We start from the raw sequence: 109,221 nt of genomic DNA on the forward strand, positions 1-109,221 counted from the left end.
TCTCCCTCCATCCCCTACCACTGCTGGCTCTCCAGTTCTTGTTTGCAGGTGTCTGTGTTCTAAGCATGTGTGGGTTATAGCCTGTCAGTATTCCCAGTCAGTTATACTAGGGACTCCTGTATTGCCTGGGGTCAAAAACTCACTAGAGAACATCCACAGATTAGATGGGTCTGGGAGTAGTTTAACTAACCCATCTCCAGGTCCCACCCCTCTCTCTTGCAGACTAGTAGCAGAAAATTTTGATGTTTCGGGTATATTATTATGCAGAGTTATTTTTCCCTCTCTGCTCACACCCCAGGATACAGATTAGCTCTCAATTCTATCTTTGCAAAATCAAGAGTGTTAAAAGAAGGAGCAGTTCTTTCTCTAAACGGAATGCTACTTCCTCTAAGGCTCACACTGTAGCCAGATTGGAAAGTGACACATCTTTCCCCTTCTACATTTGTCATCCAGTGAAGAAATAAAATCAATCAATCAGTGATGAGTACTGTTTCTAACAGATGCTCAACATTAACTGAAAGTGGAAAAAACAAGAAGAAAAACAATAAAATACCCACGTGTTCTCCAGGACTGCTTTGGAAGCTATTGGACAGCCTTGTGGCATTTGTTCAGGAAGCCGAGTGAAGATGTTTCTTATTGTTTCTTGTTCAATAGACCTCGGTAAAGCTAAAGGCTTATTTACCCCCAGGGGGATCCTAGGGTTGATCTGTTTGTCCTGGAAGATTATCTGTGACCTTTTCACTCCGGAAAAGGGAACCTTGCTTGTAACATAGTTGCTTTTTAGAAACCGTGTCCGGATAATGTCTTTTTATTTTGTGTAAGGCTCTGCTGATGATATCCACACTCTTTTAGCATAGCCAAACGCTTCTATATTCTTTGTAGGTGCTACTGTACATTAGTAATGTAATTAGCAAGTTGAAGAATGAGATTAAAGTACATCCTGTGTCACAGGTACTTAAAATATGACGCAGCGTGCTGTTTGCTGTCACTTCTATACAGGTTTCTAGATTTTTTATATTGTACCGTTTAAAGAGACATGGTGACCCCTCAAATAAAATAGCAAATAAAGTAACAAAGCTAATGAGCCGGTGAGCAAACCAACCGCTCCACTTCAGGAAAGCTGCCAGCAGAGGGCGCCTCTGTCAAGGCCATGCTTTGTAACAGGCTGATGGGCTGTTTTTCTCAAGCCTTGAATACCTGGTCCCTTCTTGTCAATGGTCAGAGATAAAATTCTCTACAGAAAGTGAAATTAAAACAATAGTGGTTAGCCTATTTGTAAATAAAAATGATGCTGAAGAGAACTAACTTTTAAGGAAAAAATTGGTCATCTTTTTACCAATATTCTGTAACGGTTTCTGACTCCAAATCAGATTTTCTGAAATTCCTTGATTGGAAACTTACTGTATCATTTTAAATCTATTTCTGTATTATTTTTAATCTTAGTAGTGAACAGACTTGACTCTAAAAGTCCAAAACCAGATAATTTACTAAAATAAATCAAGGCTAGGTTACTCAAGCGTATTTTAAGTTTATTCATTTGTTTAGAGACTTTTGACTTCAAATTACTCTCTGGTTTTAAAGCCAAAAGCCACCAGAGGAGCCTCTTTAATTTTGTTTTTCAGTGTCTCAAAAACAGTTTTTATATAGTTAGTATGGATAAATGTTGGAAACTGCCTTACCTGGCCCAAGTATAGCTCAGCATCGTCTAAATTAAACATTTCTCAGGATCACTGCTAAAACAGAACACAAAGACCCTCAGTAATAAATAACCTTTTCACTCACCCACCTCATCCTTCTCAGACTACCACGGCCTGGTTCAAGTACAACTTAAAAGTCACTTGCTATTGAACTAAACAAGGGTTAATTTTCCAGACTTATCCAGAAGTCGTGGATAACAAACTCACTGAGCATCTGAGGAACCTATCCAACAAAAGGTGAAATAGTAAAGATAATAGTATTTACAGGTTTTCTGATATTTTAAATGTTATCATCATATTATTTTCCTAATCACCATCAAAAATATTTGTTGATTTATAGTACATAGAACTTCATGTCATGCACAGGATAAACAAAAAACTGTGAGAGAATCTAGAGCCTCTAAGGGTGTAGTTTGAGGATAGACGTATTTATTTTTCCTTTTCTCTGAAGATGGCTTAGCTAGTTGATTTCTTAATTTCTTCTAAAGAAGTAACCTTTGCCAAAGATAGGATAAATGCAGTTTGTTCAACTTCAACTGTGAACTCATTATAACTTAGAAAATTTCTTGGGAGGGATAAAATTGAAAGTAGAAGGTTGAATAGATTTTCTGGAAAAAGTGAACCTTAACTTGAGACTTGGCTTTTGTGAATCTACATGTGGTTTCTTTTGATCATATATGGATGAGCAAAAAAAAAGAATCTCCTTAGAATGCCTTTATTTTAAAATCTATTTTTATTAATAATTTCTCTAATAACGGAAATAATGCATGCTCATAGTAAGCATTTTTTAAATAATCTGGATATTAGAGAAGTATATAATGTTGTAGAAAGTTGAGATTCTCCATAAACACCTCCACTTCTCAGGATAATTTTTTTTTTTTAAGTAAGCTTCACGCCCAGCATGGGTCCCAACGTGGGGCTTGAATTCACAACCCTGAGATCAAAACCTGAGCTGAGATCGAGAGTCAGTCACTTAACTGACTGAGCCACCCGGCTGCCCCAGGATAATTTTTTAAAATTTGATATATATTCGTACATATTTTTAAATTCTTTGACAACAGTATTAACATCAATATTTTAGGAAAATATAAGATTAGAGTACACATATTATTTTTAAACTTACTTTTTTTCATTTCACGATGTCTTGGATGACTTACTTGAGTATATAGCTAAAGCCCGACTCTTTCTGAGTTATTTAAAGATTATTTTAAGTGTATGGCTTTGCCTTGATTTCATATTAAAGTCTATTGATAACAGCATTATCACTTTCCTTTTATACAGCTGAAAGGAGCTAAAATTAAGTGAACATCTACTGTGTACCAGTATTGTTCTAGGCTATTTAGGTACTATTATCTCTTTTTTCTGCTAGAATATTTCTGATTCAGAGGAATCAAGTAATTTGCCCAAAATAATTAAATAACTAGTAGGTAATTCCAACCTATATGACCAGAAAGACCTTAATCTTTCTGTTACATATTTCAAAGTGGGTTGAATGGGTTGGCCAAATGTAAATGTAAGTATTAGAAAAAAGTAACCATAAAAAAGTACAACTATTTTAAGTACAATTTGCTGAAATAGGTAATTCAAATGGTAGGTCATGATCTACTCAAAGCTTTTAAAGTTCTATCTGCTAGAGACTCTATCATTTTGCAAAATCCCGTTGTGTTTCTCCCCGTGATTGGCCTGGACTCTCAGTGGGGAAACAGTTGATGATAGGGTCTGCCATACACATAGCTAATGGCTTTTATTACTAACACTTCTTTCACCCAGTTAGAACATCGGGGATTGAAAGAAAACTTTCCTTGCTAAAAATAAGAAATTCTCAGCTTAATGACTCCTTTAAAAATTTTAGGCCTTTCCTACTTAAATACATATTCTGAATAGCTTACTTAAGAAGTTCAAGATGATGTGTTGATAATCCCTATGCAGGTAAGATTTGTGGTTACTGATTTGGTATGATAACATAGTAATCTGATGTCTCCTTAGAGCATCTTTTTTTTTTTTTTTAAAGATTCTATTCTTTTATTTAACAGAGACAGAGACAGCCAGCGAGAGAGGGAACACAAACAGGGGGAGTGGGAGAGGAAGAAGCAGACTCCCAACAGAGCATGGAGCCGGATGTGGGGCTCGATCCCAGGACCCTGGGATCATGCCCTGAGTCGAAGGCAGATGCTTAGTGACTGATCCACCCAGGCGCCCCAGCCCTTAGAGTATCTTAACTATGGGATAGAGAAGGTTTCTCGAGTTATAATGGAAACTGAAAACTAAGAAGATATATACAAATACCGATTTTCCTTAACATGCAAAGGAAGAACAACCCTTATTTTCAACAAAGCAGGGCTAATGGACTGACAATAAGCAATGTTGGCATTTCAATCATCTTTGATGAGTATGTTAATAAGAAGGTTAGATAAACACCCATGCTTTATAGTAAATGGCTCATTTATGATTTTCAGTCTTTTCAGTCTGTTAACCTTTCAACTGACATTAGTCTGCTTTTGTATCAGGAAGGAGATCTGAGTTTTATTTGCCCATGTAGATTCTTTGGGACAAGGTAGTGAAGGTAAGGACAAAGTGTTCTTGATTTAAACCTTTAAATGTGTCATTTCCTTCTTGCTTTTACAACAGTGACTTAATTTTAAACTGGACTCAAATATCACATGTGCTCTTGAACTAGTATTGGTTCTCATCCTTGGGAGCTTCCTGGGTGAAATCTGAATCTGGCCTTGACCCATGAAGGGCAAGGAGAGACCAAAGAAAGAGGCAGGTCACTCCAGACGGGTAATGGCAGGTTTAATACGGGAACTTAGATATGGGGCTTATCTTGGGTGGTTGCAAGACAAGGAGACCACCACGCCAGCCTACCTGAATCTTACAAACTTCTACAGAGGCCTTAACTGGGTTTAGTCACGTATACCATCAAGGTGATTGCAAGAACACATTGGCTTCCAGTGTGGAAAAGGCAAGCAGAAAGCACATTTCAAGGGCAGGGGAGAGGGTGAGGAGTCTCTAATTGGCCCAGGTCCATCTTGCGGGTCAACGAGTTATCACATCCCCTTGGTAACCTCTTTCAACCACTAAATTCAACAATAAATTTGAATAATCTTAAATATGTATTTTAATGTTCTTTCATCATGGAATTCTATGATTCTGTGAAGTGTATGGGTCACATAAAGAGTTCAACATTAACATGAGGCTTTGGCCTTTTGCCTTGCTTATTTGAGGTAGACCTGTTACTTTGGCAGTAGGTCCAAACCACAGAAGGTACCAGGTATCTTGGTTGAGAACAGAGATGGAGACAATGGAACAGCTGCAGAAGGAGACAACCTTGGCTTCTGGCAGGAAAAAGTAATATTTGTGAGACTAACCAAAGAAGATGGTGATTCAGAGGGTAGGGGAATAGAAGGAGTAACTGTGCACATCTTCTTTTCCTAATTTCCTAATTGTTTCAATGTTTTCTCATGGAGAGTTTATGCACCATTCTTTCCTGGGAAGACTGAGAAGGAGGGATGGTCAGCTTAGGTATGTATTCATTTGAAAGCTGATTTTTCATTGCCTTAAGTAATTTTTGGAGGAGTTGTCCACAAAGCTCATTTTGTTCCTTCATCGGTCTCGATCCATCTATCCACCCATTCTATCTAGCCACAAAAATTTGTTGAGATTCTGCTCTACTCCACTGGGGATGTAGTAGACAGCAAAACAACATGTTCCTTGTCCTTGTGGAGGTTACAGACAGGTGAAGAAGAAAGACAAAGCAAGTAAACATACAAAAAAAATCTATAATTACATTTTTATTATATTAAGAAAACATAATTGTGATAAATGCTGGTGAGAAAATAACAGGTACTATGAAAGTAACAATCCCTGTTTTGTTCTGTAAATAATGCTAAAGTTACTAATCTGTCCTCATGGTTTTATATACTTTACACAGATTGAATCTCCATTTTCTTTCTTAAAATCTTAACTCTCCAGTTTCAGCTCTTCGACTTCCTTGAACATCTCCGTTTGGCTATACCATCAATACTAAAAATATTTTTGTAAACTCTCCCACAAGCAAGCTCTATTTTTTCCACATTAGTTTCCTGTTTGAAAATATACTTGTTTTTTGACTGATATCCATGGGTCAGCAACATTTGTGGACATGTTGCCTTCAGTGAAATTAAGCAATAACCCAGGTACAACCACCAGGTTCAAGTTATACACACAGGAGAATATCTTGATAGGTTTTATTTTTTAGATCCTTGATGCCTAATATTTCATCACACTCTGGTTATGATGTATATGTGCCTGGAAGATTCTGAATTAGAAAAGAAGAGCATATGCAGTGATGTTGAAGTTCACCTTATGTTTGTGCAAAGTGGGAGTTTTGTGTAAAAATATGTATACATAAAAGAAGGAGTTCAGTGTATAGAAATAAAAATGTTATATTAATGGGCTGTAAGTTGGGTAAGAAGAGAAAGAAGAGAAAAAGGGACAGGAAGGAGGTGATGGACCTTGACCCAGCTGGGGAGGTGAATTGATTAAAGACCAGATATACCAAAGAGTTATTGAGATTGGTAATACTGGAGCTGGAAAGATAGAAGATGGTGATTACAGAATAGAAAGCTTGAAATTGGGATTTTGGCAGGGGTCCAGTAATTGACTGCCGGGTTTGACCATGAGAAAGGGTGAAGAAGTGTGGTGGAGGAAAGGATCATTAGATGTGAGGTGAAAGAAGTGAGGCCAGGTTTTAAGCAAATATCCTACGTGATCGTTAGAGTCACCAACCATGATAAAGCAAGAAATGGTGGGGAAAAAGCCAGTAAGCTGGGAAATAAAATATTCAGTGACTGGAAGAGTGACGGGAGAAGAACAGGTAAGCAAAAGGGGACAGTAGTGTTTGTAAACTCTGATGATACACACTTTAAAGGCGTTATGGGTTTTGAGGGAAAAGGAATGGAAATAATCTAGTTGAGGCTATGAAGTGCCCATATATCCTATCTCCAGGTCCTGTGCTTCACGAGGGTGTGAGAAAAAAGCATTCAATACTGGAAAGTCTACTTTGAGAAACTCAGTCCCAGCTAGGGAAATAGGATGACAGGAACTTTCCGAATAAAGATTGAAGACCATGGTATAATGCTCACAAATGACCTGCTCTTGTGTCTGGACGGCACAATGGAAAGACAGGGATTGAGGGGAGGGTGGGAGATCGGGTTCTAATAGGGCATATATAGATCTATAGGGGAATGAAAATCCAGATGGTGGTCAATAATTTGGGAGTCCTAACCATCTTTCATTGATTGACATGAAAAAGAGAAATACTTTAATCTCTAGAGGGGAAGAAAATAATTTGCCACTTTAAATGAGCCCTATCCAAGTAGAGAACATTTTAAATACAGATAACCCAGAGGAGAGAGAAATGTCTTCAGAAATAAAAATAATTTTATGCCTCTCTAATTTAGGAGAATTTACATGTATTTTTTCTAAGAAATTAGGTTAATATGTCAAAAATGAATTTTTCAGTGCCTTGGGGTGCCTTGGATGCATGTACTGACATTTTAGCCACCTATTTTCAGAAATAAATTCAGTAAAAATTCAGAAAAATTTCTTTTTCAGTACTGTATTTCATCCAGTTTACATAACATGTGACATAACAACATGACACAAATCTTTTCCAAAATATTTCACTTTATTGTCCTTCCTCAAAAGCAGAATCAATAACAGAGGGTAAATTTGATATAGTATACGTCTCAGGAGTGAAGCTTAAATTCCTATGATTTGAACTCTCTAAGTGATATTTTGCTTTAATATCCAATTTTGCACTGAATCTCTGAAAGACACACTGAAGAAACTGATAAAAATCAAGAGCTAATAAAGACTGAAGAGTCTCTCTACCTAATGGAACTCCCTGGCTTTTAATATGGAGCAAGGCGGCCTGGTTTCCCAGATTTAACAGACGCAAATATGGGTTCTAAGGAAGCCAAGGTCAATAACAACCTGTTCCACTGCAGGGATACTGTCTGCCAAGGGCTAAGCTAATGTGGAATGAAAAAAGCAGAGAGAGTTCTAAGTCATGTATAGGAAGGCAGTAAGGAATAACTCTACATAATTTTCTGACAACCACAACTATTTAGTGGTTATTCTGTGTCAGGTACCATGTCAGGTACATCATTGAATTTAAATTTCTCAGCTATTTTATAAAACGAGGCATTACTATCATTTTCATACATGAGGAATTTGAAGACTGGAAAGGTTGCTCAAGATTATTCCACCAATAAATGGCAGGAATAAGACTCAACACTAATCTGACTCCCACACCTATACTTTTAAGCAATTCACAATATTTCCTTTATCCTTTTCTATCAGAACAAATTAAATTAGAATTTTTCAAAGAAATCCCTGAAACTCCACTAGTTTCTTCCCCCTCTCCAACCCCAATACTAAGCTTTTAGCCTCAATGACTCTAGAAGTGTTTGTAGTTGTACTTTAAATTATCTGATTCTCTCACTGAGCACTTAGCGGAGTCAGGCAGTGGCGGAAAAGGAGGGTAGTACTTTAAAATGACTAGAGAGTTCTTTTCTAATGAAATCATAAAATACTTCATAATTTCACTTGCTTAATCTTTACTGTCTTTCTAAATACTCTGGAAAATTATTTTAGAGAAAAAAGGCATAATCATGGAGTTAAAGAACAATACAGTTTAGAAAATTGTATTTAGTTGGTGGTAGAGGCAGGTTTTGGAGTGGGGTAGGTAGGTGCTGTAATTTTAGAATTAGAGGCATCAAATTATTCATAATAGTAATAAGATTCTGTAGTTTCAAATGTGTAGTTATTATCAGGGTTGGTGCTGTTGTAGGGAAGTTCTGTTGTTTCATATCCTGACTCAGTGGTCGTCCTGAGGGCCGTGATCCCTTCTGTATCAGCTGCGGATGAGGCGTTGGTGGGAGCAGTGGCATTTTGCACCGTAGAGGCAGACGATGTGGTGGTAAAGAGAGTTGCAGCTGTGAACGTGATGGTTGTGTTGGAAATTATAGTTGGAACTCCAGCGGTTGCGTGTACAGTGGTAATCTCTTGTGTGGTAAAAGGAGTTGTTCGCATGGTGGCTGTGAGAGGAGTGGTAGTAACAAGGGGAGTTGAAATCTCGGTAGTTGGGGCATTAGATGTGGTTGCAGCAGTGGGTGGAATGGTGGCTGGAACTTGGATTTTAGGACTGGAAACTGTGATATCAGAAGGAGTTGTACTTTCAGAGACGAGAGCAGATGATATTTTGTTTGTGGTTGTAGTGGAGGTTGTGTGGGAGCTGATAGTGTGGGGAGTCGTGGTGGCAATGGCAGCAAATGGTGTCGTGTTTAAGACTTGGGTTCTGGTACTTATCACCTTGCTGGTTGGTTGCACCTGTGGTTGCGGGGTGGGGATGTAGGGAGGTGGATATAGCTTGCCTGGGGAAAGAGGTATATGTGGATGATGGTGGTGTGATCCAGGTTTATTTTGAATGTGTGGCCTAATACAAGGCTTAATTTGTCCAGGTACTTTAATTGGTGGATTTGGTATCTTTTGACTAAGTGGATGTGGGTGTTGTCTTCGACTAGATGACTGTGGACGTCTTCCTTGACTTGATGGTTGTAGACATTTTCTTGGATCTAGTGCCTGTATATATTTTCTTCCACCAGGTGGTTGTAGATGAGTTTTGGTGTGGCGTCGTGTATTTTGGACAAGTGCTTTTGGATTAGGCTTTCTTTGTCTAGTTCTTCCTCTAGCGAATTCATTTAGACGTGGCTTGTTTAGGCCAGCTTTTTGTAGAGCGTGTGGATTAGGATTACGCTTGGTTGGTTGAGGTTTTTGCTGAAAAACTGTATTTGAAGGAGATTTGAATGGTTTGATCACTCTTTTAACAGAAGAATTTGGAGGAGATTGGGATTTTTGAGGCTGTCTTTTAGAGTGTGATAATGGACCAGGATGTAATGAATTGGGTCTATTGTGAATAGTTGACTTGAAATGGGGCCTTTTTTGAATAGGGTTATTTTGATAAACTTGTGGCTGTCTAGACCTACTTTGAGTTTTTGAACTGTGCTCAGTTGGACCTAGTTTTGGTTGGCTAGCTTTATTTGAATGAGTTTGTAGTTTTGCTAGGTTTTTTGGGATAGATGACTTTGAAAGAAGTTGCTTTTTAGGAGGACGTAACTTTGAATTGGTTGATCTACTTAGTGACTGGCCAGCTAAGTTTTGGTGATACTGAGGCAAGTTGGATCTTGGTGGATTTGGATTTGGAAAACGCTTGACTTGAGCGGATTGTGATCGAGCTGGCACTTGACCAGGTGAATGCAACTGTCGTCTTTGATTGAACCCATTATTCCTTTCTTGACTCTGACTGGCCTGAAGATAGACATAGGCAAAATCAGTCATACTTAATATCTCTATTGCAAAATATTAAATTACAAAGAATTAAGAACATTTGCTCCTAATAGTTATGGTTCTGGCTCATAAAAAAAAAAAAACCACTGTATTTAAACAAGTGAGTCTGTCTTTCTTTCTTTCCTTCTGTTCAATATCTCCTAGTGAGATATATAAGATCTTGTCACTGGCACATATGAAGATGAAGCCTTTGGCCATTTGTGCATATTATGTGTATGCGTGTACTCAATGTTGTTTTTCTAGACGATCTTAAAAAAGTCCCTCAATTTGAATTAATTTCTCCTTCTTCTGTAATTTTGTTTTTATTTCTATAATAGTAATCAGGACCTCATGTTACAAAATTAAGTATTTATCTAAATTATAAAGTTCTAAAGATTCTACAATAAATTTAAACTCCCTGGAAGAAATAATTGTCTTTTTTGCCTATCCTCATATCATCTTAGTATAATTTTGGTACTTATCAGACCCTGAATAACTTAGTCTTGAATAAGCTATTCTTTCTTTACTGAAAAAGAAGTTTAATTTAGGATAAATTATTCATATTATTTAACAGTACAATATTCAAGAAACTCTTACTTACATGTCTCAAAAAAAATTGCTGCTGATATATTTGGACCTTGACAGAGGAACTCATATATGTTACTATAATCATCCACAGTTCTCCAGTCAAAGCTTTTAAAAATTTTCATATGATCTCAGTCTAACTCATTTGTTACATAAAATTAAGCGTAGACAATTTTTCACAAGTGGAGCAGTAGCTGGTAGAGATGTGAGGGGAGTTGATAGAGGTTTTCTTTGTTAAAATAGAAGAACAAACTTTCATGTTGTTGCGAATAATCTAGTTGAGAGTGAGAAAAGTGATGAGAGTGGAAAGAAAGGGAGTTTTAGGGGTGATGCCCTTGAATAGGCAAGAAGGCATGAGATCTAGTGCATGAGTGGAAAGGTTGGTCTTAGCAAGGAATTTGGACTGCTCAGAATATATAGGTATGGCTAAGAGTAGGTGTATAGATAATGGTGATAGGAACTTGTGAAGGTTCATTTTTAGGTGTTTTTATTTTCTTGGTGAAATGGGAAGTAAGTCACCAGCTGAGAAAGAGGATGGAGGAAGAGGTTTTGGATGTGTGAGAGGAGAGGGAAAGGGGCTAGTTATCTAGAAGAGTTAAAAAGTGTATGGATGGGAGGAAAAGCAAGGAGGGCTAATACTGGTAGACCATGAACTCTAATTTGGCTAAGGAGAAAAGTGAGGACACAATGGAAGTTAGGACACCGATATAGGCTTAGAGGATTTAGAGCACAAGAGGGAGGAGCCTGGAAAGACTGAAGTGTTTGTTGGGTGGATAAGATCTTTTGAGATGGCAGGATCAGCAACTGAGAGGATAGAGTTTGAAAGGATTTTCAATTGAAATCACCAAGAATTAAGATAGTAATAACATCAGAGAGTGATAATGAGCCAGGTGCTAAAACCCTGGAGGAATGAGGACCAGCAACCTGGGTCAGTTGATGACTGAAGCTGGATAGGCTGGTGGGTCGTATAATAGATGATGGGAAATTCAAAGCTAGTGGTTTTCAAGAATGTGGGAAGGAAGAACAGGCTGGAAGCAGTGATCAAAAGCAAGGAGTTCAGTCATCACAGCTACAGGTCTCGTGGAGTGAAGGAAGAGGGAAAACACCAGCCCCCACTTGAGAGAGGTACAGGGGAAGTCAGTCTCTAAGGGAAGAGCCTGATTTCAGTTAGCATGAGATAGGACTGGGAACATTTAGAGAAGATGTTTGGGATGTAGGGTCTATCAAATTCATAGCTTCTACTATGATTTCTAGCCCATGTGCTACGTACAGGCTTTTAAACCTGAACGCCCTCACCAGCTTTCTCGTGGAGTTCTGAACTACTGCCAGTGTGATGAAATGAGGACAGGTGGGGGAAAAAAAGGAAGAAAAGAGAAACACTTAGAGGGGTGGCTCAGTTGGTTAAGCGACTGCCTTCAGCTTGGATCATGATCCCAGGGTCCTGGGATGGAAACCAGCATCATGCTCCCTGCTGCCCACTTCTCCCTCTCCCTCTGCTGCTCCCCCTGCTCGTGCTCTTTCACTGTCTGTCAAATAAATAAATAAAATCTTAAAAAAAAAACAAAAAACCAACACTTAGTTGCTTTTCCCTTAAATAATTATCCCAGAGCATATATATCTAAATGAAATTCTTCTTTAGTCACTTGATACTTTACATTCCTGTTTCAGCAGTGCTATTGTTCCAAAGTAATTTTTGGAACCTTTTTTCTCTTTTTCTTTTTTTTGAGTACTTGCTCCATGGCTGATTTATTAAGTTCATGCAAAAATTTGAATCTTTTTTTAAAATCATCATATTGATTATGCATGATTTTACTACAGTGTTTAGAATCAAAAATAAACTACAGTGAAAATTTTAAAAAGATGATTGCAAGTCATTGTCCACTACTAGAGTTAGATAAGGTTGAGGAATCATTGTGATTAACGGGACTTACCGAAAAGCAGAGGCTCAGTACCCAAAGAATTTGGAATATGATTTTCATGTTTAATTGTTATACTCTGCAAAAAGCCAAAATGATTATTCTGTTAGTCACACTGAAGCAAGATTGGAGCAAAATTTTTATTTACTCAAGAGGCATAGCTTGGAAAAGTTTTAATATTTATGATAGGAATGAATCTTTTGATGATGAAGATGAACAATATTTATAAATAAATGCAAAGACCAGCCCTTTATTTTCTTTTTTAGGGCTCATGAAATAAGAGCTCAAATAATTCAAATACTGATATTTTTGTAAAGAGCATTTTTTTCCCCCTGCAACTAAAACCTGTGTGTAAACTAAACTCCTTTTATCTTATGAGGACTCCCGTATGTTTGCAAAGAAGAATCCTCCAGACAAAGTTAGAGGATATTTGTGCAATACATCCTACCCATCTCTAAACAACCAAAAAAAAAAAAAATCTATACAAAAAGTATTTAAAATCCTGGAAGACTATTAGTAAAGTATTGATTTTACTGTGTGGTATAATTTTAAATTATGCATAACATTTCTGCTATCCACCAGTCATTTCTAGACAGATATGGCTATCTACTACATAAACAATGAAATGCATCATCATTTTCTTATTTGGGTTGAAGATGCAAATTTACCTTCCTATGTTCTCCCAAATTAGTTTAGATTTTTACCCATATAAAAGACAATTCAGTTTAGCTAATTTTGGACAGAAAAAAGTAGAAATTGAAATGCTCACTCACTTTGTAAAAAAAATTTTATTTATTTAAGTAATCTCTACAACCCAGTGTAGGTCTTGAACTCACAACCCAGAGATCAAGAGTTGCAGGCTTTTCTGACTGAGACAGCCAGGTGCCTCTGCTCACTCCCTTTTAAAAGTTAAACACAATGAGGGCAGCTGGGTGGCTCAGTTAAGTGTTTGACTCTTGATCTCAGCTCAGGTTTGGATCTCACAGTCATGAGTTCAAGCTACACACAACGTGGAGTCCACTTTAAGGTATATAATGTATATACAATGTGCATAAAATTCTAATATAGTTAAGAAATCATTAAAACAAAACTTATATAATGGGATATTATTTAAGAAGTACAGAGAGATAGAAGCTGTGATGGGGCGCCTGGGTGGCTCAGTCGTTAAGCATCTGCCTACGGCTCAGAGCGTGATCCCAGAGTCCTGGGATCGAGCCCCACATCAGGCTCCTCCACTGAGAGCCTGCTTCTTCCTCTCCCACTCCCCCTGCTTGTATTCCCTCTCTCGCTGGCTGTCTCTCACTCTGTTAAATAAATAAATAAAAATCTTAAAAAAAAAAAAGAAGTTGTGAGAAGAGGATAGAGGAAGTGTAGGGGAAAGCAGAGCAGGAAAAAAAGGGGAAAAGACTAGAAAGAGAAAACAGTGCCTTCAGGAGGGTCCTGTCTTCCCATTGTATGTGTCCTCCTTGAGCAATCTCATCCAAGTGGGGGCTTCAGCTGCCAGCTGTATGCTCTTGCCTCCCAAATCTCTACCTATGCAACAGAGCTCTCTCTGAGCTCCAAAACTGTATATCCTGCAACCACAGGATTTTCCCTTCGCATTTCGAACAGGAACTCCAAACTGATATCTGCAAAATTAAACTAGTAACATGTCCATCTCACCCCACCTCTTGTCCTTCTATAGCCCCTTCTGAAGGAGTGACACTACCATTCACACACTTGCTTAAAGAAGAAATTTGAAAGTCATTTTTGACTCCTCACTTGTCAAAACTCCTCTTCATTCCATACTTCCGCCTCACATTTCAACAGGATTCATCAATCCTTCTCTGTTCAGTTCATTAGGTTTCCTGATCCTTTCTGCCATATTCCATGTTCCCATCTGTAGTTCAGTTTTTCACAATTTCTTAATGTACTGTATAATAGCTTCCAAACTGAAGCCCTCCTACTCTACCTTCACCCTTCCTGCAACTCCTTTCCCTTTGTAGCCAGAACGTGCTTCCAAAAATGTGAATGCCTTCACGGTGCTCCTCTGCTTAAAATCCTTTGTTTACTTTCCACAGCTGCGGGATGAAATCCAAACTCTCTGGGTGTACAGGGTCCTCCGCATTCTGTCTAATATTTTTTAAAACCAGCTATGCCAGCATAAAGGACTGGCAGTTTTCTAAATACGCTATGTTCTCACTGCCCTTGGTGCCCTTACCTGGAATCTGCATTGGCTTCTCTGTCTCCCATTGCTCCCGTGAGTAGATAACTTCTACTCAACTTTTAAAATTTTGTTTGGCTATGGCCCCTAAGCCTTCCTGTGTCCTCACATTACGCCCAATACTGTGCCCTGAGCTATACTGTATTATCTACTCTTGTCCCCAGACTACCCCTATGGATGTCCAGACTGAGAGTTTCTTCTTCTTCTTTTTTTTTTTTTTTAAAGATTTATTTATTTATTTGACAGAGAGAGACAGCCAGTGAGAGAGGGAACACAAGCAGGGGAAGTGGGAGAGGAAGAAGCAGGCTCCCAGCAGAGGAGCCTGTTGTGGGGCTCGATCCCATAATGCCGGGATCACGCCCTGAGCCGAAAGCAGACGCCTAATGACTGCGCTACCCAGGCGCCCCTGAGAGTTTCTTCTTAAGATTGGAACTTAAAAACCCCAAATCTCCGTATTCTTAGCGTCTGGCAAAGTACCTCACGCATAGCTAGCACTACAAAATGTTTCCTCACAGAGTGCAGGTTGAGAGGGAGAAGAAGGATTGGTAGGTTAGGGAGAAAATATTTTAAATGCTCTTCTACTTTTTATTTGAATAATGTACCCTACTCTTTGAGGTAAGTTTCAACTGTAGACTAAACCTTAGTGTTTTTTTTTTTGTTGTTTTTATTTTTACATTGTAAGATGTTCATTATTTCATTTTAAAGTTGAGTTTTTTAAAATGAAATTTTTTTTTAATTGAATTCTGAAGATTTTGCACACACGAAGAAATGACTGGGGTCCTATACATGACTTTCTAACTTCAAATATTTCAGCTAGTTCAGTTACTATGAAATCACATTTATTTTTTGAGAGATAACAGCTTCCTGAAGATTATATTTACATAGGTGTTTAATTATTGCAAGTGTTTGGTTAACTAAATTCATTTTCGATCTTGTAGACATAATAAATGATGGGAATAAAAAGTCACAGTGAAAAAAGACAGTAAAAAAGAAAATATTTTGTTCCTGTTCACTTCACGTTTGGCTCAGATAAAAGAAGCCACAGAACATTTTGGAGGTTTTTCACTATGACATTTATCTGACAAGTGCTAACTTAGTTTGCTTTCTATTACCTGTCCTTTCTGGTGAACATCACAGAAAATTAAGCTATCCTGGGAAGAACATTTTATTTAAAGGAAAATTGGATGAAACTTATTGCAAGTCTATTACATGGCAGGAGTATGTGATGCACTAAGAATCCATGAGTGAGCAAAGCAGATTTCTTCCATCTCAGAGAACAAGTTAGGGAGCCAAGCAATAATTAAATAAAGACACAGATACCCAATTAGAAATGGTGATAAGTGCAATGAAGAATAAGTACAGGTGCTATAAGAAGGTATGTAATGGGACAATTCTGATTGAGATGGGTGAGGAATGCAAAGGGGAGACCACTTTGGTGAAGTGACATTCATGCTGACATCTGTAGAGTGAATAAAGTTAGCTAGATAATGAGTATAGGAAGAGGGTTAGAGGCAGACAGACAGCTAAATTTCAAGAAGTCCAGTGTGGCAGGAGGATAGTGGTCAACAGGAGGAGTGGTTGAGATAAAGCTGGAGAAATGCCAATGGTAAAACTTATTACTTATTACACAGGGCTTATTAAACCACGGTGAGGCCTCGGATTTTGCATTTCATTTTAGTTGCAAGAGTTGTTCCAATAGAACTGTTTCAAAATACAACAAAAGCTCTTTTCTTAGCCACATTCAGTTGAAAACTTTAAATCTTCTAAAAAAATATTCGTTTATATAAGTAATCTCTATATCCAATGTGCAGCTTGACCTCACAACCCCGAGATCAAGAGTCACATACTCTTCTGACTGAGCCAGCCAGGTGCCCTGAAAACTTTAAATCTTAAAAAATATCATGTCCCACCTCTTTCTCTTAGGGCACATTTGAGTTTTTGGATTGGCTGCAATTAATATCTTCTGGCATTTCTTATAGGTACCCTTTATTAAGGACTCTATTGTAAACTGAGGAATTTTAGGTAAATTCCAAAATGGACTGGATATTTCCAAATAGACACATACTTACCCTGTTAGGAGCTCCTTCTTGTCAGGTTGATTCTTATCAGCTACTGTATTTAAGCATCCTCTTGATGGTAACTAGAAATAAAAAATGAGATTAAGAAGGAGAATTTATAGGAAAATACTGGTGATTATGCACAGTCCTTTCACTGGATTTCTCTTGATGACAAAAAAAGTTTGATGAACTTATTTCTGGTCTGATGATCTTTTCTTAAACAATGGGTAGTTGTGAGTAGATATTGGCAGGCATTCTTTTGCATAATTTTTTTTCTTAGGCAAATAGACACTCATATTCTTCTGATGAACAGATTGTACATTCAAGTCCCTTTTGAAAAGTCTCTCAACTTTTTTGAATACCTGGGCTGTGTCTATGGGAGGACCTTTAGTTGACGGAAACTTATTGTCCTTGGTGTCTTTTAATATTATTTTATATAGTATCTAACACGCTTTCAGGAGGAACTAAAATATCAGGAGAATTTAAGATTGTCCATTCTCTGGAAATTATGTCAAGGGGTTAAGTTCATTGATATATATATTTTTTATTATTAACATATAATGTATTATTTGTTTCAGGGGTACAGGTCTGTGATTCATCAGCCTTACACAGTACACAGTGTTCATTGATATTTAATATTAGTAAGGTAAGCATGCTTAAAAGGGATAGTAAATATAGATAGGAGCTACTTACCTGTGTCATATCTTCAGCCATTACTTCAGAGACAGTAAATAAATTCCAGAGACAGTATAACGTCTTATGCAATGACGCAGGGTCTTGACTCTCTAGTCAAATGTTTGAACATCGGTACTTGTGAAAAATTAAAGTGAAACGAACTGAATGAAATAGGTGGGTTGTTTATAATATTATATTTATAACATTAAATGCCTAAATTTGTTGAGGCAGTTGTGTGGGAGAGTTAAATTCAGATAGATTTTACATTAACACAAGTTATTTCTTCCCGTTTAAAAAAGTGTGATTCTTAACTATAACTTTTAGTATATTTTTAAGTTCTTATTCTGTGTTATATGCATATCTCTAGCACTGTAAGGAAACTTAAAGGGAACAAATTCGACCAGTTATCCATGTTTTTATCTAGGATGGATTATTTTGAGAAAAGAGTAAAATCATTAAAATAAGCCAGACTATTTCCTATCCTGTGACCTTTGTTCATGGAGACATTGAGAACTAAGGATAAATTATAAGGAACATCGCAATAGTTTCTATTCCACTTTCCTTGGTAGGGTGGATTGTAGAAAGGTTAGACAAACAATTTGTACTTTAGAGTAGGTTCATTTGGGACGAGCATCTTAGTTATTGATTGATGCTAATATGCTTTTGTGTCAAATGACTATTGAACTTGGAGAGGCTGTTAACAAAACTTTATAGGTTTTGCATTAAATCTAACCGTCACATTGGCATTTCCTTTTTCTTTTTTGTACAACTCCAAAGGAATTCTATACAACTGTAGGAATTCTAAACAACTCAAGGAATTCTAAAGTTCAGACAGGCCATTCTTCATGTTGGAAGTTGTTTTAACAATTGTGGGCAATGTTTCATTATTTGTTCAATTCATCTGTGCTCAGGTGAGAGAGAAGTTTCTTAAATTAAGCAGAGGGACCTCAGAGAAGTCATGACACTAACTGCACCTCCTTAAAATCTCCAGGGTAGAGTGCACCCACCTGGAGATATGTGTAAGATGATCAATTAAATGTGGAAAGAAAATTCTAGAACTTAGCCTTTAATTAAAAATAAAAAATGAAATAAGCATTACTGGTATCTAATGTAGGTACTGATAGGTCCAAATGTCAAAGATTCATATGTCATGTTTCTATCGAGGAGCCTTGCTTTTTGTTGGTTGACTATTGAGTTAGTATACTAGGGGGCATGTCACAGTATTTTGTTTTATTTGGTAATATGTGTAGTGAAGATATATGTTGAGAAAAACAAGAGAGTTTTGTAGCACGGAGTGACTAATTCACTTTCAGTGTATTGTAATGTAATATGGTTTAGGTGTGTTAGATGAAGAAATTTATCAATTATATTGTTTTAATTAGTAAAATCTTTAGAATGCCTTTTTTTTTTAATGAAATATAGTGACAATGAAAATCTTTCGGACTGGGTGACTCCGTTGCTTAAGTGTCTGTCTTTGGCTCAGGTCATTATCTCAGGGTCCTGGGATCTAGTCCAGCATTGAACTCTCTGCTTAGCAGGGCACCTGCTTCTCCCTCTCCCTCTGTCCCTCTCCCCACTGGTGCTCACTATCTCTCTCTGTCAAGTAAATAAATAAAACCTTAAAAAAAAAAAGAATCTTTGTTATGGCACGGAGGTTTGATAGTAAAGTTTTAGCTAAGTGTTTAAAAAGGCTGTCAAACTTAAAGTTGAGATGCATTTTCTTTTACAAAAGGCTTTAGATTTTCTAAACTTTTTCTGGGTTGCTGTTGGCAGTAAGCAATGTTTTGATTCTTTGAAAAATTAGAAGCATTATTAATATGTCTCTACAAAGTAATTCTTAAAATGAACATAAGACGATGAACGAAAAAGTAACTGTTTCTTGAGTACAACTTGTTTTATGAAAAATACTATTTGTAAAATATGTTTGAGAAATATTTCTATAAGTTTTGTTGTCAAAAATTATTTGTGTCTCCTACATAACCTCTCATATATATATATATATGCTTAAAAAACTAGGAAAATAATACCCTAAGCTATCTGAAAACCTTCCAAAGGAAGAGTTTCAGTGGGTTTTAAAACAATTTGTTAAAAAATGCAAGACCATCTCACTGGTTTATGAGTAAAACTGATTGATATTAGGAAAAGGGATATAATTAAAAACTTACAGACTTGGCGTATAGGATGGAAAACAGCTGTCATGAGTCAGCAGTCACAGCCAATCAAAGCTGGGTATGAGAATTTGGTAAGAACAGCCCAAATATTCTGTTTGGATCTATACTTACTTGTGAGGTCATATGTGCAGCTGTGACTGCCTATAAAGCCTATTATTAAAATAAGATAAACATAAAAGCAAACTTGAATTTCTGTATTGTATAGTATTAAATAAATATTTAAAAAAAGTAATAGAGTTAATTTCATTGCTCCCAGTAAGGTAAACTTCTTAAAATTATGAATGTATTTATGAAAAGTATTTGTTATAACTAACAAAATAAAAATGTAAACTTTGGGTTTTCTTCCCCATCTTTATCTCATTTGTCTTTAATTTCTTCTTCCCTCATTCTCAGAGGAGACTATTACCTTTATTTGCCTGGTTCCTCGCCTTTTATAATTCAGAATCAGGAGGCCTATTAGAGAGAAACAGGACCAGTAGATCAGAAAAAGGGGTAAGGGAAACTCAAAATGAAAGGACGCTTGGGCTAATATATTGGGGAAAGATTTTTGGGGCTGGTAGAGAGTACAAGAGAAGCCTGGAGTAGGGATGATATCTTCCTCAAGGTTCTTCTCAGAGCCAACCCCGTGCCTGGCACATAATGGGTGCTCAGTAAATATTAGGATAAATGATGCACAATTAACTTGCAGATTAAAAACAAAACAAAATGAACACTTCAACATTCTCGTTAGCCTAATTGAATTCAAAGAAATTTTTTAAAAAGAAAGTCTAGAATTCGATGTTTTGAAAAGTGGGGTGCAAAGAACCTAAATAAAAATCTGTTTCTGAGTTGATGTGTGTGAGAATTATCTTTAAAAATTCATGACAGCACTCTCTTCTGTTCAACAGAAATTCTACTATGCGTTATTTTTGATGCTCTTTTTAAATAATATTCTACTTTTCTAATGAGAAAATCAGAAGGATTACAACAAGGGAAGTGTTTCCCCTTGCATAACCTAGTTATAGCTACAGTGCATTACTTTGGTGTAATGGTGGCCTCTTAGCACACAACCAGAGGTCACAGAATCAAAAGACTCACAGACCAAATTGGAAAGTTCGAATCCCATGGTTTATTAAATCAATTTAAAACACTTGTTGAGGGGCACCTGGCTGGTTCAGTTGTAGAGCATGCGACTCTTGATCTCAGGGTCGTGAGTTCAAGCCTCACATTGGACGTGAAGCTTACTTAAAAATAAATGAGAAAAAAAAATAAAACACTCGAGAAGAAGAAAGAGATGGGGCAGGTACAGCACTTCAGATAGGGTTCAGGTAGGTGGATTCCTGTGTCACACAACACTCATCTATCCTCTCTTTGACACACCCCTTTCCAACTGATGGCATTGTCACAAAACCAGAGTTGTGGTTTGGGCCAGGAAGATCAACAGGAGAGTGACCTGGGCTGGTTGTGCTCCTTTCCTTCTCAAAGAGAGGCAGGGAAAGTATGCCTGGCTATTGTGCAGCTCACCAATTAGCCTGCTGAAAAACTATGGAGTTTAGCACATATGGGGCCCAAATGGGATCATATAGTGTCACCAGGGGGTGGCTGAAGAAGAGATGACAGCTGTCAGCCTAGAAGTACCATTGTCATGACTTGGTCTGTACATCTTTTTCTATCTCTAAATAACATTTTTGTTTGTTCCTCATTATTTCATTTATTCTACCTTTTAGCATGTCTCACAGGTTACTAAGCTGTTTGCTATCTATATTTAACACATTTTATGAATTCTGCCCCTATATCACAAGCCATTTACTTTTATCTATATTTAATGTAGGCAACAGACCTCAGAGATATTGTAAATTTGATTCCAGACCACCGCAATGACGTGAATATTGCAATAAAGTGCATCAAACGAACTTTTTGGCTTCCCAGTGCATATAAAAGTTATGTTTACACTCTACTGTAGTCTATTAAGTGTGTAATAGCATTATGTGCAAAAAAATTGTACATACCTTAAAGAAAATACCTCATTGCTAAAAAATGCCAGCCATCATCTGAACTTTCAGTGAGTTGTAATCATGAATCACAGATCACCAGCAGCAAACACAATAGTAATGAAAAAGTTTGAAATATTGCAAAAATTACCAAAATGTGTCACAGAGACACGAAGTGAGCAAATACTGTTGGAAAAACTGCACTGATAGACTTTCTCCATGCAGGGTTGCCACAAACCTTCAGTTTGTAAAAAACAGAATATCTGAAGGGCGATAAAGTGAAGTCCAATAAAAGGAGGCATTCCTGTACTTTGTTTTGCCTAAAAGCGATTATGCTAAATACTGCTTATGGATTTCATCCACTTGGTTTGTTTTTCTTATCTTCTATGGCAGTATTGAATATTCTCAAATAATGCAGAAAACACAAATTACACAATCCCTTTTTTATGAGTCCCAAATATCTATGCAGTTGACCTTGAACAACATGAGTTTAAACTGTGTGGATCCACTTATAAGTGGATTTTTCCTTTTATAAATACACTACAGTATTGTACATGCATTTTCCTTTTTATGATTTTCTTAATAACATTTTCTTTCTTCTAGCTTACTTTATTGTAGGAATACCATATCTAATACATATAACTTACAAAAATATGTTAATTGACAGCTTATGGTATTGTTCAAGGGTTAGCTGTACCTTCCTTTATGATTGTGTAATAACTAATGTCTGAGAAGGTGCAATTAGATGATTTTAAGACTGTACCTTTGATTATTACCTTATTGTCAAGAAAAACTGTTGGAATTTGATCATCCTGTGACTTTTATGGGTGAGTTGCTTTCTTGGGCAATACACAGATATGGATGGAGCAGGTGCTGGTTCTCTACTGCTTGGGAGTCAGTTTTCTTTTTCTTTCTGGCTCGAGGGAATGTCTTCTGGTGTGGGGCAAGCTTTTCTCTTTCAAACTCCATTCGCAGTGACTTAGGCTTTTGGAAGTAAAAGCCAGTAAGACTTATGGACTGTTTCTGCTGTGATAAAGCTTACAGCCTGCTACCTGACTGAATATGCATGCAGCAAGGGAAAAGAGAAAAGAAATATAAATTGATAATCTGAAATAATGTCCAGTTGGTGTCCACTGAGGTGAAGTTGTAATCATCTGGTCTGAAGGGTCTGAGGAGGCTTCTCTCATGTGTCTGATGTCTGATGCCTTGTCAGAGAGGGCCGTAAGGGGCCGTCTACCACAGCGTCTACGTAAGACCTCTCCGGAGCATGGTGGTCTCAGGGAACTCAGACTTCTTTATTTCTAGATACATATTTTTCTGATATTCCTGTAAACTGCCTTTTCTTTTTTAACTGTGATTTCTTCTCGATAGCTGCTGCCTCTTTTGGTCTCTGGCGCCTCAGTGACAGAAGCTGCCGCCACGGCTGCCTATTTGCAATGGGTGGGCGTGCACAACTAACACATTTTCCTGATCAAGAGGAATAACCCGACCTCCGCACAGCACCCAGCCCAGTAATCTGCAGACCTGGACCTCCTTCCGCTACATTGGGCTATTTCACCGCAAGACTGTGGGCTCAGAGCTGGCAGCCGAAGGCAAAGGCGTCCGAGGGCAAAGGTGTCCTGGTGGTCACGAACTGAAGATGGGCCAGGAGAGTCTCCCACCTCCTACCTTCCACCACCATCAACAAGAAGGCATGCGCAATGCTAGCACCGTCTGTCACGTGATCTGCAAGATCAGGAGGACAGGTACCGCCCCTGCGCATGCCTGCTATCCCTCCTGCGCAGCTGCAGTGACGTCCTGCGTAGCCCGAAGCGGCGGGTTTCGTGAAGGGATCGGCCGCTTTTGGAGAGGCAGCTAATACCCTTGCTCCCCCAGAGCAATAAAGATGTCAGTTTTTCTCGACAACAAAAACAAAATATTTGGAAATGCAGGTAAGTCTTACTCTAGGCACCTTGGTAAGTTTTCCCATTGTTTTAAATAATTCGCCCATAGTTTAGTTTTTCTATAAATATGACTATGCCGTGTGTAAACAATAATTTTATTTCTTCCTTTCAGACTTAGGTCTAATTTCCTTTTCTGTCTTATAGCACGGGCCAGACCTTCAGTGCAGTAGCACACTTGTATAATACTGAAATATAAAGCAGGTGTATCTAGGGGTGCCTGGGTGGCTCGTGGGTTAAGTGTCTGACTTTTGATCTCAGCTCAGGTCTTGATCTTGGGGTGGTGAGTTCAGGCGCCTCTTTGGGCTCCATGCTGGTGGGAGCCTACTTAAAAAAAAAATAAGTAATGTTTTCCACTTACAATGATTTTTTTTTCTAGATTAAAAAAACAGATATTCTCCAGCTTAAGGGAGTTCCTTTATATTTCTACTTTAATATAAATTAAAAAAATAAGCCGTGTTGAACTTATTAAATGCTTTTCTCCCCTCATCTATTGAAATGATCATTTGGTCTTTATTTTAACATCTCTGTTGCATTGAATTACATTTATGAATTTTGTTTCACATTTAACCGTGCTCTTTTTGGAAAGAAACTCAATTTGGTTGTTTCTTTAATAATTCTTTAATGGGATTTTGGTTCCTAATGGGATTTGGTTCCTACTGCTTCCTCCCTCCCCCCACCCCCATCTCTTTATGAGTGAAATAAGCCTATAATTTTCCTTTCTCTGTTTGGTTGAATCATGGTCGAGTTGGGGAGATTTCCCTCTTTTTATCTTAATGTCTGGAAGAGTTTGTATAAAATTGGACTAATCTGTATAACTGACAATTTTGCAGACCTATTTTCTTCCCTGTAAAACCTCTGGGCTATTTTTTTCTCTTCAATTTATATAATAGTTATAGGGCTATTTGAGTTTTTTCTTTTTGAACAAATCTGCAAGATATATTTTTTAGGAATATCTCCATTCAGTAAGTTTGAAAAATTGTTGGTATATATTTGTTCATGGCATTTTCTTACCTTACTTTAATGTTCACTTTATGTGTAGTTACTATGCTTTAACTTACAATATTGTTAACTTGTTCCTTTTCTCATCTACTCTTGGTCTGTCTTACTAAAGATTATTTTTTTAGTTTTTGCTAAGAACTAACCTTTGGCTTTTAAATCTTCTCTGTTTTATCCTTACATTCTATTTAATTAATTTTGACTCCTATTTATTGTCTTTTTTCTATGTTATTTGAGATTATGCTGTTGTTCATTTTATAATTTCTTAGGAAGGATGTTTAATTCATTTTAAAAGAGAGTATGAACTTTACTACAGTATTTGACCTGAATATATATATTTCAGATATATATTTCATATATCTTATAATATCTCTTGGGTTTTTCTCTATTCTTATTTATTTTTTTAATTAAAAACTCTTTTTTTGAACAACGTTTTGCATAGTAGAACTCTGTGTAACAAAGCCTTTGAGTCTTTGAATACCTGAGATTATTGGCCTCATATGCTGATGGCAGTTCGGTTAAATATAAAATTCTGGGTTCTCTTCCATCAGTACTTTGGAAACACCACTCCATTGTCATCTTACATCCAGTGTTGGTAATGAATTATGTGAATATGATTTTTTTCTTTCTTTTGAAAGCTTTTATAGTTTTCTCTTGGTTTTAATATTAGGTCTTTTAATGTATCATTTCCCTTTTACTCTGAGGTCTCTCGTCTTTTTAAAGATTTTTTTAAAAGATTTTATTTATTCATTTGAGAGAGAGAGCACACACAGGAGGGGGCAGGGGAGGGGAAGAGGGAGAGGGAGAAGCAGGCTCCCCACTGAGCAGAGAGCCCAACGCTGAGCTCTATTCCAGGACCCTGGGATCATGACCTTAGCTGAAGGCAGATGCTTAACTGACTGAGCCACCCAGGCGCCCCTCTTTCCTCTTTTAAATCTGAGAAATACATCTGTATTTTCTCTTCAAATATTGTTTTTTTTTACCCATTTTTATTTTTCTTTTTTTCAGGGAATTCCGTTAGCTGGATATTAGCATACTACTTCTAGCCTCCGTATCTCATACTTTTTTTTTGTTAATACTTTCTATTTACGTGTTCTTGTTTTTTCCTTCTGGGAGATTTCCTCAATTTGTTCTTCCACTTTGCTAATCCATTCCTCTACTATATCCATTCTCTGTATCCCAGTGTTTGGGCTCTTTATTTCAATTATCATATTTTCATACATAATATTTCTGCTTGCTTTTCTGTTTTTTAAATTTTTTCATATTGCTAACATCTTTCCTTATTTCTTTTAGTAATTTTTTCAAGATAATTATTTGTCCATTGTTCTAATAGTTCTGCTTCTGATAGATGAAATATTACAACATGTATTTTTTTTTGAAGTAGTTGTGGTCCTCAAATATTTGGTGATTTTTCTTATGAGCTCAGTTTTCCCTGGTAGTATGAGCTGCTTTGCCAGTCAGTGCTCCGTCCCTGACAGCCCGAAATTGCTCAGTGTGTTGGGGGTGGGGTGGGGTCACTGGCCTTTGAATCTGTCACTCATAAAGCAGGTCTCAGGCTAGAGAGCCACTCTGCATCACACAGAGGAGCAACATTAGGAGGAAATGCATCTCAAGTTGTAATTCACAGCCCTGGGCCTTGGAGGGGAAAGGTGCAACTCCCCAAAGTTACTTAGTTCCTATTGTTTTCTTCTAACTTTTCATAAGCTGCTTTAGATTGGGTTCCCCAGGTAACAGGCTGAGATGAGGATTTGTTTGCAGGAATTTATTGGAGTGTGGTCTCAGGAACAATATCTGCAAGGAAGTAGGGGAAGCGGGATTGGGCAGGGGGAGGAGTGAACTGTGATGCTATTGCAGCAGGGGCTTTAGCTTATCCCACAGTGAGGAGAGACCTTCAGAGTGTTTAACATTGAGGCAAGGGGGCTGGAATTTGGTACCATCCTCTTATCCCCATTGACCAGTAATTGAATGCAGGCTATGACTGTGTTTTTTGGTATGTTTTCATGTTCAGCACTGTTTTCTGGGGGTGGTTTCAAGTTTGGTTGTGGTCATTGAGATGGCTTTAGGTTGAGTGGTGATCTCAGGGTGGTTTGGGTTCAGTGATGGTCTCTCTCTGTCTCTCTTTTTTTTTTAATTTTTAGAGAGAGAGACTAGGAGCACAAGTGGGGAGGGGCAGAAGAAGGAGAGAAAGAGAATCTTAAGCAGACTTCTTGCTCAGTGCGTAGCCTGATGCGGGGCTCGATCTCATGACCCTGAGACCATGACCTGAGCGCAAGTCAAGAGTGAGATGCCTAACCCACTGAGCCACCAAGGCATCCCCAGTAATGGTCTCCTGAGTGGTGTCATGTTGGTTAATGATTTCTGGAGTGGTTTTGGGTTTTGCAGTGGTTTCTGGGATTGGTGTGTTTTCAGGTTTAGCAATGTTTCCTAAGGAGGTTCAGATTTAGCACCGGTTATTGGGTAGTTTCAGGGTCAGTGGTTGTCTCAGTTTTTTTTTTTTTTTTTTTTTTGATGGTAAGGTTTACTGGTGATTTCAGCTTCAGCAGTAATCTCTGGGGTAGTTTTAGTTTCAGGGTGGTCTCTGGTGATTTTAGGATCAGCAGTGTTTTTTGGGTAGTTTATTTCAAGCCTTGGTCTCAGGGGTGATTTTATTTTCAGCAGTGATTTTTGGTGGGGTTTCAAGTTTAGTGCTGGTTGATCGGGTGGTTTCGGGTTCAGGGGTGTTATGTGTGGTAGTTCTGGGTTCAGTGGTGATCCCTTGGCTGTTTTCAGGTATAGGAGTATTTTCTGGAGGTGGTTTTAGGTTTGGTGATGGTCACTGAGGTTGTTTTGGTGTTTTGAGTTCATTAGTGGTCTTTGGGTTTGTTTTTGGTTTGGTGGCAGTCTCTTGTGTGATTTTGTGTTTAGTAGTGGCCTCCGGGTTGGTTTTGGGCTCAGCAGTGATTTCCAGTATGGTTTCAGAGTTAATAGTGGTGCCTGGCATGGTTTCATTTTCAGCCACAGTTTATGGAGTGGATTTGGGTTCAAAGGTGGTTTGTGTGGTGTTTGTGAATTCAGCAATGGTCATTGAGGTTGTTTGGAGTTCAAAAGCCATCTTTGGGGTGATTTTGCATTCATCTTTAGTCTCTTGTGTGATTTTATTTTTCAGCAGCAGTATTTTCTGTGGTAGATTCATTTTCAGAGGTGATTGAAGAAACTTGTAGAGTAGGTTCAGTAATAATTGGAGTGCTGGTAGATTTATGTAGAATGCTAATAACATCTTGGCCGCACAGAAAGGAGGTGGTAGGTGCTTTTGAAGGGATTTTTGAAGCAGTTATTTTATTTTGATTATGAAAGACAGAGTTATCAAGATAAATTATACGACCTGAAAATGGCATTCGATATGGCTTCTTACGAATTTTTTTTAGGTAGATGGTTCTTTTCTGGTTTAATTTTTTTTGTAAAGGTAGCAGTCATTTTCCAATGATGTTTGTGTGATATGTGTGTGAGTCAGTGAAACTGAATAATTCCATTTTTATGCATAAGACCATATTTTGAGAAGAATAAAGTGTTTGGTTTTGTTTTTCACTGAAGACATCCTGTGTTTTCTTTCTTACTCTCACTAGGCTGTGAGAAGAGAAAGGAGACTATTATTCACGAATAAAATAATTATTGAAATTTAGATGACTCAAACACCATTTAAATTTGAATTATATTTTTATTATTTTAGTTATTGGTGAAGTACATCACACATACATAAAACATAATGTATGTATATTTCAATGAATTAAGAAGGCAAATACCTGTGTAACTATAGCACAGATAAAGAAATAGAACATTGCTATCATTCCAAAAGACTCCTTTGGCCCTTTCCAATTTTTATTTTTCCTTTCTCCTCAAAGTTAATCATCATCCTTACTTCTAACACTTATGTAGACCTGTTTTTGAATTTTGTGTGAATGTAATATACAATATATAGTGATTCGTGTATGGCTTCACAAAATTTATTTGTGTAGATTTGTATTAATTAATTAATGTCTTAATTAAAAGAAAATATTTCTTTATCCTTGTTTTTCCTAGATTTGTGTAATTGTGTTTTTTGCCTTTATCATAAGTAAGATTAAAAGACTTACCTTTTTAAATAATTTTTTTCAAAGAATCCATTTTGGACTTATTATATTAGTTTTTATTTTGTTGTATCATATACTAACTTTCTTTTCTTAAAATTAATTAATTAATTAATTAATTTTTTGATGTTTTTTTATTACATTATGTTAGTCACTATACAGTACATCCCTGGTTTCTGATGCAAGGTTCGATGATTCATTAGTTGCGTATAACACCCAGTGCACCATGCAATATGTGCCCTCCTTACTACCCATCACCAGTCTATCCCATTCCCCCACCCCCTTCCCCTCTGAAGCCCTCAGTTTGTTTCTCAGAGTCCATAGTCTCCCATGCTTCACTCCCCCTTCTGATTACCCCTCTTTCTTTATCCCTTTCTTCCCCTACCGATCTTCCTAGTTCTTATGTTCCATAGATGAGAAAAATCATAAGATAATTGTCTTTCTCTGCTTGACTTATTTCACTTAGCATTATCTCCTCCAGTGCCGTCCATGTTGCAGCAAATGTTGAGAACTCGTTCTTTCTGATAGCTGAGTAATATTCCATTGTATATATGGACCACAGCTTCCTAATCCAGTCATCTGTTGAAGGGCATCTCGGTTCCTTCCACAATTTAGCTATTGTGGATAATGCTGCTATGAACATTGGGATGCATATGGCCCTTCTCTTCACTACGTCTGTATCTTTGGGGTAAATACCCACATATACTAACTTTCTAATTGCCAATTTTATGTTTTACAATTATTTCCTTATGCTTTCTTTTGATTTTTGTGCTTTTCGAGTTTGATGTTTAGTTTATTGTTTTTTTCAGTTTAATTGATGTTTAGGGCTATAAATTTTCCTATAAGCATTATGTATGCTTTATTCCACTGATTTTAATATATTAACTATTTTATTTATAAGAAATCTGTACTTTAAGCTTGTATTTCCTGTTTTGATTCCATAGATATTTAATAAAGTACTTTTCTTTTTTTCTTTCCAGGTGGAAGGTTTTTTGTTTTTGTTATTTATTTTTAGGTTTATTGTGTTGTGTTTAGGTTAGTCGAGTTTGTTATCTATATTCTTTGGTATTTTTTATTTTTTGAAATTTTTTTGTAAATTATGGTCAATTTTGGTAAATATTTTTTGTGCATTGGAAGTGAAGTTATATTTCCTTATTATCAAGACTTAGAACTTAATATTCACCTAAAAAATCTACTTTAGTGATTAAGTTACTTATTTGGTGATAAAGTTATGTCCATCTCTTTTTGTCTACTTGATGTATCTTAAGAGAGATTTCTTTGCTTTTCCTATTATTGATGTGTTTCTATTTCATCATTGAATCTTCTTTAGTTTCTTATTTTAAAAGTTCTGACCAAAATATTAATAACTGCTATATTTTCTGGTAATTATAGGCTTTAGCATTATTAAGTATCTTCTTTTGTCCCTCAGACTGCTTTTTGGTTATATTCTACATCATTAAGTAGTGATATTGTGATCCTTTTTTTTCTTTTATTTGAATTATATGCTATAGCTTTTCCTATCCTTTTATTTTTTAATCTTTCTGAATATCTTTGTTTTAGTTATTCTTTGTTTATAGTTCTCTGTTGGATTTTGCTTTGTTAGCCAATCTGAAAATCTTTTTCTTTTTATAGGTAAATTAAATGCATTTATATTTATTGATATTATTGACATGTTTGGAGTTAGTTATGTCAAAAATATTATGTATATGTGTATACACATCATTCTGTGTTTCTCTGTTCTCTTTTTTGGGGGTGTCTCTTTGCTATATCTTTCCATATTTAGGAAGATTTTAATTTTTTCTTTATACTGATACCTTGTATAACACCCTTAGTCTCCTCATTTTTTGAATACTGTCTATTATTTCACTACTAGGAGCAATATTGAAATCAGTTACTAGTTTTTTTCCCAACCCTTTTTCTCCTAGAATTTAATTTGAATTATCTATTTACTCTCTGATAATGTCTATAAAGTGATCAATGAGTTTCTTATACTTTCTATATATTCTCCTACTAGCGACTAGTACAATTTCTGAAAGTTGTACTGAATGTACATTATGAGAGCATATAACCATTACATACTACATCTTCTCCCTTATGTACATAATTAAATCTTAGTTATACAAGAAAATACATATTCAGTACTCACTATGAACCCATTTTTGATACCTTTTGTAGCATTTGTTTTTTTTTCTTTTTTAGAAAAATTAGGATATAGTTGACATATAACATTGTCTTAGTTTTAGGTGTACAACAATGATTTCATTTTGTATATAATGCAAAATGCTTACTACAATAGGGTAACTTAACATTCATCACCATACATAGTGACAGTTCTTTTTTCCTTATGATGAAAACTTTTTTTTTTTGAGATTTTATTTATTTATTTGTCAGAGAGAGAGAGAGACAGAGAGATATAGGGCACAAGCAGGGGTAGAGGCAGGCAAAGGGAAGGGACAAGGAGGGCTTAGCGGGGAGCCCAATGTGGGACTTGATCCCAGCACCCTGAGATCATGACCTAAGCTGAAGGCAGATGCTTAACAGACCCACCTAGGCGTTCCCAGAACTTTTTTTCTTTATGATGAGAACTTCCAAAGATCTATTCTCTTAATAACTTTAAAATACATAATACAGTATTATGAACTGTAGTCACCAGGCTGTATAGTAAATCTGTAGGACTTACTTATTTTATAACTGGAAGTTTGTACCTTTTGACCATTTTACATATTTTGCCACCCCACAACCCTGCCCTAACTCTGTTCTCTGTTCCAACTGCCGATCTGATGTGTTCCCTGTATCTATGAGTTGTTTTTTTGTTTTTTTAGATTCCACATATAAGTGAGATCATATGGTATTTGTTTTTGTCTGACTTATTTCACTTAGCATAATGCCCTCAACGTATATCCATGTTGTCCGGAGTGGCAAGATTTCCTTCTTTTTTTACAACTGAATAATGTTCCATTTTATACACACACACACACACACACACACACACACATATACCACATTTTCTTAATCTGTTCATCCATTGATGGACACTTAGGTTGTTTCATTGTCTTGGCTATTGTAAATAATGCTGCAGTGAACATGGGGGTGCAGGTTTCTTTTCTATTCTTTTCTCTCCTTTTTTATTGTACAGATCCTAGTACCTGAGCCAGAGACCTCAACTTAAAATAGTTACAGAGGTGAGACAGAAGAGACAAACTAAACTAGTCATTAGACTTTCCCCAACAGCCATGGATAATGTGAGTTTGAGAGAAGATGTATAGATGCAGATATGTAAAGGAAAAAGAAAAGAAGAGGAAAGAAAGAGGAAGTTTCCGTCCTAACTTTTTCTGATTGCTTGTGTTTCCATGTTTCTGAAATGAGCCAAGAAAAGCTGCTGACCAAGAAGGTACAGGATAAGGAAATGGATGTAATATATAGATTCTTAGTGTGTAGTGAAACAAGGAAAGGGACTCTGACACTCCCATTTCCAAATTACAGAACAGGTGTTATTCTTATTTAATTATGTAATCCTTTATATTCTATCAGATGTTCACAAAATTTTCTGTGCGCCATTTTCATGTTTTGTGATATAATTCTTTTATTAGTTAACATGTCACTTAAGTTTATATTTCTATACAAAAAAACCATATACAAAAGAGGAGAAAATTCATGCAGGACAAATAAGAATACTGTATTGGGGCATTTCTTGATGAAAGTTAGCATTTTACATAACAATACAGGATATGGCAGAAGTCAACTTAAAATGTGGTATGTTGCAACTGCATTATAATTAACCAAGTCCATACTGAAATTTTACACCCGCTGGAAGTCATGAACTAAGATAAAAGTCAGTAAAGCTCATGCCTGAGCCAGAGTTTGCTTTCCTTGGCTTAAAAAAAAAAATTATGTAAATTCAATTTAGTTAACATATAGTCTTTTATTAGTTTTAGGGGCAGACTTCAGTGATTCATCAGTTGCATATAACACCCAATGCTAATTACATCAAGTGCCCTCCTTAATCCCATCACCCAGTTACCCCATCTCCCCACCCTCCTCCCCTCCAGCAGCCCTCAGTTTGTTCCCTACAATTAAGAGTCTCTTACAGTTTGCCTCCCTCTCTGTTTTTATCTTACTTTATTTTTCCTTCCCTTCCCCCATGTTTATCTGTTTTGTACCTTAAATTCCACATGTGACTGAAATCATAATGAGTGAAATCATATGGTATTTGTCTTTCTCTCACTGACTTATTTTGCTTAGCTAATACCCTCAAGTTCCATCCATATCATTGCAAATGGTAAGATTTCATTCTTTTGGATGGCCAAGTAATAATCCATTTTATGTGTGTGTATATATACAAACACACACACACACACACACTGTATCTTCTCTATTCATTCATCTGTTGTTGGACATCTGGGCTCTTTCCATATTTTGGCTACTGTGGACATTGCTGCTATAAACATTGGAGTGCATGTGCCCCTTCGAATCACTATTTTTGTATCTTTTGGATGAATATCTAGTAGTGCAATTGCCGGGTCATAGGGTAGTTCTATTTTTAACTTTTTTAAAAAAAGATTTTATTTATTTATTTGTCAGAGAGAGAGAGAGAGCACAAGCAGGGAGAGTGGCAGGCAGAGAGAGAATCAGGCTCCCCATTGGGCAGGGAGCCCAGTGCAGGACTCCATCCTAGGACCCGGGGATCGCGACCTGAGCTGAAGGCAGATGCTTAACTGACTGAGCCAGTGTCCCTATTTTTAACTTTCTGAGGAACCTCCGTACTGTTTTTCAGAGTGGCTGCACGAGTTTGTGTTCCCACCAACAGTGTGAGAGGGTTCCCCTTTCTCCACATCCTTACCCTTGCTTCGACAACAAACTACTGACTTTGTATAGGATAAGCAGCAGAGGAGAAAATGCTACATTTCTTTGAACTGATCCATGGTAATAAAGGATAACTAATTCTCTTTTGGTAACCAATTAGATTTTTAAAAAGATTTATTTATTTATTTGAGAGAGAGAGAGAGAGCCCGCATGCATACATGAGCGGGAGGGGCAGAGGGAGGAGAGAGAATCTCAAGCGGACTCTCAGGCTGAACACAGAGGCTACTGCTGAGCTGGATTTCGCCACCCTGAGATCATGACCTGTGCCAAAATCAAGAGTCAGACGCTTAACAGACTGCACCACCCAGGTGCCCCACCAATTAAATTTTTAAATAACAAATCCAACAGAAACAGAACTGCATCCAAACAAACTATATTTAAGATCACTATGTAAACAGAAACTATGTCTAAATGACATAATATTAAACTTAGAAAAAGAATAAAACCAATAGAACCTCTCATGTATTAGCCTAGCATGTGCTAGTTAGTAGGCTAGGTAGTTATGTACATCATCTTGTTTAATTTTTTAAGAAAATTTTATGTATTTGTTTATTAAAGTCCATAGTTTACATTAGGGTTCACTCTTTGTACTGTACAGTCTATGGATTTTGGCAAATGAAAAATGCCATGTGTCCACCATTATGATATCATACAGAGTAGTTTCACTGCCTTAAAAATCCCCTGTCCTTCATCTGTTCATCCACAGCCTCCCATTCCCCACCCCTGGCAACTATTGATCTTTTCTACTGTCTTCAGAGTTTTGTATTTTTCAGTGTGCCACATAATCTGAATCATATAGTATGTAGCCTTTGCAGACTGGTTTCCTTTACTTAGCAATATGCACTTAAGGTTATCTCCGTGTCTTTTCATGACTAGTAGCTCATTTCTTTTTATTATTGAGTTAGTATCTATCATATGGATGTACCACAATTTGTTTATCCATTCAATTAATGAAGTGTATTTTGATTGCTTCCAAATTTTGGCAATTTTCAATAAAGCTTCTATAAACATTCATATGCAGGTTTTTATATAGACATAAGTTGTCAACTCCTTTGGGTAAATACTTAGGAACAGGACTTCTGGATCATGTGGTAATACTTTTTAAGAAACTGCCAAACTGTCTCCCAAAGTGTATTGTTTTGCCTTCTTGTTGCTTCAGCTTTTAGTAGCTCTTTGGTGTATATATTTTGCACCTGGTACTTAGATGGGAAAACTGAGATTCCAGGAGGTTGTATAATTTGCCCAAAGTCACACAGCAGAGGAACGGCTAGTGCTGGGATTCAAATTTGAGTTGGTCTGGTTTTAAAGCTGGTGATCTTTCTGTTACACTATGCTGTGTCTTTGAGCAAATCAAGCACTAAGCTGGGTAGGGTCCTTTAATGGTGTATGTGTATATAGCCAGTTTCTACTATGTATGTATGTACGTATGTATTAGTGCCTCTGAGTTTAAAGCTAGACATAAGGAAAATATTCTATTGCATAAGCCTAAAAAGTTTCCTTATTTCCCTGGGCCAGGGAGTCACTCTTTCCTGCCTCCTGTGCCATAGCTCCAGAGAGGAGCTACAAGGCCCTATGAATATGGTAGAGGGCCGCTGCTAGAGGTAGCCATTCCTCAGTACAACTTTAGCTGTAGGTGAGAAGACAGTTTGCTATCATTAAACTTTGCATTCACTCCATAAGAGCATTTTAAGTAATGCAAGTACTAATCAAAAGATTTCTGAATTCAAGGCTTTGTTTTTAAAGAACTGGAATACTAGTAGCTATCTCTCTTAGGATGGAAGGCTGGGGGAAAATGTCATTGGCTGTCACTTGTAAGTTGTTTTGCCGGAAGCAACTTAAGATGGCTGTTATAGACTCACCTGTAAGCTAACTAAGCTATATAGTCACTTAAAATTTTCAGCTCAAGACAGGGGAGTTTTGCATTGTACTTTTAAGATGTGATTTGAAATTCCTCATTCTTGATCAACAGGGGCACAAATCCAGATGGACTTGTACCTCAGTTAACTGATCATGACGACATAAAGCATAGGTGTTGGGGAGGAGTGATAGGGGGTGATGGCTGGGGGGAACAGGAGGCATGGCCAGACTACATTGACTGTTAGTTAGTACAGGGTTTGAGGCCCAACCCTGTCTCTTAGTTAGTATGATATGGAGCCCATCCCACCATTGGGAATAATATTTGCTACAAGGTAATACACATATCAGCCATATTGTATTCTGCAAAGTGTCCAGTAAAATTCCCTGTTCTTGAAGCGTAATTCTTTCTTTTTCTCTCTTCTGCCAGCAGTTTCAGCAACATTAGTCACATCAGCTTTCAAACAGGGTGCAGAATGTCCTACTTCAAGGGGTGCCTGGGTGGCTTTGTCAATTAAGCATCTGCCTTTGGCTCAGGTCCTGGGATTGAGCTCCCGCGTCGGGCTCACTGTTCAGTGGGAGTCTGCTTCTCTCTCTCCCTCTGCCCCTCCCCCTGCTCGTGCTATCTCTTGCTCTCTTGTGCTCTTTCTCAAATAAATGATTAAAAAAAAAAGAATCTCCAGCTTCAAGAGGAAGTACAATTTGGTACAGCCTGGAGAAATAGCTTAAGAAGTTTAAGAAGAAGGGTGATACTAGTTCTCATCGATAATATGATCTGGTTAAATTTAGAAAATGTGCTTTATACTACAAGTTGGATGAGTGTAGAAGCACTGTCCTTTGCTGATGGTCATTTCTTTAAGAAGTTCATATAATTTTTCACCTGTTGGTTGAAGTTATAGGAGAATATTTCTTTGGCTGCCACTTGTAGAATTGGCTGGAATTCTCTCAGGGAGGACACAGGTTGAGGGGAAGGAATGAAATTGTTGAATATGAAAACAGGCTAAGTTCATGGAAATTTTATGAAAATTTGGGAGCTCTAGCCTGTTTAGAACCTGAGATGATATGGTCAGCGCTAAAGACTGCACACTGTACTGTCTCAAACTCATAAAACATTTTTAGATAGTATATATGTACTTCCTTATTTCATCTTCATTTTCTTGAAAGACAACAACAGACTGGAAGAGTTTCTAGGATCTATTTTATTAGTAAAACTGAAACCATCTGGGGAGAGTGTTCTATTTGTATAGAATAGGAATAAATAGGTCATGTGTATATGTCTTAATTCTTCATTTTTTGGTTTCCCCATCTTCATCCCACTGTCTTCCTATATAAGACTGTGGCTTATGTTCAGTCCTGTAGCTTTTTGGGCTCTGGGCTGCTTTGGATGGGATATATCACCCTGACACCTAAGACACAACCAACTCTACTTGTACTCTAGCTTCTCCGCAGAAAGAGTGCAGACCTTGGAAATTTTATTTCTTCCATACTGACACAAATCAAAAGGATTAAGTAATTTTTTGTTTTTCTAATCAATGGCCATTAACTATATTTTTTAAGATGATGAGAAGCATCAAATTTATGTTGAAACGTTTTGTAGTAAAAATTGAAGTTGTAAAATTCAACTCTAATGACTCCAACACAGATACTTCAGAGAAACATCAAAGTTTTAAAAAATTCTAAACATTAGAGTTACTAAAATCAGTGGGGAAAACAATACTACTATACGATTTAACCAGATATGTTCCAAGATAGTGATTTTGTTTTCCTTGGAGAAGTATCTACCAGTGGAATTACTGGATCATATGGTATTTCTAATTTTAATTTTTTTTTTAAAGTAGGCTCTGTGCTCAGCATGGAACCCAGTGTGAGGCTTGAACTCAGGATCCCAAGATGAAGACCTGAGCTGAGATCAAGAATCGGACACTTAACCAACTGAGCCACCCAGGTGCCACTCTATTTTAAATTTTTTGAGGAACCTCCATACTGTTTCCCTAGTGGCTGCCCCAACTTACATTCCTATCAACAGTGCACAAAGGTTCCCTTTTCTATATACCCCCGCCAACACTTGTTATTTTTTGTCTTTTTGATAGCCATTCAAACAGATGTGAGAGATACCTCATTGTGGTTTTGATTTGTATTTTCTCATGATCAGTTGTGGTGAGCAACTTTTATGTACCTGTTGGCCATTTGTATGTCTCTTTCAGAAAAATGTCTTTTCGGTTCCTCTGCCCATTTTTAAATCAGATTGTTTTTTTTCTCTGTTAAGTTGTACAAGTTCTTTATATATTTTGGATAGTAACCCCTTGTTAGATATATGATTTGTAAATATTTTCTGTCAGCCATAGGTTGCCTTTTTACTTTGTTGATGGTTTCATTTCCTGCGTAGCCTTTTAATTTGATGTAGTATCACTTGTTTATTTTTGCTTTTGATATCAAATCCAAAAAAATTATTCCCAAGATCAATGTCAAAGAGCTTACCCCCTGTGTTTTCTTTTAGGAGCTTTATGGTGTCAGGTCTTAATGTTCAAGTCTTTAATCCATTTTGAGTTTGTGTGTGTGTGTGTGTGTGTGTGTGTGTGTGTGTGGTGTAAGATAGTGCTCCAGTTTCATTCTTTTGCATATGGATGTCCAGTTCTTCCAGCACCATTTACTGAAAAGACAATCCTTTCCCCATTGTATGTTCTTGGCTCCTTTGTCCTAAGTTAATTGACTATATATGTGTGTGTTTATTTCTGGGTTCTCTGTTTTGTTTCATTGATCTGTGTGTCTGTTTTTGTGCCACTATTGTTCTGCGTTGATTAGTATAACTTTGTAATATAGTTTGAATTCAGAAAGTGTGATGCCTCTAGCTTTATTTTTCTTTCTCAAGGTTGCTTGGCTATTCAGGGTCTTTTTCGGTTCCACACAAATTTTAGGATTGTTTTTTCTATTTCTGTGAAAAATGCTGCTGGAATGTTGACAAAGATTGCGAGTCTGCAGATTACTTTGGGTAGGATAGACATCTTAACAATACTTATTTTCCCAATCCATGAGCAGGGCATATCTTTTCATTTATTTGTGTCTCTTTCAGTTTCTTTCGTCAGTGACTTACAGTTTTCAGTGTCCTATTCTTTTACCTCCTTTTAAATTTATTCCTAGGAACTTTGTTATTTCTGGTGCAACTATAAATGGAATTGTTTTCTTAATTTCTCTTTCTGGTAGTTCTTTTTGAGCTAGTCTGAAATGAGACTGAAGGAACAGAATTAAGTGAGAGGACTGGGGGTCTTTTATTGTCAGTCTGGGAAGCATAGGGCAAACACAGCATTTGGAGTTGAAACGTATTTGTAAGTTAAGACTAAGTAAAGATTAAGTTAATCTAAGTAAATTAACCACTTTGCTTAAAGTATTAAAAAACCCTAGTGTTCAGAGATATTGAGTGTCCTACCCAGGTCATTGGCTGATTAGTGGCAGAGTTGACAAGAATACAGATGTTCATTTTTACCCTTCTCAGAATCTTAGTGATAAGGGGCTTCCACATACACACAATGAAAACAGAGTGCTATGTGAAGTCTTTATTAGTTGACAAAAAATCTAAATAAAATCATCAGAGTAACACAAAGTAAAAATACCTCCACATCCCAAATTAACATTATCTCTCTATACCAAGTAGGTAGCTTTTATTCTTCTCTTGACTAGATTCAGGGTTTATTTTCAAGACAGTTTTGCAAACGTGACATCAGGACAGTAGTTTGGTATGGTTTGCTTTAAAACACATTTAAATAGATGGTTAAAAGTTTTAAAAAAATATTCTGCTGCTGAATATATTTCATATTGAATTAATGTGAATTAATTGAATTAGTAAGATGAAATCAATTGAATTCATAGTAAAATATTATGACCACCATGTGAACATACACAAAAAGTCTTGTGATTCACAGAGGCTAGAATAAGTACATTGGATCCAAATTAACTTAGATACAATACAATAAATATCAACCATAAAGCCTAAACAATTATGTGCTCTCAAATACATAGTGCCAGAGACCTGGTTTGTGCTTGACTGCCAGATTCTGTTTTCACTCACTTCAGATCTTCACTTCAAATCAACTTTCCTCTTCCTTGGTTCACACTTTGTGGAATGCAATTGGATTTGAAGATTTAAGATGATTGTTTAAAGAATTTTTTGTCTCTTATCAGTAATATAATGATAGGTCTATCTAGATTTACATGTTTTTGTTTGTTTGAGAGACCTAATTTTAACTCTTTATATTTGTGGGATTAGACAATTCAGGTGGATTCTTGGTTGGGGGTACAGAGTAGTGACCTTACTGTTTCCAACATTTAGGGAAAAGTAAATGGTTCCTGATCCATGTAATTTTCTCTGTTTAGCTAATGTCTTTTCCCCCCTCAGTGGGCTATCTCTATAGGTTCCACAAAGTGATCTTCAATTATGTTATGCACCTGTTTTGTGGGATAGAGGTGGTTTTTCATGTTAATAAGTCATGTGAGGTAAATAGATTCAAAGATTAGTGATAGTGCTTTTAATTTGAGGAATATTGTAATTTCACTTTGAGATTGGTGGTAAAAGTAAAGGTGGTAGTTCTGCACTCATAAATCATATCTGACAACAGATATAATATATGATGTACTATTTGTTTGGTATAATACCAGAAAGGTACTTTATTATATCATAAATATATTGCCAGAATCGAGAATTCTCATTTTGGCTGGAAGGTGAGGTTGGTTGTTCAACAGTAGTATTTTGAATAGTGGCTGGAGTGGTAGTTTGGGTTGTGGGTGCAATTGTAGTTTCGGAAGTGTCAGGTGCAGGAGTGGTTGGGGAAGGATTGGGTGTGGTATTTGGGGCAGCTGTGCTGCCCAGTGGAACTGGGGAAGGTTGTGCTGGTGTAGTTAGGGAAGATGTAGGTGGGGCAGCTGTAGTCTCTGGCAGAGTTGGGGAAGATGTCAGTGGGGCAGCTGTGGTGTCTGGCAAAGCTGGGGAAGGTTGTGGCGATGGGGTAGCTGCAGAAGAGCCCGCACTGGTATTGTCTCTTACAGGTAAGGGGGTAGTATTCTGAATAGGAGAAGTCACACCTGGAGATTCAGTAATTTTGTTGGAAGTAGATGTGGGACTCAAAGATGGGATTTGAGTGGTAGCTCCTGAGGTGTTATTATTGACCGCGGTGTTATTTTTAGCTGGACACTTAGATGGCCGGGGAGGTTTTGGCTTTGGCTTTCTCCTGATTGGATGTGAAGGCTTTGGGTATTTGTGTGGACCAAAAATTAAGTGCTTTTGAGTTAATAGATTCCAGTTAGGTTGAAATTTTGGATACAGTTGTAATCGGCGGTCTAATGTATGTTGTTGAACATTATTCTTTTTGTGCTGTATTTTCCATGGCTTTTTTCGACCTTCACTGAGCTGTGGAAAGAAAGAAAGTGCAAGAACTGAAAACATCCATTGATTTATCAAGTAGGGGATTATTGCTGAATGTTGGATGGGCAGTATTTACGGAGTTTTGGGAATGAAAACCAGATTGCAGTGGGTTGAGTGATTATTCTTCTAATTTCACCAAATCTCCATAACAACTTGCTATTAGAGAATTTCATTTCCTCAAGCATTTATTCTGAGCTAGCTACAATGGATATATTCCTGTGGGTTCAAGCTTGGAGGATTAGCTAGATCTGCCCTTTGTGCTTATAGTTTCTCTCTTCTTCCTCTGGTAGAAGAAAAGGATCAAGTTACTGCCTGAGGACTGAGTAAAAGGACACCCTGTTTGCTGCACTCTGTTCATGAAACTTCAGTCCAAGACATTCAGCTGAGATCAAGGAGTCTTTCTTTCTTTTTTTTTTTTTTTTAAAGATTTTATTTATTTATTTGACAGAGATAGAGACAGCCAGTGAGAGAGGGAACACAAGCAGGGGGAGTGGGAGAGGAAGAAGCAGGCTCATAGCTGAGGAGCCTGATGTGGGGCTCGATCCCAGAACGCTGGGATCACGCCCTGAGCCGAAGGCAGACGCTTAACCGCTGTGCCACCCAGGCGCCCCTCAAGGAGTCTTTCTTGAATCACACCTTTCACATCTGCCATCATCAAAAAATAACAACATTCCAAACAACCAACTTAACAAATACCCCACTTCACCTTTATATCCTCCACAAAGAAGAAAACTTAGTTTTTAGCTTTTTGAATTGGAAAAAGAATTTGGCCATTAATATTTAAAATTAAATATTCCTTTAAAGTAGGCTCTATACCCAAAGTGGGGCTCGAACTCAAGTCCCCAAGTTCAAGAGTCGCAAGCTCTACTAACTGAGCCAGCCAGGCACCCTGGCCACTACCTTTTTATTGTATCATTATAAAAATTATAATTACAGAAACTCAATGGTCATTGAATCCTATGATATTGTAGGAAAATTTTGCATGTTTATGTATTTTGTCTGCAGAGAACCTGTAGCTTTCATGATTTCTCAAAGACGTTCATGTCTGAAAAGAACACTGATTTAGTCCAATTCCACAATCAGTACTTGATCTTTTTCCCCAGTATACCTGAATGGCTTTCCAGCCTATGCTTGACAAATATTTCTATTTGGGAATTCTCTACCGTGTCTCACCAGGTTGCCTGTTAGAGAGTTCTTTTTGATACTAAATAGATTTTTTTTTTTGGGGGGGAGATTTCCATTCTTAACAGAACAGAGATTTGTTTTTTTTCAGGTATTCATTCCTGGTCCTAATTTTGCACTTTGGCAGCACGTAGAAGATCCTGGAGACCTTCAAAATTTGAAAATATTTACCATGTCATCTGGGTCTTGTATTCTGCAAGATTAACATTCGTAGTTCCTGACATTATTTGAGTTATAGAACCATCACTGTTTCAGTATCTTATATCTAAACATACTGCAATTTGTCTATATTCTTTTTTCCTGCATTCCATCTCATACTTAAATTTTAAATTATCAGTTATATTAATTTAAATTAGAGAAAAGAAATATTAACATAAGGATAAGGGGGCACACCTCAGAGTTCCAAGCAAGGATAGGTAACTTTTTACCTCCTGATAATTTCCACATAAACCCTTTTGAGACCACCTAACAGATAAATCATTCCAGTCCCACACTATAAATCTTGGCATAGGAAAGGTGACAACTTTTGAGAGACTAGCGGAGCTGTTCAGCTAAGATACTCCTTCAGAGACTAATTTACACAGCCTTAAAAATAACTTTGGAAAGCATTAATTGTTTAAAAAAATTAAATTATCCAGGATATTTTAGTTCATAACTTAGAATGTTCATAAATTAAAATATTGGCTTGTGATCCACATCACTGGTATTTTTCCATAGCTCTCTTATAAACGGGCATAGAATTCCAGAGGCTGCAACTCTGAACCCAGGATGCTCCTCTGATCGTGGAACGTCTCAGGAGATGTTCTATTACAGGGTGGTATTTTTCTACTATAAAATAAGCAGGTCATATTATTCAAGCAGATTTTTCCTCAAGATTCAATATGTGGTCCAGATAATCAGAAAATTGATTTGATTGAAGCAGGATGGGGGCCTTGAATTCCACCAGCTCAGTCTCTACTTTTTTTGTGTGGTGTTTGAGGATGGTGTGAAGAACTCCCAGATGTTAGAGGAGGGTGTTTGAAGCACTCTGCAGGAGACCATCAGAGGAGGTTTGGGTCTGTTCCGCATCTGCCATTAATACTGAGTGACTTTGGGCAAATCACTTAATTTCACTGGATCTCAGTGTACTCATTTATGAAGTGATTCAAATTAAATTAAATTGCAGATCTGAAGTCTAATTCTATGACTTCCATGCTTTGAAATAGTTAATGCTGTTCATTCCCTTAATCGATGATTAACTTCATGAGGGCGGGGATTTTGTTTTGTTAATCTCTGCTTGCCCAATACCTAGAACTATGACTGGCTCATAATAGGCACCCACTAGATATTTACTGAATGAACAAATGCATAGAATTGAAAATAAAAAGCCAAATTTCTCATCAAATAAAATCATAACATTTTTAAGTGTTTATTATGTGAACAAGTTTCAGCTATTTTAATTTAGATGACCTAAATAATACCTGTGATGTTTTGATGAAGACAAATTAATTAAAATCCTATTACCTTTAATGTTAGCTTAGCATAGAACATGTATCAAATGACCAGTTTGACTAGTTTACTCAAAATATATTGACTAATTATCATTATGATTGGCAGTTATGGATGGCTTTGACAGAACTTTTTGATTAGAATCGGGATTAGGGAAGCTTGAGAGGGGGAGGGGTTGAAAATGCCTCTAAAGGTTTGAGCTTAGATTGAAGGATGCAAGTGCTTATAATAAATATAGATAAGCCAGGAAGAACATATTTAATATATCCTCATTTGTTTGTTTACATCTGTCATTTATCTTTGTAAAAAAGTCCTTTTACTTTTTTGTGTACTTACTTTGTGTCAGACCCTATTTTAAGTGGTTTACAAATATAAATTTTCTTAATTCCTTAGCAACACTAGAAGGTGATTACTATTATTATTTTCATTATACAGATGAAGAAACTGAATCCCAAAGAGATTAAGTAAATTTTAGGAGAATATGTGTACGTTTGTAAATAGAGATTATAACAATTTTGCAGTCATAATTTTTACATCTGTACTCAGCTTTACAGTTTACAAATACATGTGGTTCTTATTTATTCTTCAGCAGCTTTGTTAGGCATATACTGTTGTTACTGTTTCCACATAGGGAAATTGGGGCCCTATAGATAGGTTATAGCTCAAGATTCATCTGAATGTTCAGATGATGAACATAAACCCACGTTTTCTGAGCCCCATTTGAGTGCACTTTGTGCTGTAATCATGGAAATCAGCACTAGGGTCCAGGGCAAAGCCCAAGATGTTTTTTTGGTGGGGGGATGGGTATTATGTGGTAAGTGGGGCATAGGAGAATACCCAAGAGTAATTCCACCTACCTTAGCAGTTCTCCTGCTCTATTTTTTATAGTCATAGTATTCTGAGGCTATTCAGCCACGTTTAGTAAATCTACATTACACTTCTTGACCCTTTCTTCAAATTGTCAAAATAAAAGTGAACAAATACATACAGATATATAGCCTAAATATTGGTCTTTATTACATCATGTATTCCCTTTAATCACTACTTATTTCAATTTTCCTTTCCCAGTAGACCCTAAATATATATATTTTTAAACCTTATTTATTTATTTGAGACAGAGAGAGTGCACGAGTGGGAGAGGGGCAGGGGGCAGAGGGAGAGGGGTAGAAGGAGAGGAAGAAGCAAACTCCCCTGCTGAGCCGGGAGCCCAGTGCAGGGCTCGATCACAGAACCCTGGGATCATGACCTGAGCTGAAGGCAGATGCTTAACCAGCTGAGCCACCCAGGTGTCCCAGACCCTAAATATCATAAAGGTAGGGTCCATCTTGTAATCTTCTCTTGGTTTTGGAAACTGTGCTTTCCTGTCCCCTTTTGTGCTTCTTTCATTTTCCCTATACATATCCAAACTACCTATATGTTTTCTCTAGGTAATGTTATAAGGTCCCATGGCTTCAAATACCTTTAAAACATAAACTGCATTTTTTTAAAAGATTTTTATTTATTTATTTGACAGAGAGAGAGACAGCCAGCGAGAGAGGGAACACAAGCAGGGGGAGTGGGAGAGGAAGAAGCAGGCTCCTAGCGGAGGAGCCTGATGTGGGGCTCGATCCCACAACGCCGGGATCACGCCCTGAGCCGCAGGCAGACGCTTAACTGCTGTGCCACCCAGGTGCCCCATAAACTGCATTCTTAAACTTCTTTTTGAACTCCAGACAGTGTATATCCAGTTGCCTCTTTGACATCTCCTTGTAGAAGTCTAATAGCCATTTCAAATTTAACATGTCTAAAACAGAACTCTTATGTTCATTTCTTTCTTTCACTACACACCTAAGCAGCATAAATTATGGCAGACTTAATCACCAAACTATATCTTAAATCCACCTACATATTTTGTTTTAATTGCTGACATTTAGTGCAGGATACTGTCATCTTTTATCTGGACCACTGCCTTAGCTTCTTGCCTGGTTTCTCTACCTTAGCTTTTGTCCCCTGAAATCTGTTTTCTGCCTAGGACCTAGAGTCACGTCCTTCCCCTGTGGACACTCTAGTCATCTTGAGACTTCCCGATACACTGAAAATGGAATCCATGTTCTACACCAGTGAGGCCCTATAGGATCCATTTTTCTGCATCTCCATCTTATTTCAACACACCTGTGATAAAGTTAGTGCAGTGGAAATATTGATTAAAATGAGTGAAATGAATCATTTCCTTGTGCTTCAATAAGCTGTTCTCTATTATGTTTCAGAGAAAACAAAAGATGTTAAGCTTCTTGGAAATTGGAATTGCACGTACTTTTCAAGTCTCAATTAGTTACATACACTAAATGTTATTGATATATAAGAATTACAGTTACTTGGGTGGATACTTACTGAGAAGCAAGCACTCAGTACACAGATGCACGCCAGCAGCGTCAGAGTCTTCATCTTTTTCTGTTGATTCTTGGGAAAAGCAGAAAAGTTGCTCACTATTAGTTATGATATTGTGAGAGATGGGAGGTGTTTTGATAAATGACTTAGTTTTGTTAGAAAGTACAGTTTAAAAGACAGCAGTGGTTTCTGACAATTGTGTATATATTTTCACTCCGTAATGATGAGGCAAAATGACTTCAGGCTAAAACACATTCTTTAAGAGAGAAAGCAATGGAGGAGAGTCAAGAATATTGTTGTTATAACTAGTTTGTAGTATAGGTGTTTTCCGCTGATACTAAAGATTGCCAGGAAGGGCAGATCTTAGGAACTTTAACAATAAGAGAATGAAATAGTTTCCTTCTTATTTCTATTCTAATTCCAGAAACTTCTCTGTTTGAAGAATCATTACACAAATTATCTGATATTTATCGAGCAGTAAATGTTCATGATTTTGTAAATGTTCAATGACAAGGAAAGTGTTCTTTGTCCCTGTGTTGTAAGGCTTGTACTTAGGACCAAGAACCATGTCAAATGGACTCTTTCCCAAACTTCTTTTGACTGAAGATTTTGCTATTTGCTGCCCTTTTTTCTAAATTAGTCAGTACAGAGTGCAGATTTAATCAATTAAAAAAATACTTCCAAAAATAATTATACTTTTGGCTTTAGGTTGTAGGAGGGGAGAGTAAGGGAAAGACATGGCTTTTTATTTTTCTTATTTTGATCATGTATACAATATGTACATATGAGTTTGATTTCAGAAAACAAAGGTAGAATCATGATGTAGAACAAGTACTGTTAGGGAAGTAAATTTGTGTGCACACATCAATGTGGTGTGCTGTCAAATCAGAACATCTCACAATGGAGCCCTGCCGTTTATCACACTGGTGTAGAGTCAGTCGTACTTGGCTTGAATCACAGCTCTGCCACTTACAGTGTGACTTTGAGTGAATTGCAAACTTGCATTTTAAGGTTGTACTGAAGAGTGACTGGAATGATATATATTACAGATTGTACTAGGCACAATGTCTGGTCCATGAAAAAGGCTTAGTAATGGTAATTGTTATAGTATGAGTATACCAAGAAGAAAACCATCTGGCCCAATTGGAGAAAGGAATTATTATTATTATATTATCAGATTCCTAATATCCTGTCAGAGTTTCTTTTCAAGATTAAAAAATATTCTCCACTGATTATATTTTCTTCTAATAACATATGAATTGAGTCTGTTATCACATAGTTTTTTCACAAGAAGAGAGGAGAGTAACTATTATAACAACTACTGCTATTACTCAGTATATTTATATAACTGGAAAGCTGCTTGATATATTAGTCCCCAATATATCTAAAATATTCATATACCTGGCCTGGTATGATTCTTTCTTCTTAGGATGGTTGATCCAATGGATGGCCTTCAGCTGATCCTTTTAGGATGGTAACTGGAAGCAAAGGAGGAGAAAGCACAAGAGAATTTTCAGGTTTTATAGCTCTTCAGTTGAGTTTTTTGGAAATTGGAAATTTATTGGATTCAGGATAAGGTCACTTCTGTCAAGGAATTTGATTTCAAAGACAAAGAGAGGATAGTTGTAATTTGCCGAGGTTGACAGCAGTCCTTTGTCCATCAGTTTCTTCCTGATCAATGTGGTAACAATAAGAGCTTCTCAGTGAATAATTTACTCGATTGATGAGAAGTATGCTAGTGAATGATGACACTTAAGAAGACTTGGACAGCCATGGCCCAGGTCTTCCAAGCAGGAAGAGATCTTCCACACTTTCCTGTTGGCTTCTCAAAGTGAGCAGAGTGATTGCCCTTTGACAGTTTCATGTGATGGAGCACCATTTTTCCTCTGTCAAGAAGTATGATTTAGATAAGGTCAAAGGATTAAAAAAAATAACATGATGCTAAATACTGGTAAAGAACAATTGTTTCAGAGCTGAAAGATAAACATTGACTTCTTTAATGTGAGCAGTTTTTGAAATTTTGACTTTTTATTTTGAGAAAACTTGAAGTATACAGGAAAGTGAGGATAGTAGCAAAATGCACAACCATACATTTATTCCTAGATTTCTCAGTTTTTATCCTTTTGCTATGGATGCTTAATTGATTGTTTTGCTGTAATATTTTCAGGTAAATTACAGAAATCATGAGAGGTAATCTCTAAATATTTCACAGTAATATTTCTTTAAATAGTTAACTCCAAAAAAACCTTTCTCTTATAATACGACAGCAGTAACATCTCACAACGTTGGTAATTCACACATTTAACCTAAAACTCAGTCCATATGCGAATTTCCTGAATTTTGCCAAAAGTATTTGTAGTTGTTTTCTTCTATCCAGGACTCAGATAAAGACCATGCATTACATTTACTTGCTTTATCTCTAGTTTCATTTTTTCTTAAACATTCTCCTCTCTTTTCTCCCATGATATGATCTCTTGAATGATTAGACCAGTTGTCTTATAAGTACTTTTATTTAGAAAGAAGTTTAGAAACCATTTTATAGAGATTTCAGAATTAGATGCATCTATATAAAATCAAACTGGAATACAATTTTGAAGCTGTGATTGCACTTCCAGCCTGTCAGTTTGTTCTTTTTCACATCTGATCCCAGGGTAAGGACAGGTTCAGAAGTAAATTGTTTGGGTTTGATTCCTTGGTTCTCCACTTAATAAAAATATAGTATTTGGCAAGTTATATATATTCTCTAAACCTCATTTTCCTGTCTACAAGATAGGAGTGGCATCTACCTACAAAATTGCTATGAGAATAATATTAGATAATTTAAAGGGTCTCACATGGTGCTTTAAAAATTGTAAGCCTTCAGCTGTTGAATTGCCATCAGTGGAAAGTAGTAGTTTTTGAGATGGCATTGAGTTAGTGGATATAGATTATAATATCAATTTCTTTCCCTCCTTTTTGTTAGTAACCAGTGATATATATTTACATTATGCTTGTTGCGGTCAGAATTGACTGTGGAATAGAATTTTTATTGATATGAAACAGTTTTTTTCTGAGTCCATGGCTTCATTAGAACAATTCTCAAACTACCATAAGTTCTTACTACTTAATTGATGATTTGTAATGACCTGAAAAATTGGCAGGATTTCCATAAATGTTTATTTCCAGTCTTGATCCATACCTGAAGATTTAGTTTTCTTTAAATATTGGAAAAGCATAAGAATCCAGTGCTGTTTAACTTTTATTTTTTTAATAAATAATGAATATCATTTGTTATTTGAATGTTCTTGCAGTCTGGGAGCCGCTTGGCATCTTAGGAACTCATAATCATACCATAGCAATTATACATGTCAATGATAGAATTTTTGGAAATAATGTATGGAAATTACCAACATCTAGACTATAAATCAGCATTATACCATATTTTAATTAGCACTGGGTGTTGTGACATGGGGCACAACTGATAACCTCACAGCATACTGCCCATTGAGGTCTGCTCTTCTGGAGTACAAAACTATAGCTGATTTTCTGCTCCTCACTCACTCTCACCTCTACACTAAAATGTTTCATAGTCGGAAAAAAAAAGATTCTCGCCTGATTCAATCAGGATCAGATGTTGGTTAATGGAAAAGTCCATTAAAGTAGAATTCATTGTTGGAAGCTTTTACCAACCCTCTTTCTACCCTGACGCCAGCCCCATGGATTTTTCAGATTATTTTATGCTTTCTAATACTTTGTAGACATAATTAGAATATGGAGAACATCAATTATTTCAATCAGTGGATTAAGACAGCTTTTACTGTATCAGTGTTATATTGGGATTTGTTTTTGTAGTTTGAAATGTATCTTCTGTTTTTACTAAAGTTGAGTGTTGCCTTCCTTTTAGAGTTTTGAGGAAGTCTTTGCAGGATGGAAGAGACTATAGAATCTACTTCCAGGTTTACAGAAATAATCTGAAATAAAAAGCAAGTGAATTTGTTAATGACATCATGGAAGATTGGCCTGGAAAAGTGGTAGGGAGCAGTGTCTCAGCTTGGTCTAGTCTTGGCAGGGACTCTGTAATCTATGTATATATATACAAGAAAAAAAGAAAGCATTATTTGCATCTTCTTTAATTTTTGATTTATTATTATGATCTCTTCTACCTATATTATCAATCCTAATATCTTAAATATATCTTTTCTTTTTGTTTTCAAAGTAATTCCATATACTTCATAACTATCAATGTTCTAGAAGAATTATTAGAATTATTAGAAGCAAGTATTAGTATTCTGGAAATTTGTGGGGCACTCGTTTTACTTAAGGTAACAAAGCCAGTGGACCCACAGTGGATAATGGTGACATTGATATCTTATTAATACTGCTTTCTCTTTGTCTGTTATAGGAAGGTTAGATAGTTTGTACTTTCCAGTTAATACCTCATTTGGTATTTTCCATTTCTCCCGTGCAAGTTAGCTTGTCAGTCTTTGTCATGGCTGTACCTTTTGTATCAGCTATGTACTTTTGGATTCAATTTTCTAAAACTAACCCTGGAGATATATTTTTTTAATACTTTATTGATTTCAAGATTTCATTTTGGTTATTTCTTTCTTGTTTGGATTTAGCAAAACCTAAGCTAAATCGTTCCACTAAGACTTTTCTCGTTGAGAGAAATTACAATTATTTTTGTAATTGCCGTGCCTGCTTGTGAAGTTTTAAGTCTACTTTAAAGATGGTGTTTTGTATTGGGATAGGAGACAGAGACACAGGATAAGAAGGTCTTGGACTTAAAAGTCAGGAAAGGAAACATGTCATTCTGTTGTGGAGAGCAGATCAGTGGACATTTTACACCAAGAATGGAGAAGGTGATTCTTGGCATCTGCCCATGATTAGGCCTCCCCATAAAATAATTTCTCAGATTGAGTTGTGAAGTGGATTAACGGCATTTGTATTCATTACCATATCATTTTAATGCAGATATGTAATAAATAGAAGAGTAGTTGAGGAGGAAATGACTTTTCTGATATATTCTTGAATCATCCTTTGTTTAAGCAATTGCTGAGAAAAAGATTGTGTTTAAATTCTACCTGATCTAAAAGACAGATTAGGTAAACATTACGAAGGAGAGACTCTCCAAACTGCTTTCCAATGAAAACACAGCAAAATGGAGACATCTAATTAAAGTGACAGTCACTAGACAAGTTGCACGGAAATACTGGAAATCCATAATTTTTCTTTTATCTTTTGCTGACAATAGGAAAGGAAGCAAAAGAAGAGCTTTGAATGTACAGAAATCTTTTTTTTCTGATTAGCTGAGCACAATGAAAAAGGAAAAGGAAAGATAATGGAAAGGCAAATTTGTAGAGATTTTGAAGGTTTTTCTGTAGTCATAATAAGATGGATCATCAGATGTCCCAGGCAGGAATTGTGCTCTAAGTAAATAGAATGAATAATAAGCAAAGGTCTAAATGAGTCTATGAAAAAATTATAGAATGAAATGTGTATTATAGTTTAGGTTTAGTGAAAATGGTTACCAATTTACCATAGCATTCAAGCCTTATTTGGCCTGTGGCTTGGTTTTGTACCAGCAAATGAAGACAGGTTTTTGCATTTTTAAAGGATTGTAAAAACAAACAGCGGGATAGACCTACAAAACCTGAAACATTTACTATGCGGCTCTTTACAAGAAAAAGTTTGCTTATCTCTGCTTTAACTAGAGGAACTTTAAAAAGAAAATTTATTTCACCATGTAATGTTTGGGTTTGCCTAGTTTTAAAAGTCCTTTGAAGAAAAAAAAACAGGAATATTTTCTGGAACAGTTGGTGTATTTCTACAGAGAGCGGTGTACGATTGGGTTATATATTCAGTTGGGCTCTGCCCTCTGAGTTACTAGCTGTGTAACTTTATGTAAGTTATTCAACTCTTCTAAGATTTAGTTTCTTCATTAGTAATGTATGTATGTGATTATGGAATTTACCTCTGGGGTTTTTGTGAATATTAAATGGGATAATGCATATTATATGCTTAGCAGTCCTTGACTCAAAAGAAATGCCCAATAAATGCTAGCTGTTATTTACTGTGAAACTGTTAGATGCAAGCATTCCAGAATTATTATTATTTTTTAAAATTAATTCATTTATTTATTTGGCAGAAAGAGAGAGTGAGAGAGCACAAGCAGGGAGAGAGGCAGAAGGAGAGGGAGAAGCAGGCTCCCCGCTGAGCAGGGAACCTGATGTGGGACTCGATTCCAGGACCCTGAGATCATGACCTGAGTCCAAGGCAGTCACTTAGCCAACTGAGCCACCCAGGCACCCAGATTCCAGAATTCCTGCAACAAGGAAGCAGACTTACAATGTTATACAGGTAGAGTTTTCATGACATCCTTGTTTCTACCCAATGAGGAAATTTATATTCAGTTTGGAACCTATTCAAGAATTTCTCTTCCCACTTAAACTTGTGAAATTAACTCAGAACATTGTCACTGATATGAAGAAAATACTTGCAGCTGGCTAGAGACCTGGGCACAAAGCTCAAAGTAGAGATACATATACAGAACCACAGTACCAAAAAGCCCTACAAAACAAACAAAAGCTGTTTTCAGGTTGAATAAAACAAAATTACAGATATTTTACAGAGCTTGCCAAGGAAACTAACCTGTTTCACTTATACCTGATAAAGTGAACTTTGAACCACTGTACAAATAGAAACTGAAGAAAAGTCACATCTCACCCTGGATTGCCTTGAGACAAGGATAATGAGGTTATGAAGAGAAACTCCTTTTTGTGCTTGTTAGATGCAAAACATGACAGGCTAAATAATATCAGGAGTGTTAGGATAAGAGAATTATGTATAACGGCTTGTGTCATTGGAGAATATAACTAGCCCAGTGTTTTAAAGGCAAACTTTCTAAACGATAGCAACTTAAATGTCTTTCATGGACTTTACCAGTATAGTGAACCCAATTTCAGAGAACATGATTGGGATTACCTATGTCCCAAGGTATCTTTGGGCAAGTCTAGGCGTGGTTCACTTAGATAGCTTGATGGGGTGGTGGTCATGAGGAGCAGGAATTTGGATCTGATACATTCACTGAGATGGGCTTTTTGGGGATGGAGCCAGCTGCAGTTTCTTGGAAGTAGCTCACTGTAGCAGGTAGAAAATGGCATTGAAAGTCAACAGACAATAAATGTAAAATAGGTAAGCAGTTGCCACCAAAGGTTACAGTCCGGGGAGAGTCTCCTGACAGGCAGTTGAGGGACAGCAGTACAAAATCTAGAAGGGAATAAGTAACATTTGGAAATGGAGGCCAACAGGAAGGCAGCAGCAGAGCACTAGATCTTAACTGGTATCCAGCCTAAAGGGCTACATTTAAGAGTCAGGAGTTTCAAGGGCAAGTACCTTTACAAAAGATGAGTTGACTGTGTATGTGTGGATTCTTGCTGGATTGCCTCTTCTCTTCCATTGAACTTTGTGTCTATCTTTACAGCAATACCACATCATGTTGGTTACTTTAGGTTTATATTGTCTTACAGTAGGAAGTATAAGAACTCCTTTACAAATTTGTCTTGACTATTCTAATTCCTTGACTTTCCCATATATATTTTAGAATAAGCTTGTCAATTTCTATAAAAAAATATATTGAGATTTTGATTGGGATTGCATTTGGTCTTTAGACCAATTTGGAGAGAACTGAATCTTAACTACATTAAGTCTTACAGTTCCTAAGCATAGTATCTGTGTCCACTTGGATATTATTTATTTATATTGATTGATTGATTAAGTTTTTATTTAAATTTCAGCTAGTGAACATACAGTATTGGTTTTAGGTATACAATATAGTGATCCAACACTTCCACTGACACCCAGTGCTCATCATAACAAGTGTACGCGTTAATTTCCATCACCTATTTCACCCATCCCCCCACTCACTTTCATTCTGGTTACCATCAGTTTGTTCTCTATAGTTAAGAGTCTGTTTCTTGGTGTGCTTCTCTTTTTTCCCTTTGCTCATTTGTTTTCTTAAATTCCACATGTGAGTGAAATCATATGGTATTTGTCTTTCTCTTATTTCACTTAGCATAATACTCTCTAGTTCCATTCACATTGTTGCAAATGGCAAGATTTCATTCTTTTTTTATGGCTGACTAATATTCCAGTGTGTGTGTGTGTGTGTGTGTGTGTGTGTGCATACCACTTCTTTATCCATTCATCAGTTGATGGACACTTGAGCTATTTCCATAATTGGGTATTGTGAATAATGCTTCTGTAAACATCAGGGTACACGTATCTTTTGAATTAGTAGTTTTGTATTCTATGGGTAAATACCTAGTAGTGGGATTGCTGGATCATAGTGTAGTTCTATTTTTAACTTTCTGAGGAAGCTCCATACTGTTTTCCACGGCGGCTGCACCAGTTTGTGTTCCCACCAAGAGTGCAAGAGGGTTCCCCTTTCTCCCCATCCTCACCAACACCTGTTTCATGTATTGTTGATTTTAGCCATTCTGACAGGTGTGAGGTGATATTTCACTGTAGTTTTGATGCACATTTGCCTGATGATGAGTGATGTTGAGCATCTTTTTATGTGTCTGTTGACCGTCTGTATGTCTTCTTTGGAAAAATGTCTATTCATATCTTCTGCCCATTTTTTAACTGGGTTATTTGTTTTTTGGGTATTCAGTTGTATAAGTTCTTTATATTTTTTGGATCCTAACCCTTTATCAAATATGTCATTTGCAAATATCTTGTTCCTTTCTGAAGTTTGCCTTTTAGTGTTGTTGATTGTTTCCTTTGCTGTGTAGAAGCATGCTATTTTGATTAAGTCCCCGTAGTTTATTTTTGCTTTTGTTTCCGTTGCCTCAGGAGACATATCTAGGAAGAAGTTGCTGCAGTCTGTGTCAGAGAAATTACTGCCTGTGTTCTAGGATTTTTGTGTTTTCAGGTCTCACATTTAGGTCTTTCATCTATTTTGAATTTATTTTTGTGTATGGTGTAAGAAAGTGGTCCAGTTTCATTCTTTTGCATATTCCTGTCCAGTTCTTCCCAACACCATGTGTTGAAGAGAATGTCTTTTATCCCATTGAATATTCTTTCCTGCTTTGTTGAAGATTAGTTGACCATATAGTTGTGAGTTCATTTCTGGGTTTTCTATTCTATTCCCTTGTTCTATATGTCTGTTTTTATGCTAGTACTATACTGTCTTGATGACTACAGCTTTGTAATATAACCTGAAGTCCAGAATTGTGATATCTCCAGCTTTGCTTTTATTTTTCAAGATAGCTTTGGCTATTTGGGGTCTTTTGTATTTCTATACAATTTTTAGGATTATTTGTTTTAACTCTGTGAAAAATGCAGGTGGTATTTTGATAGGGATTGCATTAAATATGTAGATTGTTCTGGGTAGTATAGACATTTTAACAATATTTGTTCTTCTAATCCATCAGCATGGAATGTCTTTCCATTTATTTGTGTCCCCTTGAATTTCTTTCATAAGTGTTCTATAGTTTTCAGAGTTTCTTTTACCTCCTTGTTTAGGTTTATTTCTAGGTATCCTATGGTTTTTGGTGCAGTTGTAAAAGGGATCAATATCTTGATTTCTCTTTCTGCTGCTTCGTTATTGGTGTGTAGAAATGCATCAGATTTCTTTTTTTTCCCAAGTGAAACCAAACGATTTATTCGTGCTAAATGAATGGAAATAATGTATTCAGAGTTAGATTTCTCTACGTTATATCCTGAGACTTTACTGACTTTGTGTATCAGGTCTAGCAATTTTTTGGTGGAGTCTTTCGGGTGTTCTATATAGAATATCACGTCATCTGCAAATAGTGAAAGTTTTACTTCTTCCTCGCTGATTTAGATGCCTTTATTTCTTTTTGTTGTCCGATTGCCATGGCTAGGACTTCCAGTACTGTGTTAAATAAACAGTGGTGAGAGTAGACATCCCTGTTTTGTTTTGACTTAGAGGAAAAGCTCTCAGTTTTTCCCATTGAGGATGATACTAGCTGTGGGTTTTTCATATATGACTTTATTTATTTTGAGGTATCTCTCTATCCCTACTTTGTTGAGGGTTTTTATCAAGAATGGATGTTGTACTTTATCAGATGCTTTTTCTGCATCTATTGAGAGGATCATATGGTTCTTACCCTTTCCTTTACTAATGTGGTGTATTGTGTTCATTGATTTGAGAATATTGAACCACGCTTACAACCCAGGAATAAATCCCACTTGATCATGGTGATCGTACTAGTATTTTTTTTTTTTTTTTGAGAATTTTTGCATCCATGTTCATCAGAGATATTGGCCTGTAGTTCTCTTTTTTTTAATGGAGGCTTTGGTTTTGGTTTTGGAATCAGTGTAATGCTTGGTTCATAGAATGAGTTTGGAAGTTTTTCTTCCATTTCTATTTTTTGTAATAGTTTGAGAAAAATAGGCATTAACTGGCATTAAATTCACAAGAATTCCCTTGTGAAGCCATCTGGGCCTGGACTTCTGTTTGTTGGGAGATTTTTGATTACTGATTCAATTTCTTTGCTGGTTGTGGGTCTTTTCAAGTTTTCTATTTCTTCCTATTTTAGTTTTGGTAGTTTATATGTTTCTAGGAATTTATCCATTTATTCTAGATTACCCAATTTGTTGGCATATGTAACTTTTTCATAATATTCCTTATAATGTTTGTATTTCTGTGGTGGTGTTTGTTGTTTCTCCTCTCTCATTTGTGGTTTTATTTATTTGGGTCCTTTCTCTTTTTGATAAGTCTCACTAGTGTTTTTTTATTTTATTAATTTTTTCAAAGAACCAGCTTCTGGTTTCATTGATCTGTTCTACTGTTTTTTTTAATATCATTTATTTCTGCTCTAATCTTTATTATTTTCCTTCTGCTTGCTTTAGGCTTCATTTGTTGTTCTTTTTCTAGCTCCTTTCGGTGTAAGATTAGATTGCTTATTTGAGATTTTCTTGCTTCTTGAGGTAGACCTGTATTGCTATATACTTCCCTTCTATGATCCCTTTTGTTGCATCTGTAATGTTTTGCACTGTTGTGTTTTCATTTTCATTTATTTCCATGTATTTTTTTAGTTTCTTCTTTAATTTTCTGGTTCACCCAGTCATTCTTTTTGTAGGATGTTCTTTAACCTCCATGAATTTATGGTCCTTACAATTTTTTTTTTTTAATGGTGGACTTCAAGTTTCATAGTGTTGTGGTCAGAAAATATGCATGATATGATCTCAGTCTTTTGGTACTGGTTGAGATCTGATTCGTGACCCAGTATGTGATCTATTCTGGAGAATGTCCCATGTGCACTTGAAAAGAATGTGTATTCCGCTGCTTTAGGATGAAATGTTCTGAATATATTTGTCAAGTCTATCTGGCCCAGTGTGTCATTCAAAGCCATTGTTTCCTTACTGATTTTCTGCTTAGATGATTTGTTCATTGATGTAAGTGGGGTGTTAAAGTCCCCTATTATTTTATTATTATCAATGAGTTCCTTTATGTTTGTTATTGATTGTTTTTTTTATTATAATTTTTTATTATGTTATGTTAGTCACCATACAGTATTTCCTTAGTTTTTGATGTAATGTTCCATGATTCATTATTTGTGTATAACACCCAGTGCACCATGCAATACGTGCCCTCCTTAATACCCATCACTGGCCTATCCCAATCCCCCATGCCCCTCCCCTCTGAAGCCCTCAGTTTGTTTCCCAGAGTCCACAGTCTCTGTTATTGATTGTTTTATAAATTTGGGTGTTCCCAAGTTGCAGGGAAAAACATTTGCAATTGTTTGATCTTCTTGTTGGGTAGACCCCTTTATTATGATATAGTACTTTCATCTCTTATTATAGTCCTTGGTTTAAAAATCTAGTTTGGCTGGGGGCATCTGGGTGGCTCAGTCGGTTAAGCATCTGCCTTCAGCTCAGGTCATGATCCCAGGGGCCTGGGATTGAGTCCTGTGTCGGGCTTCCTGCTCGGTGTGGAGCATGCTTCTCCCTCTACCCCTCCCCCCTACTTGTGCTCTCCCTTTCCCTTATGCTTCTCTCTCTCAAATAAATAAATAAAATCTAAAAAATAAAATATAGTTTGATATAATATTGCTATTCCAACTTTCTTTTGACATCCATTTGCATGGTGTTTCTCCATTTCCTCACTTTCAATCTACAGATGTCTTTAGGTCTAAAATGAATCTCTTGCAGGCAGCATGTAGATAAGTCTTATTTTGTTTCCCATTCTGACGCCGTATGTCTTTTGATTGGAGCATTTAGTCCATTTATATTTAGAGTGATTACTGATAGGCATGAATTTATTGTCATTTTATAACTTGTTTTGTCGTTGTTTCTGTAGATTTTCTCTGTTCCTTTCTAGTCTTTGTCACTTTTGGTCTTTTTTTCCCCACTCAAAAGAGTCCCCTTTATATTTCTTGCATGGCTGGTTTAGTGATTGTTAACTCTTTTAGTTTTTGTTTGTCTGGTAGACTCTTTATCTCTCTATCCTAAATGATAACCTTACTGGATAGAATATTCTTGGCTTCAGATTTTTCTCATTCAGCACCTTGAATATATCATGCCACTTTCTGCTGGCTAGTCAAGTTTCTGTGGATAGAACTACTGCTAACCTTATTGGTCTTCCCTGTGCAAGTTAAGGACTTATTTTGTCTTGCTGCTTTTAGGATTTTTTTTCTTCATCTCTGTATTTTGCAAATTTAATATAATATGTCTTGGCGTTGGCCTGCTTTTGGTGATTTTGATGGTAGTTCTTGTGCTTCCAGATTTGGTTGTCTGTTTCTTTCACCAAATTAGGTAAGTTTTCAGCTGTAATTTCCTCAAATAAACCTTTGACCCCATTTCTCTCTCTTCTTCTGAGCCTCCTATGTACAATATTATTATTTGATGGGAGTCACTCAGTTCCCTAACTCTCCTTTCATGATCCAAGATTTTTCTTCCCTTCTTTTGTTTAGCTTTATTATTTTCCATAATTCTATCTTTGTGTCACTTATTCATTCCCATGTTTCTTCCATCCATTATATTCATTTGGCTTCCAATCTTGGTTATTGCATTTTTCATTTTGGTTTGATTGGTTTCAAGTTCTTGTATCTTTGCAGTAAGGGTATCACTGATGTCTTCTATGCTTTTCTCAAGCCCAGCTAGTATCCTTTTGATTGTTACTTTAAATTCTGGATCAGGTGTATTACTCATATCTGTTTCAATTAGACACTCGCTGTGACGTTGTTTTGTTCTTTCCTTTGGGATGAGTTCCTCTGAGTTGTCATTTTGTCTAGGTCTCTGTCTTCTTCTGTGTGTTAGGAAATCCTGTTACGTTTCCTGCTCCTGAAAGTAATGGCTTAATGAAGAAGAGACTATATAATGCCCAGGGCCTGGTACGTCAGGAAGTGTCTCTGGTGTGTGCTGTATGCACTCTGCTGCTATGTTATGGCTGCTCTGTTCCTCTGGTCAGTCCTCTGCAAAGTTTCTTCTTGCCTGCAATGGGGAGTGTTTGGATCTTGGCCAGAGTGTGGCAAATTTTAACTAAGTATGCTCTAGTCTGCTTGTTAAAAGAGAACCGATGCTATTTCTATTAGAATGGAAGCTTTGGAGACCTCTGTGGTCAGTAGACATGGTGTGTGTGGGGGACTGTGTTGGTCTTCTGGAGGAAGGCCCACTGCGCTAACTCTTAGGCACATTTGCCTGAGAAAAGCAATACCAGCAGAGTGCAGGGGGGCAGGACTTGGTGTAAGCAGGTTATGCAGCCGGTGTCGGCACTGTGCTATTTACTGCAGTTGGTTTATGCTGAGGGGTGGGGAAGGGAAATGGTACCAGCCAGCTCCTTTGTCTCTGGAAAGGGGGGGTTTGTGTTTACTGCTGTCAGGGAAGCCCTCCCAGAAGAGTGAATAATTTCCCCTCATGTGTCCTAAGCATTTTTCAGATGGCTCTTTTCATACTGTCTGTGTCCAGGTTGCTTGCCTGCCTTCCACGTTTGGCCTCTTCTCTCCCTCTAGTTGTGCGGTTTGTTCTGTCAGTCCTTAGATTGATTTCCTGGATATTCACAATGATTTGATATTTATCTAGTTGTGTTTGAGGAAGTAGACAAGCCTAGAGTCCTCCTACTACTCCATCATCTTAGCTCCTCCCCGTATCTCTTATTAATTCTTTTTTTTTTTAAATATATTTGGGTGCTTCGATGTTGGTGCATAATTTACAACTGTTATATCTTTTTGTTGGATTGTCCTCTTTATGATTATATAGTGCCCTTCTTTGTCTCTAGTTAACAGTTTTTGTTTTAATGTCTAGTTTTTCTGATACAAGTATTTCTATTCTGGCTTTCTTTTTACAACCATTTGTATGATAAATGTTTCTCCATCCCCTCACTTTCAATCTGCAGGTGTCTTAGGTCTAAAATGAGTCTCTTGTATGCAGCATGTAGATGGGTCTTATTTTGTTTTACCCATTCTGGCTCCCTATGGCTTTTGATTGGAGCACTTAGTCCATTTACATTCAAAGTAATTATTGAAAGATATGTATTTATTGCCATTTTATTACTTGTTTTGTCATTGTTTCTAGAGATTTCCTCTGATCTTTCTTGTCTTTGTCACTTTTGTTCTCTCCCTTCCACTCGAAGAGTCCCTTTAATATTTCTTGTAGGGCTAGTTTAGTGGTCACAAACTCCTTTAATTTTTGTTTGTCTGGGAAACTTTTTATCTCTCCTTCTATTCTGAATGATAACCTTGCTGGATAGAATATTCTTGGCTTCGGACTTTTCCTATACAGAACTTTGAATATATCATGCCACTTCCGTATGTTGAAAAACCTCCTGCTAGCTTTGTGGGTTTTCCCTTGTAAGTTAAGGAATTCTTTGGTCTTGCTGCTTTTTTTCCTTCTTTTTTTGGCTTATTGCTTTTAAGATATTTTATTTATATTTTGCAAATTTTATTATAATATGTCTTGGTGTTGGCCTGCTTTTGTTAATATTGATGGGAGTTCTCCTGTGCTTTCTGGATCTGAATGTCTATTTCCTTTCCCAGTTTAGGGAAGTTTTCAGCTATTAATTCTTCAAATACATTATCTGCCCCCTTTTCTCTCTCTTCTTCTTTTGGGACTCCTGTGATATGAATGTTACTATGTTTGATGGTGTCACTGAGTTTCCTAAGTCCATTCTCAATGTTGCATAATTCTTTCTTTTTCTCAACCTCATTACTTTCCATTACTTTGTCTTGTAGGTCATTAATTCATGCCTCTCCTTCTTCCAGCCTCCTGTTCATTGCATCTAGTCTGCTTCTAATCTCATTTATTGCACTCTTCATCCCTGGTTGCTTCTTTTTTTAGCTCTTTTTTCTCTATGATAAAGTTCTTATGACGTCTTCTGTTCTTTTCTCAAGCGCAGTGAGTATTGTATGATCATTGCTTTAAATTCTCCAACAGGCATGTTACTTATATCTATTTCACTTAGATCTCTATTTGTGGCATTATCTTGTTTTTTCATTTGGGATAAATTTCTCTGTCTTAGCATTTTTGTCTAAGTCTCTGCCTTCTTCTATGTGTTAGAAAAGTCAGTTGTGTCTCCTGCTCCTGAAAGTAGTGACCTCATGAAGAAGTGGTCATGTAGTACCAAGGGCCGGGCACTTAAGGGAATGTTTCTGGTTTGTGCTGTGTGTACTCTGCTGTTGTGTTTTGGCTGCTCTGTCCTTCAGGCCATTTGTCTGCAGAGGCTCTTCTGCCTGCTGTGGGCATTGTTTGGTCCCTGGTCTGAATGTGGCAAGTTTTAACTAGGTGTGCTCTAGTTTTCTTGTGAAGTGAGTCCTGACATCACCACCACCATAACTGAGACCTTCAGAGCTCTCTGGTTGGGAGATGTGGTGTGGTCAGGGGTTTGTGCTGGTCTTCTGGAGGAGGGGCCTGCTTTATTTGGATTGAGGCAAGTCAGATTGTAAAGGGCAGTTTCACTAGAGTGCGTGGGTGGGGGGTGGGGCTTAGTGTAAGCAAGTTAGGCAGTCAGTGTTCATGCTGCACTGCTTCCTGCAGGTGGCTCTATGCTTATGCTGAGGGGTGGGGTAGGGAAGTGGTGCCAGCCAGCTCCTTTGTTTCTGGAGGGACATCTTCATGAATGCTGCCTCTTAGGGACATGCTCCAAGAAGAAGGAATAATCTCCCCACTCTCTGCCCCAGGCACTCTTTAGATCACTGTTTCCACACTGTCTGCCCCTGGGTTGTTTGCCTGCTTTCTTTCTAGGAGCAGTGCAGGTCACTCTGGGCTTTGTCTCAGTTACACCTGCTGACTTTTAAAACCCCAGGCTTTTAGACCTGCTCTTTGCAAGAACTCATGAAATTCAGTCTCTCCTGTTTTCTAAGCCAATGGCTTTGGGGAAATGTTCTCCTTGTACATTTACCTGTGTGCTCCTGTCTCTCTTGCCCTCCTCCATGATCACGGCTCCCTCTCCTCCACAGCACCCTCGATTGTTTCTCCCATAAGCTATGTCTCTGCACTTCCTGCCTTCTTCGACGTGGCCTCTTCCTTTCATTGTGGACTTTATTCTGTCAGCGTTCAGGTTTATTTCTGGGGTATTTAGGATGATTTGATAGTTATCTAGTAGTGTTCCTGGGAACAGGCGACCCTAAGGTCCTCCTACTCTATCACCATTTTCCTTTCTACTCTATCAGTTTTTTTAATTTTTAGATTTTAGTTGTTTATTTGTAGTATATAGGAATACAGTGGGTCCAGGATATCATGTATCCTGCAGGATACCAGGGTATCATGTATCCTGTAACCTTGCTAATCTCACTTACTAATTCTAATTTTTTGCAGATTTTTTTTGCAGATTCCTTGGGATTTCTATGTAGAGAATTTTTTTCCCTTTCCAATTGTATTTTGTTTCTTGTCTTATTACATTAGCTAGAATCTCAGCACAATCTATATAAAAATGGTGAGAACAGCACTCCATGCTTTTTTCCTGATTTTTGGGGTAAGCATCCAGGCTTTCATCATTAAGTATTTGTTGGAGGAGATATGAGTATATATTCTAAATGTGCCTTGATTTGTACAAATCAAGTGTCTGCCCTAACCCAAGCTTTCCTCTGTTACTGTGCATTATCAAGCTGCCATGATTAGGGGATTAGAGAAGCTGAATACCATTTTTGGATACCCTTGTCGAATAGACAGTGATTGGGGGTCACATTTCAAAGTTCATGATGTATAAGACTGGGCAAAAGAATATGACATTGAATGGAAGTCCCATCTCCCCTATAACTCACAAATAGCATGATTGGTAGAAAGGAAAAGTGGAATATTAGAGAAGCAAACTAAATTATTAGGTAAACCCACCTTGGTTAGGTGGACTAAAGTACTATCCTGGGCTTCAATACATTTGAATAATAAGCCAGTAGGCCTTTTGCTTCATATGTAAAACTGGGGACCCTCACCAAGACACCCAACATCACAAAGGTTTGGAAGGTGCTAGAGAAAGTGATTGGTCCGACTCTCACTGTGGATCAGTGAGCTATGTTGCTGAGAATGCCAGACTCCATCATGGCTGGGAAAGGTGATACTTATTGGAATTTGGAATGGGCTGTCCCCCTGGAATGGGTGAGTTACTTTGTACGTCTGGGTGAGGGGGAATTACTTAATCTTCACGGGGATCCCACTGTCCTACTGCAAACTGTACTTGTTGAAATATACTATACCTGGAATGGAGCATGTATCATTGAGAAAGGGAAGAAGATGGCATATCCTAATGTGGCATATCCTGTCCCCAGTTCATCTCCTCATGCTTGATAGTGCTGCCTCCCTTGGCCAACATGTATGATATTTAGAAATTTCTAAAGCTGCCAACTGCCCTCTTCTCGAGGCTAGGTGGGTACATTTTATTTTCCAGTGGTATGATAATTTGGCTGCTTTCTTCCCTCCTGTGGCCTAGAGGATGTTGTAAGACACATAGAACCCCTTGCTAAATTCATCCAGCAAGCCTTAAATGATAGCTGACAAAGCCTATCCTTACTGAACACTGAGATGTCTCTAAGGAGAAAAGCTGTCTTCCAAAACCGAGTGGACTTAGACATTATTATTACCTCATAAGAAGGCACCTGTCACCTTATTCAAACAGAACATTTTGTGTTCATACCGGATGAATGAGTCTGCTAATGTATCATCTTCATTAAATCACATGACACCAGTGAATGCTCTGAGTGATCAGACACCCACACCAAGAGACTTATTAAGTCAGTGGTTTGGATCATAGGGATCTTGGTAGAAAAAAATTTACTTATTATTGGGAATCATTATCTTAATCTGTGTTTTCTTTTGCATGTGTCTGTATTGTTGCTGTGGTGTCTGCCTTCAGTGTAGTGAAGGAACCACCATACTACCTCCATGCTAATAAAATCCCTTGCTGACTGCTTTGGGTGCAGTGTGGAAGAAGGGGCTATGGAAGATCGTAATAGCAGATCAGGAGGGCTGGAGTGTTGGAGGAAGTCATGAAGAGGTTGTGATCTCTTGTTGTCCTGTGAGTGGACCTGGGACATCAGAGGCTCCTCAACTCCTCTCCTGTCCTTGGAATATACATTCTTCCCCACCCCCATTGTTTGAACAACAGGAGCCATTTTCAAGGATGCAACCTTGAGAGAACAATATATTGTTGAGACCTTCTGGACTGAATATAAGACAAACCTCTTATGTGAGTTTTCTTGCTTCTTAAAACTGCCACCTACCAGTCTGGAGTGGTCTGCCTCTTTCTTCCATCTCTCCTTGCCCTGTGTTAACCAGAGGCCAGTTTGTGAACCAACAGTGTTAGTTAGATATGGCTGTTATGTTCTGTTTTGTTTGCCGGTACTCATCATTAGTTTGAGACCATTACCTTCTATTCTTTACTGACTTTGTTATGAATGAATGTTGAATTATTTCGAATTACACTTTTTCTGTATTCATTGACATGACCATACGGTTTCATTTTAATCTTTCCATATGGTGAGTTACTTTGGTTGATTTTGAATGTTACATTGACATTGCATTTCTGGGATGAACTGCACTAGGTCATGATATATCATCTTCTTAGTATTTTGTTTGATTTGACCTATGTTCACAAAGGATAATAGCCTGTAGTTTTATTATAATGTCTTGGTCTGGTTTTGGTTTCAGGGCGATGTTGGCATTCTAAAATGAGTTGGGGAGTATTGCCTTTTCTTCTGTTTTGTGGATGGCTTTGTATAGAATTGGTATTATTTCTGGGATGCTTGGGTGTCTCAGTTGGTTAAGTGTCTGATTCTTGATTTCAGCTCAGGTTATAATCTCCGGGTTGTGAAATCAAGCCCTGCATCAGGCTCCACATTTGGTATGGTACCTGCCTAAGATTCTCTCTCTCCCTTTCTCTCTGCCCCTCTTCCCTGCTCTCACTCTTTCTCTCTCTCTCAAAAAAAAAAAAAAAAAAAAAGAATTGGTATTATTTCTTACTTGAATATTTTGTAGAACTTCTCTGTGAAGCCATCAGTGCTTGTAGTTTGTCCATGGGAAGATACTTAAATAAATTCAATTTCTTTAATACATATAGCGCTATTCAGTTTATCTGTTTCTTCCTGCATGAGCTTTGTTAGTTTCTCTCTTTTGAGGAAATTGTTGTATTCCATCCAAGTTGTCAAAGCTGTTGACATAAAGTCGATCATAATATTCCTTATTAATCATTTAATGTTTGACAAGTTTGTAGTGTTTTTCTCCTCTCATCCCTGATTTTGGTAATTTGTGTCTTCTCTTTTTTCTCTGATCAGATTGGCTAATGGTTCAATAATTTTATTCAGCTTCTCAAAGAAGCAGCTTTTGGTTTAATTGATTTTCTTTATTTTTTGCCTGTTTTTTGCACCCATTTGTATTATTTTCTTTCTTCAGACTATTTTAGGTTTAATATGTCCATCTTCTGGTTTCCTAAAATGAAGCTGATATCTTTGATTTGAGACCTTTTTTCTTTTCTGATATAAGCATTTAATAATATAAAATTTCCCTAAGTACTGCTTTTGCTACATCCCAGAAATTTGACATGTGTTGTGTTTTTATGTTCATTTAGTTCAAGATAGTTTTAAATTTGTCTTTGGATTTATTCTTCAATTGGTGGGTAATTTAAAAAATGTCATTTAATTTCTAATTTTTAGGAGATTTTTCATCTAGCTTGCTGTTATTTAATTTTAGCTTAATTTTGTTGTGGTTGTGATATCAAATCTCAGAAGTTTAGTTATTGAGACTTTAAAAATGTTTTCATGGTCAGGGCACCTAGGTGGCTCAGTTGGTTGAGTGTCTCTGACTCTTGATTTTAGCTCAGATTGTGACTTTGGGGTTGTGAGATTGAGCCCTTTATCAGGCTCACACACTGGGCATAGAGCCTGCTTGGGATACTCTCTCTCCCTGACTCTGCCCATCTCTGTCTCTGTCTCTCTCTCTCAAAAAAAAAAAAAAAAATTCATGATCTATTTTGGTGACTGCTCCACAGTCCTTTGAAAAGAACATGTATTCTGTTGTTTGATAGAGTGTTCTATAAAGGTCCGTTAGGTCAAGTTGATTTATAGTGTAGTCCAGGATGCATTTTTTTGATTGCATAAACTGCACAAATTTGGGCTGCTAATCCGGGCAAGGATGGCTTGTAGTTACATCTTCTCTGGGGTCGTGTTTCCTTCCCTCTGCTTTCTTCAGCATCAAAGTCTATTTTCTTGTAGTCCACTGGTAGTGATGGTGGATGAAATAGGATATTACTGGTTTATCTTATTTTGAGTTTGTAGTATAATGGTAGTACAGACTGCTAGAGTGTGTTGTCTTCTACAGTCTTACTCCCCCAAACCTAGAAGACTTTGAAAATTGACATTCAGGTTTTCTAGGTTTGCAAAATTCCCTTTGGGCCAAATCATCTTTACTGTTCTGCACATACCTCTCTGAGTTCCTGTTAGAAAAGCCACCTCTGTTCGACTATCTTGTCAGCTATATTTTTGGGAATAGCAATCCTACTTAAGCTAATTAATGATTAGAAATGATGTGAAGAGGAAGTGAATTTCTGTTTGATTAGCTTAGAACCTTTGAACAGCAGAAAAACTTAGAAATTACCTAGTCAACTAATTGTTTTACTTACGAAGGAATTAAATATTTAGGATTCAAAATCACAGAATAAAATTAATTAGTGGCCAGAACTGGATTAGAGCCCTGATACACTGATTCTCATTTTACTGTTATTTACTCTGTCATGCTGTCACCTTTTAAATTGCTCTGATCAAAAAATAGGAAAATAACAAAGTAAGCGAATTAAAAAGATTTCATCAGAGAATGAAATTTAAGGATTCTCTGAAAATTTTACTTTATTCTTTTGTTTCTCTCATTACTTCAAATTTAAACATTATGATAAAAATAAAACCCACAACAAGTATTGCCTGATAATTGCTATTTAATACTTACAATACTATTCAAGTTTAATGCTTTAAGTAGCTATGAGCAAGGCTTAATATGTTTTCTTAAGAACAATGGCCAGTTTTATTTATTTATTTTGAGCTAATGATTTATCTTTCCTTCAGGGAGGATGACTTCTAGCCAGGAGACCAGCCAATGTTCAAAACCACAGCCACTAGTAGAAAATAGTGTTGAAAACCACAGTTGTTGAAATAATTCTGTCAATTAGAGCAATCTCCCAAAGCCGATGTTTAATTTCCTCTGTGTCCAGCGTTCCTTCCTTGTTTGAATGCCACTGTTTAATTTAGCTTTTGGTCATAGAGTTTGGCACCGTGGCACTGTATTTATACTGCTGCCTGTGCGTAAGTTTGCAATGGAAAAAAAAGCTGATTAAGCTCTCTGTCCTGTACAGCAGACTTTGGAAAGAGTGAGTGTTTCTAGGATTCTTCATTGTCTCGTAGTTCTGTGACCCCAGAGGGAAGAAGAGGCTCCTCTGTACTTTTTTGATTCACGTTGGTGTGACACAGGGAGATTTCCCAGGTGGCTCTGGGAGCTTCATTCTACTTGGTATTTTAATTTGTGTAGAAAAGCCTTCAAATTGGTGGACAGGTGGACATATACGTGTAAGGCTGTTTCCCCCTCAGTTTTATCTAGCTCCTCCTATCCAGTTCAAGTTTCAGCCTAAATATCACTTCTTGAGTGAAGCCTTCTCTGAAAGGTCCAGCTAGGTTAAATCCGCTGTGCCATGCTTTCATAGACTATGACAATGTAATTAAAGCTTTGTATAATTCTTTGATTCCTGGATGACTTCCTGACTAGATCACAAACTCCAAAGGGGCAGGGCCATATCTTTCTGATTAACCTCTGTGTCTTTAGCACCTAGCAAATTTCCTGGCAGGCAGTAGGTGAGCAGCCATTATCTCGTGAGTAAACTGTGTAAGCTCTAGCCTTGCTCACTCTAGGCTGAATCTTGGGAACCTATACTTAGAAAAGAGCTAGAGTTTTTGTTTCTGTTTTTTAATTTTAGCTCTATTGAGGTAAAATTGACATATATAATTGTAAGAAATTTAAAGTCTACATCGTGGTGACTTATATACCTATACATTTTGAAAGGATTTCCCTCATGAAGTTAATTAATACATGTATCACCTCATATATTTATCTTTTTTTTCTTTTTGGTGCAGTCATTTAAGATCTCTCTTAGCAAATTTTAATTATACAATATAGTGTATCAACTAAATCACCGTATTATACATTAGATCCTTAGACCTTAGACCTTATTGTTCTTGTAACTGAAAGTTTGTATTCTTTTACTAACAGCGGCCCCTGGCAGCCACTTTTCTACCCTCTGTTTCTGAGCTTGACTATTTTTTTTTTTTAGATTCCACATGTAAATGCTATTATGTAGTATTTGTCTTTTTCTGGTTTATTTCACTTAACATAATGTTCTCCAAATTCATCTATGTTGTTACAAATAAAAGGATTTACTTTTTTTATTGGCTAATATTCTGTTGTGTATGTGTGTATACACACACACACACCCCCCCTACATTTCTTGATTCATTCATACATTGAGAGGCACTTAGGCTGTTTCTATACCTTAGCTATTGTGAATAATGCTGCAATGAACATGGGACTGCAGATATCTCTTCACAAGAATGGTTTTGATTCCTTTGGATGTGTACCCAGAAGTGTGATTGCTAGATCGTATGGTAGTTGTATTTTTAATATTTTGAGTAATCTCCACACTGTTGTCCATAGTGGCTGCACCAATTTACATTCCCACCAACGGTGCACTAGGGTTTCCTTTTCTCCATATCCTTGCCAACACTTGTTATCTCTTGTCTTTTTGATGATAAACTAATTGGGATAAGGTGGTATCTCATTTTGGTTTTGATTTGCATTTCCCTGATGATTGGTGATCTCAAGTATCTTTTCATGTATCTGTTGGCCATTTGTATATCTTCTTTGGAAAAATTTTCAGTTCCTCTGCCTACTTTTTAATTGGATTTTTTTTTTCTGTTGAGTTGTATGAATTCCTTGTATATTTGGGTATTAATCTCTTATCAAATATATGATTTTCAAATATTTTCTCCCATCTGTAGGTTGCCTTTTTATTTTGTGATTGTTTCTTTTGCTGTGTAGAAGGTTTTTAGTTTGACCTACTCTTATTTAGTTTTGCTAATAACATAACATTTAAGACTAGATTTTTCTTTGATAAACAGCTTTGATTTTGGAACAAAGTGTTCAACTCTTCCAAACTTTCTAGATAATTTATAATTAATTTTGTTTTGATTTTTCCCCCCCAGTGGTTATTTAAAAGAGTATTTCTTAATTTCTAGTAGATTATTTTCTTTTCCCCTGAGCTCTCTTTCTCTTTTGGTTTACTTGCCCTGACTTGACATGGGAAGAGGCTCTTGGCTTCTGCGGGATTAATTGGAGTCCAGGTACCATTTACAGCCAAAGACAGCTAATTGCGAGACAAAGAAGCTGTTAGGCTCAGAAGAGTAGTTGAAAATTCTTCACTGAAAATGTTGAAATCAGAATCTGGGTCAAAAGAAGTTTGGTAGTTATAGTGCTACGTCTGTTCCAGAGAAAAATGGAGTCAGGTTTGCTTAGCCAAGAATTGGAGACCAGATAGCAAGGAAAGGAGGACAACCCTGCCACAGACTCAAAGACTAGAAACTAGAATGGAAAGGAGAGGTGATTAAAAGGGGAAAGCTCATTTTCAGAAAACTAAATTCCCAACACCTTGGTAATGGCTCTTGTAGCTTGTGACCCATGCTCATTGGACAATTCATTGTAGCTCAAATGTAACTCTTAAGGCAGTGTTTTTCAAACTGTGTGTTGTGGCACATCAGTGGTGAGTAACTAGCATTAAAATATTAAAAATAGTGTGCGTATGATATAAGATGTATTTCGTGGTTCATGAAAGATGAAACTGAAGAGTTCGAAGAAAAATTATTATATGAAATGTGAGAACAGAAAAGAGTGTTATTTAAAAATTAATATCTTTTTCCATATAACATATAGGTAAACATATGTAACTGTACACACATATTACGTTAAACACATATGTACCTGTAACTAAGTAAATATTATAAGTAGGATGTGATAATTTCATTTACATCTTTAGAGTTTATTTATTTTAGTTTATACATTCAGAAGCTTTTTGGCTGTCCTCTCACCTGAAAATGTGGGAAATGTCTTATATTCAGATTACTGTATGCATGCATATATTCTAGTCAAATATCTGTCCAGATTGAGGAGTTGTAAGCATGTAAAGAACATATTGGAGGTGCATCTGAGTTCTTTCTTTCATGTGTAGCTAGATCTAATCACTGCATTTAATTTGTCATACATACCCTTTTAATTGAAATGGAGGGGCTCTTAGATTCTTTTATGTACAACAAACAAAGAAATGGTTGTTTCAAACTTATTAGTTAGAGAAAATAAAAAAGAGTTTTTTTTTATTATAGCTTTCCTGTCAGTGGCAGGCATTTACTTCTGCTTGGTAATGCTAATATACATTGTTTATTAAAGAAGACCTTTATTGTACTTAATGCTTAAATAAAGGGTTTTGAAGTAAATTTTTTAGTGCTTGCTGCTATTATGTATGCTCTGTGAAAGATACACAATCATAATCTTTGGGAGTGAATTTATGATTATTTTTTTGATACTCTCCTTGATAACTCTTTAAGCAAATGCCATGAATAAAAATTCACGGCTGCCCGGAAGATAAAAGAAAAGGTGATCTGTCTTATTATAAGTATTTATTATAATTTAAAAGATACTATATACTAGGTATTTTTAGTGCCTTTAATATGATTTAACTAAAAATAATCAGCTTTCATAAGACTTCTTAGAAACACATTTGAGGGGTAAAGAATAATATACTCTATATCAAATTTTCTCATGTGTAAATCATTTAATTCCTTTTAGCATTATATCATCACCTTGTGAAAGGTTACGTCTATCCATTTCATAATTTTGATTAATGAATGACTAATCTCTGCCTGGTATTCCTCAGAATTACAAGTTATCTTTTAAAAATTATCTTTTCAGAGTCCAAATATTGTTGGGAATAAAATTAAAATGTCACTTATAACGTATTTTCAGTTTTCTCACATTATTTTTAATCTTCATTAAATTTTTATTGCTTCTAGCTTATTCTTTCTGGACAACATTTTAATCTCATCACTCAAATTAACACAGGGTAAACAGCAGCCATGTGCATGTTTATGCCCACTTTCATGTGAATAGGAGCTCATATTGCTTGCATTCTGCATTTCCTGTGATCAGTATTGATTTTCAAACAATGATGCTGGATCCTTTTGATTCATTTACACATTGTTATTACACCTTTGATGGGTAAAGACTCTTAATTTAGCATCTCTTTGTGGTACTAATAACAATTACTAACATTTCTTCATAAATTGTCTTGCTTGCAGTTTGATTACTTTAGGGTTGTTTATATTTCTTAAAGATTTACATGTGTGTATGTGTGGGTATTTATCAAGTCCAGAGCACATTTGTAGAATTCACTTGGGTATTATGGAGAATTGGGTAAGTTTAGGGAGAGGTGTTGGATCGGATGTTTGTCTAAAGGGATTTCTTTGATCAAATATGATTCCATTCTCTCTCAGTCCTGAAGCATCTATAATTCATCCACCAAAACAAGCACCATTCATGTTTAGGTGTAATTTCTTTAAATCTTTCTTTTGGGTATAGATTTTAGGAAAAAATCATCATAATTTGTACTATTTAAAGATAAGTTTTAATTTCATAGGCAATAGAAATGATTGTGTACTGAAATGAACACTGATGCTATTTAAGTTTCCTTTAAATATTAAGAATAGAAATGAAAATATTTTTAATTAGAAGAAAATTTAATATGTTTGAATAGTAGGTCTAAGATTTTGGTCTCAGGTTAAATTTGGTTCAGAAATTCAACCTGTGTAAATCATGGTGTCGATTCATCTGTGTTATTCTCAGTGGTGCCATCATTACCATCAAATGTAGTTTCATAAAACATGCTAGGGGTAAGTGTTGAAGTGTCATCAGCTGTGATGACAGTATTGGTTGTCCTAATAGTTGGAGTTGTGGTGTCAGGAGGGGCAGTGTCATCAAGTGTGAAGAAAGCAGATGTAGTGGGGAAAGAAGTCTGGGGGGTGTCAGAGATGATCTCTTCGGTGGAAACAGGTGTGTTGGATGCATCAGTTGAAGTGATGTAGGGTGCTGCTGTGATTGCAGCTGTAGTGGCAGCAGGCGTGGTGGGGGCTGGTGAGATACTAAAGGAAGGAGTGGTTGAGGCGCCAGAGGTGGTGGTCAGGAGAACTGAAATCATTGTGGCTGTAGGTGTGGTGCTCATAACAGCAGAACTGGTGGTGAGACCAGGTGTGGCAGTGGCATCCTGTGTACCTATAGAAGTGGCAGGAGTGGTTGCAGAGGCTGGTGTGGTAGAATTAGCTGCAGTAACCATGGTGCTGTGAGTGGCAGTGTGTATAGTGCTTGTAGATGCTAGGGGAGATTCCCCAGTGGTAGGGGAAGAGGTCTCAGAAAATGTAGTGGCAGCTGATGTAGAAAAGAGATTGGCTGTGGTGCTTGTGTCTCTGGTGACAGTGGTGGTTGTGGGAGCAGGCATGGTAGGGACAGATGTGGCAGCAGGAGTAGTAGAGACAGTCTGTGTGGTTGAGGAAGGAGATATGGTCAGAGTGCTCAGGGTTGTGCTGGTGGCTGCAGCAGGTAAGCTGGCAGAAGGAGCTGTGCTAGTGGGACTTTGTGAGGTGCTGGGAAGGGCAGGAGTACTTGTGATGGTAGCAGGTGATGGGGAGGAGACTGCTGTGGAGGTGATAGGCTCAGTAGTAGTCGACCTGGAGGTGGCAGTGGGGAGGATGGTAGAGGCAGGTGTGGTGGTGGCAGAAGTGGTTATGTCAACCTGACTGGTAGAAGAAGGAGCAGAAGTTGTCATGGTCGTAAATGATGTGCTGGTGGCAACAGAGGATAATATCCTGGCTGTGGTAGATGAGACAGAAGAGGCTGTGTTAGGAGGGGTGGTGTTGGAGGTGGCAGGGGAAATAGAGGTGGAAGCTGTTGGGGTGAAGGGAGCAGATGTGGTTGTGGTAGAAATCAAAGTGGAAGCAGCTGTGGCGGCACCCTTTGTGGTCATGGAAGGAATGTTGGTGGCCACAGATGTGGTACTTGTAAATGTTGCTGCAGGTGCTCCAAGTGTGGTGGAAGGAACCAGAATATTAGTGGCCTCAGCTACTGTTGTGGTCAGAGATGCAGTGGTTGTTGCAGGAGCAAACATGGCTGTGGCAGCTGTGGCGATGGCAGAGCTAGTAGTAACAGGCTGTGCAGTGGAAGAGGGAAAAGAAATGGTTGTGGCAGCAGGTGAGCTGGAGTGATCATCAGTGGTGGTGCTGGGCTCTGAGGTGGTAGAAGGAGCTGAAGAGGTTGTGGCAGGAAGAGTGGTGACAGAGGCAGCAGTGGTAGTGTCAAGATCATAGTCAGTAGTAGTGTCATCAAATATGCCAGAGCTCAGTGTTGCCATATCATCTGTGGTGAGCAGGGTACTTGGTACGGTGTTAGTATAAGAAGTTGTGGTATCTTCTAAGGGAGTAGATTGAAGAGCAGAGGAGTCAGATGAAGTAGTGGAAATAGGATTCATAGTGATTTCAACTGTGGTCGCAGTGGATATTGACGAACTGAAGGTAGGAGATGTGATGGAAGCTGGCCAAGAAGACATGGAGGAAGCTGATAAAGTGCTGGTGGCAGCAGGAGTGGAGACAGCTGGAGTGGAAGGAGCAGGAGTGGCGGTTGGAGAAGTGATAGCAGCAGCCTGAGGGGAAGTGTCAAGAACAGCAGTGGTTGTGTTGGCAAGGGAGGTGCTGATGGCTTTAGTGGATGAGATGGGGAGGAGGGTTGTAGCTGTGGCCAGCTGTGTGGTGCTAAGAGGAGCAGACACGTTTGCGGCAGCTTTTTTGGTGACAGAAGCAGCAGAGGAGGGAGTGACTGTGGAAGAAGCTGTGGTAGGAGCCTCTGTAGTCATGGCAAGCATATTAGTGGTAGCAGAGGTGATACTTGTGGACGCTACTGCTCTAAGTGAGTCAGATGCAGCTGACTGACTAGTGACACCAGAGATAGTGGTAGGAGTGGCTGTGGTTGGAAACACAGCTGTGGAGGTGGCAGCTTGAATGGTGCCAGAAGGAGTGGAAGTATCTGAGGCATCAGGCAGGGTGGTGACAAGAGCTGTGATAGTAGTAGAGGTGGTTGTAGGAAGAGCAGTAGCAACAGCTGTAGTAGCAGTGGGTATGGCCAAGGGAACATCCTGGGAGGTGGAGGGCTGTGTGGTGGCAGATGATGTATAGGAAGTAGCAGAGGTGAAGTCAGTAGGGTCAGGTTGATAATCAAATGTAGTGTCATCAGATGTGCTAGAGTCAGACGTTGATGTATCATCTGCAGTGACCAGGGTTGTGTCAGGGAATGAAGCTGTGGCATCTGTTCTGGTAGTCAGATGCAATATATCAGGGGTAGTGGTAGTGGTGGAAGTAAGATCTGTGGTTGTTTCAGGGGTGATCACTGTGGACATTGTTGTACCCAGGGCAGCAGGTATGGTGGACTGAGCATCTGTGATTGTAGAAAGAGAAGCAGTAGTTTTCATGGTAGCTGTGGCTGTGGTGTTAGAGGTGGTGTTATCAATCTCTAAACCCATAGGCGTAGAGGCAGTTGTCCATAAAAATGTAGAAATAGATGTAATAGCAGTAGGGGTGCTGTTGAAAACCTGTGCTGTGGTCATAGGAGTTGTAGTGTCCTCAGCAGTAGATGTGGGATTGGTGGCAGGAGACGTGGGGGAGAGATTAGATTTGGTGATGGAGGTAGAAGCAGCTGAAGAGGAAGGGGTAGAGGGAGCAAGAGTGGTTGAAGCAACAGATGTGGCAGAGAGACCTGCTTTGCTGGGAGCTCCTTTTGTGGGAAGAGGGAGTGAAGTAACTTTGGGAGCAGATGTGGTAGGGGCAGCTGCGGTGGCAGCAGATGTGTGTCTCTGTGATGCTGTAGAGAGAGACGCTGTGGTTTTGACTGGTATCTTTGTAGTATCCGTAGCTCTTAAGGTGCTTCTGGTCAGAGTGGTAACAGTGCCTGAAGACAGTTTGGTTGTACTGGCGGTTGAAACCGTGGTAGTAGCAGGTATAGTGGTGGTTAGTGTAGACTGGGAAACTGATTTTGTGAGAGGAGATGTAGTTTTTGTCACAATTGTTGAGAAATTAGAAGCAGGAGTTGTTCTTGTGGTGATGGATATTGAGCTGGTGGGTTTGATGACTTTGGTGGTAGTAGGAAGGGATTTAGTGGTTTTCACCATGGATTTGGTCATGTGGGCAGATTTTATAGTAGTAGGGCTGGTGGAAGAGAAACTCGGAATTTCAGCTGCAGTATTAATAGTGGTGGTAAGTTTGGTGGTGGGTGCTTCAGGCTTGGTAGAGGTGGTCAGTTTTGTAGTAAAAATCACAGGCTTTAAAGTTGTGGTGGATTTGGTTGTGAAGGCAGGAGGCTTAGAGTTGGTGATGGATTTGGTGGAGGAGATAACTTTGGTTGTGGTAGTAGGTGTAGTGATAGTTGTAGAAGGTTTACTAGTGCTAGAAGATTTGATGGTAGGCGCTGTTGACTTGGCAGTTGTGGAGGATTTGGGAGTATCAATCAGAGGTTTGGTGGAAACAGTGGATTTTGGGGCTGTAGCTGTTTGATTAGAAGTTGGGGAAGATTTGGTGATAGAGACCCGTGAGTTTGTGGTGGGCTTTTTGCTAGTTGGTACAGATGGAATGGCTGCAGAAGCTTTGGTGGTCACTAAAAATGGTCTTGAGGATACAGCTTTAGAGGTTGTTGGATTAAGATTTGTTGGCAACTTTCCAGGTTGTGTGGTAGGAAGTGCCCCTGGATGATGCTGCTGAAATCCAGGTTTAGGTTTCAATGCTGGCTTTTGACCAGGTCTGCATGGTCGAAGTTGGGGCTTTTTACCTGGTTGCTTTCCACAATGTTTGTGTGAGCCAGGGTGTTGGATGGGTTTATATAGATGAAGATAAAGTGGCTTAGGGTATTTGTTTTGTATAGCAGGATGCTGGAGTGAAGGTACCTTTGGTCTAGGTATTCGTTGACCAGGGAGATGAAACTGAGGGCGTGGTTGGGGAGGTCTTGAATAACAGGGTGGATTCTTTGCCTTGCTGCTTTTCTTTTGCTTGGTTGCTTTTGCCTTAGGTTTTCTTTGGCCAGATTGTTTTCTTACTGGTTTATTGAAATGCCCTGAGGACCCAGTCTGATGATGTTTGGGAATATTTGGACCAGTTTTTACTTGACTTGTTTGTTGCTTTATGGTTGGATTTTTATGAAGTTTTCCTTGGCTGGGTGTTTTCTTGGGACTTAATGGTTTGGTTTTACTATGACCTTTTCTTGGACCATTTGGAATTGAAGGTAGTTTGGGTACTTTTGGCTTTTGTTGAAATTTGGTCCCACAGGAAGGTTTAGGTTTCTGTGATAACTTTTTAGTAGTTTTGCCTGGCTGATACTGGATAATTGTAGGTTTTTTAAGAGCTGATGAATTCCTATGATTTGAGATTTGGTAGCTATTTTGTTGCATGGGAGACTTTTGAAGAGGTCTTGACTGGCCAGATGGACAGTGTTTACCCACAGGTCTCTGTTGGCCAGATTGTTTTTTTACCTTTTTGGTTCTTTTTGGTCTGTTTGCAACAGGTTTCGACTTTCCAGATTGTTTAGCAGTGCTTTGATTGTATTTCCTTTGGTTAATTTTCTTTTGTGTAGGAGTCTTTGTTGGACTAATTTGTTGTTTCTTGGTTGCATTATTATGAGGCTTTGATAGAGTATATATTTTATGTGAAGCTTGTGGTTTAGTTTGGTGCTGGCCATCTCCTTTACCACCTAAAACTGCAGGTGAATTAGATCTTTTTGGATTTTGCTGAACTTTGGTTATAAAGTGATGTTTTCTTGGAAATTTTTTAACTGTTTTTCCTTGCCAGGATTTGGCCTTGTTAATTTTTTGGGGAGCTATTGAATTCATGTGATTTGGGAGATGGTTGGCATTTTGTATGTAATTTTTTTGACCAGGCTTGGGTTGACCAGGTTGGTGATGTCTGGGTCGAGTTGGGTCAGGTTTATGTTGACCAGTTTTCTGCTTTACCTTCTTACTTCTGTTGTTTCTAATTGTTCTAGCCTTAGGTTTTGAGACTGTAGTTTGTTTGATTTCAGAAATAATGAAATAATGTTTTCTCTGGTTGGTTTGCTTTTGTACTGGAGTTTTTGTTTTACTGGATTGGTGCTTGATGGTTATATTTTTATGAAGTTTTGATTGATGAACTGTTTTTTGTAGTTTAGGTTGATGTTGACCAGTTCTCTTGCCAGTTGAAGATGTAGATGGTTTGGACTGTTTTGAGTTTTGTTGAACATTGGTAATAGAATGAGATTGGAATCTCTTTGCTAATTTTTTAGCAGTTTTACTTTGGCGAGATTTGGTTCTTTTAAATTTTTGGTGAGCTGTTGAATTCCTGGGGCTTTGCATTTGTTGGCTACTTTGTGGCACAGGAGATTTTTTATGAGAATTATGTTGACTATATGAATGAGATCCAGGCTTGGCTATCACTAACCTTTTTTGTCCATTTGCTTTTGTTTTTGGTTTAGAACGTCTGGTCTTTCTTATTTCAGTAGTGTTGAAATGGTCTTTCCTCTGGTTGTTTTGCTTTTTTGTGGGATTTTTTACTTGATGTTGTTTAATAACTGTATTCTTCTGAAGTTTTGTTTGGCTGGATATTTTTTGCTGGCCCGTTATCTGTGGCTTTGGTTGTTGATAATCACTTAAAAATGAAGATACTTTGGTTTGGCTTGTGTTCTGCTGACTAATAGTACTTGTGGGAGATTTTGATTTCTTTGGTAAATGTTTAGGTATTTTACCTGTATGAGATTTAAATGTGCTAGATTTTTTGTTAGCTGTTAATTTTGTATTATTTTGTGGTTGGTGGCTCTTTTTTTGTGAAAGAGCTATCTGATTAGGTTTTGATTGACCAAGTTGATGGTTTCTAGGCCTAGATTTTTTAGGTCTCAGCTTACTGGTTTGTTGTTTTGTCTCTTTAGGTTTGTTTTGTCCACCAGATTTTGCCTTAGGCTTTGTTAATGGGGTGTGTTTTGTTTGAGAATTATTGAGATTGTATTGTCTCTGGCTAGTTTGCTTTTGTAAAGTAGTTCTTATTTGACTACTGGGATGTTGTTTTGTGGTTTTATTTTTTGGAAGTTTTGATTTACCAGATGTTTTCTGTGGACCTAATGTTTGTTGCCTCATTTGACGTTGACTATATCTTTTACCAGTTGAAGCTGCAGATAGCTTTGTCAAATCTGAGTTCTGTTGATTATTTACACTGGAAAGAGATTTAGATTGCCTTGGTAATATTTTAGGAGTTTTGAGTAGATAAGATTTGGTATTGCTAGATCTTTTGTGAGCTGTTATATCCCTGTTATTTTGAAGTTGGTGGGTTCTTTGACGTGCAGATTTCTGACTAATTTGATGGTTTTTAGTCCCATTTAGGTAATTTCTCTTTATAACACGCTGTTCTTTTGTGTTTTTATTTTGATTTCGTTCAGATGTTTTTGACTGAGGTTTTGGTTGGCTAGGTGTTCTTGGGTTACTTAATAGGTTTAGCTTAGTTTTGGGCTTAACATTTTTTTCAGATGAAGGAAATTTGGGTTGATCTAATTTTGAATGAGTGTAGGTATCCTTGAGAGGTTTATTACTTTTAATCAACTTTGGAGCAGGTTTACCTGCCTCAGGTTTGGTAGTTCTAGATCTTGGCTTACTTGGAAAATTCAGATAATTTGAGGGTTGTTGGTTATTTTGTTGTACAGCAGAGCTTTGACTAGATTTTGTCTTTGGAGATCTCTTTGGACCAGTGGGATTTAAATGGGTTTGAGAGCCTCCAGATCTTTGTTGTGCAGATGGATTTAGCTGGGTGGGAATCCTACCACTTTTCCTCAAGAAAAGTACTTGCTGAGGTGAAGATGATGCTTGTGCAGATGGATTCACTTGCAGTCTATTTTTGAGCCTATTTTGTCTCTCTTGCGTTGTGCTTGTCTACAAGAAAAAAAAAAAGGAAAAGCATTTAGCATAAATAACCCTCATTTAAAATTTCATGGATTGAAATCTTGAGTAAGCTTTCTTCATGCATTGCTAGAATTCTGTTATTATTGGATGATGGAAAACTTTTTTCTCCGAGAGAACTGCTGTATTGGGAATAGAACTTTGGTTTAGGAGGATGCTCCAAATATCACATAGTGGCTAACAGCACAGAGTCACAGAACCTGCCACATCTTGTACCCTGACTGATGGTGTGGAGTAGAATGTGAAGCTCTGAGTCTTCTATTAGACTGCAGTGTTTCCAGTTCATAGAGGAACTAAGGCGCATTATATTCAGAGTCATTAGTTAAGGGACTTGGACATTTTAGGTGCTCAGTATATGCTTACTGGAGAATATATAAATAGAAATATGCTTTATATATTTATAAAATAATATATATTTATATTTCTATAAAGAATCTCTATTGTACAATAGCTTTCCAAATTTTTTTCTCTGCTACTTCCTCTTTAATCCTGTTTGGCACATCCTCCAGACAACCTAGTAATTTATCTTCATGAGAACTTCCTCTGATCTTTGCAGTTTTGCTATGAAACACTCCCATCCTCCAACTCAACAGTTTTTGTTGAATTAATATTTTTGAATTTTCTTAGAGTACTGAATCGATTATTTCTACTTCTTTATGATTTGATCCAAGTCTGTAATTTGAACTTTTAAATTCTGCATTATGTTTGCTCAATTTTTGACCTGATTTACTAGTTCTGTATGTTGTTTTGAGTTCAAAAATCCTTGGTTCACATCTTTGCTTGTTAGAGATCCTACACATCCTTTGATACTATAGGTACTACCTGCTGCTTCTTGCTGAAAGTTATTTCTAGTTTTGAGAGTGGTATCTATTGTATTTTGCATTGATATACAGTTACTTATTTGTATATGTCATTTTTACCCCACTAAAATGTAGTCCTTGCAGCCAGAAATTATACATTATTTATTCTTTGTTTCCTTGCTAATTACAGTGTCTTTCATAAAAAAGGCCACAAAAATATTTATTGATTGAATAAGTATTTGACAGTTTGCATCACAGCCACCTTAAGACTTCTCTCCTTCAGCCTAAATATTATTTGTTTCCTTATCATTCCATTGCCATATGAAAAGAATTTTCAAATCATTCACCTGCTTGAATTTTTTCTGCAAAACATTTTCAGTTTTTTCAGTGTTCTCCGTTAGAATATTCCTGGATTTTATTACTTTATTTTTATATTGAAGCTAGTGTTTACTGAGTGTTTATTATAAACCAGGATCATCTCTCAGCACTTTCTGTCATCAAATCATCTTCTAACATCACAGCCCTGTGAGGTGGGTGTGTTTTAATTAGTGTGGCCTCAGCTGCCCTGTTGGTGCAGGCTCAGTTCAGCTTATTTGTTTGAATAGCTGCCTACACTGTTTAATTACTATTGACTAGTGACTAAAGTGATTTGTAGTCAACTGTAAGTTCCTATGTATTTTTTTAAAAATTGATTTTAGTTTATGATGTTCCTTATATTCTTTTCAAGTTGGCTTTGAAAAATTGAAATAGAGAACAATTTATTACTGGGAGACACAGTACTATATATGTTAATATGTAAAACCACAGATTTTGGAATCACGCGGACCTGTTTCAGTATTGTGGTTTTGCCATTGACTAGCTGTGCAACTTTGGGGCACTTTTTAACCAATCTATGATTTGGTTTATAATATATACATTGTGAAATTATAATAACAGTACCTATTTTTAAGGTTCTTGTGAAAAGTGAAATAAAAATTTAATTAGTTAATATATAGTAGGCATACAGTAAGAGCCCACAAAAGCCAGCTGCTATTATTTTCATTTTGGTAAATTTCATTCTGTCAACTCTGAACCAGTTTTTCAGGCCTTTGCAGATGTGGTAACACATGGTCTGAGAAAGGTGGTAAATAGTGAGTAAGGGTAAATATGTGAAATGCTAGAGCAGTCACTGGTGTTGGTGCCTATTCTAAGTGTCCCTAGAATTTTCTTTGAATATAAGGTACACACACTGCAACATAATCGTTATTACTATTCCTTTCCTAATCACTAGAGGATGGATACCTTTGGGTTCTGGTGGCTGTCTTGTTTATAGTGTGTGTATTGTAGGAGACACTGTATTAGGGTAATGAGAAAGGGAGATTGCAGAAATAAAGGGCAAATATTATGAACAAAATACCGAGTGGTAAGACGAGTAGACAAAGAGCTAATTATTTTTGACAGACAAAATAAATAAATATTTTACAGAAAATAAAACACTTGATATTTTGAAAGAAAAGCAGGAACAAATACATTTTTTTGAATGATTATTCTGCCCTGACATAAAACATATTATGAAATGGCAACTGTATCAGCATGGACGTAGTTTAAGAAAATACATCAAGAAAAATCAGCTTATTGGAAATTAAGTACTGACTAAAGAAGAGGATATTGATACTGAGAATTTGGAAAACAAGTTGTCAGTCTCTTGGTTTTGTAGCTTCAATTCACATCCTGCGTAATGTTAAGATGCCTTAAAGTAAGAATTTAGAGTGATTTCAGACTTAGCAGACAGCTAGTAGAAGCAAATGTAGATTTCCTTTCTGGAGGAACTCACCTTCATTCCAGGCCTCAAAGAATGAATTGAAGCCCATAGTCGAAAATAATTGACTTCACATGGAAACAAGGCACATCAGTGATAATCAGCAGAAACAATAATAGCTGAATTATACCTTCAAAGGACTTCAGACAATGGAATTATCAGACAAAAATTTAAAGATGTATCTTGAAAACATGTACAGGAACAAAATACCATGAAAACAACAAGGTACATTTTAAAAGAAGCAAATTATCTTCTAAAAAGGAAAAAAGAAACCCAGTAATTGAACCAAAGAACTCATTTAAATATATCCATATTTAACTACAGGTTAGGTGCAACTCAAGAGAAAATGGGAATATGAAGAAATTATCCAGAATGCAACACAGCGAGCAAATAAATGGACAATATAAAAAGTGTTAAAATGTAAGATGGAGTGACAAAGACTAGGCTAACAAAACTTTCTTGGAGTGTGATAAAGGTATTATTTTAAGAGATAACAGCTGGGAATTTTCTAGAACTGCTATAACACACCAACCCATAGATTTAAGAAGCCTGATACCAAATTACACAAAATGAAATCTCTCCCTGTATATTATAGTGAAACTGTAGAACATCAAAACCAAAGAGAAAATCGTAAAAGTACCCCGAAAATGATAAAAGAAAAGACAGATTGCCTTAAGAATGAAGGTGAATTTTCCATTTGTTGTTTCCATTAACAACAGAGATCAATGCTTTGCTAAAAGAAACGTTTCATCCTAAAATTCAATTCCTTATGATTAATAATATTGGGCAAAGAAAGTAGTGAACACCTGGCAAATCTAGTTAAACATTGCCTGTGTGCATGCTGGAGTGACCTTGGACCTCTCCTCTTTTCATCTATGTGCATTCCCTAGGTGAGCATTCCATTCTGCTGGATAATGACAAATCCCTAAGCCCTTACTCCTCTACTTTCTGTAGAGTTAATTCTTACCTTTTTTTTTCTTTCCTAAGAATCTCCCAAACCTCTTCCATTCTTATTCTCACCTGATAGATAACCTTGCTTCCTCCTTTCCTGAGAAAACTGAACAGTCAGAGAAAACTTCTTCAAACTCCCACAATATCTACCCTCCTACCAACATTTGCATCCTCTACTCTCATCTTCCCACTTGTCACCATAGGGGTAAATCTGCTCTATGTAAAGCTAATCCACTTGTGCTGTAGATCCTACTCCCTATTCCCTACTCAAGGATGTTGCTCTTGCAGTTATTCTGCATCAATATTTTGCTCCTCCAGAAATGTTTCTGTCAGCATAAAAACATATTTCTTTTATTTTTTGGAAAATAATATTTATTTATCATGTTTTATTTATTTATTTATTTATTTATTTATTTATTTATTTATCACAGAGAGACAGCCAGCGAGAGAGGGAACACAAGCAGGGGGAGTGGGAGAGGAAGAAGCAGTCTCCCAGCAGAGCAGGGAGCCCGATGTGGGGCTTGATCCCAGGAGCCTGGGATCATGCCCTGAGCCGAAGGCAGACACTTAATAACTGAGCCACCCAGGCGCCCCTTAATTTTTAATTTTATTTATTTATTTTTTAAAAATTTCGTTTATTTATTTGAGAGAAAGAGAGACTATGAGTGGGGGGGAGGGGCAGAGTGAGAGGGAGAAGCAGACTTCCCACTGTGCAGGGAGCCTATGCCTGCTGGGCTCCATCCCAGGACCCCAGGATCATGACCTGAGCCAAAGGCAGATGCTTAACTAACTGAGCCACCCAGGCACACCTGTGGTTTTTAAAAAAATTTTAATTCCTGTAATATATGAAAATACTATGCTATATTAGTTTCAGGTGTACAATATAGTGCTTCAACAGTTCCATACTTCACCCATGTTCGTCATGACAGGTGTACTCTTTAATCCCCATTACCTATTTCACCCATCCCCCTACCCACCTCCCCTTTGGTAATCATCAGCTTGTTCTCTATAGTAAAAACATATTTTTTGACTTACTTTCTCCACCAGCTATAACACATTCCTTTGCAGAAAAACACCTGGAAAGAGTTAATTATTCTTACTCCAAATGCACTTCTCTTCTCAAACTCCCTTCAGTCTTTTACCTTACTCTTTCACAGAAGTTATTGTTTTTAAGATAATCAGTAACCTCTATGTGGCTAAATCCAGTGGTTAATTCATAGTCTTCATTTTACTTGATCCATTATCGCGTTTGACACAGCTGGTCACTCCTTTTTGGAATACTTCTTATTTTTTTTTAAGTTGGCTTCATGAATACTAGCACTCTTAAATTTCCTCAGGCATGGGTCTTTCTTTCTCCCTGATGTCTTAATTTTGTAAGGTCTGTGGTTCATTCTTGGGTGCTCTTGTCTTCTCTGTCTATACTCCCTTGGTCATCTCATTTAATCTCATGCCACACAAACTTATAATGCCCTCCTGGTCTTTCCTCTGAACTCAGAATCATCCATCCAACTGTTTCCTTGAAATGTCTGCTTGAATTGTTTATTTTTTATTTACGTATTTTTTTAAAAGATTTATTTATTAGAGAGATAGAGCATGCATGCGTGAGTGAGCATGGGGAGGGAGAAAGGGAGAGGGAGAGAGAAACTACAGCAGACTCATTGCTGAGCTCAGAGCCTAACTCAGGGCTTGGTACCATAACCCTGAAATCATGACCTGAACAGAAACCAAGAGTCAGATGCTCAACTGCATGTGCCACCCAGGGGCTCCTCTACTTGAATTGTTTAATAACAGTTTCATAATTATTACATCAAAACTGAACTTCTGACCTCCAGAACTTCTGCAAGTTTCTGGGGAAAGCTTTCTCCATCTAAGTTGATGGCAAGGTCTACCTTGTAGTTGTTTAGGATAAGACTTTGGAGTCAAACTTGGCTTTTCTGTCATGCCTCCCACCCAATCCATCCTGTTGGCTCTACTTCAAAACATACCCAGGATTTGATGACTTCTAATCATCTCTACTGCTACCACTGTGCCCTGAGCCATTGGCATCCTTCACTGGAGTAACTGCCTAATTAGCTTTCTCACTTATAGTCTTATCTTCTTATAGTTAATTCTCAACATAATAACTAGTCTGCTTAAAACATAAGTCAGATCATACAAAATATACGTTATTCTCAGCACAGAGTCCAGTATGTTTAAAAGATAAACCAAATCGTATCATACCTTCACTTAACATCCTCCAGTGTCTGTTGATTTCACTGAGTAAAAGTTAGACTTTTTACTATGACCTCTAAGGCATTATGTGATCTAGCTTCCATTACTTTTCTGATAACATCTCACACTAATTTTCCTCTCATTAACTCAACTCCAGTCATACGGGCTTCCTTCTTGTTCTTTGAAAACACCAGCCACACTTTGACTTGTTCCCTCAGCTATTTCCTTTAAAGTCATGTTTTCAGTCATCTTTTCAGAGGTGTTCCCTGGCTATTTAATCAAAAAATTTAGATTGATTCCCATGTATACCACCGTTCCTTGCTTATTTTTTTCTCCTTAACATTTATTACCACTAGCATATCATGTATTTATTTATTGTTTATTTTGCTTATTACTGTATCCCAGTGTCTAGAATAGAATGTAGTAGTACTTGGTAGAGGATCAGTAATTGTTTGTTGTTGAATGAATGATTTTTATGGTGGTTTATTTCACCCTCCAAATGGAAAAATACAGCTGCTTAGTACATATAAAAATTCAGATTACATATTCATGGCTTTAAAGTACATATTAATATCTTTAAAACATACAAAAAAAAAAAGCAGACTGGACTCAGTGGTACTTACCGAGAAGCAGGTTGTGAGTGCCAAGAGGCTCAGGGTCAAATAGAGTCCTTTTATCCTTCCCATCTGCTCCCTGAAAGAACAAGGATTGCTCACTCTTAGTTGTCTAGACAGCAACTAAGTCAGCAACTGTATACCTGACAAATTATTATTATCAACACAACTATTTCTTGTAGAGGAAATTAAAAAAAAAGATTTCATTTATTTGATGGAGATAGAGATAGCACAAGCAGGGGGGGTGGCAGGCAGAGGGAAAGGGAAAAGCAGGCTCCCCACTGAGCAAGGAGCCCGACTCATGGCTCGATCCCAGGACCCTGGGATCATGACCTGAGCTGAAGATAGCTGCTTAACTGACTCAGCCACCCAGGTGCCCCATTGTAGAGGAAATTTTTAAGAGTTTTGAAGAAATCATTTGAAATCTTTTAAGGAGGCAAAATATTAATTGCCAAGACATAATATTTTAGTTTTAATCCATGTTACATTGAATACTACATTTGTATTCCTGGAAAATAGGCTGTTTTATAATTTAAAATTTAAAAAAAATGATTAAGTATGTAGAAGAGAAAATAGCAATATTGACCTATTTTTAATTTTCAGAATATCATCATCATTCAAATGGTGCTTCAAACTGCATTTCAGCATTGAATATAAATACTTCATGGATTTAGTTAATTTTGTATTATTAAGTTACCACTGCCTCTACTTCTGTCAACTCTTAAACTGTTAGAGTTAGTAGGATTAAAGCAGATATTTCAATGTATTGAGAATTCACTTTATGAAGTCACGGGAGGATTTGAGAGTTGATAATGATTTCTGACCCATTAGTGCAGTACGTCCTGAGAACACAGTCTCCAGTCTTGAAAACACGTCTACCATTTACTGAATAGCTACCATTTACTGAGCTGTTCTAAGAAATGGGCTCATGTTTTATTTGCATTGGTTACTTAATTCTAAAAACAACTCTAGGAAGTAGATAAAATTATCTTCATTTATAGATAGAGATTCTAAGGAAAAGTTTAAGCAACTTGTTTGCGCTCTCAAAGCCAGTAAGTGACAAAGCTAGGATTTGAAAACGTGATTTTCTGACTCCAAAGCATCTGTTATATTATTGCAGACAATCTAAAAATAATATATTTTTCTCCAAAAACTCCACAAAAAAGAAGAGAAAACTTTTTTTGTGGGAGGAACATCTCTTCTCTAATATGGTCTTATTTTTTGTTAGTTCTGTGTGCTTCTCTGGGAAATTGATTAAACTGTGAAACAAGAATTATGGAGTAAGAGAATTACACAGTTAATATTTTAAAAAATTTACTCTTTCTATAGTATAATAGATGTTGTAGTTAAATTTCTGAGTAGAAATAATATGAACCACAATATTCAGCCATTACGTTAAGATAAACATTCAGTTAATTTAAACCTGTGGTCAAGTGAGTGAATGTTATTTGACATCAAAAGTTTGGAAGAAAAGTCTAGAAATACCTATTAGAGGAGGCCTGGCTCTTCTAAACAGGGCTTAATGAATTCTTTATCATATCCTACCATATATACCAAATATGCCAAATATATAAAAACAGCATCATTGACTACACTTTCATTAAAGGCATATCAGAAATTCATCCTATCAGAGTACCTGAAAATTTTTTATTAACTTGAAAAATCCAAAGTTAAAAACTGAGTCTGAGTCTTTTCAAAAGCCTCTATTGAAAATTACTCATACTTACTCTTGGCGGTATCCTTCCTTCCCGATGTGGTCAAAATACTAGTAATGGATTCCTGTCAGTGACTGTGATTGAGTGTCTTCATGATCCAGGAATAAGTTAAGACTAAGGAATCAAGTAAGAAGAACCAGTGAGGCAACTGTGGTTTTTATAACCTGTTGTTTTTCCTATCCCATTCTTTTTAGAAATAGGAAATATTTTGCTGGAAGAGAAGGTCATGACTGGATTGAAGGGTTCTGCTTGAACAAAAGAATAGATGGATGTCATTTACTGTGTTTGACAGTTGTCCTTTGTCTTCCTTCCTAATGAACAGTTGTGTTGTGGTTCACCATTCCAGGGTTTTCCAAGTGACTAAATTAGATTTTTGGGAGGTTTTGGTAACCTATGTGCCTGGGGGGGGGGAGGGGCTGTTTGCCAAGCACCAAGGTTTCCATAATTCTTAAGAAAGTCTTAATAATAATAATAATAATAATAAAAGCCTGTTATACTCATGCTTATTTTATCTAAGATATAATGTACAAATTGGAAAGAAACATAAAAAGGACTGAAGGCATGACAGTGGTATCATAAAATATTAATGATAGGAGCTTATTTTATTTGTTTGTTCTGTAAATCCCAGTACATTGTTTTATTTTGCATCTACCTCTGTATGCCTTTTACTGTAGTAATGTACACATCTGTCTGACTTGGGTAGGGACTGTTCTCCTTTGTAATGGCCACAACTTCTAGCATGAAATATTGTGTGAATCAGGCACTTAATATCTACTTGCTGAATCTGATTTTATTATATCTTACAGATGATATAATCTATTTTAGAAATGGAAAATATAACTTCAGGCAGTATTCATTGGGTCACATTCTGCCCTCCTATATTTCAAAAATATATAGAGGAATACTTGGAATATTAGATGTACAATTAAAATAGAAATTATTCATAGCTTTTATGCCTGTAATTCACTTCGTTTTTGGGGCTCTGTCACTTTTCTTTTTTCTCCTGCTTCTCACGTAGTATTTGACTACTTATCCATCAAAATGAGACTTCTCAAATTGTATTTATAAAGCCATCCCTGGTGAGATTCCTTTAGGAAGGAATTTCCTGTATAAAGTCATCCTCAATAAGATTACCAGCATTGTAGATTTTTCTCCTTCTCTTTGTGCTTTGATTATTGTTTAGTACCCCATAATTTAGTCCCCTGTCATACTTGGTTATGTATTTCTCTTTTCTCTTCCATTTTTTTCTTGCATGGTTATCCATGGTTTGCAATCGAAGTGTCAGTGAAGGACCTCTTGAGATATTTTCTCTTCTGTTTTCACGAAATTATCATGGTTACCAAAAATGGATCCATAGCTTTAATTTGGGAAGCCCTTGTGCTGTGAAGTCTAGGAACTCTCATGTTATGCTAATGAAATTTGTTAGAGTACAGATTTGCCTTGTTTTAATAATGTCAGCGTTCATTAATCTAAGATTATTAGTTAAAATACAAACTCTTACATTAGAACAGGTAGTAAATATATGTGATCCACACTAAATGTTATTTGAAGTTAGATATTTGGAAAAAGATGACAAGAGATAACATGCTAAATAATGTTATTGGTTGAATTGTGCCCCCCATAGTATATATTAAATCCTATACCTTCGTACCTCAGAGTGAGGTTTTCTTTGGAAGTTGGGTCATTGCAGATATAATCAGTTAAGATGAGGTCATATTGGAGTAGGATGAGCCCCTAATAATCCATTATGACTAGTGTCCTTATAGAAAGATGGCCGTGTGAAGACATAGGGAGAATGCAATATGAGGACAGGCAGACATTGGAATTATGCTGCCACAAGCCAAAGAATATTTGGAGCTACCAGAAACTAGAAGAGGCAGGTTTCAGTGGCAGCAGGCATGGCTCGACTGACACCTTAATTTTGGGCTTCTAACCTCCAGAACTGTGAGGCAATAAATTTTTGTTATTTGAAGCCACGAAGAGTGTAATACTTTTTTAGGGCAGCTCTAGGAAACTAATGCAAATGAAGACAGAGTTTCTTAATAAGTAATATCACCATGAATTCTTTGATGCTTTTCTCTTCATTAATATGCATGTATGTGTAAAAAAAACTCAGCAGCATTGCTGGCTTATTAGCCCCTGGAAATAATACGTTTAAGGGCTTGAACCTAGATCTGTATTCAAAGCCCACTTTCCGTGGTTTTGAAGGACCCACCTAAGTGGGATCCTTCCTCTCAGAGCTGTCAGAGAGTCTTGTCAGTCTCTGTGCTTAGGCATCTGCAAGCCCAGGAGAAATAGAACAATGAGACAAAGGAGGGGCCATGAGAAGACAGTGGCCCTTATAGCTTTTCTAACAGATTAATTTGGATATCAGATAGAAGGTCATGTCTGGAGTGAGACATTTAGCTCAAACAAAGGACAGATAGTTGCTCCTGATGCAACTTGGCAGTTGTTCTTGTATATCTATTCTTCCTGACGAACTATATTGTGACTTAATGAGTTCGATTGGCGGAGTATGCAAGTTATGTTTGCATGCTTTTATTTTCTGGGCAAATACTTTTAGATATTTGATGGTGTCTTCAACTTGTCTTCTGTTCAAATGGAGACATTGGTGTCATAACCAGAGTTCCTTATAGAATTGCCCAATAGCTCCAGGATATTATTTAACACCAGAAAATCTGGCTTCATTATATCCTCAAAATGTTTGAAGAGTGACAAAACTTATTCATGCAGCAAGAACTTACTGACATTTTCATAGGCCATTAACCTTTGATATATGTCATATTTTCTCTTAGCGTGCTATTTGATAGCATTTCTTTCAGTTTGTTCTCTCTCTTGTGATTTAAAGTTTATATTTAGAAGAATCTTTCATACTGTCTCTTTTAGACATTGGTATATAATCTTTTAAGCACTTTCCCAGGATCCCCTTTTTAAAATTAAACTTCATCTGTCTTCTCATAATATTTTCTCCTTTATTTAAATATATGCTTCCCCACTGAGGACACTCATCAGTTTGCTTTTAGTAATTTACATTTGTCTACTACTTAGTTTTGTGGCAGACTTGGTATCTTTTTCATCTTTGTATCCTCTGTAGTTCTATAGCACTTTGCGTAGAACTTTATTGTACAGTGTAGAAGTTCTACATGGTAGTTGGAGTGGTGCTACTTTGTAAATAGAACTCAATCTATATAATGGCTCACACTTAAGACAGAATTATTTATTTGCTTTAAGATTGCTGTTCTAGGTCAGTGGGGAGCTTTTTTTCATGTAGTGATTCAGGAACTTTGGCTCCTTTCATTTTGTAGTCCCACCATCTGCTAGGGATCCATCAAGACCTTCATCCAGCTGATGAAAGAGAAATGGAGGAAACAGTACACAGACCTCTTAAGAGCCTTCACCTGGAAATGACTACCTCACTTCTGCTTATATTCCATGTGTGGGACTCAGTCATATGACCAACTAATAGCATGGGACTATGGGAAATGTCTAGCCATGCCCAGGGAGAAGAGGAAGTAGTTATTTTTTGATGAAAAGCTATCAGTGTCTTCTGTATTTGCTGAATTAAGATTTTATTTTATCAGACCAAAACCTAGTAGACTTAAGTAATGGAAAAATACTCCCTTGTATTTATGAAATGTCTACTATGTTTCAGACACTGCTATAAGCATTGGGTTATATCAGTCAATAAGAGAAAAAAATCCCACATACAAATGGCCAATAGACACATGAAAAAATGGTCAACATCACTGGGCATCAGGGAAATACAAATCAAAACCACAGTGAGATACCACCTCACACCAGTCAGAATGCCTAAAATTAGCAAGTCAGGAAACAACAAATGTTGGTGAGGATATGAAGAAAGGGGAACCCTCTTACACTGTTGGTAGGAATGCAAGCTGGTGCAGCCACTCTGGAAAACAGTATGGAGGTTCCTCAAGAATTTAAAAATAGAGTTACCCTACAATCTGGCAATTGCACTACTAGGTTTTTTACCCCAAAGTTACAAATGTATTGATCTAAAGGGGCATCTGCACTCCAATATTTATTTAAAAAAATTTTTTTTAGGATTTTTTATTTTTAAAACATTCTGTAATGAATATTTTTTTTTGTTTGTTTGTTTTAAACATACAATGTATTATTGGTTTTAGAGCTACAGGTCTGTGATTCACCAGTCTTATATAATACCCAGTGCTCATTACATCACATGCCTTCCTTAATGTCCGTCACCCATTTACCCCATCCCTCCACCTTTCTCCCCTCCAGCAATCCTCAGTTTGTTTCCTATGATTAAGAGTCTTCTTATGGTTTGTTTCCCTCTCTGCTTTCATCTTGTTTTATTTTTTCCTCTCTTCCGCTATGATCCTCTGTTTTGTTTTTTAAATTTCACATATCAGTGAGATCATATGATAATTGTCTTTCTCTGAGGGACTTATTTCGCTTAACATAATACCCTCTGGTTCTGTCCACGTCATTGCAAATGGCAAGATTTCATTTTTTGATGGCTGAGTAGTATTCCGTTGTCTATATATACCGTAACTTCTTTATCCATTCATTTGTCAATGGACATTTGGGCTCATTCCATAGTTTGGTTATTGTGGACATTACTGCTATAAACACTGGGGTGCAGGTGCCCCTTCGGATCACTACATTTGTATCATTGAGGTAAATACCCAGAAGTGCAACAGGGTAGCTCTATTTTCAACTTTTTGAGAAACCTTCATACTGCTTTCCAGAGTGGCTGCACGAGCCTGCATTCCTACCAGCAGTGTAGGAGGGTTCCCCTTTCTCAACATCCTCACCAGCGTCTATTGTTTCCTACTTATTAATTTTAGGCATTCTGACTGGTGTGAGGTGGTCTGTAATTCTCTTCTTTGGTGGGGTCTTTGGTTTTGGCATCAAGGTAATGCTGGCCTCATAGAAAGAGTTTGGAAGTTTTCCTTCCATTTCTGTTTTTTTCGAAACAGCTTCAAAAGAATAGGTATTATTTCTTCTTTAAATGTTGGTAGAATTCCCATGGGAAGCCATCTGGCCTTGGGCTCTTGATTGTTGGGAGATTTTTAATTACTGCTTCAATTTCCTTACTGGTTATGGGTCTTTTCAGGTTTTCTATTTCTTCCTGTTTCAGTTTTGATAGTTTATACATCTCTAGGAATGCATTAATATCTTTCAGATTGCCTAATTCGTTGGCATATAGTTGCTCATAATACATTCTTCTAATTATTTGTATTTCTTTGGTATTGGTTATGATCTATCCTCTTTCATTCATGATTTTATTTATTTGGGTCCTTTCTCTTTTCTTTCTGAGAAGTCTGGCCAAGGGTTTATCAATCTTACTAATTCTTTTAAAGAACCAGCTCCTACTTTTGTTCATCTGTTCTACTGTTCTTTTGGTTTCTGTTCCATTGATTTCTGCTCTAATCTTTATTATTTCTCTTCTCCTGCCGAGTTTAGGCTTTATTTGCTGTTCTTTCTCCAGCTGCTTTAGGTGTAAAGTTAGGTAGTGTATTTGAGACCTTTCTTGTTTCTTGAGAAAAGCTTGTATCACTGTATACTTCCCTCTTAGGACTGTCTTTGCTATGTCCCAAAGATTTTGAACAGTTGTGTTTTCATTTTCATTTGTTTCCATGAATTTTTAAAATTCTTCTTTTTTTATTTTATTTTTTTTAGATTTTATTTATTTATTTGAGAGAGAGAGTGAGAGAGAGAGCATGAGCCAGGTGCGGGGAGAGGCAGAAGGAGAAGCAGACTCCCTACTGAGCAGGGATCCTCACACGGGGCTTGATCCGAGGACCCCAGGATCATGACCCAAGCTGAAGGCAGACACTTAACCAACTGAGCCACCCAGGCACCCCTAAATTCTTCTTTAATTTTCTGGTTGACCTGTTCATTCTTTAGTAGGATGCTCTTTAGCCTCCATGTATTTGAGTTCTTTCCAAATTTCCTCTTGCGATTGAGTTCCAGTTTCAAAGCACTGTGGTCTGAAAATAGGCAGGGAATATCCCAATCTTTTGGTACTGGTTGAGACCTGATTTGTGACCCAGTATGTGATCTATTCTGGAGAAGGTTCCATGTGTACTTAAGAAGAATGTATATTCTGTTGCTTTAGGATGGAATGTTCTGAATGTATCTGTGAAGTCCGTCTGGTCCAGTGTGATATTCAGAGCCCTTATTTCCTTGTTGATCTTCTGCTTAGATGATCTCTCCATTGCAGTGAGGGGGGTGTTAAAGTCCCCTGCTATTATTGTATTACTATTGATGTGTTTCTTTAATTTTGTTATTAATTGCCTTATATAACTGGCTGCTCCCATGTTAGGGCCATAAATATTTATAATTGTTAGATCTTCTCATTGGTTAGACCCTTTAATTATGATATAGTATCCTTCCTCATCTCTTATTACAGTCTTTGGTTTAAAATCTAATTTGTCTGATATGAGGATTGCCACCCCAACTTTCTTTGATGTCCATTAGCATGATAAATGGTTTTCCACCCCCTCACTTTCAATCTGGAGGTGTCTTTGGGTCTAAAATGAGTCTGTTGCAGACAGCATATTGATGGGTCTTGTTTTTTATCCAATCTAATACCCTGTGTCTTTTGATTGGGGCATTTAGCCCATTTACATTCAGAGTAACTATTGAAAAATATGAATTTAGTACCATTGTATTACCTATAGAGTGGCTGTTACTGTATATTGTCTCTTTTCCTTTCTAGCCTGTGTTACTTTTGGGCTTTCTCTTCACTTAGAGGATCCCTTTTAATATTTATTGTAGGGCTGGTTTAGTGATCACAAATTCTTTTAGTTTCTGTTTGTCCTGGAAGCTTTTTATCACTCCTTCTATTTTGAATAACATCCTAGCTGGATAAAGTATTCTTGGCTGCATACTTTTCTCATTTAGCACCCTGAGTATATCCTGCCAGTCCTTTCTGGCCTGCCAGGTGTCTGTGGGTAGGTCTGCTGCCAATCTAATGTTTCTACCCTTGTAGGTTACAAACCTCTTGTCCTGAGCTGCTTTCAGGATTTTCTCTTTGTCTCTGAGATTTGTAAGTTTCAGTATTATATGTTGGGGTGTTGACTTATTTTTATTGATTTTGAGGGGGGTTGTCTGTGCCTCCTGGATTTTGATGTCTGTTTCCTTCCCCAGATTAGGGAAGTTCTCCACTATAATTTGCTGCAATATACCTTCTGTCCCTCTCTCTCTTCCCTCTTCTTCTGGGATCCCAATTATTCAAATATTGTTTTGCTTTATGGTGTCACTTATCTCTCAAATTCTCCCCTTGTGATCCACTAGTTGTTTATCTCTCTTTTTCTCAGCATATTTATTCTCCATCATTTGGTCTTCTGTAACACTAAATTTCTCTTCTGCTTCGTTTATCCTAGCAGTTAGAGCCTCCATTTTTTTTTATTGCATCTCATTAATAGCCATTTTGATTTCTACTTGGTTTAGATTTTAGTTCTTTTATTTCTCCAGAAAGGGATTCTCTAGTGTCTTCTATGCTTTCTTCAAGGCCAGCTAGTATCATTATAATCGTTACTCTGAACTCTAGTTCTGACATCTTACTTTTGTTCATACTGATTAGGTCCCTGACAGTCAGGACTGCCTCTTGTTCTCTTTTTTGAGGTGAGTTTTTCCGTCTTGTCATTCTGTCCAGAGAAGAATAGCTGAACGAGAGAACAAAATACTAAAATGGCAACAGCGACCCCAGAGAAATATATACTAAACAAATCAGAGGAGACCTGAAACCGGGGGGAAAAAAAAGAGAGAATATAATCAGACAGGTGAGTAGAACAGAGCAATACACTGGATTTTGTGTGTATTTTGGTCTGCTTTTTAGAAAACTAGATCCCAAAATTGTAAAGAAATAAAAACTTATATATGTACAAAAATAAAATTAAATACAATGAAAAGATAGAATATAACTATAAAAATGGAAATTAAAAGACAATAAAAAACAAAAGGAAAAAAAAAGAGAGAAAATAAGAAGGGATATAAACAGTTGAACAGAACAGAGCAATACATTATCTCCTGAGTGTATTTTGGTCAGTTTGTTAGAAGAAACTACATTTCAAAATTGTAAAGAAAGAAAAACTTAGGGGTGTTGGAGTGGCTCAGTCAGTTAAGCCTCTGCCTTCAGCTTAGGTCATGATCCTGGGGTCCTGGGATCTAGCCACAAGTCAGGCTCCCTGCTCAGTGGGGAGCCTGCTTCTCCCTCTCCTCCCTGCTCATGCTCTCTGTTGTTATCTCTGTCTCTCTCTCTCAAATAAATAAAGAAAATCTTAAGAAAGAAAGAAAAACTTATATATACAAAAGTAAAATTAAATACATTGAAAGGATAGAATGTAACTGTAAGATGACAATTAGAAAAGACTTTAACAAAACATAAAAACCAAAAAAAAAAAAAAGGAAGAGGACAAATAAAGGAAAAAAAAAGCAAGAAGAGGATATGATCAGACCAGTGAATAGAACAGAGCCATACACTAGATTTTGGATGTATTTTGGTCTCTTAGAAGAAACTGCATCCCAAAATTGTAAAGAAGGAAAGCTTACATATATACAAAATTAACATTAAATACAATGTAGGGAAAGAATGTAACTGTAAAAATGAAAATTAAAAAAGATTTAAAAAAAGATTAGATAAAGTAAGAAATTGGTTGAAAAAGGAAAGAAAAAAAATTAAAAAAAAAATTAAAGTTGAGGGGTCCCTTGGTGCCTCAGTCATTTAAGCAGCTGCCTTTAGTTCAAGTCATGATCCTGGGGTCTTGGCATTGAGCCCCACGTTGGGTTCCCTTCTCAGCAGGGGTTTGCTTTGCCTTCTGCCCTCCTGTGCTCTCTCTCTCTCAAATAAATAAATAAAATCTTTAAAAAAATCAAAGTTCAAAGACTAAAGAATCATTGGGAAAAAAGCCATGAATTCTATGCACTGTATTCCCTAGCACTGGAGTTTTGCAGTTCTCATTGATCAGTAAACTTGGTCTTGGCTGGATATTCTTGCTGATCTTCTGGGGGAGGGGCCTGTTGTGTTGATGCTCAAGTGTCTTTGCCCCAGGCGGAATTGCACAGTCCTTGCCAGGGTCCAGGGTAAGTAAGTGGCTCTGGATTGCTCTTGTGGCTTTTGTTCCCTGAAGGTTTCCAGGCAGCTTTAGAGGATGAGAATGGCGGCCTCCTAGTTTTCTGCCCTGGGGCTAAGAGCTCGGGGACCCACTCCTCATTGCATCCTCCGAGAGAAGCAGTCAATCACTCCTGTCTCCCTGGTTTCTGGCTGCACTCTGTGCTCACCCGGCCTGTGACCAAGTGTTTCTATCTCTCAGGCACGCAACCCCGTTTTGAGTCTCCAAACCCTGCAGACTCCTGTGGCATGCTCCTTGCTGCTCCTCCCATGGGAGGAAGGAGGGTCTCACTGGTTCTGCTGGTTGTTGGGCCCCTGCTTGGAGAGCAGTGGCCCGACTGAGCTGCAGATCACGGTTTATGGCAACGCTGAGCTGAGAGCCCACTCCTGGGCTCACTCTTTGCAGCTTGCTTCCCTGCTCCGATGCCTGGGAGCTCTGCTGCACTCAGACACCCCCAGTCTTCCTGTGACCTTGAGGATCCTGAGACCACACTGTCCCAGGTAGGGTTCCGCCCCCGCTTAGCCACCTAAGCAATGTCCCTCACATAAGCTGACTTCTAAAATTTCCCATTTTGTGCTCTGCTGCTCTATCGCTTACCGATACTGGCTTAGGGAAGCTCCCTCCCTCTGTGGTTTATCTTCCCATAGATCACCTCAGATTCACTTCTCTGTATCTTCTACCTTGCAGAAAGTGGTCGCTTTTCTATTTGTAGAGTTGCAGCTATTCTTTTCTTAGATCTCTGGTTGAGTTCACAGGTGTTTAGAATGATTTGATAGCTGTCTAACTGAATTCCTGGGACCAGACGAAACTAAGGTCTCCTACTCCTCTGCCATCTTGGACCAATCTCCTGCACCCCAGTGTTTATAAGAGCAATGTCCGCAATAGCTAAACTGGAAGGAGCCAAGATGTCCATCGACAGATGAATGGATAAAGATGTAGTGTATATATATATACAATGGAATATTACTCAGCCATCAGAAGGGATGAATACTTACCATTTACATTGATGTGGATGGAACTAGAGGGTATCATGTTGAGAGAAATAAGTCAATCAGAGAAAGACAGTTATATGGTTTCACTCATGTGGAATATAAGATACAGCACAGAGGATCGTAGGGGAAGGGAGGGAAAATGGAATGGAAAGAAATCAGAGAGGGAGAGAAACCGTGAGACTCTTAACTATAGGAAACAAACTGAGGGTTGCTAGGGGGGAGGTGGGTGGGAGTGTGGGATAGGCCGGGGATGGGTATGGAGGAGGGCACATATTGCATGGTGCACTGGGTGTTATACGCAAATAATGAATCATGGAACATTGCATCAAAAACCGGGGATGTGCTGTATGGTGACTAATATAACAAAATAAAAATTATAAAAAAAAGGTTCATGTTATTATATTTTTAGATGCATTATGAGTTGTATCATTATAAAATATCCCTTTTTATTCTGTTAAATAAATTTAACTTTGAGTTCTCTTCTCTCAAAAAAATTTCTTTTTAAGTGAAGGAAACACACTTTATTTTTTCCAGCTTTATTGAGCTATAATATCACCACTGTATAAGGTGCACCCTGTGTTGGTTTGATACATTTACATACTGCAGTATGATTGTCACTGTAGTATTAGGTAACACCTCCATCACTTCATATAATTACATTTTGTGGTGAGAACATTTAAGATCTACTCCTTTAGCAACTTTCAGTACATAGTACAGTATTATTAACTATAATTACAATGCTGTGCACTGGATCCCCAGAACTTATTTATCTTTTAACTGGAAGTTTATACTCTGACCAACATCTCTGCATTTCCCCCAGCCCATGGTAATCACTGTTCTGTTGTTTCTGTGTTCATCTTTTTTTTTTTTTTTTAAGATTTTATTTATTTATTTGTCAGAGAGAGGGTGAGAGAGAGAGAGCCAGTGTGTGCGAGAGCAGTAGGCAGGGGGAGAAGCAGGCTCCCTGCTGAGCAAGGAGCCAGGATGTGGGACTCCATTATGACCTGGGATCATGACCTGAGGCAAAGGCAAACACAACCCACTGAGCCACCCAGGCAACCCTGTTCAGTTTTTTCTGTTCCACAATAAGTGATATATAGTATTTGTCTTTCTCTATTCCCAGAATTCTTTTAGTCACTCTTAAAGCCTAACACAGAATTTTCTATTCCTTTATTTTCAGCCTTTCAGTGTCACTTTGTTTAGGATCGTGAATCTTGGAAAGAACACATAAATGGATAAAGTTTTTATTAATATTTTTGAAGACTATGACAATCTCTATTTTAAGTAGGGAAATGGAGCACATTTATATTCGTTGTGATTAGTTTTACCTGACTTACATTTAACCTTTTTTATGTTTTATATTTACCTTAATTTTTAAAAACTCATTAACTTGGTTTTATTGGTTATAGTCTCTTGGTTTATTCTTTTTCCTCTAAGAACTTTTAAAATTACATATTATATTTATAGTTTTAGCTAATTAACCTTACATTTTTAATAAACATATTTAAGGTTATATTTTCTATTCAATCCTGGAGTTTATCACCAGCTATATTTTCCATATGGATGGACAAGATTTCGTTTTTGGATTCTCACTTGATCTTTCCTTCAATGCCAAATTCTGTTTTGATGGAAATTGAGGTTTTATTTCTAGATTGTTATGGATTATTCTTATATGTCAGTAATCATTTAGAATTAACTTACATTCAGCTCTTTCTCTTGGTCACTCATGTTTCTGGTATCCTTATATTTTTCTATCTATTTTTCTTTTAGATGGAGAAAATCCTCAAGTAATTTTTTCAGGAAGGACCTGGGTATTAAATTTTAGAGGTTTCGTCTGTGCATTTGAGTATAAATTTCATTTTATATTCCTGGTTTACAAGCAACATAAGTTATTATTGTTTCTGTTAGTCTGTTCGGGCTGCTATAACAAAATCCACAGCCTGAGTGACTTATAAACAAGAGAAGTTTATTTCTTATAGTTCTGGAGGTTGGGGAGCCCAAGATCAAGGCACTGGCACATTTGGTTACTGGTGAGGGCCTGCTTCGTGGTTCATAGAGGGCTGTTATCTTACTGTGTCCTCACAAGGTGGAAGGGGTGAAGGAACTCTTAGGAGTCTTTTTCATGAGGGCATGAATTCCATGGCCTAATCACCTCTCCAAAGGCCTCACTTCCTAATACCATCATTTTGGGGTTAGGATTTCAACAAATGAATTGTGGGGGGGACACAAATATTCAGTTTATAAATTATCATTATTATTGAACTAATTCAGTTCTATAGGAATGGTGGCACAAACTTAACACAAATAAAATTGTGTTTCTCTTGTACTTTTCTCAGATATTATGCCTCTTTTCTGATGAAGATTGGGGAAGACTTCTGATCCTCTGAGTTGTTCATGTAGGTGTTTGCTGAGATCCTCATCATCTTCGGTTTTTAGTCACCTACTCATGCAAATAGTCACTAGGTCCTTCTTTCTCCTCCTTCCACCTGACTCTGTTTGACAGCTAAATGTTAAGTCTAAGGATATGAAAAGTTAATTCAGAGATATCATGCTTTTTTTCTCTTGTTCAGTTGCAAAAATGGTACATACACAACATATGAATATGTATATATATATTGAATATGTATATGATATATGCATATATACTCAATATTTATATGAATATTTATATATACCTATATATACATCTGTACATATTTAATATGTGTATATATATCAAAAATAAATGTTTTACGCTTACAATTATAAAGTATAAAGGCAAAGTCATTGAGCTTATGAGTATTTACTGAGAAGCAGGTCATAAGAGCCAGTAGGCTCAAGATCAGGCAGGGGGTTCTCATTGCTTCCAGTTGTCTGAAAGCAAGCACAAGGAATATCAAATTGTATTGTATTGTATTGTATTGTATTATATTGTATTTTACTTTTTAAATTTTTATTTCTTTCAAAGATTTTATTTATTTATTTGAGAGAGAGAGAGAGGGAGGGAGCATGGGTGGGGAGAGGGGAAGCAGGAGAGGGAGAAGCAGACTCCCTGCTAAGCAGAGGACCCAACAGGGGGCTCGATCCCAGGACCCCAAGATCATGATCTGAGCCAAGGGCAGATGCTTAACCAACTGAGCCACCCAGGAGCCCCTAAATATCTATTTTAGTTACCACAAAAGATCCTCTCTGTTTGTCCCAGAATAATTATAGTTATAAAAGAATAGTTTAAAAAGTTATTCCCACCCAGGTGCCCTTAAATATCTATTTTAGTTGTCATAAAAGATCCTCTCTGTTTGTCCCAGAATAATTATAGTTATAAAAGAATAGTTTAAAAAGTAATTCCTTTGAGACATGGTTCATAGAATTGTAGAAGTATGTACCACTCATTGAAGTATATAAAATATACTTCAAATATGTATTTGAATCCTTTTAATGCCAGGAAATACAGTGTATACATTTTTGTAGTGGAAGTAATACTACTGAATTTTTTGTAAACTGGCTATAGTTAACAATTTTGTTTTATAAATTTGATATTTTGTGTTTTATAAAAAAGCTATATTAATGGAAAATGAATATATAGGTAAATCACATTAGATTTAACAAATATCTATCATCATATTTAAGTGCAGTTATAAACTTAGTTAATGAAATGTAAATGGTTCGTGTGAATTTTCTGAAGGTTGGATGGTCTAAATATGTCTTCAGATTATTTTTAAAAATTAGAATAATTAAAAGATTTCCCATTGAATTAAGAACCTTAGAAATAGGGGCGCCTGGGTAGCGCAGTGGTTAAGCAGCTGCCTTTGACTCAGGGCGTGATCCCAGTGTTCTGGGTTCGAGCCCCACATCAGGCTCCTCCACTAAGAGCCTGCTTCTTCCTCTCCCACTCCCCCTGCTTGTGTTCCCTCTCTCGCTGTCTCTCTCTATCAAATAAATAAATAAAATCTTAAAAAAAAAAGAACCTTAGAAATATACATTACTGTCATTGGAAAGGATTTAGGAGGCAAGATCTCACCTCTCTCTCCGGGATAACAGCACCTGTAGCTGCTCTAGTTGTTTTACAGAAAAGTCACCATTTATCAGACTCTTACTCCCCAGTGAGTCCGTTCTGTCTGCAAATAACTTCACTTAATCATGATGAATTGTAAATGAGGCTGGTGTTAGGATCGTCACAGTACAAAGAGGAAAAGCTTTAATTGCCTTGTCCAAAGCCATAAATCTATGAAGTGAATGAGTATTTGAATCCAGGACTATCCAACTCTAAATTACATGGCTTAATTCAAATATAATGGTAAATCAGGAAAATAAGTTTTTTTTCAGAAGTTAACACAATCCTAAGAAGAAAGTCTGTTATAAAAATATTTTTCTTAGATGTTCTTGGTTTTACTGTTTGTAAGACCTTATGTGGGGCAAGATTTTTTCTGCCCCCTGGAGATCAAGGATTTTACTGTTCTTTTTTCTCCTCATTTGGAGTTATTCTTAGCCAAATGCAGATAACCTAGATATTACCATTATATTCTGGAAGGTAATAACCAACTCCACATACAATGAGTTATATTAGAAATAATGTCTAGTTAGATGGTAAATGTCACTAATGTACAACTGTTTGCCACGAGGTTATGGGGAGAAATCAAGAGATGGTAAATTAGGTTTGATGTGGATTTCACTAATATTAGTGTTATGAAATCTCATAAATATTTTTTTGTTATACTATTAAATAACTACTTTGAAGATTAGAAGAATAACATTAATGTGACCATATTTTTCCTAAAAGAGCATTTAGAAATGTTCTAAATCAGTGAATTTTCACATTAATTGCTAGAAATGCAGTGTTTAAGAACATAATCTTGAGTCTGTATTCAAAAGTCTTCATTTGTGAATGCCTGAGTACCCACCCTTGAAGGAATCCTTTCTGCAGATCTGTTAAAACCACATGGCAGTTGAATTTTTTCTTTTTCTTTTAAATTGAAGTATAGTTGATACACAATGTTATATTAGCTGCAGCAACTAATATGTAATTCTACACGTCTATACCTATGGTATGCTCACAAGTGTAGCTACCATCTGTCACCATACAATGCTATTACAGAACCATTGATTATATTCCCTATGCTATACCTTTTATCTGTATGACTTATCATTCCGTAACATGTCAGTTGAATTCTTGTCAGCTATTATGTCTAGGTGTTTTGACCAAGGTGTTATATTATGTCTAGGAATACCAAGATGCAGTTTAAAATCTGATGTGGCAGTAGGTGGTAACTTACTGGGTACATTTTCCTGTGTGTAAGTTTTGTGCCCTGCATGGAAATATCTACATCATCTATTTTTGGGCCACAGAGGAATCTATTACTAATCAATAAAAAAGAATAGTTAAAAATTCCTATGCATAGAAAGTAAATCACATATTAGTAAATAAATTTTGGGCTATAAAGGAATTAAAGGAAATTACAAAATATTTATAGCTGAATCGCAGTGAAACAGAAGAGATACTGGTTGTTGTGTGCTTAGTACTGATAGCTGATGTAATAGAAGCAAAGATTATTATAGAGGAATCAGTCATAGGGGTGGAAAGCATGGTGATTATAGGAAGTTAAAAAATGACCATTGATGTAGAATCAAGTATAGTTATTGAAGTAGATTTGCCATCAGATAAGTGTTAGCTGCTTTGATGATACCAGATGTGAAAGTATCTAGAGAGGTTGAGTCAATTAGGATGGTGGGAGTTTCAGCTGCTTTGGAAGATTCGATAGTGGTCCCAGGTGATGTGTTGATGGCAGTGACTATAGTGTGGCATAGATGGAAATAGTGACTTCAGTTGTCTCGAGAGAAAAAAATTGTTAGTAGTAACAAGTGTTGGTAAGTATGGTGGATATGGCAGCATATATGCTGGTAAGAAGTGATATATCACATGTGGTGGTCATTATAGTAGTAATAGAAACAGGTGCTGTGCCTTCAGATTCAGATGCTGCTGGAATAAAGGCAGCTGAAGTTGAAGAACTGGAAATGTCACCTGATGTAGTGGCAAATGATGTGGTGGTAATGGATGTGGTAGAGGCATTGAATTGGGTTTCATATATGCTAATGGTAGTGGTGTTCATAGGTGTTGTGAAGACAGCTGATAAAGTGGTACCATCCACTGTATGGCTGGTAGGTTCATATGTAGATAAAGCATTAAATGTTGAAACTTCAAATGTGTCACCTTCCAAGGCAGAAGCAGCAGGTGTGCTGATTGCAATCCTGAATGTGGTAGGAGTCTCAGATAAGGTTGTGGCATGATGTGGTGCCTGTAGAAGAGTTCAGATTGACAGCTGCAGTGACTCTTGTGGAAGCAGTTGTGCTGATAGTCGCAGAAGCTATGAAGTTACTTCCCACCTGACTGGTTGTGGATGTGGAGGTGGATGTGACCGTGGGGGTGGGCTGGAGGCAGTTGTGATGGGTTGGGAAGCAGTGATGGAAAATGAATTTGTGGTGATGGAATCTGATGATATGTTGGCAGCAGATGTAGCCTTAGTGGCAGCTGGTGAGGTAGTATGGATAGAGGATGCTGGATGTTGAAGTGATGGTGAAGGGTATCCTGATAGATCCAGAAACGTTTGAAGTCCTGGTGGTGGTTACAAATTTTGTGGTCATAATGGGGTTTGTGGATAAAGTGACAGATTTGGTGGTATCAGCTACTGGATTGATGATGGTAGTGAAATTGATGGCAAAACTCATGTTCTTGTTAGTGGGTATTGATAGGAGTGTAGTGGTGGTCATTTCAGTGGTGATGGCCTTACGTATAGTGATAGTGGACGACTTGGTAGGAAGTGCTACTGTTTTGATAGTAGTAGAGGATTTGTCACAGATTTCGTAGTGGTGGAAACCACAAGTTTTTAGAAGTTGTTGGATTTAATGGTAATTTCCTAGGTTGAAGTGGGTAAGTGAATGGGGAACTAATGGATGAAAATAGTGATGTGAGCAAGGTCTAGGTTTAATTAATTGCTTTTGGGGATATTTGTAGGTGAGGTTTGGGTGTTTTTACTGGGTCAACTTTGATGATATTTTTGTGTGCCAGATCATGGAATAGGTTTACATGGACAAATATACAATGGAACAGAGTAATGATTTTGTTTTTGTTTTTGTTTTTTTGTCCAGCAGGATGCTAAAGTGAAGACCCCTTTGGCTGAGGTTTTGGCTGCCCAGAATAGGAATGCTGAGAGCATAGTGGGAGAGATCTGTGATTATGTTTTGATGGTTTGCTTTTCTCTTGAGCCCATGTATTTGGCTACAGTTTTGAGCATGTAGGTTATTTGTATTTAGTCATATTGACCTATTTTCTTTGACTAGTTCATTTTTTGACAGTTTTTGTGTGACTATGTTTTTACTCTATGATTTTTTTTAAACAATTTTTTTTTTTTAGATTTTTTTAATTTTATTTATTCGACAGAGATAGAGACAGCCAGGAAGAGAGGAAACACAAGCAGGGGGAGTGGGAGAGGAAGAAGCAGGCTCATAGCAGAAGAGCCTGATGTGGGGCTCGATCCCATAACGCCGGGATCACGCCCTGGGCAGACGCTTAACCGCTGTGCCACCCAGGCGCCCCTAAACAATTTTTTTTTTAAGTAAGGTCCACACCCAGCTTGGAGCCCAGCACAGGGCCTGAACTCATGACTCTGAGATGGATACCTAAGCTGAGATCAAGGTCGGACACTCAACCAACTGAGCCACCCAGGCACCCCTACTTTATGATTTTTTGAATGAAATTTGGCCACAGGTTTTCTGTTGACCTAATGCTTATGGGTTGATTTGGTTTTGTCCATTTCTTTTACCAGTTTAAGTTGAATGTGGTTTGGATTGCTTGAAGTTTTATTGAACACTGAGTTCTTAGATTTTGGATGGCTAGATTGTTTTAGTTTGGCATTATTTAAAAGCTTTTTTGGTTAGCTTGCTGTGAAACTTGAGATTTTATTTGATTGGATCTTTTCTTTTTGGCTGTGACTTTGTAAAGTTTTGATTGGCGTGATGCTTTTGGTCGACCTAATGCTTGCAGTTTAATTTGGTGTTGAACATTTCTTTTACCAGAAGAAGGAGTTTGGGGTTGATTTAGGTTTTACAGAATGTTGTTCCTAGGGGTAAGAGTTAGATTTCTTTCCTAAAATTTCAGTAGATTTAATTGGCTGAGATTTGGAAGTGCTAGACCTTGATTTATCTGGTAAATTCATGTAGTTTTAGGGTTTGTGAACACTTGGTGGATTGGGTAAATTTGACCAGATTTTTTTTTTTTTTTGTCATTTTTGAACTAAAAGTTTTAAAAGAGTTTTGGGATACTCCCGAACTTTGTTTAGTGGATGGGCTCGGATGAAATAGAATCTGATGAGTTTGAGCGGAGGGAAGGAAAATGCTGACAGGGAGCTGTTACTCCACAGAGGAAAGTGTCTGTTGTCTGGGCTTCATCCTCTTCTGTCTTTCTTCTGAATTGCTAGCCTGAAGAAAAGAACGGGGGAAATGCATTAGACATGCATAACACTGTTGTTGTTTTTTTTTTTTAAGGTTTTATTTATTTATTTATTTAACAGAGAGAGAGAGAGAGAGAGAGAGAGAGAGAGACAGCCAGCGAGAGAGGGAACACAAGCAGGGGGAGTGGGAGAGAAAGAAGCAGGCTCATAGTGGAAGAGCCTGACGTGGGGCTCGATCCCAGAACTCCGGGATCACGCCCTGAGCCGAAGGCAGACACCTAATGACTGAGCCACTCAGGCGCCCCTGTTTTTTGTTTTTTGTTTTTAAAAGACATGTATAATTCTTATTTAACATTTCACTAGCTGCAAAATGTTAATGAGCATGTATGATTCTTGACTTGTTGGAACCTGTGTAGGAAGAAATAAAATAGACTAGAGGTTAAGAGCACAGTCCCTGGAAACAAACTATCTGTGCCAGTCACTACCTTTGTGGCTTTGGTCAAGTTACTTAATGTCTCCATTTGGTGTCTCATTTCCTCAATTTACAGACAAGTTTTTTTTTTTCTTTTTTTTAAGTGAAAGTGTCATGTTTGATGTCTGGAAATTGGCTGTTTTAAGGCATACTCCTGGACAGAAGGGAATTCACTTGATTTAGACATCCTTATAGTATAATTATTTGAAAAAAGAATGTTTAGATGCTGAGGACAATGGAATGAAGGTATTATAGCAGAGTCCTTTGATGCTGATATTGCAGGATATGTCTCTAAGCATGTTACAAATATGCCATATTTTAACAAGAGAGCAATTAAGACTCATTCGAAATCAAGAGCTTGACTCTCTCTTCCCCCTGTAATTAGCTAAGTGCTTCAGTTCTGGTATGATTTGAAAGATAGAAAGGCTATAGTTGATAAAGAAGAATTAATGAATGAAGAAAGTAAGTCAGTTTTAAATTATTTAGCTATGCCGGGATGGAGGACACAATTTTGTCATATTTTGGGTGGCTGTTTCTTATACCTAGCTGCATTCTGTCCACCAGACTTAAAGTCTTAGAGTGGTTTTTGACTCCCCTCTTTTCTTCCCCCACAATTTCCATTCACTACATAATTGTGCCTCACCATTATTCTCTGAGTCTCGTGATTTTTATGCTCTAGTGTTCCTAGCATAAACTCATGTATTGGTTGAAGACCAATGATCTCCTTGAAAAATTACTGATTTTTTTTTTGCAGAGGTCTGTTATTTTATTCATTGTTTTCACAACTAGTAACAAATTCCTTATCAAACAACATCAATATTTGTGGTCCGTTCTATATATTTGGTTTCAAATTAAGTCTTTTAAAAGTATTCTTCTGCTAACCCCCATATTGCTATAAGAAGCTATTGTCTTCTCATTATCTTAGGTTGGAGCTTAAATCACATAGTTATTTGTATATGTGTTTGTTTATTCTTTTGTTTTCTTCATTAGGTTGTAAGGTACTAGAGTTTCAGAACCTTGTTTTTCTTGTTTTCTTGAATAAAAGAACAACAATAAATGAATGATGGTTGTTAAAGGGATTAAATGAGATAATTAGATAAAACACTTAGGACAATGCTCAGCACATACTGGGACCTCTATAAGTATTTGTGGAATGATTGAATATAAATCTGACAGAGTTTAAATTTTTCTCAGCATTCCCTCAACTTGTCTGCTTTCTTTGTACCACAAACATTTTGAAAAATGTTTTCTAATTGCATCATGTGTTTATAGACTGATTTATGATCTAGTCTGTAAATGTCCTGAGGAGTATAATTATTTACTTAATTTATTTCTGTTCACTTTGTTTAATAAACTGTTCTGTACACACTAGATTCTTAATAGCTTTCTTAAGTGAATATCACTGAATTTGTGAGGTGAAAGATATTACAGTTAGATTTACTTACATATACTTGTCCTTTTTTATATGGCTGATATTCCTCTGACTCAGTGTGTCCAAAAATTTTGTTAAGTAAGCAGTAGGCCTGTGTCACAAGCCATTAGAAATTGGATTGTGTATGGAACTTCTCTCACTGCCTTTCTTTTTCTGTCTCTCCTCTTCTCTCTCCTTTCCTTCTTTCAGCAGTTATGTATTGGCTGTCCATTATGTAGCATATTAGTGAGGATAAAAGTGAAACAAATAATGTTTCTTGTAATGATTTGACATTCTGTAGTCCATGTGTACTATTTTCTTGAAGAATAGGAATTTACATAATGGCATATGAAAGTTACAAGATGTTTTTAGTAAAGAAACCTGTTAAACTATGTTTACCTTAGAAGTTCCTAATTTTTTCTGATCAGAGATACTTCTTTTTTTTTTTTTTTTTTAAAGATTTTATTTATTTATTTATTCAACAGAGATAGAGACAGCCAGCGAGAGAGGGAACACAAGCAGGGGGAGTGGGAGAGGAAGAAGCAGGCTCCTAGCGGAGGAGCCTGATGTGGGGCTCGATCCCGTAACGCCGGGATCACGCCCTGAGCCGAAGGCAGACGCTTAACCGCTGTGCCACCCAGGTGCCCCGTGAGATACTTCTTTTTATATAACAACTGTTGACTACTATAGAACTGGAACTAGTAGTCTGTATCTATCACTTTGGGAAAATCCACATGAAAGTTATTTTGGAGTATTAAATCTGTATTACTAATGGATCTTGTGTGTGTGTATAATGTATACATATATATTTAATATACATATAATATATATTCACAGATTTTTAATGTAGGATGTGAAATGTGCAATATCTCCATTTGTGCATATTACAACTAATAGGTGTAAAGGGATATTGAGATTGATATCTTGACTGTAATAATTCACTTAAATGTCTATAAATACTTTCATTATGAAGAAAATTATTACCTTTATATAATTTTAAAACTTGACAACGGGTTTCAGTAAAATAGTAAATGGGCAGAAGACACGAACAGACATTTTTCCAAAGAAGCCATCCAGATGGTTAACCGGCACATGCAAAGATGCTCAACGTCACTCATCCTCAGAGAAGTGCAAATAAAACTACAGTGAAATATCCCCTCACACCTGTCAGAGTGGCTAAAATCAACAACACATGAGACACCAGGTGTTGGTGAGGATGCAGAGAAAGGGGAACCCTTTTACACTGTTGGTAGGAATATACACTGGTACAGCCACTGTGGAAAACAGCATGGAGGTTCCTCAGAAAGTTAAATGTAGAACTACCCTCCAGTCCAGCAATTGCACTACTAGGTATTTACCCAAAGAA

At 37.1% G+C, this 109,221-nt stretch overlaps 3 protein-coding genes and 1 long non-coding RNA gene across 4 annotated transcripts; 1 reads left to right on the top strand and 3 right to left on the bottom strand.

Moving 5' to 3' along the window:
* Positions 1 to 8,390: 8,390 nt before the first annotated feature.
* Positions 8,391 to 12,631, bottom strand: LOC148109545 (uncharacterized). Its single transcript, XM_087863927.1, is given in 3 exon segments — positions 8,391 to 8,583; positions 8,749 to 10,049; positions 12,584 to 12,631. Coding segments are annotated over 3 exon segments (1,542 nt in total).
* Positions 12,632 to 23,455: 10,824 nt separating this feature from the next.
* LOC148109546 (uncharacterized) lies at positions 23,456 to 100,138 on the top strand. The gene is made up of 3 exons (XR_015725452.1): positions 23,456 to 23,575; positions 37,239 to 37,348; positions 99,889 to 100,138. It is a non-coding gene; the product is annotated as an uncharacterized LOC148109546 (long non-coding RNA).
* LOC148109547 (uncharacterized) lies at positions 40,031 to 62,330 on the bottom strand. Its single transcript, XM_087864390.1, has 2 exons — positions 62,199 to 62,330; positions 40,031 to 40,801 (listed from the first exon to the last, which is right to left on the bottom strand). Exons 1-2 carry the CDS (start codon positions 62,328 to 62,330, stop codon positions 40,031 to 40,033), a joined length of 903 nt encoding a protein of 300 aa, XP_087720516.1.
* LOC148109548 (uncharacterized) lies at positions 72,180 to 85,813 on the bottom strand. The gene is made up of 2 exons (XM_087864391.1): positions 85,751 to 85,813; positions 72,180 to 79,340 (listed from the first exon to the last, which is right to left on the bottom strand). Exons 1-2 carry the CDS (start codon positions 85,811 to 85,813, stop codon positions 72,180 to 72,182), a joined length of 7,224 nt encoding a protein of 2,407 aa, XP_087720517.1.
* Positions 100,139 to 109,221: the final 9,083 nt, after the last annotated feature.

The sequence above is a fragment of the Ursus americanus genome, chromosome 8 (genome assembly GCF_024610735.1).
Source record: "Ursus americanus isolate L20-20 chromosome 8, mUrsAme1.1.p, whole genome shotgun sequence".
Taxonomy (NCBI): Eukaryota; Metazoa; Chordata; class Mammalia; order Carnivora; family Ursidae; genus Ursus; species Ursus americanus.

What these genes read in the sequence shown, in the direction of transcription:
- LOC148109548 (XM_087864391.1), bottom strand. Translation starts at nt 85,813, where the DNA reads ATGGGAAGGATAAAAGGACTCTATTTGACCCTGAGCCTCTTGGCACTC. An exon ending in CACTCACAACCTGCTTCTCG is followed by an intron (nt 79,341 to 85,750) that starts GTAAGTACCACT and finishes TTTTTCTTGTAG; the next exon opens with ACAAGCACAACGCAAGAGAG.
- LOC148109547 (XM_087864390.1), bottom strand. Translation starts at nt 62,330, where the DNA reads ATGAAAGGAAGAGGCCACGTCGAAGAAGGCAGGAAGTGCAGAGACATA. An exon ending in AGAGAGACAGGAGCACACAG is followed by an intron (nt 40,802 to 62,198) that starts GTAAATGTACAA and finishes TTCTTTCCACAG; the next exon opens with CTCAGTGAAGGTCGAAAAAA.